Source organism: Lissotriton vulgaris, unplaced genomic scaffold, assembly GCF_964263255.1.
Source record: "Lissotriton vulgaris unplaced genomic scaffold, aLisVul1.2 SCAFFOLD_756, whole genome shotgun sequence".
Lineage (NCBI taxonomy): Eukaryota > Metazoa > Chordata > Amphibia > Caudata > Salamandridae > Lissotriton > Lissotriton vulgaris.
This window is the reverse complement of record NW_028251774.1, coordinates 485,646-629,824: the sequence shown is the minus strand read 5'-3', so window position 1 is coordinate 629,824 and position 144,179 is coordinate 485,646.

The following is a 144,179-nucleotide window of genomic DNA, read 5'->3' as shown; positions in this document are numbered from 1 at the left end:
CAAGCTACCGGGGACCGGTTTCTGGCATTTCAGCCTCTTCGGCCCGGCTTGCTTGAATCCTGATGGAGCAGTGAGAAAGGGACTCATGTCTGAGTATACCCTGCCACACCTATAGTGGCCAAAAACGATTCAGAAAAGGGGTGGTGATGAACAGAGTGTCTGAATTAAGCAGACCACTCTTACCCAGTCCAAAGATCAGGGCTTGATCCATCACCGTTATTTATCTCACTGCCCCATCCCAGCTCAGAACCTGGCTATATGCAAATTAGTCTGTCCCTGGCCCAGTGCATCATGGGAACAGGGCAGACCAAACTACCAAGCCAATTCTTCACCAGAAAGGAGACAAGCTACCGGGGACCGGTTTCTGGCATTTCAGCCTCTTCGGCCCGGCTTGCTTGAATCCTGATGGAGCAGTGAGAAAGGGACTCATGTCTGAGTATACCCTGCCACACCTATAGTGGCCAAAAACGATTCAGAAAAGGGGGTGGTGATGAACAGAGTGTCTGAATTAAGCAGACCACTCTTACCCAGTCCAAAGATCAGGGCTTGATCCATCACCGTTATTTATCTCACTGCCCCATCCCAGCTCAGAACCTGGCTATATGCAAATTAGTCTGTCCCTGGCCCAGTGCATCATGGGAACAGGGCAGACCAAACTACCAAGCCAATTCTTCACCAGAAAGGAGACAAGCTACCGGGGACCGGTTTCTGGCATTTCAGCCTCTTCGGCCCGGCTTGCTTGAATCCTGATGGAGCAGTGAGAAAGGGACTCATGTCTGAGTATACCCGGCCACACCTATAGTGGCCAAAAACGATTCAGAAAAGGGGGTGGTGATGAACAGAGTGTCTGAATTAAGCAGACCACTCTTACCCAGTCCAAAGATCAGGGCTTGATCCATCACCGTTATTTATCTCACTGCCCCATCCCAGCTCAGAACCTGGCTATATGCAAATTAGTCTGTCCCTGGCCCAGTGCATCATGGGAACAGGGCAGACCAAACTACCAAGCCAATTCTTCACCAGAAAGGAGACAAGCTACCGGGGACCGGTTTCTGGCATTTCAGCCTCTTTGGCCCGGCTTGCTTGAATCCTGATGGAGCAGTGAGAAAGGGACTCATGTCTGAGTATACCCTGCCACACCTATAGTGGCCAAAAACGATTCAGAAAAGGGGGTGGTGATGAACAGAGTGTCTGAATTAAGCAGACCACTCTTACCCAGTCCAAAGATCAGGGCTTGATCCATCACCGTTATTTATCTCACTGCCCCATCCCAGCTCAGAACCTGGCTATATGCAAATTAGTCTGTCCCTGGCCCAGTGCATCATGGGAACAGGGCAGACCAAACTACCAAGCCAATTCTTCACCAGAAAGGAGACAAGCTACCGGGGACCGGTTTCTGGCATTTCAGCCTCTTTGGCCCGGCTTGCTTGAATCCTGATGGAGCAGTGAGAAAGGGACTCATGTCTGAGTATACCCTGCCACACCTATAGTGGCCAAAAACGATTCAGAAAAGGGGGTGGTGATGAACAGAGTGTCTGAATTAAGCAGACCACTCTTACCCAGTCCAAAGATCAGGGCTTGATCCATCACCGTTATTTATCTCACTGCCCCATCCCAGCTCAGAACCTGGCTATATGCAAATTAGTCTGTCCCTGGCCCAGTGCATCATGGGAACAGGGCAGACCAAACTACCAAGCCAATTCTTCACCAGAAAGGAGACAAGCTACCGGGGACCGGTTTCTGGCATTTCAGCCTCTTCGGCCCGGCTTGCTTGAATCCTGATGGAGCAGTGAGAAAGGGACTCATGTCTGAGTATACCCTGCCACACCTATAGTGGCCAAAAACGATTCAGAAAAGGGGGTGGTGATGAACAGAGTTTCTGAATTAAGCAGACCACTCTTACCCAGTCCAAAGATCAGGGCTTGATCCATCACCGTTATTTATCTCACTGCCCCATCCCAGCTCAGAACTCAATGCCAGAAACCGGTCCCCGGGAGCTTGTTTCCTTCCCAGTGTAAGAATTGGCTTTTGTAGTTTGGTTTGCCCTGTTCCCATCATGCACTGGGACAGGAACAGACTAATTTGCATACAGCCAGGTTCTGAAACTGGGATGGTGCAGTGAGCTAAAAAACGGTGTTGGATCTAGCCCTGATCTCTTGACTGGGTGAGAGCTTTCTGCTTAATTCAGAGACTCTGTCCCTCACCACCCCTTGTTGTAAATATTTTTGTCCACCCTAAGCGTGGAAGGGTATTCTCAGATGTGAGACCCTTGCTCATTGCACCATCAGGATTCAAGCAAACCGGGCCGAAGACGGCTGTAATGCCAGAAACCGGTCCCCGGGAGCTTGTTTCCTTCCCAGTGTAAGAATTGGCTTTTGTAGTTTGGTTTGCCCTGTTCCCATCATGCACTGGGACAGGAACAGACTAATTTGCATACAGCCAGGTTCTGAAACTGGGATGGTGCAGTGAGCTAAAAAACGGTGTTGGATCTAGCCCTGATCTCTTGACTGGGTGAGAGCTTTCTGCTTAATTCAGAGACTCTGTCCCTCACCACCCCTTGTTGTAAATATTTTTGTCCACCCTAAGCGTGGAAGGGTATTCTCAGATGTGAGACCCTTGCTCATTGCACCATCAGGATTCAAGCAAACCGGGCCGAAGATGGCTGTAATGCCAGAAACCGGTCCCCGGGAGCTTGTTTCCTTCCCAGTGTAAGAATTGGCTTTTGTAGTTTGGTTTGCCCTGTTCCCATCATGCACTGGGACAGGAACAGACTAATTTGCATACAGCCAGGTTCTGAAACTGGGATGGTGCAGTGAGCTAAAAAACGGTGTTGGATCTAGCCCTGATCTCTTGACTGGGTGAGAGCTTTCTGCTTAATTCAGAGACTCTGTCCCTCACCACCCCTTGTTGTAAATATTTTTGTCCACCCTAAGCGTGGAAGGGTATTCTCAGATGTGAGACCCTTGCTCATTGCACCATCAGGATTCAAGCAAACCGGGCCGAAGACGGCTGTAATGCCAGAAACCGGTCCCCAGGAGCTTGTTTCCTTCCCAGTGTAAGAATTGGCTTTTGTAGTTTGGTTTGCCCTGTTCCCATCATGCACTGGGACAGGAACAGACTAATTTGCATACAGCCAGGTTCTGAAACTGGGATGGTGCAGTGAGCTAAAAAACGGTGTTGGATCTAGCCCTGATCTCTTGACTGGGTGAGAGCTTTCTGCTTAATTCAGAGACTCTGTCCCTCACCAGCCCTTGTTGTAAATAAGGTTCACAGGAGGGTGGGGAAAAAGGGAAGGAGTATATATACATAGGAGCGAATCTAACGTGGGGGGGGTGATCATGGAGGGAGTATAGGATATGAGTAATATAGGAAATAAAAAGGGAACGCCAATCATGGGGAGGAGGGGATAGTATCGTCATAATCAAGTGGAGGGGAACAGATATCACCACGGTACGCGTTCCATTGCGCCTAAACCCTGGACCACTTTTTAGGACGACCCCGTGCCTCGTACACCGTCTTCTCTCGAAACATGCACCAGTCCATGTTGTCTTTCCTGGCATTGAGCCTCGGTGGTCTGGTGGAGCCCCAGAGCAGAGCTATGTCTCTCTTGGCAACCATGTTGCCCAGTGTGACCCAGAATGTCTGGGCAGCCGTACAATCCGTAGGCTCCCACACATTGAGTAGGCAGCGCCGTGCCTCAGGAAGGAGGGGGACTCCAGTAACACGTCCCATCACATCATGCACCCTGGACCAGAAGGCCGAGACAACCGGGCATTCCCACAAGACATGAAGAAAAGTACCATCCATACCACAACCACGTCTACACAGTCCATCCGTCGCAAGCCCCATTCGCACCAGACGCATACCGGACACATACACACGGTGGAGGATCTTTAGTTGGACAAAACGAAGCTGGGCCGGAATAGCCACCTCTTTAGGGGAAGAAACAGCCGACTGCCAATCCTCGTCGTCTAATTCGAGCCCATCTGCCGTCCAGGAGGCACGAAGCTTCCCCAGCAGGTCAGCCCTGTTGTTAATAAGTTTCTTATATATTAACGAAATCGTGCTGTCAGGGACGTGGCCATCGAGGATACGATCCTCCAGTGGGGATGACTGGGGAATATCAGTCCCAGGGGGAAGGGCAGAGGATAAGGCATGCCGAACATGCATATACCGAAAATACTCCTTATCATCAAGCTGATATTTCAGTTTTAGGGCTTCAAAGGACTTCACAGTGCCCCTGGCCCAAAGATCCTCCACCTTACTAATCCCAATCATATCCCACCTGTCGAACCCTTTCGTCTGCCAAAGGTTGCTCAGTCGATCAGAATCATACAGTGGAGTCATACGCGTCAATTTGCCACTCCAGCCCGTAGCCACAGTCGCATCCTTCCAGGCACGCACCGCACACTTCGTAGGACCAGTAAGGAGACGGATTGGTGACTTCGAGTACAAAGCCCTATTGAAGTTGCCACCGGGCAGTAGGAATTTGTCCAGGGCAAAAGCAGGAGCGGGCTCCGATGAATATGTTACGTGGTTAATGGTGCTTAAGTGCGAGGCCCAGTAATATCGTTTGATATCTGGTAAAGCGATACCGCCGTCGTACCAGGGGAGTGTGAGTTTAGACAATGCGATACGGGCACGTTCGTCCCAAATCAATTGCCGCTGTAGGCTTTCGATCTCACGCAAATAGCGAGCGGGGATCGGGTCGAAGAAATTCTGCAACGCATAGAGAAATCTAGGGAGCGACATCATTTTAAAAAGTGCCGGGGAGGGGAGCATAAAGATTCCGATCATATCGCACCGCGGAAACCATGGAGACGTAGATCCCCAAATATTTGAAACCATCGTCCGCCACCTGAATTGGAAACCTACGGGGCAGCGGCGGCAACACCCCCGCTATGACATAAACACAGGACTTGGTCCAATTGATAACCAATCCGGAGTTCTTACCAAAGGATGTGAGAACGTCAAAGAGCACGTTCAAGGACTTTTGGGGGGAAGTGAAATAGAGGAGGATGTCGTCGGCGTAGAGTGAGACGCGATCTTCTAAATCCGGCGCCCACCGGATCCCTTTAATCGAGGGTTCCCACCGGAGCCATGCCGCAAGGGGCTCAAGCGCCAGCGCAAACAGAAGTGGGGAAAGCGGACACCCCTGACGGGTGCCGCGTCCCAATGGAAATGGGTCAGAGCTTCTGCCATTCACCACAACTTGAGCCAGTGGTTGCTCATACAGGAGCCTCACCCACGCGATGAAGTTAGGGCCAAAGCCAAATTTGGAAAGGGCCGCCCACAGATATGGCCATTCAATGGTGTTGAAAGCCATTGTAGCGTCCAGGGAGGCCACCACCGCTGGCTCAGCGAGAGTTGCAGCTCTCGCGAGAACACCATGGAGTCTACGCAGATTAAGGGCCGTGTTCCGATGGGGTATGAAGCCGGATTGGTCCGGATGAATCAGGTCACAGATCACCGTCAACAACCGATTGGCCAGGACCTTGGCAAGGATTTGGGGTTCCGCGTTCAGCAAGGAAATGGGGCGGTAGGAGGTACAGCGGTCACGAGGCTTGCCATCCTTATAAATGACCACTATGGTGGCCAGGCGCTGTTCAAGCAGAAGTACTCCAGCCTCAAATGCGTCCAGAAACATGGTCCGCAGATGGGCGGCCATTTTGTCTGGACGAAGTTTGTAGAGCTCGATAGGCAAACCATTAGGCCCCATCGCTTTACCCGAGCGCAAGGATCTGATGGCGAGGGCAATCTCGTCCACCGTAAAGGGAGCCTCCAGAGCCAGTCCCTCCTCCTCCGAGACACAAGGAAGAGCAATATCACGCAACAATAAACGGGAATCGGCCTCATCCCGATCACTCACTGGGGTATAAACCTTTCGAAAATGGTCCACGAAACAGTCAACAATCTCACCGGGGTCAGACTCACATTCACCAGACTCACGGGAAATAACGGGCACCACACGATTCATTCTTTCAGCCTTATCCAGCCACGCAAGGAGTTTGCTAGCCTTGTCACCCACATCATACAAACGGCCCAGCTGATTTGCACGCATCAACTTAGCAGCATCAGTCACACAAGCTTTGTAATCCGCCTGCTTCAATTCCAGAGTGTGTAGAAGCGCAGGCGTGTCATCCCCACCCAGTGCAGTAATTTCGGTCTCAAGGGCCAGCACGGCCTCCCTCCTAGTTTTCCGTTCAGCTGCAATAAGGGACAGTGCGGAGCCCCGTATGACCGTTTTAAAGGCCTCCCAGAGAACCGTAGGGGAGGTTACCGAACCCACATTCTCATCGAAATAACAATCAATAGCCTTCACCAAATCTGAGCGGAGCCGGGGGTTCCGAAAGTGCCAGGGCGGGACAGGGGGAACTCTGTTACCAGGAAGACCACCCACCGAGACCTCAATCAGCAAAGGGGAATGGTCTGAAATACCCCGGGGGAGATGACGAACTTCCCGCACCAAGGATAAGGTAGAGGTCAGCATGAAAAAGTAGTCTATCCTCGAGAGGCTGCCATGTGCACCAGAGTGGAAAGTATACTGCGTCAGGGTGGGGTGCAGCGAACGCCAAACATCCACCAGACCAAAAGTTTCGGCCATGTCAGTGAGCCACATCTGGGACTGCAGCAGAACTCTAGGGGGCTGTCGATCACAATCCCCAGACATCACAGAGTTAAAATCCCCACCCATGATCAGTAGACCATCGGGGAGACCAAGAAGAGTCTTGCCAAGATCAGCATATGTGGTTGCCTGCAGCCCCGGGGGAATATACACAGCCATTATCACAATTAGCTTCCCCTCCCATCTCCCCGAGACAGCAGCATAGCGTCCCCGATCATCAAGGGTGACATCATCAATCTCAAGGGCCAAGGAGGATTTAACCATTATACCCACTCCCCGGGAGCCGGACGTGAAACCAGCGTGGGCGACCAACCGGTAGCCTCGACGGTCAAGAGCTTTACAGGCATTACCAATCAAATGGGTTTCTTGAAGTAACACAACATCAGGGGCATGACGCCTTATAAATTGTAACACAATGCCACGTTTAATTCTGTCACCCAAACCATTGACGTTCCAAGAAAGAACCTTCATCTCACCCCCCCCATCCCAAGAAGATCGACCCAACCCAACCCCCTCCCGGAACCACAGGTCAAGGATGTACGCAATCAGTAATGTACCATGAAAAAGGAAGAACAAGAAACACACAACACAACCAAGTCCCCACCAACCACCCCCCAACTAAGAACCCGTTACAACGCCCCCCACCCTGCACCCCTGCTGACTCAAGAGCCACCCCAAACTGCAGTGTGCCTGTCGCCCCATCTGATCTACACAAAGAAACCCCCGAGGAGGAAGGGAGTAACCACCCCAACCCGCCCCACCACGGGCATAATCATAAAGCATACAATATAAGTTACTCTGTAGGGTTCACAGTCCAAAGCCGGACCTCAGGGGCCCCAATTCAATCCTGGGTCGTTGCACCGCCGTCCGCGCCTCCGGGGCCTCCGCTCTCGGTGTCTTCTTTTGGCAGCGAGTCCAACCAGTCACTGGCACTATCAGGTTGATTGAAGAAGTAGGCACGTTCCCTGTATTCAATCCGCAGGCGAGCAGGAAACAACATAGCATATTTTAGTCCCAAAACCCTCAAGCGACGCTTTACTCCAAGGAATCCAGAACGTTGCCGTTGCACTTGAGGAGTGAAGTCAGGATAGATCGAGACAGAGTTCTTATCGAACTTCAACGGGCCGTGCTTGCGGGCGGCCTGAAGGATGGCGTCTCTGTCCCGAAAGTGAAACAGCCTAGCAATGATAGGCCTCGGGGGACCCCCCGGCTTTACCTGTCCACCCGGGAAGCGATAAGCACGCTCGACCGCAAAAAACTTGCTGAGGCCTGCGGGAGCAAGTTTAGCGACAATTAGCTCCTCAACCAGTAGATCGATCGAGGCAGCACCATTGTCCTCCGGCACTCCGACTAGGCGAATGTTGTTCCGCCGGGCCCTATTGTTGTAATCCTCCATGCGTTTGAACAACAGGTCTTGCGAGGAGCGTAAATTCCCAATCTCCGACTGCGCTTCCGCGATGTCCGTCACCAAGCTCGACGCCTTCAGGTCCAACGCCTTGACCCTCTCGTTGGTCTTGGCCAGGTCGGCACGAATAAGAGTAACCGCCACCGTGTCAATCTTCGATACGATGGCCTCATACTGTTGACTCATATCGGCCTTGAGTCCCGCAATGGCGGCCAGTAGGTCCTGAAGGGACACTTCCGAGGAAGTCGCCATGTCCGTCTTCGGGTCTTCCAAGCCACGGCTGGCAGCACTGGGGGAACCTCTCGGTTGCGTATAGCGTTCGATTATGTTGGACTGGACCGACCCCCCACGAGTATTGGTCTTCCTGCGCTTCTCCATCTCGGGTTTCGTCGCCATGGTGAATTCAGCACCCCACGGGGACAACCCGGGTGCAGATGAATGTCGACGAGTCTCGACCCCAAAAGTCTGGTTTTTGCAAGAAATTGTCTCGAGCCACCTAGCCGGCACCGCGAGAAAGAGTGTTGCCAGTGAAAGCAGCAGACCAGGATGAAGAAGCAGGGCACAGGGAGTCAGGACACGAGAGGGCTAGAAACCGAAAGTGAAAGTGGCACACCATCGGTGAAGCAAATGCCAGGCAGCCGTTGTTGTTGCATTACTGCTCGGCCACCCAAGGCAACAGAGACCCCGGTGCCGTCCGGGGTTAGGCCATGAAATTAGAGACGATGTAAAAATGGTCCCCGAAGTCCGATCCCGGCCCAAAAAAGATCGACAGCATCAGTAAGAGTAGTACTTCAAAAGCCCGTTGAAGTGACCATGATAGCTGAAGGATAAATCAAGAAGGGCGGCGGGGGTCTCAGGAGCTCTCTGCTCACGCGACCATCTTGGATGCCCGCGTAGCTCCTCCTCCCTCCCCCTCATTTTTTATTAGTATCATGGTCTTAGGGGATTGGGTTCCCAGGGTCTTTTTAAGACTTGGAATGGGCGGCCGCACATCTCAGTCCAGTTTGTTAAAAGAGCAGCTTAGTGCCCACTTACCATACACTGCTAATTACTTCCCATATTATATCACTTATGCCATGTTCGATGACATCTTTGATAGAATCACTGCAACAGCTGAAATCACATCATTGTTGATGTTAGAAATGGAGGTCTCTAGATCGCAGAGGTAGGCACCTGTGTCCAAATAGGGATCCTTGCTTCTAGTCAAGGTAAGGGGGATATACACTTTAGATAATCCTCACTCCCTGGGTAGCTTGGCAGGAGCAGAAAGACTTATCCCGAAGACAATGTGTAAAGTGTTTGTACTCAAAACACACAATAATATAGTGATAACACCACAAATGAACACCACACCAGTTTAGAAAAATAAAGTATCTTTATATAAACTGAACAAGACCAAAACAAGAAAAATCCAACATACAGGTAATAAGGTATGACTTTAGAACAGATATTGTAAAAATAAAAGTTGTAGAAAACAAACATCTCCACCTGGGGCTATTGCAACATTGTGACAGCAATAAATCCAAAGTACGGCGCCGACTGCGAGGAGTGCGGTGTCGGGCATAGAGCCACACGGACCTCCAAACAAACAGCACCCTGGTAAGAAAAATGTCTATGACGATGCAGGGATGCAGGACGTCATGGAGGTGAGGCGTTGATGCCGAGGTCAAGGCCCGCTACCTGGCTGCCACAGGGTAGGCAAGGCGTCATGTCTGCGAGGAGGCGACGCATTGTGTCCAGGCAGGGGAAGGCAGTTGTGTCTGCAGTGAGGCGTCGGTCCCGGAGATCATGCAAAGTCAGCGAGTTCGTGGAGTCACCCTCGGTGGCTATTGGCACCGCGATAACAGGATGCAGGCACTGATGATGACAGAGTCGGTGCGAGCGATGGCATTGGGCACAGCCGATAACTGCAGGCGTCGGCAGGCATCGAAGGGCGTCGGAGCTGCAGTGCAGGCCAGGCGGTGTGTCGTTCACTTTACAAGTGGTGCCCCTGGCCTCGGTGCAGGTTGCAGTATCACAATGGCATCGCTGATGGCGTCGGAAGAAGGTTTTCTTAATTCTTTCAAGTTGCTTCCAGCTTCTCACAGCGGTATCAACCTCCAGAGGTCCAAAACTGGAATATGCACCTCCTGGCAGGTCAGAACTTTAAGCAATAGAGGTCAGGGGAGCTGGGGCTGAAGTCTTTGTTGGCCTGAGACTTCACAACAGGAGGCTAGCACACACAGGCCCTGGGATATCTTCTTAAAGTAGGTTCAAAGCAAAGTTCCAATCTTTGTCCTCTCCTTGGCTGAAACAGCAACTGCAGGCCAACCCTGCACAACACACAGCAAAGGGGCCTACCTGTGCACAAGAAAGGAGAGGTGCCATGTGTCCCCCCTTCTGGAGCCATACATGATCCTAGGGCCCGCCACGCTCCCCAGGGTTGGCTCCTGCTATATACCAGGGTGCCAACCCCTGGGACATGACTGTATCCTTATGCTTTGCGGGAGCTGTGATAGCTGCCACCAAGCATAAGCAAATACTCCAGTTCCAGTGAGCGGGAGCATTCAAAGTGCTCCCACATGCTCAAAGAAGAGGTTTAATCTCTTTCCCTGCCCACAAACATGAGGGCCGGGAAGAGATGAAACAGATTGCTCCTGCACGGAGGGAGCTGCCTTTCGAGCAGCTCCCTCCACGCAGCAGCAATGCCGGCTCCCACAGGAGGCGGGGAACTGGCTGGGACCGCTGGGGCCTTGAGGGTCCCCCCCACGAATCTGGAAAAGGGCAAAATGAGGCAAAATAAAGGTAAAAAATGTGCATAAAGAGGCAGAATAAAGGTCAGAAACAGGCAAGATAAGAGTGAGAAATGAGCCAAAAGAGGGAGAATAAAGGTGAGAAACGACCAGAAAGAGACAGAATAAAGGTCAGAAATGAGCAAAAAGAGGCAGAGTAGTCGGAAACTAACAGAAAGAGGCAGAATAAAACGTCAGCAGTTAGCAGAAAGAGGCTAAATAAAGGTGTGAAATGAACAGCAAGTAGCAGAATCAAGGTCAGAAAATAGCAGAAAGAGGCAGAATAGAGGTCAGAAATGTGCAGAAAAAGGCATAATAAAGTCCAAAAAAAAGAAGAAAGGGGCTGAATACAGGTCAGAAACTAACAGCGAAGTGGCAGAATAAAGGTCAGAAACGAGCAGAAAGAGGCAGAATACAGTTCAGAAACAAACAGCAAGTGACAGAATAAATGACAGAAACAAGCAGAAACAGGAAGAATAAAGGTCAGAAACAAGCAGAAAGAGGCAGAACTAAGGTCAGAAACCAGCAGCAAAAGGTAAAATAACATTGAGAAACAAGCAGAAAGAGGCAAAATAAGGTCCGCAACGAGCAGAAAGAGGCACAATAAAGGTCAGCATTGAGCCGAAAGAGGCAAAAAAATCTGAGAAACGAGCCGAAAGAGGCAAAATAAAGGTGAAAAACAAGCAGAAAAGGCATGATAAATGTGAGAAAAGAGCTGAAAGATGCTAAATAAAGATGAGAAGCGAGCACAAAAAGACAAAATAAAGGTCATCAACGAGCAGACAGAGGCAAAATATTGGTGAGAAATGAGCACAGAGACAAAATAAAGTTCAGCAACAAATAGAAAGAGGCAGAACAGAAGTTAGAGAGGAGCCGAAAGAGGCAGAATAGAGGTCAGAAATTTGCAGTAAGAGGCACAATAAAGATGAGAAAGGAGCAGAAGGAGGCAGAATACAGGTCAGAAACGAGCAGCAAGAGGCAGAATAAAGGTCAGAAATTAGCAGAAACAGGCAGGCTAAAGGTGAGAATAGAGCAGAAAGAGGCAGAATAAAAGTCAGCAACGAGCAGATAGAGGCAAGATAAAGATGAGAAATGAGCAGAAAGAGGGAGAATAAAGGTCAGAAGTAAGCAGAAAAGGTCAAATAAAGGTCAGCAATGAGGAGCAGGGCTGGACTGGGAACTAAAACCGGCCCTGGCAAAGTGCTCGCCCCCCTCTCCGGGGGTTGGGGGTGCCGCCGAGCTCTTTGCCAGGGCCGGTTTTCGGACGATTTTGTTACAGGGCTGATTTTGCAGTTATGATGCAAAAACGGCCCTGTAACAAAATCGCCCCAGGGGCCCAAAACCGCCCCCCATCCGCACCGGGGGATTGCCCGGTGCCCGCTACGGCCAGTCCGGGCCTGATGAGAAGTAAGAGGAAAAATAAAGGTCAGAAACAAGCTTGCTGAGAATTGCCGAGACGTCGTTGGAGGCCCGACCCCTTTCTCAACCAATCTGCACAAGGGCCTTCTGGTGCAATGCTGGTTGGGGAATGAAATCTCCTTGGCAGGAGGGTTGTTTGGGGGCCAAGTGCCCCTATTGTTGTAACAAGTAAGTTCCCCACAGCAGGATTGCTGAGACGTTCTTGGAGGCCCTGCTCCTTTCTCAACCACTCTGGACAGGGGCCTCTTGGCACACTACAGCTTGGGGGATGAAATCTCCATAGCTGCTGAGTGTTGTTGGGGGGCCAAGAACCCCAATTGTTACCACAAGCAAATTCCCCACAGCCAGATTGCTGAGATGTCATCAGAGGCCCACCCCCTTTCTCAACTACTCTGCAAAGGGCCCAGGTCTCCTGGCGCACTACAGTTTGCAGCTGTGGTCACTTGCGCTCGCCCATAGCACACAAAAAGTTTAACTCTGTTGCTGAGTGTGGAGTTTATCAGTAACTGAGTGTTCTCCACAGAACGCGGAGTTGCCGAATCCCACCAACTCCGTGAGCGGAGCAAAATCTACCAGGTCAAGTTACCATTCACAGACCCACTGAGAGAATCATGCAGCCACTCACAGATCCACTCAGAGACTCACACAACCACTCACCCACCCACTTAGAGACTCACACACCCACTAACCTATCTATAAAGCCATTAACACACCCCCTCTCAAAGGTTACAGGTTACAGTTAGGAAATAAACATTTAAAAATTGTTGAAATTCACTGGAAAAACAACAAAAGTTACAGTGACATTATAGTCATAGTATAGAAATAGAATGAAAAAACTCAGAAATTCACTGAAGAAAATAGAGGTTACAGGGATGTTATAGTTAAGAAATAGAATAAAAAAAACCTTAATAACTCACTGGAAAAAAAGGTTACTGGGATGTTATAGTTAGGCTCACATGTCCCTCATACAAAACTAGAGAAATTCAGCAGTTATAGTTACCTGAGCTAACTATAGCTTACGTCACCTCAATGCACTGCTTATGATCTCACATATTACATCACTCATGACATGTAAGACCGCTGGTTTATTATGCGGTTCGTACTTCATAAACGGTCAAAGGACACGGTTGTGTAAAAGGAAAAGTCGAGGACTAGTTGAGAGATCCTAAACGGCACTGCTCATCGCTGGACTCAACCACCAGCGGTCTTCGGTGTATGCCACGAATGTGATTGAATCCCCACGTTCCGTGGCACTCTTGCCTCTGTTAGATTCTGTTTTGTGGGGCTGACGAGGACCGCCACTACACATAATTTAGCGGTGACCCACGCACGTCCTTATTTAAAACGACAGCTGAACCCCCCTTTTCCTGCTGTAGCTCTGCCTTTGGCAGATTCTGTTTTGTTGAAGTGACGAGGACTGCCCCAACATACGATTCAGCGGTGACCCACGCACGCCTTTGTTTTAAAATTACAGCCGAACCCCTCTTTTTCTGCTGCAATTTTGCTTTTGGCAGAATCTACACTCCTGTGTTCAACTACGACTTTTTCAACCTACAGTTCGACAGCCCTTATTGTCATCGGCATTTGTATTGACAGATATAACCTCACTTTCGTATCTTCAAGAGTCTACCTCTATTGAACCATACCTACCACATTACAGTATCTATTTAAGATCCATTGCCCCACCTCCCGCAACCCCTGTCCTGATGAAGACCCTCTAGCAAGGTTTATACCACGCCTGCATCCACTTGGGTCGAAACGTCGACACTTCCTTTTGTGTTCAGCCTCCTCCCTCATTTATCATTTGTGATTTTTTTTGAGGCATGATTGTTTAAATCAATTGATTAACTAATTGTTCCATTGTGTCAATTTATCATAATTTCTGTTGCATTTTGGTCTTAGTGACCCATGTTCTAGTTTCTATACTTTCACTATCCCAACACTACCCTTCCCTATTTCATTCTTTTAGGGGCATTATATGTGATTTAATATGTACTTATTTTTATGAATGAATCTTATACAATACACGTTGTGATTAAAAACAATGTTGTTATAATTATCTTTGTATGTACCCATTTGTTGTTACGATTGAGTTAATTGTGTGTCTATCTGGGACCGTTTTGTTTGTATCTGCAATTGGCACCAGGCAGATTTTTTAGTACTTGAGCAAGGGAACACACAGGGGTGCGATGTATTCTTATGAAAACAGCGCATCCCTGCAATTTTTTTTAATTGACATAGTGCAGTGCTTCTAAATTGCTTGCAGTACTAGGCTGCTTCATTTCTTTGTAAATATGCCCCTCCCTGTTTTGAAAATGGACCTGTGAGATACCAGGAACCAGTGCAGTTTTTTTGGCAAGGGTTTGATGTGACAGTAACTTGGCTGCCGAAAGATCAGCCTAACTGCCTGAGTTTGTATTATCTGCAGTCTATGCACAAGGCCAGAAGAAAGTTCCATGTATAGAGCATTAGCAAAGTCAATATGGGCCATTACTAAGGCAATTATGATTAGAATAATTGCTTCGAAGGTAAAGTACCTTCTTATTTTCTTTGCTTTCTGAAGCTGATGGAAGCAGGATGAGGTCACTGTACCTATCTGAGGCTTAATCCTCATCTATGGGGATGCCAAGACTTTTCACCACTTTTTTTGGAAGAGGAGGGGAACCCATCTCCGAAATCCAGAAAAAGGAGTTCCAAAGGTGAAGTTTGTTCTTTGTCATCACTAATTCAGTTTTATCAGAGTTCAATTTCAGCTGATATGCGCCTGGCCAATCCCGTCTATAAAGCAATGTGTTTTGAAAAGGTTTTAGATGCTAGCTTTTTGACAATTGTGAAGAGCTGTTGCATATCATCAGCATTATTATATATCCTCAGCTTTCTCTGCTGAAGAGAGTTTATCAAGGGCTGAATGTACAGAGTGAAAAGGACAGGTGAAAGGGAGGAGCCCTGGGGCGATCCACATCCAAGCACAAAGAAAAGAAGCAGACCTCCTGACTACAATTTCCTAGAAAGTACTTCATCCAGTCGAGGGTGGTACTTTGCAAGCAAGCAGTTCTGAAACTGTCAATCAGAATAGAATGGGAGACCATGTCAAAAGCAGCGGGAAGATCTAGAAAGACCAGCGCCTGAGTAACATCTCTGTCCGCTCCATCTCTTAAGTCATCCAAGGCTGGTAGGATGAGTGCCTCTGTTGAATGAGCAGGTCGGAAGCCCGTCTGATGAGGATCAAGAACATCGGATTCCTCCATAAAAGTGTTAAGATGTTGGGCAATGTGTGTCTCAAATATTTTTTCCAAAAAAGGAAGTAAAGAAATCGGTCTGTAGTTTTTAAGGCTGGTAGGATCCCCCAGCTTTTTTCTGGAGTGGGAAAACTACCACCTTCTTGAAGGAATAAGGGACCTTCCCCTGCTTGAGAGATTGATCGAGGAAGAGGATAGCTATATCTGGGAAGTGGGAGAAAATACCACGGCAACATATAAGAAGCATAAATACCAACTATTGCCAAATCGTGTCCCGGTACCCTCTCTTTGACCACTTCATATCTACCTACAGGATCTAACAAACGACTAGCCTTTCTGGAAGGGTACTCCCGGTCTCACCCAACAGGGCCCCTCTGGCAAAAGTAGAGTAGGCCAAGGCATAGATCAGGCCCTGCCATCTCTTGTGGAGTGCCAGTCTCTCAGACACAGTGATGTGGGTCTCCTGCAGGAGGGTCTGATGCTTCAATCTCCTCTTAAGGTAAGTACACACTTTATACTTTTGTTCACGTTATTGAGACCCCGAACATTCAAGGAGATGAAATTACATGTCATAGGGTGACCTAAGGGAGAACATCCTATGCACAGCAAGTTTCCAGAAGGGGACCCCATCCCTCCCACATATCAATGGGCCAGATCCATGTCCATGGGACCTGGGAACAGCAGGCAGAGGCAGCCCAACAGAAACAAGTAAACAAAAACAACCAACCCTACTCCTCAACCCCAGGATCAGAAGAAAACGACTTCCCATCCTAACCAATGTGGCCTAACGGCTAGGGCATTTGACCTTGAAACTGGGGAACCGGGTTTGAGCCTCAACATGGACGCTCAACATCCTGTTATTCTGGGCAAATCACTTAATCTCCCCATCCCTTGACCAAAGAAAAAAAAAGAATGTGTCTATCTGTAACGCAACTGGTGCTCATGTAAAGCGCTCCTATACCTTCGTGTCTGGTTCACACTATATAAAACTCCCACCCCCAAAAACTAAATACAATAGAACATTCAACACACGTGCATGATTCACAAGCACAACTACAATACGGGGGTGAGCCTGATGAGACACCTCAAATCACACCATCGAAAGAAAGCATACAGGATATCCATACCCATAATTAACCCTATGTTAGAAGAAAAACATACGCATCTCTATCATCACTGGTAAGCATAACTCAGTTAGAGACCCTGGCATACATGACCTGAATAGGTCTCATCATAAAAATCTCATTCGATGTGCCTGATGTAACCCAAGGCAGAGAATGTTATGTTATGTTACACTGCATTTCTAAAGCGCACAGCTACTCAGAGTATCCCGGCGCTGCTACCCTGAGCCCCCACCACTAGCTGAACAGGAAGAGCCTCTAAAAGAATGGACTCAGAACAGAAGTGTTTTTAGATTCTTTTTAAAGATAACCGGATCCGAAATCCTTCTGAGGGCGAGAGGAAGCTCATTCCAGGCTATGCCAGCCTTACGGGTGAAAGAGCAGCCACCTAGCCTATGGCGTGAAAAGCGCGGGTTCTGAATAATGAGTTGGTCCGAGGACCGCAAAGTCCTGGTAGGAATATAGAAAGAAAAGCGCTTCTGCAGACAGAGTGGGCCCAAACCATACAAGGCCCGATGGACAATGGCCAGCATTTTGAATTTCAAGCGAGCCTCAACTGGGAGCCAGTGAAGGTGGTAGAGATGGACCCGCACGCTCTGCCTGGAAGAAAGACCCAGAAGGAGACGAGCAGCCGCATTTTGGACTACCTGTAATTTGTTTATCAGATAGCCTGGGCATCCCACTAAGAGTGCGTTAGAATAATTCAGCCGAGAAAGAATCAATGCCCGAACTACTGTTTCTTTAGCCTCCGCAGGCAGAAGGGGGAGGAATTTACGCAGGGTTTTAAGTATGCCAAAACAGGTCCCTGTAAGTTTTTTGACATGTGTCGCAAAATTCAAATTTTCCTTAAACCAGACCCCCAAGTTTTTTGCAAGGCCCTTGTCTGATTGGGGGGGTGGAAAGTCCGGGGGCCAAAGTCTGGTTCTAAAGCCCGCAGGAAACGCTCCAAACAAGAGCACCTCCGACTTCTCCTCATTGCACTTGAGTTGTGCATTGGCCAGCCAGCGAAACACCGCGGAAAGACAACACTGAGCCGTGTTGAACGTGTCCTCACCCCTTCTCCAGGTAAACAATAACTGCGTGTCGTCCGCGTAGGCCATCACCCTAGCCCCCAGTGACTCCGCCAGATAAACCAGGGGAGTCACAAAGATGTTAAACAAAAGGGGGCTAAGGGAAGAGCCCTGCAGGACACCAGTGGAGAGAGGGGAGGGGGACGAGGCAAACGGGGGGAGCCAGACTTGTTGTGACCTATCCTCCAAAAAGGATTGCAGCCCGCTCCACGCCGTACCTGCAATGCCGATGTCAGTAAGTCGGTCAAGGAGGAGAGAGTGGGGAACCGTGTCGAATGCCGCCGAGAGATCCAGCATCACAAGAGCTGCTCTCCCTCCGGCATCCAAACAGTCCTTAATTGCCTCAGCCACCTCTAGCAGTGCCGACTCTGTGCTATGGGCGGCCTGGAACCCCGATTGCACAGGATGTAGCGCGCCCGACTTCGTCACATAGTTGGTTGACCACCTTTTCGCAAACCTTAGCCAAACTAAAGAGAAATGGTTCTATAATTACCGGGAAGCGAGGGGTCAAGGGTGGGTTTCTTAAGTAATGGAAGTAAGAGGGCCTGCTTCCAAGCGAGCGGAACGTATGCCTCGCTAAGCGACTGGTTGATCAGAATATTGACTTCCGAATTAACTGTGTCGGCTAGATCAGCCAGCAGCCGAGCCGCGCAAGGATCGTTGGGGGAACCAGATTTCAACGCCCCAAGGATTTTGCGAGAGGCCAAGAGGTCTATGGGGCAGAAGGCCGAGAAGGAGTGATCTGGGTCCTTCGCCACACTAAGCCCCCGCTGGGGCCGGGGAGGCGTCAGGTTTTTTGGAAAAGAGTCTTGGATATCACTGATTTTCTCCCTAAAATGATTGGACAGAGTATTTGCCTAGATGACTGAGGGCGTAGCCTCTATCTCCTGTGCTCAAGGCGTCACAAAACTCTGCACAATGGCAAAGATTTCCTCCGCATTATTGTTAGCCCTATCAATGAGCGCGGCAAAATGGGTGCTTTTTGCCAAGGAGATGGCTGAATAGTACAATTTCTGTTTGTCCCTAAGAGCCTGTTTGGCCGTAGGACAATAGCCGCTGGCCCTCCATGTTCTCTCCAAGACCTTACAAGAGTGTTTGATATCCCTCAACTCTGCGGTGAACCAAGGCTTGGAGGGGGTTTCTCTCCCCAACTTACGGGGGCCAGAGGCCGAAAGGCCCATGACAGCACCACTAATCCAATTAGAAAACGTAGTAACATTCTCTGATAGTGTGCTCCCAAGGGATGGGCGCGAAGCCACCAACTTAGCACTCAAAAGCACATTATCAATCTTTCTGACCTTCGGGGTACGGTAGCGGGGTGGTGGTTGGCGTTCTTGCAAGGCCATCCACGAAAAGAATACTGGGAAGTGGTCTGACCATGTAACCGGGAGGGTTTTTTGGACCAAAACCGGAAAGTTGGAACAAATAAGATCCAGAATGTGGCCCCCCCTTATGGGTAGGAGTACTCACCCACTGGGAGAGCATGGCTAACTGGAGAATATCCCGGAAATCAGCGGCGTCTGGCGACTCTGCTGAGTCCAGATGTAAATCGAGGTCTCCCAACAGCAGAAAGTTGGAAAACCTTAGGACTCTCTCCTCTATGGTGTCACTGCAAGTGTCCAAAAAGGCTCTCGCAGGACCCGGAGGGTGGTATAGTAAAGAGCCACCCAAGGTGAAATGGGGCGACAGTTGCAGGCTGAAATCTAGGGCCTCACAACCTACCCAATTAGTGGATGGTTCCCCCTGAAGGACCCAGCATTCTCCATAGAATATGGCAAACCCCCCCCCCCCCCCCCCCCCCCTCCCCAATGGGCGGTCAAACCGATGTATTTTGTACCCAGGGGGAGTGGCCAGCATATCTATAGGATTGGAGAAAGCATCTAACCAGGTCTCTGTAACAAATAAGAGATCGAGGTCAAAGTCCAAGATCAAATCATAAATGTCAGTATGGTGCCGTTTAAGAGATCTGGAATTAATGAGGCAGGCTTTAACACTGTCCGGAAGGCGAGAATTAATATACAGAGCCTCCGACCGAAGCTGCATGGTAGGCAGAAAGCTACAATCTGGACAAGCCAGAGCACTCACCGGGTCAGCGGTAGACATGGGATATGTGGCACAGCGTGGGCTTCGCAGGGAGTGGTGGGTAGAGACAGAAGCCCTGTCAGAGTCAGTGTCCCCCACCCTGACATCGCCACAGGGATCATGGTAGTGTTCTGTGGCTGCTACCTAGGAGTGAGATAGATTATCCACTATAAGTGAGCACTACTGTGGAACTAGGGTGCAAATCTGTCAGCAAGTAGCTTTACATGAGAGCTGTACTTAAAGTTTTTAGAATATGGGTGAGGGGCAATCTCAAGGATGATGGGGCAGAGGGCCCCGGGATCTTACTATAGGCACTTTCCAGGCCCTAGCAGGCCCAAACATGGAAACTACTATGTGTAGTTGTCCATAACCTATTAGCTCTTTACACAGACAGGTACCATCGATAAGAGCATAAGTTGGTGTGGTAAAGAAGGTGGACCCCAATCGGGAGGCCAGACAACATGAAGAGCTCTCCAACCAAAGCAAGCCTGGCCCCACAGAATGGAAAGAGAAGGAAAGGCCAGAAAGATGCCAATCCAGCTGCAGGACATACTGGATGTAACAGGAAAGTAAAAACAACAGCAAAACCTGTAGATTCATTCTTTCCAGAAATTTGAGCAGAATAAAACAAAAATGGTCACTTTTCAATCTACATAGAGAATATCACATGGCGCATATGTGTTGCCTGTAATTTCTTCGATAGACCATTTCTAATGTAGGGTGGCAGACACACTCTATTAGCCTACCTGAGCAGTAGAAGAGAGTCATAAAGTACTGGACCTGGTTACTATTTTGAATCCTTGCTGAGGAAGTAGGTAAGGAGACAGAGGCCAGGCCATGAAAATGAGAGGTTTATTATTCCATGACACCATTCAATGTCAGAAATGATCACTACATATTTGCTTAGAGATCACTGGTAGATGGAAAGCTACCATACTACTCGCAGCATTTAGCCCTGCCTTTGAAAGAGCAACTGTTTATGGCTTCAGTGATAGCATTGAAGATGTTAATGAGAATGCATCATTTGATGTCACCAGAGATCTAATTAATTTTGTCCTCAGTGATATCATGTGTGAGGTCATGACTAGCTTATGTTGGTTACGGTTTTGTAGCTCACCATAATTGGTGAATCTGAGTGTGTTTTAGGTTTTGGATTGTAACCACAGCATCCCTAGAAGTGAGATTTTTATGTTTGTGTATTTTTGGGGAGATGTTAGTAAAGAACTGTAGCTAGCTTGAATAGAGTTTTAGAGTGCATTTATTTGGATTTTTTGGGATATTACTTGCACCTTGCCCACTTATTGCTTTTGTGGCTCTACCAAGCAACCACTGGGTATTGGGTGTGATCTCTAGCCGTGCTCTGAGTTATCCAGAACTTCTGACAGGCCAGGCTCAACATTCAGCCATGCCTAGCAGTGCTTAGGTGCAGGCTGTGCCCATGAACTCTGAGTGAAAAGGGAAAGAGCACAGCCTTTGGTCATGTCCTATGCCTTATCCCCAAGCTCTTGGAAACCACTGGGTATAGAGTATGGTCATGCATACCGGGGATTGGGCACATAGTTTGTCGTTAAAACATGCCCTGTGCTTGGTACCACTGCCCCCGCCCCCCCAGCCTGCTGAGTCTTAGCCACGCTTTAGGAGCTCAGTGTGCCGGCATCCATCACAGTGATGCGGCTTGGTAGGACTTCTATGGGGCGCCCCATCCACTTCACCCACATTGGCGGCAGCTGATAGCTGTCCAGCCAGTAAGCTGCCCTGTCCCCTCCAGCCTCAGAAAAATGAAGTGACCTGCCCACGCGGGGGGAGGGAGGGGGGGTAGCCAAGGTACAAAGGTAGGATGGCCACACACATTTACACACTCTTGGACAAGGTCGGGGAACATGCATTGAAAATTGAGGAGACTCTACTCGTTTATTTTGCCTCCCATGGCCAGGCTGGAGTTAGGCCTACTCCAGCCTGCAGGGTTCGTTCACTGGCCATAAGGCCTGTATGGGAAAATAAGAAGGGTCTGGGCCCCTGGCCAGAGGGAATTCTGCTCCCTGAGCAGTAGTGGTGCAACACTCCTCCGCCTTAACAGAAGAGTAACCCCCTTCAATTAGTAATTCCGATCCTGATTCCCCTGGCTATTCATCATTTCAAACTTGCTATTCACCTGAAGATTTTTGCTGCTTCCAGCAGCCGAAATCTCTGGGTGAAATACACTGCGTCTGCAGTATTCCTGTGGACCTTGTAATTAAAATGTGGCAGGTAACTATTATTTTTTACCCATTGGATTTACGGCAGGGGATGTGTAAGAAATTGGATTACTGGTTGAGGGTTGTGAAAACCTACTCAACCAGCAACCACAATACTTTAATAAATAAATCAAGACCAACACAACAAGAATCCAATCAGTAGCACCGGAGATATGCAATTTTAAAGATTTATGCAAAAATAGCGCCAAAAAGTCCAAAGCGACATTCGTGGCTTTCTGGTCATGCAAGACCGCGATAAAGTCACAAGTTCAGGCCAAACATGATGGAGCATTGTTAGGACACAGGGACCAGGTTAATCCCACTCAAAAGTTACCTTCTCAGTCCAGCGCAAAGAGTCCTGCTGGCAGAGGAGGGGGCCACAAGGAGCGGGGAAGCGTTGCGGATGGTCATCAATGTAGCGCGAAGAGCAGGCCTGGCATTAAATCAAATTGTCAGGCCAGAGCTTTGCAGAGAAGCTTCCCACGAGTGATCCATGCTGTATCGCGAAGGGTCGGGTTGACGGGCAGTGCGAGTGAAAAAGTTTTGACAGCAAAGGGCGAGTGCACAGTTGTGAAGAGCCGAAAAGCTTCAATTCAGCTTCACTGAAGCCACACCAAGGGTCCAAGACCTGAGGGGCACCACTTGGGCGATGGGGGTTAATTCCAGCTGGATTTGGGTGCTGATTCAGGTGGATGGGAACCTGTTATGTCTCTGTGGCTCTGAACAAGTGGCCAGCAGACCAGCTCTTGGAGTCTTTCTGAGAGTCCTGGGTTCAGGTGCAGGTCCAATCCCGCTGACTCAGGCAGAAGGGCAGTCCAGCAAGGCATCAGCCCCGCAGGGCAGCAGTCCAGCAATGTGGCGGTCCTTTCGGCAGCACAGCAGTCCTTCTTCCTGGTAGAGTATTCACAGATCCAGAAGTGTACTGAAAGGTTGGTGTCTGAGGTCCAATATTTATACCAGGTGCCTCCTTTGAAATGGGAGAAGCTTCTAGAGGTTTCCCTTTGAAGTGCACAAGTTTCCCGCATCCCTTACCCTGTCTCCAAACGAACTATAGGGGGTATGCAGCCCTTTGTGTGGAGGCAGGACACAGCCTATTCAAGTGTAAGTAGGACTGTGCCTAGCTTCGCCCTCCAATCCTGCCTGTGATGGCCCATCCAGGCACATCTAAGCCCTCTATTGAGTGTGGCTGTCTAGGAGAAATTCACACAGCCGAACTGTCAGCTACGCTCAGTCATGTGACCCAGAGACAGGTTGCAGGCGCTAAATGGCTAAGGCAGGTTAATGCCAACTTTCTAAAAGTGCCACTTTCAAAATTGCAATTCGTAATCTGATTGAAGGTTGTTCATTAAATTTCTAAAGACACCAAACATGAACTGGATACCTGTTCCCATTTGGAAGTTAGTTTATTAAATGAAATAATGTAACTCCAAAGTTGTCCTATGGGAGAGGTAGGCCTTGCAGTAGTGAAAAAACGGATCTAAGATGCATATATAAGTCACCCTAGGGGTGACTTATATATGCATCAAAATGGAAGGTTTGGGCCTGGCAAAAGGTGTCTTAAGTATTTGAATCAGCCCACTGAGGTCTAGATAACCTCCGTAATTCTCAGGACCCTGGAGGCATTTATCCATGGACACTGATTGGAAAGAGAGTCAACAATCATTACCATGTGCATGGATTTATTACATCACTGTTTAGCAATGAAATTGTGTGCAGGATTTACAGATATGTGTAGTGTATGGTAAATTCAACCAGAGGTCCAAGCTGGGTACCCAATACTGGATGTTTTTATCAGCTGTATCTAATTAAAGATACTACTGAAAAGACATGTTTCTATCTGTTTCTTACACTTACTTTAGTGAATTGCATGCTAATGCTAATTCAGAGAAAATTGGCAAGCAAATATCAAAAATTCACGTGTCACTGTTTTCATTTGTTTTAACTGCAGATTGTCTTGTTATTTTGCAGCTATACATTATCTCGGATAAAGACATCCGATTCATTGTTTCTCTGAAATTTTGTCAGCATATGACGTCAGAAAATATAGGATAGTCTCAAAGCACAGCAGCACCTGCTACAGCTGTCATTAAAAAAGCATTGCATAATATGAGGCATGCACGAGACAGCAAGCAATCGACACAAATCTCTTGAAAATACCACTGCCAACATTCCTGCCAACACAGATCCAAGGGTTAATTAACATGGCGTCTGCTCAGGGCACCTCTCACATACGGAATGTTTGAGATACATCTACTAAAATGAAATTTGTGAAGCATGAACTACAATATAAATCTGCTGGGAATAATGTGTCCTGAAAGAACCCAAAACATTTCCAGAAATGATCTCTACTAAGAGAAATCTGTTTGTTTAGCAGACGCGTTGTGCCATTTCATCAAGTCAGTTGGATTATGTGCTTTTTCTGCTGGCATTTTGTAATGCAAACGCCATAATTATGTGAGCCATATCAGCGGAACCAGATGAGCCCTTCTCAAACATCAGAGTCGTCCTCACACATCTGGGAGGAATGATTGCCTACTGTATCTCATGGGTCAGGAAACAGAGCGGCCACTCGAGCTGGAAGTCACTTCCTGTGTATCTGAGAGATCAGGAAACAGAGTGGCCATTCGAGCCCTGAGCCACTTCCTGTGCGCCTGGGGTAAATAAACACAAAGAAGGAAAGTGAAACCTACACAGCATAGTTGTCCTGTGCAGTGCTTAATTTGTAAAAAAAAAAAAAAAAAAAAAGTGCCTATCTTCTCGTCAAGAGGCCACTGCAGCTTTAACCACACATTACCCCAGCCATGCTGCCAATGATAGTAACAACACAACTACTAACCGTCATGCTCCTAATAAATGTGACAATTCAGACTATTACGGTTTTCGGCCCCCAAAGCTATAAGGGCAGCAGGTCATAGTAATTTTTAATAAACATTAAATTAATAATTAACTGTTGTTGTGGTCACCTCTGAATTAGCCAGACAGCACCACCTTCTGGCAGACTGTCACATGTGCCAGTGCTGACAATTAAGTGCCCTTGCTGAGCACTGGACACCACAGGCTCAAATCAAGCACTGGGTCCTGCGGTAGCAAATGGCAATCTTCCTCATAGAAAAGATCTTTAGTACAGCACTACGGTGTGCTTAAAAAATACACCGAGCCACACTATATAGAGAGCGCTACTACATCAGAGACTTTATGTCCTTACACGAGTCTGTTTCTGAATTTGTGTGGTAATTTACAAACATTTTAATCAAGGAAATTATATTATGTGAAAAAAGTCACATGCTGCAGTTGCATCTGTCATTGTTCAAGTGCGGTATTCTGATGTAGGTACCACCGGCGTAACGAAACTTGAGGGAGCCCCCCTGCAAGGTACGTGGAGGGGCCCCTCCCAGACTCAATCAGGAGCTCTTCGGCCAGAGTAACGTGGTGCGGGGGGCCTCCTGGAGCTTGGGGGGGCTCCTCGCACCACGGGGGCCTGTGTTATGCCACTGGTAGGTACAAAATAGTAAGGAATATCGATTTACCAGAATATTGTATCCACAATATAACTCCACCCAGTTCTGCATTCAAGCTTTATGTATCTCCAAGGCATGTAAATGCGGAGTTCAGAATAGTGCATCTAATTTTTGACCATATTTAAAGTCTTCCAGATCTGCTAGCGCCACACAAACCCTTTTCTTTATATATAACAGACTATTGCTCACACCAGCTTCCCTGCACAAAATGCATTCTGAAACTTCACATGCTTGCTGGTCCTGCTCATGTCCACAGGCAGCATTCTGAGCGGAATGCATGCTTGCATTGTGAAAAGCAGGGGTGCACCTGCACCCTGTGGCCGGCACCCCAAGGTGCCTGCCACTGGGTGCAGGGATGCACAGAGGGGCACCATATGTGCCCCCAGGCCGCCATTCGGCAGCCTTGCACCCATGGAGGCCCTACTGGAGGCCCCCAACGACAGTATCAGACTGCCTATTTGTGCCGGAAAAACCGGCACGAAAAGGCAGTGAAAAACTGCCATTGTACTCCCTCAGTCGCAAAGAGGTGGCCGGGGGAGTACTGATGGATTTCCGGATGGCAGACGGGCTCTCTGATCCTGTCGGCCACAAACCAGAAATCCAAGTCGGATTCCTTTCCGACCGAGCACATCAGAATGGCTCGGTCGGAAAGGAATCCGGGCGACACATTCCGGTTCGGTCGGAAGGGCTTCGACCATCGTTTGGAGCCCTTTTGACTGAAATCAAAATCGTCCCCAAAGTGATGAAGGACAGAGTGCTGAGCATCAGCAAGTTGCGCAAGGAGTGGTGTGAGTTGTACCTGGCACAACGTGGTGAGCAGCCCTACGAACAAAGAATGATCCACGACATGACGGAACACGTGCCTGAAGTCCGCTGGCTGCTCACAAAGTGCAATATGACAGTGAATATTCTCACAATTACCTAATGGCAATTTAAAGCCAGGATTCAGGCAAAGCAAATAGGAGAGAAACATTGGCAGAAAGACTTAGCAAACCAAGCGACTCTCAGGAGACCTCCTGAAAACCTAGTGACTGTCAATCTGACAAAGAAAGATTGGAAGTCAATTCCAGAGCTGTGAAGCCATCACAGAAAATTCTATTACCCTTAGGTGTGTTTTCTTAACATGTGGGATCTTCCAGAGCAAATAGGATTCGGTTCAAAGACAAGGTGCTGTAAGATAAAAAGGGGGTCTGCTGTATAGACATTTTGCCCAAACTCCAAAAGGACTACTGCACTTGCTCAATTCCTCGAAGTGAATTCATTGGGCAACAGGGAGCAGGTGCATTCCTGCCTTGATTCTGACAGATGGTCAAATTCGTGCAGTTCAGAGACAAACTTCACTGTAATTTTCTGACGCATCTACAGTATTTATATAATCCTTTCCGACAAGTTCAGATAGTACACATGGGTTTCATCCCATCTTGAGAGAACACTAGGTGCCACGACTATGGCCCAAAGTACCTCTGGCAGGGAGGGAGGAATCTTTTCAAGACCCGCTTTTGATAGAAACACAAGGCGATCACAGAATTAAACTGAGTCTCCAAGTTAAATGCTTTGTCTATGAAGAAGCCAGTTTTTTTTTACCCTGGGCACTGGAGATATGTATTGTCTTCTGTTGGCTGCTCTACACGCGCCGGAGGGACTCGGCACCGGGTGCTTGACATTGAGGGGCTACCTGGCGGACACGTGATCTTTCGACACGGGGTCCATTTATGAATGATGGTTGTAGGTATGCAGCGAGTAGGCAACCATCAGGTCTTGGGAACTATCAAGAGTGAATAATAAGAGTATAGAACCTCCAAAAGCCCTGACGAAGTTGCGTAAACTCTTGGCAACGAAACATATTGGCGAAAACTATGGTGTATTGGTGACCATTTTTAATTGGGAATGCTTCCAGCCAGGAATAAAATTGGACGGCCAGTAAGCATTACCCGGTTTTAATAACTGAGAATTCTAAAAACTTTCTTTTTTGGGGGTTTTCACTGGGGTTCTGAGAGTACATTAGTGGTCAGTGCAGTGGGCACATTTTACGGTGTCCGCTTTTTCTTCACTATATGAGTTTTGTTAAAAGGGAGCACATCAGTTTTTTTGTTTATCTTTTCCCGCACACAAAAAAAGAGAGAGTGGCCAATGATGAGAAGTGGGTAAACTGGCAATTATTGGTCAGTAACCCCCTCGGGTGTTGCTATCGTGAGGTACTCTCTCTTTATACACCACATTTCTTCACGAGTTAGTGTAGACCTGTGACGACAGTTTTGTTAACCCCTTCGATGCTCATGACGGAACGGTTCCGTCATGAGCATCGGCTGAGCTGTGCTGATGACGGAACCGTTCCGTCATAACCACACCCAAATTCAAAGCCTCCAGCCAGGAGAAAAATCTCCTTAGCAGCGATGAGGCTAAGTGTTGAAAGGGCACCACGACGAAGCATAGTAGTGGAAATCAACACACTAAGAGGATACGGCGAAAATACTATTGTCAGATCCAGTGCATGAGTCTAGATAGGTGCAATTAAGGTGGGGCCTTCTATTGTTGGATTCTGTTGGCTGGCCAAAAATCTGGTTTCCACAGGAATTCCTAGCTATAGATTGGGACCTCAGTCATCCTGCCAATAATATTCAGCCAGTTCCTATTTGTCCAATCGTGGATGGCAGGATTGCAGGATACTTTGAAATTCAAACAACTTTTGCACTAAAAGATCTAAGAAGGTTTGCCAACCAATGTACATAGATACTAAAACTAATAGAGGATCGTAAGGTGCCCTCAACCCCTACCCAGCAATAACACAGAGCACAAGGTGGAGTTTCTCACTGAATGCTAGCTCCCTGAGCATAACAGAAGAAGCTCATCATGAGGGTGGTGCTAGCCATCACAAGCAAGAATCAGTAGGGCATGTGGCAGAGGAGAACATTTTTTTTATCCATTTATTTCGTTTCATAAAAAAATAAGAAACAATAAAAGCATTACATAACCTACAGTCTCCATCAGTCAGCCACTGGAAAATTGTGATCGATAAACACCATTGGACCATTTACATAGCATGTTAAATTGTGGGGCTCAGTGCATTCTGATAACGCCAGAGTTGCTTTTGGCATAAAGTTCAGACGTCTTCAGTCCCGCAGTTCGGAGGAGTCCTGCCTCTGCAGGAACTGTCGCAGTGGTTCCCAAATGTCTCTGGGCTTTGAAGATATCGGCAGTTCCTCCGCATATAGCTCAAGCTTTTCCTTACAATACACCATGTCTCTGATCCATTGAGTCACTTTTGGCGCCCGTGTAGCTTCCAACGTTATAGCAATTCTACGTTTAGCTAAAAGTAATGCAATACGTACAAATTTCCCCAGAACCCCTTTTGCATGAGGAACACAACATAGCAGACAGACCTGTGGTGTGAACTGGAGCTCTATTCCCGACATGTCCTGTATATTCCGCACTACCTGCCCCCAATAATGAGCCAACCCTCTCACACTCCCGTGCGAGAATCATGAAATCCGCTTCCGTTTGACCACACTGTTTACAACTACTATTATCTCTCAATCCATATCTGTGTAAGCATATTGGCGTGTAGTAGATCTGGGGTAAATACTTGAAATGAATTATGCTGAGATTCCCGTTAGGAGTGAGTTTAGTTGTGAGACTGCATACATGCTCCCACTCCACCAGTGTCATAGGGGGGGTAAGCACAGCATTCCACCGGTTCAAGCTCGTGTCTGGTCCACTCGTTATATCAGTTCTTATAGCCCTGTATAATGTCGTGATCAACTTTTTTCGATAGCAGAGGAGAACATTTGTTCATGAACTAGGTCACAAAGTGCGAAAAACAGCATACAACCTCTTTGAAGACCATTACGAGGGATCCTTAACCCCATTTATCAAATTTAGGAAATTTAACACTTTTTTAGCATCCATGTTTGCACTTCCACACCCATCTACCAAGGCGCTCACTCTTACATCCATGCAGTCAATCATCATCCATTTTCTGCTCCCACACCGTACACTGAGCCTTCTTCCAGGTTGCTCCCATGATTGTCCCATACTCATAACTCTAGCATTGCCCTTACACTGTCTCTGCCCCCACATTTTCCTTGGCCCATCAACCATTCATTCCCTCTACCACTAATCTAGCTGATCTGTGCTCTCTCTCTTCCATTCATTCACTCAACTACTCACTCTGTCGCTGCTGCTACAATGTAAACTGCGCCTTCTGTCACAGGGGTCCCAGTCACTGTTCTTGTCCCCACACACTGTCCATGGTAATTTCCATCGTTCATGCACTCATCCGTTCACATAGCTATGCAACCATCCTCTAACCTCACACATCCAACAATCCACCCACTCGTTTACCCTTTTCCTGAATCACTCACATATCATCCATGGGATTGCTCAGCCACGAATCCAAACATTAAAACCATGCTCAAATGTGTCCATTCACCAAACCATGCATAAAAATGATCTCTGAAGAAGTGCAAACATTTAAAGCCAGAACAATTGACCATGGCAGTGTTTTCAGTGCATACTGTCAGCATTAGAGAGTGGATGCAAAGGTATTTGTGACCCAACACCTGTTTGCATGGATTAGGGTTCATAATATGTCCATTACAAAAGCATCTTTGAACAATATATTAGAATGCAATTATGATGCAGTCATCTAGGCCCTGGGGGACCTGCTTGAGTCTTGGGATGCTCATTTGAGGTGAAGTTCTTCATTCCGGTCATCAAGAGTTGCCATTAAAAATCAGTGCATGGGTAGAAGATGGCTAAATATTAGATCATACATTATTGCTATCATTGATCAATTCGGCTTACTCAAGGGCTGCTTTGGTTCAGCCAGGCTTGCTATCTGAACGTGGAGCTTCATGCAGGGGTGTAACAAAGCCCCCCACAGCCCCCATGGTGCGGGAGGCCCCCAGGCTTACCCATACTGGAGGGACCCCCTCAGCCCCTACTGATGTGAGTGTGAGGGGCCCGCATATCTTGCGGGGGTGCTCAAGATTTGTCACGACGCAGGCTTCATGCTACCCAATTTCTCAGGCTATAATTAGCCTGATGCACTGCTGGCCTGCACGGTTGCTGCAACCGTCTGAATGGCCAGCAGGGAAGACCCCAGCTAGCCCAAGGAGTCCGCAGATAGGACAACAGTGCAACTATAAGTCATGTCCACCCTTTACTAGAGAGGGTAATGGAATAACCAATGACCAACAAGCACAGGTAAGCAAATAATTAAATTCCATTGTGTTAATGTGATGCTTTAATTAAATCGTTATGAGTGTCACTGCTTGTTTGCCATTTTTGCAGCAAATCTATTTATGCAGTTGATGCATGAACTCTGACTGGGCATTCCATCAACCATGACACCACTTCCTTTCAACTAAGCCTTGACAGCTCGACCAACCAATGCCAAGGTGGCTTGAGAGGCAACGTTCCATCACAGACAAGTTCACAGTGTCCTGGTCAGTAGCCAATACTAGCATTAGCACCTTAGCTGTTGCTTCATTTGTGCCAATAATTGCAATTGGTGGGCACTGTCTTTTGTTCAGTCACTGGGCTCCTCTGCAAACACCATTGGTTGCGTGTTAAGAAATGTACTCGGTACAAAGTCATGTGCATTGCTCATAAGATCATGAATGCTCAAAGAGCTCGGATCCTGTTGGAGGTATTATGGAATAATTTGTCCTTTCATCTAAGGAAAACTCAGATCCATTTGCGCTTTAGGAAACAGCTAAAAACCTGGCTATTTGCAGTCTAGGCTTCCTGTGTTTTTTATGAGATGTCATTTTTTCTGTTCCTTTTTGGTATGCCCTGTGATGTGTTACCATAAAAATGGTTTAGCACTGGGAAGCCCTGTTTTTGGGCAGCTGTGCACTCTAGAAATCCTTTTAACATATCATAACATAACGTTGGCACTTATTTTTGAAGAATGGGCTTATTTTTCATCATCAGACTTTGACCCAGAGCAAGAGATAGAAAGGAAGGGGGTGGAAGAAAAAGACAGGCAAATAAGGAGATTGGGAGAAAACAGAGATGAAAACGTAACACCAGGAGTGAGAAGAAGAGACCAGAAGTTAGATGGTGGAAGAAATGGGCATGAAGTGGAATGAAGACGAGGCAGTATAAGCACTGAGCAGCATTTGCATGCATCAGTGCCATGGGCCTCATAAGAAAATCTTTAGGCCCAGGCACCTTCTTTTTTTTTAAATAATACAAAAAAACTGTCGTCATGCTCCAGCCAGGATAATGGAAAAAGCCTAACACCAATGAAGACCAGTGCAATACATCCCTGTAGCTAAACAACTGCACAATAATAGAGAAGGAAGAACTTCTCTGCAAGGGAGATCTAAGAACCACAAACTGTTTGCTTAAGTCACAATCCTGGCATATGAGAGGTTGAAACAGGACATTTGGTTAGCTTGATTAACCAAAATCCTTGGAGGGATTCTCACTTTTCAAGTTTTTCCCCATCATCATCTATTCATGGCTGCTCCTATGTATGATGCTCCAATTTGCATATGCAAATTAGTATTTTTGACTACATAAACTTATCAACTCTTGTTCGCTCCACCTATCTCTGCAGGCTCCTGCTTTAAATTCCACGCAATCAGCAGAACCCTTGCAGACATGACACCAACTTCCTGGCACTTTTTAATTTTTTGGGTAGTTACAAGACTTTTGAACTTATTTTTTTTGTTAATCTATATAACATTGTATTTCTAGTATCTTTGAAAGCGGTTGTGCATTCAAATGTAAAATGTGTTTTTATCCCGCCTTCACGAACATAAGAGATGAAAACTGATATGATAAAGGAGAGACATTTTAAGGGACGGTCAATTTGAGGAATTACCCAGGGCGCCCACTTCATAGGCCCCCCCATCCCATAAAGTGATGTTTCTTACTTTCTCTCAATCGATCTCATTTTTGATTTTTGTCCTTAAGAGCATCTCTTCCTTTCTCTGACTGCCTCTCCCTCTTACTCTGTCTCTCTCTACCCAGAGTCTTTTTAAGGATTTTTGGGACCAGGGAAAGACATCCTTTATCTGTTTTGTGTGAAACTGTGAAAATGTTTGGCCTCATGCAGGCTTGAATTATCAGACAATACATAAAAATTGCATAAAATGACACTGTGATAAACAGGTTGGTAAATTAAAAAAAAAAATACTCTAAAAGTGAAACGCTTTGCTGCATTGCTCTGCGCGCGCTGCGGTTTCCTGTTTTCTCTGCGGCTTGCTTTCAGGGGTTCAGTGTTGCTTTCGTCGCTGACACCAGGCCTGAGGGAATCGTCCTGTCATGTAACCCAACCATGCCCTGTGGCTGAAAGCAACGCGAGCCCGCGCGCGCGAACCTCCGTGGGGCTCTGCAGAGGAGAAAATGCTGACGCTGCCTGGTTTCATTACCAGCTCCTGTTAATTAATTGATGTGGTATTCAGACTGGTGTCCCCGGTGAGTTCTTCCCAAAGCCATTACTGCTTGAAAGGGGACCCCCCTATATACCTCCCTCGCCCCGTTCATTATTCAAAAGCGGCCTCTAGGTCTTAATGCATTGTCGTTCCTGTTGGGAAAGGAAGCCCAGCTCGCCTTGCAGCCCTTGAGTCCAAAGCGAAGAGTTTGTGGTACAGGGTGCAGTGATCACCCTTCTATCCATGCTGATTACACAGAGCCGGTTCTAGGATTTGCGAGGCCCTGGGCCAAAAGGGAATGTGCTAGGCCCCTCTAATTTACATAAGTGACCCCTTGCAAGGAGACCATTCAGAGACACTGCGGTAGGCCCATAGTCCAGCATTTTAGCGCTCCCACAGTTTTACGTTTCAGGCCACAGGCAATTCTCACACCTACAACAGGTGTGATAGGTGTGAGAATTGCTTGTGGGCTAAAAGTTAAAACTGTGGGGCGCTAAAATGCTGGACAATGGGCGTCCCGCAGTGTCTCTGAATGCTCTCCTTGCAATCGGGACAAGAGAAAGCGTCTCCCTCCCCTAGGCCACAAGACAACATCCCTGACTGAGAGGCCCGGGGAAGGGGGTCCCTCCCATGGACCCTAATTGCAAGGAGACACGTTTCTTTTAGTGTTTCGACAGGGAAACAACAGGACATGCATCAATGCGGGGCCCCATGCTGGTGGGCTGTGTGCGAGGCCCAGGGCAGCTGCCCACGCTGCACATGCCTAGCGCCGGCCCCAAGATTTAGGTGCAGTGCAAACAACTACTACACTTTATTCATTTGGGTCTGAGTTAAAGACAGATTTAGCTGTTTCGCCAGCCTTGTTTATATATATAAAAAAAAACATCCATGTATACGTGTACTCTCGGGTCCTGATTCACAAAGGGCCTGCAATTGTGGTGGGGGCTGGCACATGTGGCGGGGCCTCCGCAATTAGAAACTGCAATGCGGGTGTACCGCCACAAGTGCGGGCCCCAGGCCATAACTATGGGGCCTCAGCCACAGCTTGGTGTCCCCCGCCACGACTGTGGTTCCGCCGTCATGAATGCAGAGGCCTTTTGTGAATAGGGTGACCACCTGGCATGGGTGCAAATTCAGGACAGTGAGTGTAAAAATTCAGGACAAAGGGTCAAAATTCAGGACAAAAATTCAGGACAGGAGGTCAAAATTCAGGACAAAAATTCAGGACAGGAGGTCAAAATTCAGGACACATGAGAGGAGGTTGCTCATTAGTATATAAGTAAGTAAATAGACAACTACTAAAGTACAAGGGAAAATAAGTTTATATTAGGTTGAGACAATTGTGCACTTCATGGTTTGTCAGTATGCGCGCAGCTTTAAGCAAATGTGCAGGTCTTTTTGTGGTAACAAAACCGCCACCACCTTTCCAGCTCCCAGAGAAAACGCCTGATGCCTGGTCCGGCCAGTCCGGCCTTGCTACCACTCTCCAATGGCACCTCTAATCTTCACATAGAAACTCTCTCATGTGTATTTAATTTCTTCAACAGTGCCACTCATTCCAAGTATGTGGGGCAGAGTGTTGGAGTGAGTTACAATACACACATATTATAAAGAGACAATCACTCAGATAAATGTGAACGCCAATGTATAGGAAATGTTGCTTAAGATAATGGGGCCTATAATGTGTAATCATACTTTCATCCATCATTCGGTCTTTGACCATTTATCTGTCCTTCCATCTTTGTGCCCATCCATGTCCATATCCATCCATTTACAAACCTATCCACCATGTATCCTTCCATCCATCATTTCACTCATCCAACCCTCAACCCTTTTACTCATCCATTATCCATCCATCCATTCACCCTTTCACCCTATCCATCCGTACACTCATCCATCCACTCTTCCACCCATCCATCCATTCACTTACCTATCCAGCCATCCTTTCACTTACTCATTCATCCATCCAGTCACTCATCCTTCCACCCATTCACCCGTTTAGTCATCCATTTATCCATCCCCCTTTCTCTTTCAATTCCCCTTTCACTTAGCCATCCATCCTTCCACCCACCCATCCATCTACTCATCCACTCATGAATCCATCCATTGAACCTATCATTCGTCCACCCTTTCACTAATCCATCCTTTCTCTAATCCAGCCACCCTTTCACTCCTTCACTCATCTATCCATCCTTTTGTCCATCTACCTGCCCTTTCATTCACTCATCCAGCCTTACATCCACCCTTTCACTCATCCGTCCATCCATTTACCCTTTCACTTATCAATTCATCAATACACCCTTTCACTTATCAATTCATCTATCCATCCATCCTTTCACTCATCCATCCACCCATTCACTCACCCATCATCCACCCTTTCACTCATCCATCCATCCATCATTTCACTCATCTATCCAGCCATCCATCCACCCATCCCTTCACTTACTTACTCACTCACCTTTTCACATTAATTATGAGACCAATCCAGAACTCCACCCTTGCTGTAGTTCCTAAAGCAAGGGGTGGGGTGGAGCAGGGTTCACTATGCCCCTGCACATAGACAATCTGAAAAAGTGGAAGGCATGAGTCATGCATGATGCACAGTCCCTGGACATGGGGCGACTGTGACTTGGTGTTGTTTCCAGAGCTTTAAGTGGGAGAAAAAACTAGGGGGGGGGTCTCTCCAAAAGGGTGTTCGATGTAATAAAATGCATGGCTTAAAAAACATAAGCTAAAAATCTGTACTTAATATACTGTGCGGCCCAACTGGTATTTTTGTAGTTTCTGTCATTGCATCCAGATATATAATACAAGTGACGTTACACCTACAACAAGCCAGAACTATTGGCTTTGTCAATGGTTGTTAGTTGCATAAAATAAAAAAGCAGCAACCATAGCTGCTATACTATAACTATAATCCTATCCTTTGAACTTCTTTCACGCCTTCCTTTGGTTAACTGGATTCTCACCTAGCATGGGCGTTTTTGCACTTCCATGTGACCGAATGCCCTGCCCTGGACCGAGGCAGGAGGAGGCCACCACATGCTGTGCCAGCCCAGACTGACCCGTTGTCATTCTGTATGTGGCAATCATCAGCCAGACAGAATGACAATGGGCGGGTGGGGCTGCTCTTGTGCTCGGAGGAGTGCGAGGCGCCCCATCAGGGAGCTGAGGCCTTTTGCAGGGGAACAGCTCTGTTCCCAGAAAGGCCTAAAATTACGGACCAAAGGCGTCCGTAAAAGGGATCCTCATGGACAACGGACGTGAGGTCCAATTTACGGACTGTCCGTGAAATTTACGGACGGTTGGTCACCCTATTTGTGAACCGGGTCCAAGCTGTTTTGGTTAGCCCTCCTCATCCATTAGTCTGTTCAGCTGTCATTCATGTTTTGCTTCCACCCACCATAGCACAAGCCAGGAGGCAATGGGTCAACTCACTTTGGCTGTCTTGCGTGCGGTGATTGATGGTATTTTGGGTGGGCATATGCGGGAAACATCCTGAAAATCACTCACTTAAGTGCCAGAGCTGGTGTACCTGGGCAGCTGAGCAGTCCTTTATTTTTATATTTTACATTTGTGCCATTTTTTTGTGTTGTGCACGTTTACAAAAATAAATAAATAATAATAATAAATTAACAAAACCCAGGGCATATTTGCCAAGGCCCGATCTATTGCCTTTGCTAATGCTTGGCAACCCATGAGATGGCTTTCTGCTCTAGGGAGCAACCCTGAATTACAATGTTACCAGGTGACGTCATGTCACTCAGGACATAATATTACACACGTGTTTGGAAAAACAACCTAATTAATTCTAGAATTTGTAGTCATGGAGCTGTTGAATTGTTCCATTTGAACTAACTTGGATCACATTTAAACACATTAATTACAAGGCCGTGCCAATTAACATTTTGAGAATTATCTTGGTGTGGTGGGGCTCACTGAACAATGTCCCTGCCTGCCATCTTTCAAGAAACACTTATAAAGTGACCAGGGAAGCTGTTCTGTTGTACATCCTCATTATCTTAAATACACTGGTAGGGCCTGAGTGGTTAGATCTATACAGGCAAGTGGCTTGTACAAAATTAAAAACTATGGGCCCGATTCACAAAGGTAAAATGGATCGAAAGTCTAACTTCATGACTTTCGGTATTCACAAATGGCATTTACTACTGGTTAGTGCCCTTGTTGAATACCGAAAGTCGTAAAGTTCAACTTTTGGTATTCACACAAGGCATTTGCTACTGGTTAGTGCCCTTGGTGAATACCGAAAGTCGTAAAGTTCAACTTTTGGTATTGACAGAAGGCATTTACTACTGGTTAGTGCCCTTGGTGAATACCGAAAGTCGTAAAGTTCAACTTTTGGTATTCACAACAGGCATTTACTTCTCGTTAATGCCCTTCGTGAATTCCAAAAGTCGTAAACGTAAGACTTTCGTCTCAGTTCATCTTTGTGAATCGGGCCCATTCATCCCAACATATAAACTAAAAGCTTAACAAGAAAACATAGAAACCTAAATCCATAAAAGTACCTAATTTTAATAGAATCGATAAAGCTTACGTCGACCACTCTTACATATTAAACACATTCCTAATGCTCTGACTAAAAGCAAGAACAAGATCTTATGTTGTTTATGAGTAAATAAACCAAAATGGTGTGTTTTCACCAGTCACTCAGGATCATCATCATCATCATAATCTCTTTATTCGATTTTATGTATAAAATCACAAAAGACAGGTCATTTAAAAACAACATACAGAATATCAGTATCATAGTCACTCAAGAGTTAATTGTTGACATTCTGTGTAGGAGCAGGCGAAGGGCGTTTTTATGGCTTTTGGGCCCAACAAATATCGGACTGCATCTGCTGTGTAATTCTGTTTATTTTATATCAAGAGATGAGTGTGCCTCTTGCACAGGGAATTGTGATCAGCTATTGGTGCGATACTATTTTTTAATTCTAAAACGATATTTCATTATACACCTTCGAAAAGTCAGATAGATGTTTGGCACTAAAGGTTCTGTTTCATGCCTAAGCAGTAGAAATGTGAGGAATATTTTCCGCACTTGGGGTGGCGCAGCCCCAGTGTAAATGAATTATGAACTTACCCCCAGATGCATCAAAGTAATGTTTTGCGAGTCCTTAATAGCGAATTTTAAGGAATCGCTATTATAGACTCGCAAAACGGGATGCATGTAGGAATCGCAATATTATTTGCGATTTCTACTGATTCTTATTTGCGATTCGCTAATTGCTAATCGCAAGTAAGGAATGGCTTTCCCATTCATTCCTATGGGCCTAAAGGCCCATAGGAATGAATTGCGAGTCATTCCTTATTTGCGATTAGCAATTAGCGAATCGCAAATTTGCCTCAATTTCAAGGGTGCCAGGGTGTCCAAAGGTTTATCGAAATTTTGTGTCACTCCTGCACCATGCAAAGTAACGCAAGGGGAAATGCAAAACATAAATGAGATTTACCAAGCGATGCAAGGCCACCTTGTGTGGCCCTGTGGTACTTGGTGTTTCTGGAGTAATGCAAGGCAGCACAGTTCACTGCTTCCATTACTCTGCCCCAGGGAGGCCTTCCATGGGTGGCCCGCTGGTGTTAATGGATTATGGCACATTCCCAGATTTACCATGAGTGGTAGACCTGGGAATGCATCAAAATGTCGCGCCTACCCAGGTGATGTACAGCGAGGAGAAATATCTTTAGTTCTCCTTGTTTTTTCCCCTCTTTCTACGTGTCCTGCATTCTGCAGCACACGTAGAAACAGGAAAATGCCCCAAAAATTGTTTTTGTGCAGGAAGGTGTCATCTTCTGCAAAAAACACGATACTGGCTGCATCGGCGCGAGACAGCAGATAGTTCGCCAGTGAGTTTCAGAGGCAAACACCCTTACTTTAAAAACCATGTCCGAGTTGTGAGTCCACCTTAATTTGGTGTGTACTTTGACCAGGGTAGTATAGATTGAAGTTCTTGAGTCGGGTGGCAGGTGGTATGGAATGCTATGACCAGGATGTATATTGGGCTCTTTCCTCAACATACATTGTTCATGGCACTGTGAATCATGAAATTCTTGGGCTATATTCAAACTTGAGCTTCCTGGAAATTAATGACTTGTGGTGTGGAAATTGCCAAGAAAATAAATATTCTCCCCAATTCTGATAGTGGTGGGCAGCATTTTTGTTCTTATATTATAAAGGCTAAAGAAAGTGGATTTTTTAAAATCTGATTATTTTCAGCAAAAAATCATTTCACTAAGGAGTAGTAAAATGAAGGAACATATGTATCATACAAATTCGCATTCATCGGCCTTTGCAAATTCGAATTTGCTAAATGGGTTGTATGAATAAAAATCTGGGGCAAAATAAGGAATCGCAAAATTTGCGATTCCTTATTTTGCAATTGCATTTAAGGAATCGCAAATGTTGCGATCCCTTAAATGCAATGTATGAAGCTAAAAAAAATTGCTAATTGTCCCTAAGGAATCGCAAATTACCACCAACTTCAAGTTTGTGGTAATTTGCGAATTTCTTGAAAAATGCCCATTTTTACATTTTTCAAAGTGCCATGTGACGCACATACATGCCCTTAGGGCATGTATGTGCACCACATGTGCACCCATACTTATTTCAGGGGTGCAACAGGGTGTCCTTTGGACACCCCTGCACCCTTGAAATTATTCTCAATTTGCGATTAGCAAATTGCAAATCGCAAATTGAGAATAAATTCCCATTCCTTCCTATGGGCCAGGAGGCCCCTAGGAATGAATGGGAAAGTATTCCTTAATTGCGAATTTGCAATTTGCGAATTCGCAATTAAGGAATATCAAGAAATCGCTAAAAATAGCGATTTTCTTGATACATACCAATTAGCGATTCAGAAATAGCGATTTCTTAAAAATCGCTATTACAGAATCGCTAATTGGTATCTTGATACATATGGCCCAAACATTCGTATTAGTATTATACTATGATTATGTAATTGCGAAAAGTGTAAGTATGATTGACAATTTTGTTATTTATTGAATAACTTGTCATTTTTTTGGACAGCATAATGCTAGAGTTATGCTTTGTGCATGGTGTACAGCAGCTTAAGTTTCATGTCATGATCAAAATGAGCAAGTGTACTCACTTCACTGCCTGTGTAATATTGTAAAACATCTTCAGGTTCTGGCTGTTCAATTCTAAATTGTTGGGAATTATTGAAACTTTGTATTCGCCATTCTGGGGGGGCAGGTTTGCTGTAGTCCAATATGAGCAGCATTAGAGATCCAGTAATGTCTGCACAATGGCCACATATATTAACGGGAGCACCTTTGTCAGAATACTGTTTTTAAAGTTAGTGTTTTCTAATGAGATTTACCTGTCACACATGACGCCAACATTTCTCAACTTCGACACTGATATTGGTGCTGCACCCGCTAGGTAAGAGGCAAACAGACAGCTGATTACAGCTGCTTCCTAGTATCAGAAGATTTAATTATATTTACTGCTTTTGATCTTGATATCTGTATTGAAATCCACCAACAGTATGAAGTGAACATTAAGGAGTGATCATATTTATGCTTTACATTTTCCAGCTTGACAGGTAGCATTCTTACTTTAGACCCTTAGGGCTTTATTAGAATGTTTGGCGGACCACCACCGACAGGCCGTCGGCAGCAGTCCCCCAGACATCCAGTGTATCAGCAGGGCCGGACTGGGAACAGAAACCGGCCCTGGCAGCTGCCCCCCCTGGGGTGAGGGGGATGTAGTGTCCTGTGCTCAGAGCCTGCAATGAAGGGACACAGACACGTGGTGTTGCCGTTAGTGGCCAGATTCACACTGGTCCACGCCCAGGTCCCTGGGCTGTTTATTAGGTCCCCCTACGTGCTGGCCAAGTGTACGCTGGGCCAGCCTACTATCATGATGCTGCGGGGTCTCCTGAGGCTACACCCTCACAATCTCTGTGAAGTGGGTTGATCTCCACAGGGCAACATTACATTCCTCCTTTGCCTAAGGATATAAACAAACTGAACTGCATACACAACAGATCTTTAAACTTTAAACATCAGTCTCTGACAAGTAACATATTTGTTGGACATTCTTACTTGGTTCGCCTGGACTTCTCTGGTTCCGGCTTACAGCGGTCGACAGCATGCTACAAAGTCCTGGTACTTCTGGGATGGCTGAGGATGGGGCTACAGATTGTACCTGCCCTGACTGTCTCTGGTTGATGGGGTCAGAGGCACTTTCACTCGACTTCCAGTCTCTCGTGCTGGCAGACCGCTTGGGCAATCCTGACCTTTGGGTTCTTCTGGGGCATGGGTGTTTCAGCTAGCTTCTCTACTGACGCACCTGGGACGACCACTATCTTCTTCTGGTTCTTGTGGATTGTCCAGTTCCGTGGCGCTAGTTCAGTTGAGCACCAGTAACTCCTCCGACTCATCGGCTGGGATCTTTTTGAAAAACATCACATTCCGGGTTACTTTCTCATGTCCCCGGGACGCTGTCACCATCATGCCTTTGACTTCGGTTACGGTCCATGGGTCCAGCCTGAACGGCATCCTGAACTTTCCACCTGAGTGACGATCTCGCACGAGCACTTGATCACCCACCGTGATTGTACTCTCTGCCGCATGTCTCCTCCGTGAGGCATCTTGGTTGGTTTTCATCAGCAGTGCTAGCGACTGGTTCGGAGGGTTTGGAGACTCTGTCCACGCAGGATGGTGTGGGATGGTGTCGGTCACCACTCGACCAAACACAGGCAGCTCAGGGAGATCCCAGTGGTGCAGTAGGGTGTGAGGCGATGCTCCTGAAGGAACTGGTACAGAGCTTACTCAAGAACATGGCCGTCGGCCAGGGCTATCTGGATTGTTTTATTAAGTGTCCGCATCTCCGTTTGCCTGGGGCCATCTGGGGGTAACCCGGCGATGTTTGATTCAGTGGGACGCGAGGTAGTCTGAAAGTTCTGCAGTGGTGAATGGCGGGCTGTTATCTGTTCGAAGTTCCCCAATCAGACCATGGGTTGCCATGATCTTTTCAAGTTTAGGGATGCTGTCTCCGGCTGTTGTGGAGGAGATTATTTCAACTTCAGGTTAGCGTGAAAAGTCATCTACAATTACTAGCATATATTTTCCTCAGGGGAGACTGCCGAAGTCCGCTCTGGCCTTTTCCCATGGGAAGTTGGGACCTGCTTCTGTGATGACTAGTGCGGGTCGGCTGGTAGCCAGACACACCGGGCAGCGCTGGATGATTGACTCGACTTGTTGATCAAGACCTGGGAACCAGACCTTGTTCCTGAGGCGGTTCTTCAACTTCACGATCCCTTGGTGCGCGCCATGTACGAGGAGGGCGGCTTGGTGGGTCAGGCGCCCTGGTAAGATAAGGCGCGGGCCTCACAGAAGGCAGCCATCGGTGGATACTGATAGTTCGTGGTGTACTAGGTGTAGGGCTTTCAAGTGGTCTGTGCTTCTGTGGTGCGAAACGATGCTGGGTTTTGGAGCGGCCTATTCTCCTGAGGAGAGTGCTTGGATATGGATGTATGTCGTTACAACGCATACTTGTACGATTTTACTCCTGAGGCACAGCCGGGAGCATTTTTAACAAAAGTTGCGTTTGATTTTACTATTTGTGTGTTTCTGAATTGCCACTGTAAATTCCACCTTCTTACCTCGACTGCACCACTACTAGGGGCTTAACTCCTACCTTTTCACCGCCACGCAGCAGAGCTAAACGCTGCAGCGGGAACGCCCAGTTCTTTGCCGCCACCAGCGAGTGAGCCGGTCCTGTGGCCACGCCAACTCGCTCTAGGCCACGCCCCCTCCGCCTACAAAAACCGAGCTCAATGCGAGCTCTGGTCAGATTCTACTCCTGAGGCACAGCCGGGAGCATTTTTAACAAAAGTTGCGTTTGATTTTACTATTTGTGTGTTTCTGAATTGCCACTGTAAATTCCACCTTCTTACCTCGACTGCACCACTACTGGGGGCTTAACTCCTACCTTTTCACCGCCACGCAGCAGAGCTAAACGCTGCAGCGGGAACGCCCAGTTCTTCGCCGCCATCAGCGAGTGAGCCGGTCCTGTGGCCACGCCCACTCGCTCGAGGCCACGCCCCTTCCGCCTACATAAACATGTGCAGTTCACGTACGCGCAGCAGATGGGCCTAAGGCAAGCCCGTCTGGGCCCGTCCGGGCCCAGCCGGACCCAGGCCCATGGACTCTGCCGGATTTGCCTCACGACCGCTTGGTGTACACAAGTGACATGCTCCGGGCTCTCCACCCGGAAAAAAATCAGGAGTGTCCCTACATCCACGTAGAAGGTAAACCCTATATCAACTGTGCATGCTGTAACCCAGTCGCTCAGATCTCGGGCAAGCCTGGACTACAGATGGGCCTCCTTAACTGCCGATCCCTCCCCAAGCATGCTCATGAAACCAACTTGCTGATACAGGACCAAGGTCTGGATGTACTGTTTCTCACAGAAACCTGGCTCTCTGTTTGCTCAGATTCTGACATTGTCAACGCCCTACCCCCAGGCTATCTTATTCAAACTCTTCATAGACCTAGAGGTAGAGGAGGGGGGCTTGCAATAATCCATAGAGAACACCTTGTCTGTAGAACCAGCAATGCCAACATTGAAGATTGCGAAAGCTGCCACTTCGCCCTTCAAACTTCCCCGGCACACTCCCTCTCAGGACTGTTGATTTACCGTCCTCCGGGAACACCAGGGAAATTCCTTAATGCTCCTATTGACACGGTGTCACAATTAGCTTCCTCCGCCCCTAACTTCCTCCTCGTGGGCGACCTCAATCTCCACCTTACAGACCCCACAGACCTGACAGCGTCTGATCTCCTTCTGGACCTTATGTCATTTAACATCCGGCTGGTCAATAACTGACCTACCCACGACAAGGGACACCTTTTGGATCCTGTCCTTACTAACATCACGGACATCACCACCGCCCCCCCCCCCCCTTCCTCTCCCCTGGACAAATCACTTCTTAATCCCTATCTCCTGGCATTTCTTCATATCACCCTCCCAACCCTCCAAAACTCAGGTTACTGACCGACGATGGCACAAGCTTGTACCAGATGAATGGGTCACCATTCTCACGGTCTCTATCCCTGCCCTCTCCACCGATCCAGTCATTGCCGATGAACAGTTCAATTCTTGGGTCACATCCTCATTGGACAAACTCCTCCCCAAAACTACCACTTTCAAACATACCAAACGAGTGAGCCCTGCTCCTTGGTACACTCCGGAGCTCAATCTTTTGCGAAAGGAATGTAAAAGAACGGAACGCTCCTGGAGGAAGGATAAGTCTAATGTAAAGAAGGACGCCAACCACACCTCATTACAAATTTATAAGACCGCCCTTCGCAAGACAAAAAGTATATTCTTTCAAGAAAGAATAGAAAATTCCTCTTGCTCCAGCAAGGAATCTTTTATTATTTTAAAAGAACTCCTTAAAGTCCCAGACCCCGGACCTAGAAACCCACCAGACCCCAAGGCAGATGAGGAAAAATGTCATAAACTAGCTAACTTCTTCAAGGAGAAGATCCAGAAAATCCTTGACTCTATTCCAACAACAAACTCGAGCGAGGAAAAAGAGACCAATAATATTCCAACTTCCCCCCGTCTAACCTCTTGGGGACCAGTGACTGTCGAAAAGGTCGAAAGCACGCTAAATACCATCAAAAGCGGATCTCCCAGGGACCCTGCTCCACTACGTATCCTCAAGAAAGTAGCACCTACCATCGTTCCCCCCCTTACCCATCTTATCAACGCCTCATTGCAACAGGGAGTCGTCCCCTCTAGCTGGAAGGCTGCAGTCGTCAAGGCTCTATTAAAAAAAACATCCCTGGACCCTTTGGACCTGGCCAACTACAGGCCAATCTCCCTTCTCCCTGGAACCAGTAAGATTGCTGAAAAGCTTGTGAATAAAAAACTCTCACAATTTTTGGAAATCAATAATCGGCTTAAAAGCTCGCAGACGGGATTCCGCCCAGGGCAAGGTACCGACATCGCCCTTCTCGCAGCGGTGGAGGAGGCCAGAGCACTTTTGGACGCAGGAGGATCAGTGGCAGTGATCCTCCTGGACTTCAGTGCGACCTTCGACACCGTCAACCACCAGCTCCTTATCCACCGACTCAGGAATGTCGGTGTGGAAGGAACCGCACTGACTTGGCTCTCGTCCATTCTGGGCCAACGCTCTTTTCAGATCTGGGAGAATGACACCCGTTCCTCCGAAACACCCCTCCAATGTGGCGTGCCTCAGGGTTCTTCCCTGAGCCCTACATTATTCAATATCTGCATGTCCCCATTGGAGGAGGTTGTCAACCCGTTCGGAGTGAGTATCGTCAGCTATGCTGATGACACACAATTAGTGGTGTCCTTATCTCACCCAAGTCAAGAACCTGCGGACCCATACACCTGTCTGACGCAGATACAAGGATGGATGAACAGCTCATCTTTAAAACTTAACGGTTCAAAGACTGACATTCTCCTCCTTGGTCAGAAGGGGCTGTCCCTTTCACAGAACATCTGGCCCCCCTGTCTGGGTTCGCCTCCAGACCCGAAACCCGAGATTAAAAGCCTGGGTATGTGGCTCGAAAAAGATCTGTCGTTCACGACACAAGCCAAAAAAGTAGCCGGGACGTGCTTTGGGCTCCTCAAGTCGATGAGAAAGATCTTGCCTCTACTTCCTCCCACCTCCCAAAAACTGTTAATCCAAGGCCTGATACTATCAAGGCTGGATTACAGTAACTCCATCTACCTAGGCGCCCCTGAGGCAACCTTGAACAAGCTACAAAGGATCCAAAATTCCGCTGCCCGGATCCTCACCAATACTCCTGCCAGAGCTTCGGCCAAACCAGCCTTGAAGCTTCTTCACTGGCTCCCAGTGAGAGAGCGAGTGAAGTTCAAAGCCCTTTGCCTGGCCCACAGACTGCTTCAAAACAAAGGCCCCCCTATTTTAAGAAAATTCATCAGACCATACAAAGCCCCAAGATCCCTCCGATCCGATCAGGAATATCTCATCACCATCCCCAGAGTCAAGAAGGCACGCACGGGTGGAAGGCGCTTCTCGGTCCACACTGCACGCCTTTGGAACGCGTTACCCCGCGACCTGAGAACAGAACCAGACTATCTCCGATTCAGGAAGCGGCTGAAAACTCATCTCTTTCCTTAATTTCTGACCTCTCCCCCTTGCCCCCACTGACCCGCAGTTGTATGGATCTTAGCCCTGGGATCCTCACGGGTGACTACGCGCTTTATAAAATTTAATAATAATAATAATAATAATACTTTTACAACGCATACCTTTACAACGCATTTTTTACACCACAACATCCATTACAACGAATTCCATTACAACGCATGCCATTACAACGAATTCTCTGAAACTACCTTTACAACACATTCCACTACAACGCATACTACATTTACAACGCATACCATTACAACGCATACCATTACTTTGCATGTATGGTAAGTATTGGATAGTGTAGGGGTAAAAATTACTATTCTAACTCCAGGGGGTGCAGCAGTAGGGTAAGTGTTGGATAGTGTAGGGGTAAAATATACTATTCTAACTCCAGGGGGTGCAACAGTAGGATAAGTATTGGATAGTGTAGGGATAAAAATTACTATTCTAACTCCAGGGGGTGCAACAGTAGGGTTAGTGTTGGATAGTGTAGGTATGCATTGTAATGGTATGCGTTGTAATGATTGCGTTGTAATGACATGAGTTGTAGTGGTATGCGTTGTAGTGACATGCGTTGTAATGGTTGCGTTGTAATGGTATGCGTTGTAATGGATGTTGCATTGTAAAAGTTTTGTTGTAAAGGTAGTGCGTTTTAAAAGTTGCGTTGTAAGTGTTGTTTCCTCTTGGATAGCGATCTGGAGGCAGTCGTCTTCCTTGGTTGCCTGTACCACTACTTCTAGCAAGATAGGGAGGGGCCTGGACCTTTCGATGATCATCCATACATACTCCTCGGTGGTTGTCGCTTCTGCCGCTATGACTGGTCTGGCGTGCCTGGACAGGAAGTCAGCTGGGTTGCGGGTGCCTGGTCTGTACTCCACAGTGAATTGAAACTGCTGGAGCTGTAATACCCACCTTTCTATCCTCTGGGGAGGACGTGATGAGGACTTCTGAAAGAGCGGGATGAGGAGTTTGTGGTCTGTCACCACCATGAAAGGGTGTCCATACAGATAAATGTGGAAATGGTGACAACCCCACAGGATCGCGATGGCCTCTTTTTCGATTAGAGAGTAGCGTTGCTCCGTGGGTGTGTGGGTCCTGCTGGCGTAGGCGACAGGGGCCCATTCTCCACAGGCTTGCTGTTGGACTAGAACTGCTCCCAGGCCTGTGGGGCTGGCATCTACAACCAGCTGGGACTCGTGTCTGGGGTCGAAGTACACCAAGGTCGTGTCAGCTGATAGGGCCGCTCTTGTCCTATGGAATACCTCTTCTTGCTCGATCTCCCACACCCAGTGACTGATGGTCTTGGTGAGGTCTCGCAGGGGGCCCGTCAGGTCTGACAGATTCTTGATAAAACGTCCGCAGTACGTAACCATGCCCAGGAAACTGCAGACTACAGACACTGACATCGGGGCAGTAGCGTCTTGGATGTCTTTGACCTTGTCCGGGTCTGGGCTAATGCCTTTGTCGGAGAAGCGGTAACCAAAAAAAATGATGTCCCTCCTCAGAAACTCGCACTTCTCTTAGTGGAGGGTAAGTCCGCTGTCACGGATCCGGGTGAACACTGCTTGGAGGCGTTGGATGTGCTCTTCCAGAGTAGGCGCATGCACGAGAATGTCATCGCTGACGTTGAGAACACCTTCCAGCCCTTGAAGGTCATTCCTGACTATCTCCTGGAAAACCTTGGCAGCGCTGGAGATTCCAAAATTGAGGCGAGTCCTGCATGGATGGAGAATGTTGTGATAGGGCGAGAGTCCGGATGGAGCGTAATCTGGTGGTATCCAGAGCGGAGGTCCATTTTCGAAAACCACTTTGAGCCGGACAGTTCTCCGATGATGTCGTTCACCGTTGGGGTCAGGGGGCGCTTGATGGCGAGGTTGGGGACTCTCATGTCCACACAGATGCGGACAGTGTCGTTTTTTTTTTGGCTTCTTCGCGACGACAATGGTTGACACCCACAGGGTGGGGCCACGCACCCGCTTGATGATCCCGGCTTTCCCAAGAAGACACAGCTCCACTTCTACTTTGGGGGATAGATGGAAAGGAATCCTCCAGTGGCGGAGAGCAATCGGGGCGACCGACTTGTCAATGTGTAGGCTGATTGTGAGGCCTTTCAGGCATCCGATTCCCTCAAATAGTGTCTCTAACCCTCACAGTAGGTAGTTCGGGTCATTGGCCTGTACGGTAAACGCGAACTGAATTAGGTTGAGGTCCTGTGCCGTTCTGCAGCCTAGCAGAAACCCAGAGCCTTCTTGGGATACATACACCTTGGCTTGCTGGTGGGCGGCTTCATGAGAGAGATCGGCCTGGAATACTCCATACAGCCTGAGCAGATGTTTGGTGCCGTAAGCGTAGACTTGTACCCTGGTAGGGCGGAGCGTTGGAGGATTTGGTAGACTCCTGTAGACACTAGCTGCCATGAGGTTGATGGTGGCTCCGGTGTCAATGAGGGCTGCCACTGCTTGGTCCTGTACCTTGACGTTGCACATGGGCGTAGCGGGTTGAGCGACCGCTAGAGTATTCAGCATCCTGACCACGGGAACAGTGGCGGCATCGGGCTTCATCATCGTCCATGTCGCTGCTCGCTGGGCCATCGGGGGGTGGTTCGATCGCGCGGACTCTCCGAGGCAGGCCAGTCTGTCTGCTACTCGGTGTAGATCGACACACTTTGGAGAAGTGATTTACCTTTCCGCAGGCACTGCAAGTCTTTCCTTGCACGGGGCAGGCTCTGTCGTGGGGTGAAGGGCCTCCGCACCATCCACATGGGCGACTGCGCGAGCTCTGAGCGGACGTGGCTGTCTTCGGCCCTGTAGTCCGAGGCCATGATTCCTGGGCGTCGGTACGAAGGGCGCACACCGGTTCCTCTTTGACAGTGGCAGCAGGTTTAGGGTCCATGTGTGCCGCCCTGGCCTTTGACAGTTCCTTGGAGCAGCCGAGTGTTAAGATGTCCCTCATTGGCATGTTGTGTTCCAGCAGGACTCTTTCACGCTGTTTCGAGGACGCGCAGTCTTGAATGAACTGCGCCCGGACTTCGTCGTCCTCGTCTGGGAGGGTGCAGGTGCTCACGAGTTCCTTCAGCCTGACATAGAACACGTCCAAAGATTCCTCTGGGAGCTGGCGGGCTTGGCGGAGCAGGAAGCGTTCGTAGTCGGGCTGGCAAATGGCTCGAAGTAGGCTGTAATGGTGTCGCGCATCGTGGCGTAGTTCCTGGGTGGGCCGGTTTCTCTCACTCGTTTGGAAATCTTGTGGATGTCTGCCCCACCTAGATGGATGAGCATGGGCCTTCGTCGGGGAGCCGCAATGTGTGCAGCGTCAAAGAAGTTCTCCAGGCGCTCCACCCACGCCTTCCAGCGCGCTGCTTGTGAGGGTGGGAGCCCCATGATGGTAAACGGCTGGAGCGGGGGGACTGTGGCCATGCTGGCATGGAAGCAGGCATTGGCAGGGTGGCGAAGATGGCATCGGGATGCTCAGTGGTGGGGTGAGGGAAGGTACTCCCAGGTGAGCAGGCTCTGTGTAGTAGCAGAAGGGAGCAACAGTGGGCCCGTGGCTTTGGGGAAGAGCTGGAGGGCTTGCACGACCACTAGCAGGTGCAGTGCAGGTGGGGCTTGCCTGTGTCAGCCAGGAGTTCGCAACTGTGCAGGAGGTGGGCACATTGAGGTCTAGTGCCCCGTGGTGTAGGTCGCAGTCAGGTGCTACTATTCTTCTGTCCCATCAGGACCTTGTCGGTTGGGAGGCAGCGATGCAGGTGGGGGCAGGGTCCAACACGTGCTCCAGCACGGAGCGAGCAGCTCGCAGGAGGCCGGGGGGGCACAACAGGCTGGCGGGCAGTCGCACTCTCACCTGCGCACTGCTTCTGAGTCTTTTCAATGGTGCGGGAGGCTGGGCAGCAGTCTGATGCAGGGGTGGGCCGTAAGCATGTGTGAGCATTCACGGCCGGCGCAAGGCCTCTGGAGGCAGCTGGAGGCCGCACCGGGCGGCGGGGGCTGGTGGTTGCGGCTGTGGCCGTAGGCAGCACCAGACGGCAGACGAGGGACTCCGCAGTAGCAAGCGGCGAGCTCCGTGGTGCGGCGTCATGTGCTTTGAGGAGCAGACGGGAGGTGAGGTTGACAGCGGGGGACATGCGGCAGGGGCGCTCCAGGGAAGCGGGTGCCAGCAGTGGGCACAAGGGCATCAGCATGGGTCAGCTGGGTGGCTAGACCACCTCGTTGCCAGTGTAGTGTCCTGTGCTCAGGGCCTGCAATGAAGGGACACAGACACGTGGTGTTGCCGTTAGTGGCCAGATTCACACTGGTCCACGCGAAGGTCCCTGGGCTCTTGATTAGGTCCCCCTACATGCTGGCTGAGCGTACCCTGGGCCAGCCTACTATCATGACGTTGTGGGGTCTCCTGAGGCTACACTCCTCACAATATCTGTGCTGTGGGTTGATCCCCGCAGGGCAACATTACAGGGGTGCGCAGCCGAGCAGTTTGCGATGGCCAGTTTCCACACATTTTGTTACCGGGGCCAATATTGCCAACCCCCGGTAACAGAAACGGCCCCCCAGGGGCCCAAAACCGGCTGCCACCCTAGAGTCCTACGGGGGAAATGCCCGGTGCCCGCTATGGCCAGTCCGGCCCTGTGTATCAGGCTGCCCGCTGGATTAAGATACCAGCGGTCAGAGCAATTTTTGGGGATGTTCCTTTCCCGCTGCCTTTACATGGTGGTCGCACTGGCATGCAAAGACAGACAGTAAGGGAATTTAGGGGCCCCATCCCCTGTGAGCCTCTGCTATGTGATCAGGGGGGCACATGTGATGCCCCCCAAATATCCATGCACCATTTGCCCGGCACCAGATTTGTAGACATGCATTTTACTATTGGCGTTTGTGCTGCAGCCTTTTTCTGGGTCACAGCACAAGCCGGTAAACTGCATGTTTCTGACCTCCTTCACAGCGATCGGATTGTAATATGGTGGGTGGGTGTCAGGCAGTCTCCATCCCGCACCGAGACTGTCGGATGCTCATCCAACTGCCACTGTAATGAGGGCCTTAGTGTGGGAGATTTGAAATCCCCTAAATTTCCTCATTTTTTGGAACATAACTTTTAACAACTGTATGGTCACACAGAACGGGAACTTTAAAACAAATACATTTCTGTGGACGGAATCATGGCACACTTGAAATACATTCTTGATTTCACACCCTTTGATGGGAAACACTTTGATTTTCCGAATGGCAACTGTAACTTTCTGAAAAGGTGCATTGCATGTCCGAGCGAGAAAGACCCTTGGAGATGAATGCACTGACCTTTTCAAAGGTGTGTCTTTGAGACAGATGGGGGAAGTGTCTTGGGTGACAAAGTGTGAAATGATTTGATTTTCAATTGTGCTGTCTTCAAAGCAAATTCGCAATTAACATTTTTAGAGTTTTGGGAATAATTTTGACATGAACAGGAGGTGAAATTAGTTAATTTTTTATAATGTTTAATTCATGAAACAAATTAATATAATTTTGTGATATTTGAATGTGGATAGTAACTTTAGAATGAATATTTGCATGCAGTATACCTTTTTTTAAACTTAGGGGCATATATATGAAACTGCCACGCTACACAGCACAGCAAGACACCTTACTGTGCTGCGTTGCGTGACAGGGGGCGGGCATGAATGAGCCACATTTAGGATTATAAAATGGGGGTAAAACTTTTGTTATGATTTATGATTTTGTGTCATCCGTACATTAACAGGATTGAGAACAAGCTGTGTACCTTTTTTCGAATGTCCAAACATATACAAACTTTCTAGTAATGTTTCTATGGAGCAGGCTCGATGCTCAAGATGCAGGAAGGCTTCCGCCTGTTTCGGTTCATGTTCACAATAAAATATTATGTGGCTTTCTTGGTCCAGAGGTCTTTCTGCAGATCACTTTCAAAATGGTAGGTTACATATGTAGCAGATAGCAGCAAATTCCATTTAATTCTGGTCAGCTGGGTTTTCAATGTGTGGTATAGAAAGGGTGGTCCCAGACCAATTGGGAGTAACTTAGATTTTAAGGATAAAATTGATTGACAAATATATTTATGGAGCACTATTGTTTATTCAAATAGTGTCAATAAGTTTTTCACTGTATCTTTTCATTTTTAGGTGTATGTACATATAAATAAATAATTCACATCTTAACAGTGCCCACTGTACAGGGAAGGGGGAGGGTAGTGCAGTGTTGAGGAGTGGTGTGGGTGGGTAAAGTGACAATTCAATCGTAAATTGCTTTCAACAATTGAGGGTGGCTTCTCAGGGGAGCCTTGCCGGAATTAATCCAAAATCATGTATACCATTAGTATAGCATCATCAATAACAGGTGAACAAGGTCACACTCCGATCAAGTGCTGTGGTTGGTAGTGACGTTTCGACCCTCGTTGTAGGGATGCTACCCCTTACATTGCTGGTCTTTTTCAGGATAGTGAGGGGAGGGGTGGGCAGTTCCTATAGGGGAGAGGTATTTACAAGAGATTACTAAATGATCACTTAATGGTGACTATTTACACAGGTGTACATTAATTTACATCATACATTGGTATATCCTATGTTTTGGTGCAGAGGGACCATAGGGCGGAATGCCAGGCTAATTTCTGTCTGAAGGGGATCCTCGAATAACGATTGGTAGCAGTTTTACTAAAGATCACCACATGTATCTGGTGATCATAAGCGTTAACACATGGCTAGTATGGGTAGTTCTCGACATCAATTATTCCAAAACTCCGACATGTAACTGGAAAGAGTCTTAACCATTAACAAAGGGGTAGGGGGAGGGGTTACATTGCTTGTTATTCCAATTAAGTTGGTCACGGCATTATTTTAAGATATTTAATGATATGGGGTGTCTGGATCTAACCAGCGGCTATTGTTTACGCGAACACAAGGCAGGTTGTATAGAGTTACCTTGTATGCAAGTCCTTTAATGCTCTGCAATTAGACGAGATACTTGATTGGCAGACACATTCATAAAAGGTGGATAGACAAATTCGGATGCTTGAAATTCATTGTTGTGCGGATAGTTCCACTAGAAAGGCTAAAGCAACTCTCTAGATTTACCTTGTTAATGGGCAGGGTGTCCTCAGTTAAAAGATTTTGGGGTCGTTGTGGTGCGGATATTCCCGCTATATTACCGATATTGGCACTCTGGATTTAACTTATCCTTAGGCAGAGGATCCTCATTTAGTAGGCACTCTAGAGAAGGGTAAGATATAATATGCCTCGTAAGAAAGATAAAATATTTGGGTATAAACAATTGAAGGAAAAATTGAAGGAAAAATTAGGGGCCCCAGCTTTTACCTGTACCGTAGCGTACCGACCTAGGCACTGGTCCTAGTTCATTACTGACTCGGTCGCTGTGGACCCATGGAATGCCTCCCTGCCACACGGGTAATGCAAGGGAGTGCTATGCACTGTCGTGCATTACTGTGGGTTTACTAAACCATGCAGAGCCATGCAAGATGACTTTGTGTTGCTTCGTAAATCCCACTAAAAGATCTGTGTTACCTTGTAACCACAATCCTTCCGGTAGGAATCCTTTTTTATCCTAAATCAGGTCTCAGCTAGGAGGTAGTCAAACATGTCAAACATGGAAGTTAAAAAGGGAAGTATATGATTGGGAAAGACATCTAGGAATATCAAACTAAAATTGCCCCATTTCCTCCACACAAGAGTTATAACAAAGTAACCTAGGCCCTGATTATGATGGTGGTTGGACACACATCCATGCACTGTGTGCCAGGCCCCACATTGTGCCTGGTAGATGGTGCATGGATGTGCACAAAGTGCCTTTTAGCTATATAAAAAAGCCTTTTATGACCGCCTGCACGGTGGTTCTATCCTAATCGGGCACAATGGACCACCGACACATTGTCAGACAGTCACCTGCCTGAAACAATGGCGGTCAGCACAACAACCAACCGCCATTGTAATAAGGGCCTTAATTCCTGTTTCAGATACATGTTTCTGGCAAGAATTATCCTACAAAGACTTTCACACCAGAATAAACAAGATCTACATCTCAAAGCCCCATCAATGGAACCTCAAATGCTGGTGTTAAGGTATCAGTGGCGGCTCCTCCACCAAGGCGGAGGAGCGTCGCTCCAATGCTGTTTGTGCAGTGCGAAAGGAAAAGAAAATGATAATAGCAAAACATTATTATAATTGTATTTTTCTGTGTGGGACTGGAAGCAGGTCGGGCAGGGCAGGGCTAAGCAGAGTGAGGAGTAGTTGGCTCTCCCTAAGTGTTCAAGAATGTTTGGCCGGCCCAACATGCCGCTCAGGCCAATCATGACACGGCGAAGGAAAGGTACTTTTTTTTTAATCCACCCCTCCCGCCTCACCACCCCTGTTCCGAGGCAGTCACCAGTATATGGTATGGTATATATTTTGCATTAATTGGGTCTTTCAATTATGAGAAATTCTAGACTGTCCTGACAAGGGTCTCATGTACTGTTGATACCAACCGACTGAAATAAAGGCATTCAGCAATCTGATTGGAAATTAAAGGCATTATCATATCAAATCACCTACAGAAGACTTCAAGAATACGAATTTCAGATGGTGACATTACTAAAAATGTATGCTGTGATATAGAGTGGTACAAACTTCGCATGTCAAAATATTTGAAAAATATTTGTGTTAGCTTCTGTATATCCTATTGTGTTAAACTGCTAAACTTCAAGATCTTTAATGTGTAAATATTATTTGAATTGTGATGAATAAAACGTGTGTGACTCAGTGTTCTGTGGGAACATTGGTTAGCCCTAGAGGCTGGATAATGTCTAGAGGACATGCACAAGGTGCCAAATGTACCCAAATAGAGCTGACCTTGACATTTTCAACCTAGCCTGCTTCCTGCTTAGAACTGTTTACTGTAGAGTGTGAGGCTGCAGAAGGACCACTCTTCAGATGTATATTGCCCTATGAAGCCTTTGTGCTGTGATTCCAAATGTACTTCATAAAACACTCATGCATCTTTGAAGTAATTCTTCTAAAAACATTTCTTATTTAACATAACTGCGAAAGAAAAGGAAATGCTCTGTAAACAGGATGTTGGTAAGAAACTCAAACGTAATGCTTGTTTTATGCCAAGCTGCTGACCTTAAATAGATTTGTTTGCTGGAACTTCAGCTTCTGGAAAATAACCTTGGGATCTGCCAAGATTTGACCACACAAAACTTCTATTTCCTTTCTGTACGTTATCGAATAACATTTTGTGCTGTACTGCATTTGTAACTCATACATCAGCCTCAATTATATGTCACTGTTGAAATAGAACAAAAAAGAAACAAACCACAACCTAAGCTAATGCTGAAGTATGGAAGATCCCAGGTTAGGGAACCCAACTCCGCATCAAAATGTCATACACATTTATACTTGTTTTGGGTCAAGGTTTAACTCAAGTTAAAAGTTGCAAAATTGCCCTAACACATCCTGATCCACCACACATTCAATGACAGAGCAGTAGGTAATAGCATAATTGCTTATTATAAATGTTTTCTCATGCTCACCCTTGTGATTTTAACTTCTTAGGAGGATACTGTTTAATAACAAAGTTACTGGGGTTTCCTCCCGGAAAGGACTGAATTGCAATTTTATACATTTTACATATTTTGTGTTTTTATAAAGTTTTATAAATGTATTGTGTATACTTTTATGGTTGTAACAACCCAAATAAAGTTTTAATGACTGACTATTGTAAATGCGCGCCACCTGAAAAAGCAGCGCGCTATGAGAAGATAACCATGGTGCCTACTGTGGTAGGAAAATGAATATCCTTCAGTGTAACAAAATACACTACTGGTGACAAAAATTATTTTGCAGTGTGTTCACAGAGATATCACATAAAATGAAACTGTATAGTCATATGTGTGGGTGGGAGAAGTGAAGTAACCTGTAAAGTAGAGTGGGAGTGTACATATGGGTGGGCAAGGGTAGTTTAGAGTTTGCAATTATGAACTTTTGACTACAAGTCTCCCATTAGCAAATGTAAAAAAAAACAGAAAGTGTAAACAGAAATGGAGTAGCAGATCATTGCAATAACAATTCAACAAGTTACCACTTACCCACAAGAGTTGTAAAATTTACTTTTATTAAAGTGGAAAAATGTTGAACCAATTAAGCAAAATAATCAAAAGTGCAGACAATAAATTGAGCTAACTAAAACAGGTTGTGATGGCAAAAGACCAATTGGGTCACTATATTGGTTAAGAGAATTAGACCGAGCATTGTAAGAGCAAGATTTGGGTTTTAAAGTGAAGTCAAAAAGGGTCCATAATCATTTTGAGTGCTTAGCATTTCTTCTTTAGGAGCCAGTTAATCCATAAGGAAATTCCTATAAATTCCCTACAAAGTTGCAATCTTCAATTCTGTTTTATCCCCCATCAGTGAGTCTGGACATAGTACCCATTCTGCTAACTATACATGCTGGATTTTATGCCTGTGGTTTTATAGACATTACTCTCACTTTGGGTCTTTTCCCTGGCTCCTCACTAGAGCCTGAAACTATTGCCTCGGGTCAGAATTGATGCGCCAATACTTCTTAATACTTCTTTCACCATCTGGGGTGGGTTTTTTAGTAGACCCGCGTTTAAAAATTGCTGCTAGGGGGCGTGCCCCCTGAATATCAAAACAACAGTATCAATGGGACACAACTATCGAGGGCAGAATATCACAAAAATAAAATCTTGACAGGTAAGTAAAGTTTAGATTATCTACACCTTATGCCACATCTATTCACTTCAGTGGTATGAATAGCGTCAAGGAACATAGATGTGGAGTTATGAACTGTAAACCTATACTTTCCTTTATGTACTTATCTTTCAATATTTTGTTCCTCTGTATTCTGTCCTCAATATTCTTGAACCACAATATTGTTGGTGGAATATGTGACGGGTCATCACATGCCAACACAATGCATGCCATTACAAAGCAGTTGTAACAACACAAGTGCTGTTACAACGTGTTACCATTACAACTCACACTTTTACCATGTATATGCCTTTACCACGCATGCCATTACAAGGCAAAGGCATGCGTGGTAAAGCATAGGCATGGTAAAAGTGGTTAAGGTAAGTAATATTTTTATTTTTTAATACCCCTAAAACCTCCAAATTACCCTTAGTAGCCCAATAACCATACCCCCTAAAATCCCAGAATTACCCTTACCACCCCAATACCCATACCCCTAAACCCTAAAATTACCCTTCCCATCCCAAAATCTATACCCACCCTGAACCCTAAATTTACCGTTAGCACCCCAAAACCCATACCCACCCTGAACCCTAATATTACCCTTAGCACCCCAAAGCCCAAACCCACCCTGAACCCTAGAATTACCCTTAGCAACCCAAAACCCATGCCCACCCCATAAGCTATTTCGGCAGCTGCTAATGTCTGGTTTGCTTGGTGAAGACTGGATTAAATAATGAACTGAAAAATAAATGAAGATGATATGAAAACAACTTGATTCATTGGATTCAATTGATGGAATACGATATTGATTTTTTAGCTCAGGATATACCATTGGTTCGCCCAATGAAGCAGTGAACAGTCACATGTATCTTTCTTGAGTGACTTGCTTGTTCTGGAGGCAACACCTCACTATCCAACATGTTACAGTTATTATATCCTAAGGAGTTTCAGGCAATCTTGCTCTGATGTGGGACTACGCTTGACTGTACTAGGTGTACTACAACTGCAGTCCTTGCAGGTAAGCGTGGTGGTGGGGGGGGGGGGGGGGGGGGGGCGATGTCGACAGAGGACGGAATATGATTTATTTATTAATTTAATTTTCCCTTCTCTGTTGTCTGTCGACTATCTTGCTTACCTGCACAGACCATAGCTGGGGTACTAATTAGCCTCTTCATTAGGTAAGCATCATTGCTTGGCTGAACCTGTTATTGGACATTAACTAGGCATGGGATTCACGCGTAATTAGCTTAGTCCCCTTAGAGGTCGATAGTTCACCGTTAATTGATATTCTTGATATTCCTTTCCGGGGACATTTTAAAGACACACTTATCAAATGTCAGCCTTTTGAGAATCTGTCCCCTTTTTGCTAGCCAGTGGACATAAGAATCAATATACTGAAACAGATCAGAAGTCACTAAAAGGTGGGCCTTTAGGGAGCAAAAGGGGAACCCGTAATCCAGAGCAGGGAGGAGCTAAAATTTAAGGGCTGGACACAGTTGTGTCAGCCATTCAACAGTAACTCCTATCTATCTCACCTTTAGTCGTGGGAATGACCCATGCCATCGGCACCTGTTCTGTTACACCAGATGTAAATCTAATTAGACCCTGAAAATAAACATTATTACCTGTCACATTACTGCGGAAACAAGCAATCACCCATATATAGGGCCTTATTTAGTGTTCAGCTGATACAGAACAGACATTAAGAAGCAAAGGCTGTTCTGTGCACCCTATTTAGAGCATATAGAGGGCCTCTACACTCTAAATAGAACAGATAACACATCTGCCTCTTTCTGTTGGCTGCCTGCATCCACAACAGTCTAAGTAAGGGTCAAGTATCACAAAATAGCTGTCAGCAGTGCATCTTTATTGCAAATTATGCAGGTGAAAGAGGGCACACTGAAATACCTGTTTCAATACTTACAAACACAAGCCTTTGTTGCATATCTACTTTGCAGGTGGATGACAATTCTGCGCTAGGAAAATCACAGAACTAACGTGAGATATATCTGTATTCTCACCCCCACAAAAAGCCTAGAGAGGACTGATGGTCATTCATTAACTGTCTCATATGAGGACACATTTTGTACTTGTTGTAAATGGCCCTTTCTGCAGGATCTTCCCCAAACCTTTTGCCTTCCTCCTCCTCTTTTGGCAATATTTGTTTTTGTTGGCCTTTGGGCTTTGTGCACTGTACTCGTCCTAGCCAGTGCTAAACTGTGTGTACTCTCTCCTTAAAACATGGCAGAACTGGCTTATACCAAATTGGCATATTTAATTTACTTAAATGTCTCTAGTAAAGTGGACTACATGTGCCCAGGGCCTGTAAATTAGATGATATATGGGACGCAGTGAGACTAGACAACTTTCGCAAAATTTTATGGTTGAAATATGTTGAAAATGTTATGCAGGACATTGGGCACCCAGAATATTTTACCTCGCCCGACAGTATGATCCTTATCAAACAAAAGGAGTTTAAAAAAGTTTGCATGACTCACCTAGAAGAAAATAGGTTAACTCTGGAGTTGAATAAACCTATGGTCGTCCATCATCAATTGATCAACACTACGTGCAACATTCAACCATATTTGTTATATGTCTCGGCTGGATACGACAGATATCTTTTGACTAGATTGAGGTTTGGGACTTTTCACCATCTGACTACTTACCCAACCATTACTGACTGGTCAAGGGAACTCTGTTGATGCCCCTGAGATAATGCTTCACCACAAAGTACAATACATGTGGTCTTATTCTGTAGGTTTTACACTAGTGAAAGGCTTAGATGGTTAAAACCACCATTAACACAGGGAGGATGGAGGCAATGCCGTCCTGCCTTTATGTACTTGCAGAGGCTGGATAACTGTTATTGTACTGCTTCTATGGTGGGTTTGCATCAAAACTGTGCTGCTTGCATAGAAAATCATTGCAAGCCACCACCCGCCTGTCTCTTCACACAGCATGATGGATCAAGCCCTGATCTTTGGACTGGGTAAGAGTGGTCTGCTTAATTCAGACACTCTGTTCATCACCACCCCCTTTTCTGAATCATCTTCACACAGCAAGCATCGATTAAAGCAGAGGACCACCAACACAAGGCTCTACTCCACCCGTTCGAGATGCCCGTGTTGCTCCTCTCACCACGCTGGCCACCCCAGACGCTTGCCTTGCTCCCTGCGGCTCCCTCCAACGTGAACGGTATTCTTGACACAAAACTTGAGACGGTAGACCTTCTGAGGGACTAACCTTGGACTGTATCCTACTTGTGCTCCATTGCGGTCAGCCTGAACTTTTGACTTTGACCCGGCCCAGCGTGACCAGATAGCCACAGTTAATATGCTTTTAGGCACTATGTTGCAGTCTATTCTTTTAAAAATTAATCTCACCGGTTCTACTGATTGGGTTGTTGTTGTTTTAGTCTTGTTTCATTAATGACATTTTTAGCTTTTGAGATATGTATTATCGAAATAAAGCTATTTTGACTCACTGATTAATTAAAGTAAGCTCTATTTCCTAACCTCATGTGGCATCTTTTTGTGAGGTGCTTTCACTGTTTTACTGTTGGAAGTTTTGCACCAATACTTCACATATTAACGGTAGGTCTGATTGCTCTGTGCTTAGCTACCAGGGGGTTGAGCACAGTTTTATTTGGCAGTTGCTTGCGCCTTACCCTGACTAGGACTGTAGTTGCAGCTTGACCGCAGCTCATACGCCAGTCAACCAGTAGCCCAATTTCTGACAGTTCTGCACAGCAGTATTAATCATCAGCACACAGAAAACTACCATGGCAAATTGCATTGTACCCATATGCCCAAAATCACACACTAGCAGCATACATTCTGTTCCTAACAATACAGAACAGCAATAAAATACACATGTACTCATGTATGTAAGCATTTGTGTCACTTGCAGAGCACAATCCAAGCTTCATTGCTGCAGAGCATGTGCATGATGGGGTTTTTACAGAGGGTGGCACAGACAAGAAGAAGCAGGATGCAGGGAAGTAGGCATATCACACCATGGACAAAGGTTTACAGCAGAGAGTGGTAGTGCTTAATTTGCGCTGCTAGGCGCATGTGGGGCCCACTGGCACTCATGTTTGGAAACCAAAATAAACTTTCTCTCATCAGACTTTGACACAGCAGGGGAGAGAAAAACACAAACGGGGAAAAGAAGGAGGAAGAGAAAGAGAGCAAAGCAGTGACCAAGGGAGAAAGAAAGCAGGGATGAGAAAGAACCTGCAAGAGTGATATAAAGATGCAGAGATTGGTGGTGGAAGAAAGAGGAGTGAGGTGAAATTAAGATTACGTGACCTAGGTGTGAGGAAGAAGACGGCTACCATACCTCTGGGGCTCATAACAGGAGCGAAACCACAGCAATGTCGCAACCACCTAATGCATCTTGGGACTTGAAGGAACTGAGAGTAGGTCCGTTATCATCCCAGTGTAAAGTTTCTTCACAGAGAGGCACCATATTGAACCCGGAAGTTGATGGCGAAGAACCAGGAAGTAGTTGCGGGAAACCAGTGAAAACAGGAGGAACTTTGGAGGCGGGTTCGTGGACCATCGAGAAGGAGGACGGACATGGAGAGAAGGAAGACGCAAAGGAGCAACGCGAACCTGGAGAGGACGCCGTGGAGTTCCAGAAGGAAACGGGACCAAACGGACATCAGGAAGACGACGAGGCGGAGGACCGGTGGACCGAGGAGTAGTGGAATCCACCGGAGGAGGCTGGAGAGCGGCCGCAACTCACGGAGAGAGTTGCAGCAGAGCCGGTGAGTGGGGCCGTCTCCGGGGACTTGGGAACGGGAGTCGGGAGGTGTGTGTCGGGAAGGAGGGTGGTGTAAAAAAGGGAGGCAGTTTTGACACAGGAGTGGGTGGGTAGCTGGTAGGTACCCTGGTGGGTTTGCACCCTGGTCGCTAGTAAACCATTGCTCCGATAGGTGGTAGAACACACGTGTTATAGTGGCATGAACAAAGCTGCACGTTATCTCACTAATACTTCAATAGCCCTTTTTCCTTTACTTTGCTTTACTCCTCTGTCAAGTACTCATTCACTGAAATCTCCGAACGACGATAGATTCGGTCTTTATTTCTTCTCTGTACCCTTGGGTTTACCTTCCTTCCCTAACCTTGAGCACATTCTTCTTATGCCCCTCACTTCCGGTGCGGTGACTGGTAAAAGTTTAAGCCCAAACAGTACAGAGTGATTGACGGCTCCCTTTATATTTCTCTTTCTATGAGCCTCTGGGGAGACCCCATCCAGTCCGAAGAGGAGGAACTGGGAGCATCTTCTATCGTCCACTCATCACCCAGTAGTTCAGAGGAAGACCCAGAGGAGAGACATTCTGTATCACCAAATATTCCTCTTACTTCAAATAAACCACATTCTTTTGGACCTTATATACAGCCTCCTCGCCTGATTATTAAGCCTGCCCTCCCACACTAGGTATTTGCCAATCCTAACATTTGTCATCATGCAGGTTTTAGAAAAAACCATTGCCTCATTTGCCGGACAGATCCTAAAAAGTGTGCCTATTGAGACGGTTTTAGTGCAAAAAAAGGATAATACGCTTGGTAACACAAATACAGATGCGTGCACAATGGTTGTTTTACTTAATGTATTTCTTACTTTAACAGTTCACCGTCAAAATGTAATCATTATTATTCTCAATAGTAAACCCGCAGTTTTGTTACAATATTAATTCTCCCATATTCTGCTATTGGGTTACCTCATTGTTATACGGCGGAAAGCAAAAACAGCAGAGACAAACAGTCATCTTAATACCTCACAGCTACAATCACTACAAAATACTACTGTGGAGGGAAGTGGCCAGTTAGCATGAGGTATGATTACACCTTCTCATGTTTCTAGTTGATGCCACTTTGTGGGAACATTTGCAATCCTTGGTCTTCATTTTTCAAGAGATGTTTTGTCCAGTATGTTTTTAAATCCTGCATTGGTGGTCTGACTTTGATCTTCAGTGGTAGAACATTCACTGAGTAGGTTCAAGAAGGTGGAAGGACTGAATCTGATCTGTTACCTGTGGAGAGGGTGGTTTTCGTGCAATTCGGGGGTGCTGATCTGCTTATTGAAAGCTATGTGAGTGGTTATAACAGGATAAAGCATCACAAAGGTAGTCTGGGACAGAAACATGTATGGTTCTGAAGGGTAGAGTAAAGAGTTTGTGGAGGTTTCTAGCCCTAGTAGAAAGCCAATCAGAGAGATGTTGATAGGACAACATAAAGTGCTTCTGTAGAGATTACATTTTTGTTGAGGGGAGTGAAGACATGATGAGCAAAGGTCACCAAAAAGGATTGCAGTAGTTACATTTGTTAATAGCCAATGAGTTAATTAATACTTTGGTTGTGTGGAAAGGATTATGAGAATGGATTCTGCATAAGTTGAGAATTTGAGATCTGGAAGCAGTGACTTAAAGCATGATGAAAGATTGCAGCCACATGGAGTGGATGAAGAGTACGCCAAGGTTTCTAGCTGACTTGACTAAAGTGAGCGCGATTGGAAGGAAATTGATAGAGCTAAGATTAGGACAGTCTAGAGGAGGAGGGAAAGCATAGGGACTCCGTGTTGTGTAGATCAACACGAGGGAGTTTAACGCCATCCAGTGACGAATAACAGAAATAAAGTTTGATATACAGGATTGCAGAAGGGTTATGAAAATTGGAAAGAAGTTGACTATTTAGGTGTTGTGGACTTACAGTTGCTAAGAGAACCTGAAGAGATGACGTCGCAAGGTGAGGTTGTGTACAGCGAAGAAAATAGAAGAAAATTGTCCTATTGTCTCTCAGATAAAGGCAATCACCTCTAGCACACATTGCAGGTTCCATGGGTCGCGGAAATATGATTTCCACATTTTGTGTGCTACATTGCGTGAAATGGAGAAAGAAGAAATGTGCCAAATCAACTAAGATGTGGCGTATGTCTGCTGCCTTCTAGCCTTCAGGCATGGCTGTTTTTGTGCAGAAAAGAAGTCTTCCTGCTCAAAAGCAAATCTTACAGGCATGCTCCTCTTTCTCTGTGTTTTGCAGAATGCAGCACTTGTAGAAAGAGGAAGTTATGAGGAGAAAAAAATATATTTCTTCTTGTTATGTCTGATTCAGGGAGGCATTTAATTTTGATGCATTTCCAGGTTTACTCACCTTAGTAAATCTTGGAATGTGCCAAATTCCCTGGGTTGATGCTTGGGAACGCCCATGTTCCGCCCATGGAACACTATGCACAGCCTTGCATTACTTTGCATTTACTAAATCACACAAAGTCCAGCAAAGTGGCTTTGTGAGGCTGACTAAATCTCTAAAAATGATTTTATGACCGTAAAGCAAAATCTTTGCAAATTTGCACCCAAATTTTACACCCGGATTCTTTTGCCACTGGACTCAGAGTAAGGGATTTATAGTATTCTTAGACACGTTGCTTTAATATCAGTGAATTATAAGTCTCAAAAAGCAAGACCCTTTAATCTCCTTCCCCACACCAACCGGTGGATGTCATTGCCTATAGAGCCCAAAGTTTCAGCTGTGATCAAGTTACCACCTTTGTGCCTGATTCACTAAGGTAAACTTAAACTTTGTTGTAAGTTTACTATTTTTGGCTATTTACAAACTGCAAGATTCATTTAAATAATAGTAATTTTAAGACTGCAGGGACTCCTCAGTTGAGGCAGGGTACTCCTTACATAAAAACATAGGAGAGGCCTATTTTTTTATGTGCTGTAACTCCACCATAGGTGTGGAGATTCTGCAGTCGTAAAATTACTAGTTACAGTAAAGTTAAACTCGTAGTTCGTGAATACCAAAAAATAATAGAAAACGTATTCGAAAGTACAAGTTTATCTTTGTAAATCAGGTTCCATGTTTTGTATGTTTTTCGTAAGTTGTTACTGGTTAATATGTGGCGTCTTTATCTTCAACAGTCAACTATATACCTCTCAATAACCTTTCACTGTCTCCTTTTGCTTACACAAAACACAATGGTTTTAGAGCACACACACATTTTAATTAGCATAAAACAAGGTTGTAATTCATTGGAAATTACATTGACGTGCTTCTGATTGTGTACACATTTTGGAATACTAAATTGCTTAGAACTCTAAAGTTGAATTTCCTATCTTAGAAAGCATAGCAACCTCAAGCAGAAGCATGTTAGTAAATTGCCATGTCAAGGAGTGGTTAATGCAGAATTGCAAAAATTTATATTGAGGAAAATGTCAAATGAGTGCTCCATCACTTGTTTTGCTGAACTGCGCAAAGCAGCACTTATTGATTCCGTAATAACCTTGCATGTCTTTTTAATGCACTCAAAATTTATGTCAATGGCAATTGCCTTACTTGATAAAAAGGAATAGCTATCCAACTTAAAACATTATATCAGACTGTTAATATTGTAGATTAGAAAATGTGCTCAAAAGGAAATGTTGATAGAAATAGGCCTAAATGTACTAAGGGTTTGTGTAGGGAAGTGCTCCTTTTTGACATAGTCTACCCCACCTTTTGCCTGGTATCTGATGTAATTTTGACAAAAGTGCACTGCGTTCCTGCTATCCAGGTTCCCAGTGCCATATCTCTTTCCCTAAAACTGTACTCGTATACCCCCAATTGGCAATACCTTTAGCACTCCTGTAAGTACCTAGTAAATGGTACCCCTGGTACCTAGGGCAGGGGAGCTAAAGAGGGTCCCTAAGGGCTGCAGCATGGATTGTGCCACCCTAAGGGACCCCTCACCAAACTCATGCAGACTGCCATTGCAGGCTGCATGTCTTGGTGCAGGCAACATTGAAAACACAACATGACACACATCCCTGTGTGCCATGCCTGCAGACACTGCATGCATTATATGTAAGTCACCTCTACAGCTGACCTTACAGCCCTAAGACAGGAGCACTATACTCAAGTCAAGTCATTATACTTTTATTCGACACATGTATCATAAAAAGTACAAACATGAAGTACATACATAATTATAAAAAACAGTTCATTACATACATAATTACAAAAACAGTTCATTATTTTAAAAAAGACATCTAAGAGTTATGTGGAAAAATTGACTTGATGAGCATTTTTTAAAATCTTAGTCCTAATGATCCAGGCACATGATAAGAACTTTGCAACCCCACAAGTAGTAACCATAGAAGAAGTGTCAGAGATAAGAATACGCAAAGCTGATTTGTAATCTCTAACACCAAGAATCTTTAGTACTGGTTTTAACCATTTCTTCCTAGGTAAGATATATGCCTTACAGGCAAAGAAAAAGTGGCCCAATGATTCCTCGGGGTTTGTACACCCTGGACACATTGTATCCTCTTCCCTCCTATTGTTCCATCTAGATGTAAAAGATTTGAGGGGCAGTGTTCCATGTCTAAATTAAAGGTATAAAGTCCTTTCCCGAGGAACCTGAATGAAGTCCAAAAACAATTCCAGTTTTAGGGTGCATTTATGGGTCAAAAAGGTCTCGGTCAAATGACCCCAGTTTGGGTTCTGTAGCGCCTTGGTCTCTATCCAATCCCAATAAAGTTTTTTCACCACTTGTTTTGATGGAGGTGATTGGGATACCCAAGCGTCGCTTAAACCCACACTTGCTACAAGCTTTTTTAATGCATTTAGCCATCTAATTTTGCCTGAGGTGTTTAATTTTAATATTTTGTCTAGCACAAGGGCACAATTAGCTAGTTCGGGGGTCCTCCTCAAACGAACCCAATATAAGAGGGGACGGAGTTGGAGGATATCCCGAATAGACTTTCTTCCCAGGTCTAAGAATAAAGGTTTAAGTGGGGTAGAGGATGGAAGCGACACCAAGTCCCTCATAAACTTGTTCTCTGATCGGACAAGGTCGTTGGTATTCTCATTGCCCCACAGTTCCGAGCCATAAACAGCTGAGGCAATTGCTTTCCCCTCATAGACTGATAAGGCAGGGGCAACTGGCCTACTTATAGAGAGGCGTTGGTTTTTTAAAATAGTGCCGGAGACCCTTTTAAGATTTAAAATCATTTTACATATATGGGGTTCCCATTTCAAATGGTTATTAATCCTAACGCCAAGATAGTCAAACTCGTCGACCACCTCTAATGGAGATCCATTCAAGGTCACGTGGATATTCCTATATTTCTTCTTAGCGGTCATGATCATTAGTTTAGTTTTGGTCGTGTTTATTGTGAGTCCCCGTTCCTGACAAAAAACACTAAACTGATCAAGAAGGGTTTGGAGACCTGTGGGGGTTTTTGATAAAAGGAGGGTGTCGTCGGCGAAGAGGAGGGATGGTGTTTTCTCCCCCGCCACAATTGGGGCATCGGCCGGTGTATTTTGCAGATGTTTCACAACCCCATTTATAAAGAGGGAAAATAAAGTAGGGGCCATCACACACCCCTGCCGCACCCCTCTGTTGACAGGTATACTCTTAGTGAGTTGCCCCTGCACCCCCCAGCGTATCTTTGCATATGTACCCTCATGGAGTTTGATGATAAGATTTAACAGGTAAGATGGGAAACCCATATCCCGTAGGACATTCCAAAGTTTAACACAGGGTATTACATCAAAAGCAGTTTTGAGGTCAATAAAAGCCAGGTAGAGGCTCCCTCTGGCTATTGACACTGTTTTCCAGAAAACTGCACAGAATCTAAAGACTTGGTCAATGGCCCCAACATTGTTTCTGAATCCGGCCTGAAAGTGGGACAGAATATTTCCTTCCATAAGCCAACCCTCAATCCTGTTTACAATTACCCTGCCAACTACTTTTTGAATAACGTCAATTAGACTAATTGGTCTGTAGTTGGCAGGGTCCTCTCTCTCACCTTTTTTAAAAACGGTAACAACTTCAGCACCCTTCCATGAGTCCGGTACCTGTTGGCCTAAATGAATAAGGTTCAAAACATTTACAATAAAGTCAGCCCAAACCAGTGGGTTAGACATCAATAAATCACCCGGTATTCCATCCGGGCCAGGTGCCTTACCCGGTTTTATTTTAAGGATTGCCTCTTGTACCTCACGGGGCGAGAACAGTACATCAGTGGAGCCATCATTCCCATAGACCGTACAATCAGTACCTAGTATAGGGGATACTGGCACAGCTTCTGAGGAGCCCATGCCATATAAATTTGAGAAGTGGGAATACCATTGGGACTCAGTAATATGGTTTGGTATGGGCTCAGCGCCTCGTCTATCCAAGACGTTGATCAATTTCCAAAATGCAGTGGCATTTTTCCCATGAGCCGCTTCCTTTAGAGCCTGCCAATGATCCTCTTCCCAATCTGTTTTGGCTTTCATAATACTAATGCGGTACTCATTTCTAGCTAATCTAGCAGCTGGGGCATCCTTATTTTTAATAGCTAGTGAAATTGCTTTCCTTTTCTCTCTACAGGAGGCAGTGTACCAAGGGTTCCCCTTTTTTTGCGTGCAATTAGACAAATGACAACCCTTTGCTTTTTTTTAGAAAAACATACCGATCTCCCCTATTAAGTCTTTGTACTTAGTTGCCAGCACCGACCCCTGAAGCTGGAGTGCAATTTGGTTCACCGGGGCCAGGGTAGATGAGGCAGCCAAAACTAGAACCCTAATATTCTCAAGTGTCCCCTCATTGCACCTAACCACATTCCATTTAATCCTGCGATTACAGTTAGAGGGGACTAGTTCTTTAGTAATCAGCTCATTGTGAACCTCCTCACCACTGTTGTCTCCCCAGAACATACCCATGCAAAGGGGATTATGGTCGCTATCAATCCTCTGGCTGACCTCCATATCAACCAGGTTAGCCCATGACCCTACATCCAAAAGGATGTAGTCAATCCGTGACGGGGAACCTAATCGATTGAAGGTCATTGCGCCCATACGATCGGATGTGGTGCGGCCATTTAAGGCACATAGGTCATGTGCAGACACCAGAGCATTCAACTGTATGGATCGAGCCGACCATTTCTGAATTGGGGCCAGAGATAAGGATGGAATTAACTGATTTCCTGACTTATTATAACATCCAAAAAATTCATCCTCATCAAGAGGCTCAAATGTACAATTAAAATCGCCTCCCACTAATACTGAGGATTTAGAAGGGAGGACAGAAAGCGTGTTGTCTCACAATTCCAGTGTTGGAGACAATTGGCCCCCTGGGAGCCCCCTGGCATAGATACAAAAAAGTTCAAAAGCATTCCTGGCAGACTGCCTTTTAACAGTTATATGTAGAATATCATTACAGGGGACGTAATTCACAGTAATTTTACAATTCAAATCAATCCTGATCCAAATAAGTAATCCTCCCAATGGGCGCCCCCTCCCAAGCTGTGTTGCAGGTACAAAAAACGTAGAATAGCCCTGTTTATGTTGTGGCTCTACACACCAAGTTTCCTGGAACATGCAAATATGGAAATCATCTACAAAATTGTTCCATTCCGGGTCAGGCAGGTTTTTCTTTAGGCCGGCTATGTTCCAGGACAGGATTTTAACGAGGGAAGGGGACAGCATAGGTGAAACCATGGCGGCCTGGGTGTCAACATCCCCTAACAAGGGGTCTGAAATAGTGCTACCCTGGTCCGGTACTTCCTCCATAGTAGAAACAATAGGACCACTATCTACAGTGGAAAGAACCCCCCAAACCCCGCCATCTTCAATGCACTGGGGTGATGGTCAGTCCACTTCTTCCAACCCACTAAATCGGTTATAACAAGGAAATAAAGGGTAATTGAGCTGTGGGCCCCACCCTTCTCCATTGAAATGTGAATCCCCCTTCCACTGGTGCCCCCTCCTCCTATTGACTAAGTTCCATCCTTCCTCTGCAGGCATTCCCCATTGTTGTGGATTCTGGTGTGTACCACCTCTACCCAAGCCTTTCCTAGTTGGCCTCATCCAACTCCATCTAACATCCACATGGCCCTCCTGCATATAAAAAAAAGACAGGGGTTTGGCTGCTACCACTGACTTACTATCACAGGGAGGAGTTGAACATATAAATTCTACAAGTCGTGGGTCCTCAAACGTGATAACGATACAATCACCCTTTATGCTTTTCTTCTTCCCACCTACCCAAGGAGCCCGTTCAACCATAAGTATGTTCTTGTTTAGGCTGGGTGGTGGAGGGTAATTTTTGTCAAGCCAGTGGCATATTTTATTTTTAATCGCCCAAAAGGGCTCAGAAGTGGATATTGGCAGCTCAGGAATCCCTGTCAGAACAACCACATACGGGCAAGCATCTGGCGGTAAATTGATGTTGCGCCGCGATGTGGTTTTTATGGACTGGGACTGTGGAATAATAGGGGCTGGGTTGTCAGGAGTCTTTTTGGTAACTGCCTTTCTATTTACTACACTTGGACCTGTAGAAGTGGAGGGTTTGGTTTTATTCACTGTTTTGGTTGCTGTCAGAGAAGGAGCTGGGGGGATGCTTGCGGGTGCTGGAGCACTCCTCGTAGGTGGATTTGAGACATCAAGCCCAGTGTTAATAGCAGGCGGTGAAACCACCGGAATAGAGGGGCCAGGGGTAGTCAGCCTAGGGTCTTGCAGCGCAAGAATAGTGGCCAATTGATGTTCTATGTTGGAAAGCCTATTCTCCAGGGGCGAAAGCAACGATTTTAACAAACTAGACATAGATTCCATTAAGGAGTCAAGCCCGTCTCCTGAGTTGGTTAATGAGACATTGCTTCCGCTTACATCCAGAAGACTGGCCAGACTGCTATCAGGAGTTATATCGTCCGGAACCCCTAAAGATAGCAAATGGGGGGTAGAATCTAAGGGGACAGATTCAGTTTGAACAGTGGATGCCTGGAGAGTTACATCATTTGGTGTCGCCACACCTGTATTGTCCTCCCCTGAGTTGGAACCCATAGACCCTTGCAGAATAATGGCGGGATTGTCTAAAGGAGGGTTTGTTGGGATCACATCAGTTGAAGTTAACGTAATGGTATCTGTCCCAACCATAATGGAGGAGTCAGTAACATCATGATTAACTATCTCAGGTACATGGGGGATATTAGAGGGTAGTATGCTCGTAACAGGGGCATTAGTAGAAATTTGTGGTTGACTGCTGGCGGGAGTAGAATCATTAATGGAATTCCCAGCAGAACTAACAACAGGGTTTGTCAATCTAGGCGGCGGGGAATGCATCATTGCGATGTTGCCCAATGAAGATCTTTTTGCGTGGGCAAGATCCAATGATACTCTCCTTTCCATGATAGAAATGCCCTCGTCTATCAAAGAGTGTGTGCGAGAAATAAAATTATCAAGGGTGCCAATTACTTTTTTAGTTTTATCGTTACCAGCTCTCTGGCTCCTAGTTTTGCGAGTAGACATCCTTGGAAGGTTAAAAAAGGAAACAAACTATAGTAAAATATCACAACAAATGATCCAAAGATAACTATAAACACAAGGAGAGCAAATAGACTACCCGAAGGAAAAGTGACCCCAATAGCTTCAATCAGGAAGGCAACAGTAGCAATCAATACAAACCAATGGTACAAGGGACTACTGAGGGCGCGCCCAGACCAGGCACTGCAGGCCACGGAGGGCCACAGAGGGCCCGCCCTTTGCCCGGGCTTAGCCCCGGGCGCTCCCGCGCGCTCCCGCGCAGCGAGTAGCTTCCAAGTTTATAGTCCGGAACCTATAGGGCGGGGTTGGGGCGGGGCGGTCAGGGAGAGCGGGGCCAGGTCACACGGCCAGAGACACCGGGACTCCTGGGAAAGCGAGTCCCGGGTCGCGCTCGCAGCCCTGCCGCCTCACCGTCTCACAGAACCCCACAGGAGCAGCCGGGCGTGAGATCCACCGACGAGTCAGGCAGGTGAGCAGCGAAGCGGGACCCGCGCAGCGGGTACCGCGAGTTGTGGGTGGTGGGTCCTGAAGGCAACAGAAACGCCGTCTTCCGAGTCCGGTTACTGTAAAGGAGTGTCCCACTGGCGAGAGATCCTTCCCTCCTTTTCACCTGGGGCTGCTGGGGGCGGGGCGGTCAGGGAGAGCGGGGCCAGGTCACACGGCCAGAGACACCGGGACTCCTGGGAAAGCGAGTCCCGGGTCGCGCTCGCAGCCCTGCCGCCTCACCGTCTCACAGAACCCCACAGGAGCAGCTGGGCGTGAGATCCACCGACGAGTCAGGCAGGTGAGCAGCGAAGCGGGACCCGCGCAGCGGGTACCGCGAGTTGTGGGTGGTGGGTCCTGAAGGCAACAGAAACGCCGTCTTCCGAGTCCGGTTACTGTAAAGGAGCACTATACTACATGTGTGGACATATCTGCAGGAGCAGATATGCCCCTGTGATGTCTAAGTCGATTCTTAGATTTTGCAAGTGAACAGGGAAAGTTTTTTGAGTACATGTTTTGCACACCGGTAACCACAAGTTCCGCAGGTACCCGATAGCTTCACTGAAACCAAAGATGTTTGGTATCAAACATCTTGTATTCATAAACCCACACTGATTCCAGTGATGGATTTATTAACACATGTACTCAGAGGGCACCTTAGAGGTGCCCCCTGATAACCTACTGACTACTAGTGTACTGGCTGATTGGTACTGACCAGCCTGCCACCATAGATGAGCTTCTGATCCCCAGGAGGCGAGAGCCCGCACTCTCTGAGGTCAGAAACAATACCTGCCTCTGCCACTTTTTATATGCAACCCCGGCTTTCCCAGACAGGGGAAATGCCAATCCCCTGCCCTGGGGCCATTTGGCTCCAAGACAGGTGGGAAAATTAGCTAGTCAGGAGGCGTGTTCTCTATCAGGCCAGATTCACCTCTAAGATGGGCTATCTAATGTGAACACGAAATCTAGAATTCCACCATTTTGGTTATTGGTGGAATTAGACTCACTGGGTCAGGGTTATGCCCATTTCCCACAGGAAGTGGTTACATAGAGGGTATAGTCACCCTAAAGGTAAATAGCCCATTGGCTACTACCCATCACTACCCGTAACACCCCTAAACTGAGTATTTAGGGGCACCTCCGATTCCGGTAATTTAGATTTTGACATATCTAGAAGTAGAGGATAAAGAAGAGCTGTGAGAGACTGAAAACTGAAGAGTGCTGTAGACATTTTGTACCAAAACACCTACTAATACCCACCGTCAGGATGTGTTGGCAGGATGGGCTCAACCATTTCCTGTGGGAACAAGGCTTTTTTTGGGATGTTCCGTCAGAGAGAAAGTTAATAAAATTAGTCTAGGGCTGTCCCTGTATTGCCTTCATTCTGGGATGCCCTGACTGGGTTACAATTGCTCAGACAAATTCAGACAAATATGCTATGAACAAAATACTCTATTTACTGTATATACATCGCGGTAATGCCTGCTGGGCTAGTTTTCCTGGGTCACTTCATTTGTACCTAACTGGGGAAAATAGGCATTGCTCTGTAGTCACAATAATTCCAAGAGTCCAATGCTGCAAGTATTGTCCATTCATTCCCTCCACGTACCTTCTGGGAAGATATTTCTCAAACCAGCTGAAATTAATCCTTTACGTATTTACTATATTGGCCATAGAAATAGATTTTCAAAGTAGGCCAGAGCAGGGCAATTTAATTTAGCCTCTGTGGAATACAAATACACCAAAAAAGTCTAGAGGTGTGTTTGTATGTGAGCTAAGGAAAGTGATGTATTGTTTTTAAAAATTGTACGAGCTGTAGAAGAGTGATAATAAAAAAGTTAAGATCACAAGGATGCAAAGTTTGATAACTTTAATTCCTGTCTAGTGAACTTTATTTAAAAATATTGCCAGCGTAATTAACTTTTGGGAAACTGCCATATTTGTGAGAAAAATCTTTAAGAAACAACCCTCCAGTAGTAGGTTTGGAAGGAAATCATTATTTAAAATCTTCTTTTTGAGTTTGAATATTCTTGTCAAAAAGGGCTTGTTGAAAAATTCTGTTACAAAAAATTTACTTTCTTTTGCTTGAAACCTCATCCAATGGGGACAGTTTGCAAAATTACAAAACTTCTGCAAATCCCACAATTCCTTCAACAGATGGAAAATCTGCACATGTGTATGTCAAACATAAAATAAGACTCCAAAAGAAGCACCTGAGATCTGTGCAACGGCCTTGGCGTGGTGGAAAAAGACTGGAGCCAATGAGTAAGAACTCAACCCCAAGATTCCCCAAACAAATGGTGAATGACTGGTACCAGCTTTGGGTAAAAATTATTGTAGGAAATTGTGCATAAAGAGTGACCTATCCCCTTCCCTGTGCTAATGCAAAGAAGCGTGGAAGCATGTCCAAGATGTACGCGAGAAGAAGGAGTGAAGTCTGGTTAGGATTCCACACATTAAACGCATACAAAGAGATGCAGATAATTGAGGCCACCAAGATCTATTCAGGCCGAGACCTGCTCTAAGCAGAGCAGTAAGAGCGGCAGGGCACTCATACGTATTCCAAGGAGGGGGAGGCTGACCCATTTTGCTAGCATGAGTGCATTGTTCGCAGCCCCAGAGACATGTCTCACCTGTTGCTGCTCCCAAAGTAGAAACAGTGGCATTTCTGTGGCATTAAGGTGGCCTTGGGGCCAAGTGCGTCATGAACTCAGTATTCAACAGAGAAACAAGGCCAGTACAATGCAAAGGTGAGTACTGCAGGCGGAAATGGGTGCCCCCACATCATAGTTCAAACCCAGTTCATTGTAATACCTAGGATTCAATGAGAAGTGCATAGTGGGATTCTATAGGCCTGATTATGAGTTTGGTGGTCTTACAGCATCACTGCATCAGCGTACGATTCACGGCCATCAACTAGGCGGTTCATCTGCTGTATTATGGTGTTGTCGGGTTGCTGTTCAAAAGACTGCCGGAGCACTGCAGACACCAACAGCCATTCAAAGGCTGCCTTGATGGCAGTCGGGAAAAAGCAGCTGTCATAGGGCGTTATGAATTATGTGTTGGCTTTCCAAGGAGCTAATTATGGTGATGGGGGTATAGAGTCAAAATATCGAGTTTTTATTTTCGACTAGACATAATATTGAGTAACAAATATTGAATGGACATAATATCGACTAGACATAATATAGACTACCAACATATCGACTTGAACATTTTAATATCGAATAGAATGGACTTAATATCGAATCAAAAATATAGAATGGACATAATATCGACTAGACATAATATAAACAACAAAAATATCGAAATTAAGGTAAGTTAATATTAATTTCGAATTTTTGTGTAATATAATTCTGTAGCGGGTTGTGGGTTTATAGGGGAATAGGGTGAGAAGTAATTTAATTAAAATTAATTAAATATGTTATTTTATTTATTGGTATTTATTTAGAATTAATTGTTTATTAATTATTAATTGGTAATTAATTAAAATATAATTTGTAATTAATTTTAATGGATTATTTGATAAATATGTTAATTTTAGTAATTTATTGTCTGTAGCGTGTTGTGGGTATATAGGGGAATGGGGGGAAGTAATTTAATTATAATTAATTAAATATGTTATTTTACTTATTGGTATTTATTTAGAATTAATTGTTAATTAATTATTAATTGGTAATTAATTCAAATAGAATTTGTATTTTATTGTAATTGATTAATTGATAAATATGTTAATTTTATTATATTATTTTCTATTAATCTAGAATTTTTGTGTAATATAATTCTGTAGCGGGTTGTGGGTTTATAGGGGAATAAGGTGAGAAGAAATTTAATTAGAATTAATTAAATATGTTATTTTATTTATTGGTATTTATTTAGAATTAATTGTTAATTAATTATTAATTGGTAATTAATTAAAATATAATTTGTAATTCATTTTAATGGATTACTTGATAAATATGTTAATTTTAGTAATTTATTGTCTGTAGCATGTTGTGGGTTTATAGGGGAATGGGGGGAAGTAATTTAATTATAATTAATTAAATATGTTATTTTATTTATTGGTATTTATTTAGAATTAATTGTTAATTATTAATTGGTAATTAATTCAAATAGAATTTGTAATTTATTGTAATTGATTAATTGATAAATATGTTACGTTTATTACATTATTTTCTGTGGTGGGTTGTGTGTTTATAGGGGAATAGCTTGGGAAGTAATTTAATTGTAAGTAATTATATTTTTTAAATATTTTTTGTGTCTAATTTTATTAATTTTCATATTGTATATTAATTTATTGGTAATTAGTAGGTAATTTGTATTATTAGTTAGTTTTTATTTGTAATTTTAATTGATTAATTGATATATTTTATAAAATTGTAAAATATTTGAATTATTTTGTAATTGGTATTAATATTTATGTTATTTATATTTATATATGAAGTATTTACTTTCCCTACTATTGCACTCACTGGAGTTGGAATAGTAATTTTTACCCCTACGCTATCCAACGCTTTCCCTACTGTTGCACTCTCTGGAGTAGGAATAGTAATTTTTACCCCTACGCTATCCAACGCTTTCCCTACTGCTGCCCTCACTGGAGTGGGAATAGTCATTTTTACCCCTACGCTATCCAAAACTTTCCCTACTGTTGCACTCTCTGGAGTTGGAATAGTAATTTTTACCCCTACGCTATCCAACGCTTTCCCTACTGTTGCACTCACTGGAGTGGGAATAGCAATTTTTATCTCTACGCTATCCAACGCTTTCCCTACTGTTGCACTCTCTGGAGTAGGAATAGTAATTTGTATCCCTACGCTATCCAACGCTTTCCCTACTGTTGCACTTACTGGAGTGGGAATAGTAATTTTTAGTCCTATGCTATCCAACACTTTCCCCACTGTTGCACTCTCTGGAGTGGGAATAGCAATTTTTACCCCTACGCTATCCAACGCTTTCCTTACTGATGCACTCTCTGGAGTTGGAATAGTAATTTTTACCCCTACACTATCCAACGCTTTCCCTACTTTTGCACTCACTGGAGTGGGAATATAAATTTTTATCCCTACGCTATCCAACGCTTTCCCTACTGTTGTACTCTCTGGAGTAGGAATAGTAATTTGTATCCCTACACTATCCAACGCTTTCCCTACTGTTGCACTCACTGGAGTGGGAATAGTAATTTTTAGTCCTATGCTATCCAACACTTTCCCCACTGTTGCACTCTCTGGAGTGGGATTCGTTTTTTTTACCCCTAGCTATCCAATGCTTTCCCTACTGTTGCGCTCTCTGGAGTGAGAATAGTAATTTGTACCCCTACGCTAATCAACGCTTTCCCTACTGTTGCTCTCTCCGGAGTGGTAATAGTAATTTTTACCCTCTCACTATCCAACGCTTGCCCTATTGTTGCACTCTCTGGAGTTGGAATAGTAATTTTTACCCCTACGCTATCCAACGCTTTCCCTACTGTTGCACTCACTGGAGTGGGAATAGTATTTCTACCCCTACGCTATCCAACGCTTTCCCTACTGTTGCGCTCACTGGAGTGGGAATAGTAATTTTTAACCTTATGCTATCCAACGCTTTCCCTACTGTTGCGCTCTCTGGAGTCGGAATAGTAATTTTTATCCCTACGCTATCCAACCCTTTCCCTACTGTTGCACTCTCTGGAGTGTGAATAGTAAATTTAACCCTCTCGCTATCCTACAGAAAAATATTGCATATGTTTTGTTAATAATATGTATATATATATATATATATATATTTTTTTTTTTTTAAATAAAAACATTTTTTAAGTTACATTAATTATTTATTAATTTTAAGTTTATTTAAGTATTTTACGTATGTTTAAATTAATTATATTTGTTATTATATTACTTTTAAATTACTTTTAAGATATTTAGAAAATTCGATATTTTGACTGTCTATATTTTTTCCTATCGATATTTTGGAGGCAATATTTTTGTACTTACCTGTTTGTATATAGGAAGTCGATATTCTGGCATTCTATATTTTTACCTCGATATTTTGGCAAGTCGATATTTCGACTGACGATATTAGGAATAGTAATTTTTACCCCTACGCTATCCAACGCTTTCCCTACTGTTGCACTCACTGGAGTGGGAATAGTAGTTTTTACCCCTACGCTATCCACCGCTTTCCCTACTGTTGCACTCTCTGGAGTTTGAATAGTAATTTTTACCCCTACGCTATCCAACGCTTTCCCTACTGTTGCACTCCCTGGAGTGGGAATAGTAATTTTTATCCCTACGCTATCCAACGCTTTCCCTACTGTTGCACGCTCTGGAGTAGGAATAGTAATTTTTATCCCTAAGCTATCCAACGCTTTCCCTACTGTTGCACTCACTGGAGTGGGAATAGTAATTTTTAGTCCTACACTATCCAACACTTTCCCTACTGATGCACTCTCTGAAGTGGGATTCGTTATTTTTTACCCCTAGCTATCCAATGCTTTCCCTACTGTTGTGCTCTCTGGAGTAGGAATAGTAATTTTTACCCCTACGGTATTCAACGCTTTCCCTACTGTTGCTCTCTCTGGAGTGGTAATAGTAATTTTTACCCTCTCACTATCCAACGCTTGCCCTATTGTTGCACTCTCTGGAGTTGGAATAGTAATTTTTACCCCTACGCTATCCAACGCTTTCCCTACTGTTGCACTCACTGGAGTGGGAATAGTATTTTTACCCCTACGCTATCCAACGCTTTCCCTACTGTTGCGCTCACTGGAGTGGGAATAGTAATTTTTAACCTTACGCTATCCAATGCTTTCCCTACTGTTGCGCTCTCTGGAGTGGGAATAGTAATTGTTATCCCTACGCTATCCAACCCTTTCCCTACTGTTGCACTCTCTGGAGTGTGAATATTAAATTTAACCCTCTCGCTATCCTACAGAAAAAATATTGTATATGTTTTGTTAATAATATGTATATATATATATATATTTTTTTTTTTAAAGTTACATTAATTATTTATTAATTTTAAGTTTATTTAAGTATTTTACGTATGTTTAAATTAATTATATTTATTATTCTATTACTTTTAAATTACTTTTAAGATATTTTAAAAATTCGATATTTTGACTGTCTATATTTTTTCCTATCGATAGTTTGGAGTCGATATTTTTGTACTTACCTGTTTGTATATAGGAAGTCGATATTCTGGCATTCTATATTTTTACCTCGATATTTTGGCAAGTCGATATTTTGACTGACGATATTCTGTCAGTGATCCGGTGATGGGACCGCCTACTTTACCAAGTCACAGAAATTCCTCTCTGGCTGAGTTAGCTGAGAGACTTACAAAAGTGGAGTGACAACAAGAAGGTATAATGGAGACGGTCAACGATAAAGAAAATAGAAACAAATGTAACAATATTCAAATTCATGGAGTAAATAAAGAAATGCCCAACTTTGATGTTGAAGTCTATATTTAGCAACTCTTCTGAACACATATTTGAATCACCTAATGATCATAAAATGATCCTTGATTGCACCTACAGAGTAACCACCTATCAAATAAAGAAAAGTCCAGCCCCAAGCAGAATACAATGAGTCCACTTCTTTAAAATCAATGTAAAGGTACACGCCAAGGCCCATAAGCAACCAGAGATCATTTTAAAATCACACTATTTCAAGACGTCTCCACAGTGACACTGAACAAAAGAAAGAGAAGAAAGAAACCACCTAAAGTCAAAGAAGATCCCATACAGAGGGTGGTTCCCATTCCAACTGCTGTATTCCAAGAATAACAAATTCCAAGTGGCTCGCATAGTAATGTAGGGCAAATCCATTCTCTAGATTGGCTCAGATAATGTTGAACCAAGAACGAGCAACACTGGAACAGTGTGTACAGAGAGAACTGCAAAACTAGACATTAGAGGAGACAACGGGAGAAAGACTAATTTAGGAGCTCATTCAAAGAACGCTAATGTTAAACAAGACTCCAATATATTCTTTATTTTCTTTACTAGGGCTTAGGTTACAACTATCTTTTTGCATCCTATGCTATAAAATAGCACATATTCACCTTAACAAGATAGCTTATTCATTTCTAAACCCAAACTCCTTAAAGCAAATACCCACCATCATGTAGCAGTATACTCATCACAGACGTGTATATATTAGTTTGTTGACTATGTCAGGGGCCCCTGTATATAACAGAGTCACTCCAATACATCCATTCAATCTCCAGCGAAAAATTACCATTAACTTTGTTGATAGGCAATAGAAAGAAACACCACAAAAGGATTTTGACCCAAAACAAGGAACTCAGCCACTTTCCTGAATTGCATACAGATCAAACTCTACAATGTCACCATAATAAAGTGAGAAAAAAAACAGAAATTACAAGACCCTTCCTCATAATACCAACAAATGCAAAAACAACAGTTGATGGACAGAATGCAGAACAATGTCATACATTCACCCCAGTACAGAGATCTGGGCCTAAATCCATTGTTGTTTGCTCACCATGCAATTCCAGTTTATACCTAGCCATATACAAATCAGTCTTGACCCTGTGCTCCATGGGAACTGTCCAGCCCGAACTGCCAAGCCAGGTCCTCCCTGGACTGGAAACAAACATCCTAGGACCGGTTTCGGGCTTTCAGCCCTCATCAGCCAGGATAGCTTGATTCCAGTGGCATGGAGAGCACAGGACTCACGTCTGAGCATACCCATCCCAGTCGGGGTGACAAATGCAAAAACAACAGTTGATGGACAGAATGCAGAACAATGTCATACATTCACCCCAGTACAGAGATCTATGCCTAAATCCATCGTTTTTTTGCTCACCATGCCATTCCAGTTTTAACCTAGCCATATGCAAATCAGTCTTGACCCTGTGCCCCATGGGAACAGTCCAGCCTGAACTGCCAAGCCATGTCCTCCCTGGACTGAAAACAAGCATCCTAGGACCGGTTTTGGGCTTTCAGCCCTCATCAGCCAGGATAGCTTGATTCCAGTGGCATGGAGAGCACAGGACTCACATCTGAGCATACCCGTCCCACTCAGGGTGACAAATGCAAAAACAACAGTTGATGGATGGAATGCAGAACAATGACATACATTCACCCCAGTACAGAGATCTGGGCCTAAATCCATCGTTTTATTACTCACCATGCCATTCCAGTTTGAACCTAGCCATATGCAAATCAGTCTTGACCCTGTGCCCCATTGGAACAGTCCAGCCCGAACTGCCAAACCAGGTCCTCCCTGAACTGGAAACAAGCATCCTAGGACCGGTTTCGGGCTTTCAGCCCTCATCAGCCAGGATAGCTTGATTCCAGTGGCATGGAGAGCACGGGACTCACGTCTGAGCATACCTGTCCCAATCGGGGTGACAAATGCAAAAACAACATTTGATGGACGGAATGCAGAACAATGACATACATTCACCCCAGTACAGAGATCTGGGCCTAAATCCATAGTTTTATTGCTCACCAAGCCATTCCAGTTTGAACCTAGCCATATGCAAATCCGTCTTGACCCTGTGCCCCATGGGAAAAGTCCAGCCCGACCTGCCAAGCCAGGTCCTCCCTGGACTGGAAACAAGCATCCTAGGACCGGTTTTGGGCTTTCAGCCCTCATCAGCCAGGATAGCTTGATTCCAGTGGCATAGAGAGCACGGGACTCACCTGTCTGAGGAAGGCTGATAGCCAGAAACCGGTCCTGGGATGCTTGATTCCGGTCCTGGGAGAACATGGCTTGGCAGTTCGATCTGGACTGTTCCCATGAGGCACAGGGTCAAGACTGATTTGCATATGGCCATATCTGAACTGGGGTGGCTTGGTGAGCAAAATAACGATGGATTAAACCCAGATCTGTGACTGGGGGTGAATGTTTTGCCATTGTGCAACATTCTGTCCATCGTCTTGTGTGTTTTGCTGTTCCCCCTATGTGGGAAGGGTATGCCCAGACGTGGATCCCGTGCTCACTTCACCACTGGAGTCAAGCTATCCTGGCTGATGAAGGCTGAACGCCAGAAACCGGTCCTAGGATGCTTGATTCCAGTCCAGGGAAGACATGGATCGGCAGTTCCGTCTAGACTGTTCCCATGAGGCACAGGGTCAAGTCTGATTTGCATATGGCCATGTCTGAACTGGGGTGGCTTGGTGAGCAAAATAACAATGGATTAAACCCAGATATGTGACTGGGGTGAATCTTTTTCTATTGTGCAACATTCCATCCATCATCTTGTGTGTTTTGCTCATAATACCAACAGGCACCCTCTCCCATTAGTTAAGATATGACACAAAAAATAATGGTAACCTTGAATGTTGATGGATTAAACTTTCCAATTAAAAGGTGGACTCTTCTCAAATGGTTGCACACTAAGAAGTATGATATTGTATTCCTCCAAGAAGCTCACTTAAAAAGGATTACAAGACCAAACTAAAATCACATTGGTTCATATGAATGCTACCAACAAGACTTGCTCTTACGATTGGAAGCATAACATAAGGACAACAATGGAAAAATGTCAGTCTTACAAGGAACATTAGGGTCAAAACCCTTGACCTTCTTTTCCCTAATATGCCCAACAGGCAGCGGACACGTGTTTCATCGAAAGGACTTTCTCAAGACTAAACACAAAACTTTCGTTTTTAGCCTTGAGAAAAAGTCCTTTCGATTAAACACATGTCTGCTGCCTGTTTCGGATGATATGAAAATCATACTTGATTTGGAATAAAGAATATACAAAGAAAAATCAAGACCGTTTTATGGACTTCTTGTTTACATGAGTGGCTAATAGCCAGTTGCACTGTATTGGACTTCTTTTTGTGCCTCGGCATTTGTGTAGCCCTGTCTAAATATGTCTTATTAGACCAGTGGAAAATAAATCACATGAAAAGAGAATAGCACATCATTGTCATCACCTATGACACCAGAAATATACCCAGATACCCTCCCCCCATGTTCTCATGGATCCAGGATTAAGATCATGAAATCATAACTCCACAACCATACTGAAAGATGTATTCAACAGTGATGAAATACTAACAGGCAAAGCTTTCATCCAAGCATCTGATTTAGCCGCAGTGGATAACATCAGGGTAATCCGGATTTTACACCAGCCCCTACAAGGAATCTTCAATAACAAGGAAAGTAGGGATCTAGTCCTCATAGAAGTCTCTTCAATGAAGCAATATTAGCCGTCACCAGTCGCTATACTGAATTGAATAGTTGGTTATCCCACCATGTAAGCAAGGATATATGACAAAATGAGAAGCCGAAATAGGTAAAGAAATCACAGTGTGGGGAATTCTATATAATATGGGAAAGAACATCTAAATCATCCATATGCATTGAATTTGAAGTAAATTCACATACAGTGATTATGAGATGCAACTTCACCCCTGGGAGACTGAGGGCCATGGTTAGTTCTGCAGAGAACCTCCCACTTACAGGGGTACACCAGATAGATCCCCTCAGCTCCAAGAGGAAAAATATTTATCTTCAGAAAAAAGGAGAAGTCTCACACTCCTCTCTCTAATGAGTTATCTTCCTTTAGGGTAGGAGTGTTAGGAGCCAGACAACCATGAAAGAGTATATCTCATCTGCAGGGGTTATTTATCAAGCAGAGACCCACCTAAGTTCCCCAAAAGAGTAGGTGCCCAAAATGATTGGTATTTTACAAAGACTGGTTATTTATTATGCACAGATCATCTATAAAACATAGCATCAGAATTATGTTAATTATTAATAAAAACTCAGCATTCATGTCTAAAGCCAGTGCTGACCCAAGGAAAGTCCCAAATATGTCTCACCACACATCCCTTTTCCTATTAGTCTAAAATCACACATTATTCTTGAAAAGTATCTTCAGCACAAACATCTACAGCATGCCTAGTCATGCTAGTTTCCCCACATACCTTACTTCCCAGCTTTGCCTGGAGTCGGGATAAAACCTTTCAGCTTCTCCTCCATGCTTATAACCCTTCCCTTTTCTGGCTTCTCTTTATATCATAGTTTATAGGATGACTTCCTATGGAGAGAGAAGGAGGCACTGCTGATCGGCATATTTGTTGCTACTTCTGTGCTCTAAAATGCTCTCCTGCTGAAGTGCAAGAAGGAAAGTGGTGTAGTAACTCTTCTTCATTCTAAGCTACTTCTTTACAAGATGAGATTGCCTGGTGACTGCAAGCACCACACGCGTTTCAGAGAAATGGAAATTTACTTATCTGTCTTGTTTTGTGAACACTGTCAATGTGTGGAGTTTCAAAAATAAAAACATGGCGATTATGCACACGTATTTTAACATTACCCTTCAAACAGGAAGGTCATTTTCTATTACACACATGCTATAATATTGTGTTAGCATACCCAGGTTGGCATACAATCAGGCCGGGCTTGTTTGTAATATGTATTACCAGGAAAGCCTTTCCATATACAACACCACCATCTTGTGCGACGATCATCAAGAGAGACAATCATTTGCCCACGCCTTCTGGGCCATGAAATACTAGCAAGGTAAGTAATTCTTAAACCTATAAATTATTCAACCTATAACCTTAATGTATATGTAATGCAGTGTAGTGTAAGGAATTAGAAAGGTTCCATGAGCAAAAATAAAATAAAAAGCTCTCTGTGTTTAAACCAGGGCCGGACTGGCTGTAGCAGGCACCAGGCATTTTCCCAGGAGGCTGGAAGAGTGGAGGCTGGCTTTGCAGTGGTGGAGGCTGGTTTTGAAGCGGTGCAATATCGACCTCCTGTAACAAAAGTAGCAGTGCTTCACACTTACACCCCCCCCCCGTCTTGGGGGCTGATCAGACACAATTGCCAGGACAGCTTTGAGGTCCCAGTCCAGCCCTGGTTTAAACTGACACTCTGTGCTTCAGACCGTTGTTTCTTCCATGGTGTTCTTCTTCAGTGGACCAGCAGAGCACCTTTCATGTTTTCCACAGGACAAGAACTCCCAGGTGATAAACGCTCAACCATTTGTAGAATTTGAGTACACTCATTGTGGGTTGAACATTAACTAATTTCTTCAATTTGCTGGTCCACAATTGGAATACCTTCTTCAGTCTACTGATTTTCATTCACATTGTCAACATCAACATTTGTAGAAGTGTGTTAATGTGGTCCCTGCCACTATTAGAATATGAGCCAAGTCTGTGAAAAAAGTGGAAAATATATAGCTTAGTGTATGAGACACTGAACCTAATTAATTTCTACATATTTCAAATAATCCTTTTACCTACTTCTTTAACATGTGCAACAAATCCATGCTGGGTTTGAAACATGAAGTACTGTCCAAAATTATTTAATAAAACAAGATAGGTTGTTGTTTTTAAGAGCTGTTTCTTTGTTTGCACTATGTGGAACTTCTGCTGCATAATCATCACATACTGACTCCAGCACTAGATCATTCATTAACAATAATAATAGTATATTTGCTAATTTATCATTATTTGCATACTAGAGTTAGTATTTAGCCAACAGAGTGTAGTCAACACTCCTTAAAGCTGTGGAAATGATTTATAACAACAACATTCAGTCATCTCTCTCATAGTCACTATGTAGGTGCAGCCTTTCCTGAGTGAACTGCATTTTATTGCGAATCTTATGACACGTGAGCCATTTCTCATTATCATAAATATTTGAGCAATTTCTGTTGTTAGTGATCCTTAAAATTTTCAAACATCAATTACATGCATTGCATTGCACTTATCATTTAAAATTTAAAATTCACCTATGAGCAATACCACAAATGGCTTGAATAACCTCTTGTGCTTAAACATACTCGTTGCATCAGTAAGTAATGAATTGCATATGGATTTCCCAGGTAAATTGTCCAAATGAATTTCCATTTTCCACCCTGTGAATACCATCTGTGTCAACATTTAAACTCTAATACATTAATGAGTATTGTGATAACCCATGAATTAAGCATGTAATACTCAGCTTTTCATAAGGAATAAAAACAAAACAGTTCAAACTCTCCTACTGCGCATACACGACAGAGGCATCTCTTTTGCATAACAATCTTGGATGATCACCTAGAATGTAAGATTAAAGGATAATAAAATATTTAATCAAATTCCATAAAACTCTGTGCAACCTCAAAACATGTAAAGAAGATTGGAAGGCAAATATAATTTCTGAATATTGTAAGTTATTTTCATCAAATCAACCTTCTAGTTCTAAAGGTGGTGTTGATGTAGTACAAGTTCTTTATCAATCATTTCAGTGCTTGCCACTTGTTGATTGTGAATTATCCTGGTTGTGGTTTATTTTCCAGAGCCTCTGGCTGTGACACATTATATGACATCATCAACAGTTGGACAGCAGTGTTTTTGGAAATTGCACTAGTTTGTGTTGTAATTTATCAAAGAATGTATTCCCCATTTCACCTATTTCCAAATGTCATGATTTTATCTTTCTTTAAATTGGTATAGTTTGCGTCCTTTTCTCCTCTTCCCCCTGTTATGTTATCTCACTCATTGTCACAGTTGTGGCGGTTGACCATTGCGCTGTACCTGGCAGAAAAGATTTGTCATGGATATTGTCTTGTTATAAAGTTTTGACTTAAAAACTAGTGTTTTTCCTTGTTATACAGGGTGGGTCACAATACACCTTTAATATATCTAAAGATACCAAATCAAAGTTTTTGTTCCTTCCATCACCAACACTAACATAAGCTCTCGATAGGCAGGGTCAAACTCATATTTCAATACCAGTCCATTTAACACGAGCTCGCCAACCTTCGATAAACCAGCCAATCACAGGATATGACTCTGGAATCCTAGCAGTCTGACCTAAACTATTGTAGGTGAGACTGGATTGATCATAGGGATCAGTCCCTTCTGGAAGTTCTTTTGTATGACTTTTTACACCAAATAGCATTTCATAAGGAATACAGTTCAACAAAACACATCTTGGCATACTGTTTAAGACTGTTTTCTATACAGATTGTGTAACCATGATGTTTCTTTGTCTAGAACCCGTGCAGTCACAGCTTTTGTAAGAAACACTTCACTCTCTACTACCTCATTTGGACTGATCCTGAAGTGGTGTGAGAAATGGAGATCTGTTTCCACATCTGCATGTGCCTATGCTAATATTTTTAAAGTTGGTTCCTGATCTGAGCGAAAAGTACTACTAAGTTTAAGACGCCTTTTGAGACGCTGGAAACTGTAACCTGACACTATTGCTACACCGACATAAAACATGTCCATCAATTTACAACTATCAGTATATATTTACATCTATCTATTGGCTGAAATGGACCAACGTGGTCCTGGTATATGATTTGGAAAGAGTTTGCTGGTTTCTGTAACACAGGCTTTGTGGTTCCTCAAGAGTGAAGTGCTTTATTTTTTGACAAATTTAGCACTGTAAAATGGTAAAATGTACTGCTTTGTTTGTTTAGTCATTAAATGCTGCCAAAAATGCTCTTACAAAATGCATAATATAACAGACACTCCAGTATGTGCAAAAACTATTCTCTCATGAGCCAATTTAATTAAGTTTGGCATGCTATGATCCCCTTTGGAGAGTGCTGACAGTAGGGAGTTGATCTTATCCCAATAAGTAGTTTTCTATTACACAAAGACAGGAGGCAGGGCTTTGTGTTGCGTGATGATTGGACTGCTGAATGTACATACAGGTCAAACTTAGTTCACAACCAGGTGACTGCAGTTACTTTGCATGCCTGCCCTTGCATGGCAGATTTTGCAGTCTGATCAGTGGAAGAATTACCTTTGGAGTGTGTTCCCTCAATCTGGTATGTCAGCCTGGGCCACCAATGGACGATGTCTTTAGAAGGCACCTAACCGAGACCAAAGTTGTTCAGCTTTTATCCTCTTTCCCTGTGATTCTTTCTAACCAATGGTTTCCAATCTTTTGAACTCACAATTTACTCCTGTACACAGTAAAGAGCGTGACACCGTGTGTATAGGAACTGATTTATCCGTGTTTTGCAAAATTAAGAGGTTGAACCTACAATTCTGCTATTCAAGCAGTTGAGACATCTAAGACCGTTACATTCATATGTGTTATTTAAAATTTTCAATCCTCAATTTTCTCTGCACCACTATGTATGTTGTGGTGTGCTACTGTTTTGTGCTGATACAGTAAGTAGGGGACCCCCTCTAAAGAAACAGATAACGGTCAGGGAGAAGAGGGGAAAAAAATATCAAGACACAACAAAGAGCTCCCTCATGACCTAAATAATTATACAGTGGAATCAATCCAAAAATATACACTGAGTATCCAACCCAGATTATTGAACCCACTGAGGAAAAAATTCCAACATTTATAAACATATTTTTCTTTTATTTCATTTCTTTTATCAAAACTTTTTTCATTATTAATTCTTTATATTTTCAACACACATTGTATGTTCATAAATAATCACCAACTAAAGAGAAATATATAAAGCTAAATCAAATACAATGACCCCGGTAGAGAGTAATACAAACTCATTCAAACCCTACTCACACACACCCAAACAGACCTTCACATTCATAACATATCCGGGGAACACAACTACAAGATAACAATGTAATTGGGGTGACCAAAGACAAGAACTGCAAATAGCAGGATATTTTCAGGGCAGTGGTCGACGCGTTTCGGTGGCTGAGCGGTGATAGAGTGCCACCTTCATCAGGACCTGCCAGATATAGTGCCCTTTCAAGGGCCACTCCAACCGGGGAACAAAGAGATCACACTGCAGGAACTGTATCACAGTCCTCTATTTCGGAACAACCAGATGTACTAAAAATGTTATGTCAGGAGAATGGACACTCCTTAACCCGTTGTTAGCAATCAATGCTCTGAATACCTTGCACAACTCAATACCAAATGACGTCGTTTATAGATGCCTGTAGATGCTCCAGAAAAAAATACTTCCTGTTTGGAATCCTTTTAACACTTTTGTTTCCTTCATTTATTTAAACTTGATTCGGCTTCAAAAATAAAAACCATAAAAGTTATATTTACACAGGTGAACATACAAGTTTAAAAAAGGGACATTACGGATCAGATTACATAACTTCAATATCGTCGGAACACATTTAGTAAAAGCATCAAAGGCAATATATAAGGTTAACACAATGCGGATAATGCCAGTCCAAACGCATCCAAGGAGGTGTTCATGCACAGGATATCAGGTATCCACGCCAGATAGGTAATCAGATATCCCTAAAGTTTCTCCCTAAGGCTTCATCCTCATGTCTTGCCAAATATTGTATGCTTCAGTCTCAAACTGGCTTACAATAAATATATGCGGAGATCAACAGCAATCATCGGCTTGTCACGTCCTCAAAACAGTCTGGGAATAATATTGAACAAAGTTTTGATAAAAGAAATGAAATGAAAGAAAAATATTTTTATAAATGTTTTTTGCTCAGTGGGTTCAATAATCTGGGTTGGATGCTCACTGTATATTTTTGGATTGATTCCGCTGTATAATTATTTAGGTCATGGGGGAGCTCTTTGTTGTGTACTGTTTTGTGCTGATCCATCAGTATAAAAAAATCTAGAGATGTATGCAACAGTCTCACAGAGAGAGTCTGTAGAACTACTGTGGTATTGTAAGAATTCCTGTAATTTAGAATAAGATTGTATTGAAACTGTACATTTGAGCAGGCCTGGCTCGTTTTCTGTTCCACTCTGCATGCATGTAGCACTCGGAAATTTAGGAAGCCTGCTTTAGTAACAGCTTCTAGTGAAGATTAATATTACTATTAATTTACTGACCTGAGTGGTAGGTCGCTCTTTAATTATAAAGGTTTGCAATGCAGCAAGAATTTTCCTTATTATTTTTATTTTGGATTTCCTGAAGTTTGTATCATCCTTGACGTGTATTGAGATTATCCTGTCTATATGTTGCAATGTTCATTCAAATCAAAATTGAGTTTCAAAAATAAAAAAACGGTGATCATGCACGTTTGTTATCTTTAAAATTCAACCAGGTACAAAGTATCATCTAGCTGATGTTCATGTTCATTGCGCTTTTCTTCCTCATTTGTCCCCCCTCTTTTACTATAGCAATTTTTTCCCTTTAAAACCTAATAAAGCCCACTAAGGAAAAGTTTGAAAAAAATACAAAATAAAGTCAATACCAAGTGAAGATCAAGTGAAATGTATGGCCTGTAGAGTATAAAGCTCCATGCACTGCTTGAAAAGAGGGAAGAAATCCAAATTTGATAGAAAGTAGCATAAGGTAAGGAGAAAATGATCATAACCCAAGTATCATAATGTCTCAGGGCAATGACTTAGGAAGATGCAAGAGAAATTTGAAACAGTAGATCTTCAGCAGCGTCACCAATTTATTGTCAAGGCAAGGAATATAAATAGTAAAAAAATCACAATGCATCAGAAAACAGTTTTGCGCCTAAAATAATATTCTTGAAGTAGGGTGAATGTTGGCAACTATATTGAAATATATTCCCTCAAAATGAATGCCAGGGACCTTGAATTCACGACAGGGGATCAATTTGTGTAAAATTAATATAAATTGAATGTAGTGTACCATGTTGATGGACATTTAAAATATCTACAGCATTGTGAGATATTGGAATTTGCAAGAGTGCAGGAGCATGAGATGATACAAAGCCAAGCTCTTGAATATGCTGAATAGGATGTTGAGAATAGTAATAACTATTTGTTAATATATTTTCTTACAACAGATGTTATGTTTTGGGAAGCACTGTATATAAATGGAGATACTATTACCTATAATAATGATATTGTGGGAGCAATTAATCAATCAGGATTCATGAAGTGCGGCTAATCAACCAATAGGGTATCCAGGCACTTGCAGGTCCCCCAGGCTTATTCAAACAGCCCGGTCTTGAAGGCCCTTCGGAATTCCGGATGTGAGGTGATAGTCAAGAAGTTGCTATTCCAGGTCTTTGCTGCGATGTGGGAGAGATGCGGGGAGTATGGGCAAGTGAGAGGGAGGCGGAGTACAGTCTTCTCGGCGGTTGGTGGAAGTTGAGGCGGGGGTTAATGTAGGGAGATGCTTGGTTGTGTAGGGCCTTGTGTGCAGCTTGAATTGGCATTTCTTCTGTATGGTGAGTCAGTTGAATTACCTGAGGTGGGTTGTGATATGGGTTAATTGGGGAAGGCTGAGGATGAGTATGGCTGCAAATTCTGCATGGTTGCAAGTCTCTGTAGGAGGGGTGCGGTGATCCCTATGCAGAGGGCATTGCCATAGTCCAGTCGGCTGGTGATGAGGGCCTGTGTCATGGTGCAGCTCTTGTGGGTAGTCATTGAAGAACGTATGTAGCATGTGCAGAGTGAGGAAGCAGGCGGAGGGAATTTCATTGTTTTGTGATTTCATGGTGAGCTTGTTGTCAATGATGATTCCAAGGTTTCTGGTGTGGTCTGGGGGAGTGGATATGGATCTTAGGTCTGATGGCTACCAGGGGTCGTTCCATGTGTTGCTGTTGTTGCCGAAGATCAGTACTTACATCTTATATGTGTTCAGCTGCAGGCAGTTGTTCTTCATCCAGTCAGTGACGCTTGTCATGCATCGGTGGAAGTTGGTTCTGGTAGTGGAGCCATCAGTGAATTAGAGGACGAGTTGGGTGTTGTCTGTATAGGAAATTATGTTGAGACCAAAGGATCTGACGATGTTGGCCAAGGATAAAAGGCTGGGCTTGCATAGTTGGGTTGCAAGCTCATGACAGCAGACTCTTAACTTAGCAAACAATTCTGTAAGCAATTTTGTAAATAGACAATGTAAAGGGACTAAATAGTGGAAAGTGTGGCTCACTGAACATTTGCATGTTCTCTGTGCATGCAGGCAAAGATGAGCTCGTATTGGGTGTAACACAGATGTACATTTTTTGATTTTCACCTACAGACAGCTTCAGCTGTCTATTGTTGAAGAGTAATTGTGAGCATTACAGTACATAAAGTGTGCTTTGGGTCAGTGCCTTGCTCTTGACTGGATGTCTTACTTGTCTATCTCAATTTCCTTCTCTTGATCCGCCCCCCATAAAATTGTTTGTGTCCTGCCCCTGGAACAGAGCTCCTTAACAATCCTTTTAATTTCAGTTGTATCCTTCCACTACTTGCACGAAGGACCTACTTTGTCATTTATTCTTTCAGAAATCTATGGGTGCTCATGGCTCTCCCCTCTTTCTCTCCTGAGCTGGCCACCTTCCACAGGGTTTAGTCCTTTCTTGGCACATCCCTACCCACCCCCAACTTCATTTTTTTTCTTTTTAATAAATGTTTTGTTATTTTGGAAATTGAGTGTGCAAGGGTCCAACAGCTGCTTGTGCTACTGGGCTGCTCCCTTCCCAACCCTTTCATTGCCCTTGCTCCTCCCTTTTTTGCCTGCTCTTCATTTTTTAATATTTTTTTTAGTATTACTCCTGTGAGGCGATATGGGGGAAAAGGATGGGTTTGAGTTAATGGACAGGTATACGTTTGTGAGTAAGACTTATGATTGCAGGAAACACGGTGCCAACAGGTCTGGGGCAACAACCCCAAACAGCAAACAACCCCTGTAGAGATGCGGGACAAGCCTCACACCATACAAATAAGTCTAAGTCCTGTGCACACATATCAGAGTGATAGGTCCTAGTGTCAGAACCAAACAATCGAAACAATGTTCATGAAAACAAAATGATGAAGGTCAAACTCCAGAACTGCGTATCGATAAGACTCAGGGCTGAAGAGTCACATCTTGTACACGGTGTGACGAAACACGTGTCGGCTGGTTACGTCATATGTACTGATCAAGATTGAACTATAAATCTTATCTATACGCAGTTCTGGAGTTTGACCTTCATCATTTTGTTTTCATGAACATTGTTTCGATTGTTTGGTTCTGACACTAGGACCTATCACTCTGATACGTGTGCACAGGACTTGGACTTATTACTCCTGTGAGGCCCTGGCACCGGTACAGTGATAATGGACTGCACTTCTTTTGTTTTGTCTAGCATCTCATGCATCATTTTCTTTAGATTTGCTGTTCTAAAATGATAGTGGTCAATCTTAGAATGGTAAATTGAACATTAAAAAAAATAATAAAATGAACGCACATGCATGGCATGCAGCATGGCGCATAGCAGCAATTTTTGACTTTTTTATGTTTGTTTTTGCCAATGCAAACAAGTATTGGTGAATGCAATAGCTTGACAAATCACCTTTTAAAATTGCTACCTCTATGATTTGACTGTAGCAAGTCACGTGACTCAGCCTAGTATAGAGAGAAGGCAACACCCTCCACAAATTGTACTGGAGTAGGCAATGATACAGCAAAGAGTAGCAGCCAACAATTACTATGAATATAAATGTTTAGTGCATTAAAAAAGCATGCAAGGTTATTTTAAAATCAATATTTACTGTTTTGCAGAAGTCAGCATTTCCAATGATGGAACAGAATTAAAAGAAAGCAGGAGACTGCAAGGGAAGCCAGACCTCTCACGGCCTATTACAAAGAAAATAAAACATGACAAATTAAGATAAAACAAATTACAATCAGGGCAGTCACAAAACATTGCTGAAGTGATCCACCTCCAGTAAGTCATGGCTTAACGCTGCTCTCACTTGATAATTATTTAGCACGGATGGAGATGATACATAACCTGCAACAGATAATGTGCTGAATCTCAATAAATGAGAAGTATAAACAGATAAACTGGAAAAAAATATGTAAGGAAAATCAGACACCTCATGAAAAAGCATTGGCAAACGCAATATGGTTTATCCTGCTTCTGACCCTTTCTCCAACACCCAGCCATCAGCAAGGGTATAAGAAAAGACACATCTAAAACAGATTGTGTCTCAACATCTACTAACACTGTAACGGTGACCCACTTCTCGCAATGCACATGAAACCACATTTCCTATAGTCTTTTACACTTTGACCACTCTAAATTTGCATAGGTTTGTTTCATTTCGTGGAAGCTACAGACGAGAGAACAAGGCAAAGCCTGTGAGTTTAAGGAGCGATACTCTAGCTCTAATTAGATGAATGATTGAATGAATTAAACGAAACTTGTAGAGCACAACTGCTGCTTCATAAGAAGCATCCTTACAAACCTCATCGCGCTAACGGGTGCACTAGTAATGTATTTGCACAAAAGTGTTTTTTAAACTGTAAATTTTAAAACTGAATCTGTGACAACTGTCTGATCATTTTATTTGAATATTGGACGTACCGTCATTTGCCTCGCTACTCCCCGGTCCACCGCAGCGATCTTAGGCTGTTTGTGTGGAGGGAGGAAAGCGCTAGAGTTGCCGGATTGTTCCTTGGGGGCAGACATTTTCCAAGGGCGACGGTCTAGTCTCCCCACACCTCCTAATCTTCATTAGCCTCCAATCCCAGCACAGCGGGAGTGCCTCAGAAGCGCCGAAGAGGCGCCAAAGAGAAGCCAGTCTGCGCCAGTCCGCGTTCAGACGCTTCGGGCTTCGTGGCCAGGCAGTATGGTAGGACGGTGCATTTTTTACAGTGCTTCTTCGCTGCACGCCCTACGACCCACTCTCAATCACTGTTGCATCAACTCAGTCCCTCCTTACCCCACTATTATACGCTGCAAAACCTGCAATTGGAGCCCACCCCCTCCGACCCTAGGTAAACAAGCCAGTAAACAACAGTCCTCACACATTATTAAAATGTTGCTTCTTAACTGTCGCTCACTCCCTAAGCATCATACAGAACTGGCACTATTGATTAAAGAACATAACCCAGAGGCCCTTTTTTTAACTGAGACTTGGCTTCAACTCCAAAACGACCCAACTGTAGTTTGGGCCATCCCCCAAGGCTATACCATTAAGCGCCTTGATCGCCAGTCAGGCAGGGGTGGTGGCCTGGCTATTATTTATAAGGACACTTATAGCTGCCGTGTTATTCCCTCGACCTCGTTATCCTGTGAAAGTTTATATTTTTCTCTATATTTTTCCCCCACTAGCACCTTTTCTGGAATTTTGGTCTATCGACCACCGGGCTCTCCCGGCGACTTCATTTCCCATATAACAGATTTGGTCGCTAACTCTGTGCTTACCTCAGCCAACTTTACTCTGCTAGGCGATCTAAATTTGCATTTAGACGATCCCCTTGAGGTTGCTGCTAACAACCTTCGCCTAAATCTTCAGGCTATTGACCTGACTCAAAAGGGGTTTCAGGCGATCATGTTTTTAGCAATTTAGATAAGCTTTCAGTGGAAACGCCGGTGCCACTGCCTTGGTCGGACCACTTTTTGGTCCCCCTTACATGGTCAATTAACACCCCTATTTCCGCTCAAACCCATGACAGGCATTGGGGTAGGAAATGGAATGCTCTTCCACTCCCTACATGGGAACAAGCCCTCTCTGAACTGCCGCCCCGTAAAACTAAAAATCCCGACCTAGCAGTTCTTAATTTTCACAACTGGATTTCCAGCACACTTGATTTAGTCCTCCCGAAGTGTTCTTTGCAAACAATAAAAAGACCTAAAGTTGCTCCATGGTACTCTCCTGCCCTTAGGGCATTGAAACAAACCTGTCAGAAAGCAGAGAGAGCATGGAGGAAAGACCGCTCTCAATTTAAGAGCTCAGAGTATAGATCAGCGATAAGACACTATAAGAGCCAGATAAAACTTGCCCAAGCTGAATTTTATGAAACTAAAATCAATATGGCAGCCAATTCCCCATGGGAAATTTTTAAAATTGCCAAATCTCTGATATCCCCTCCGTCTGAAAGACCACCATCAGAGGGTGCACAGGCCCGTTGCGAGGATCTTGCCACTTTCTTCTCTCAGAAGATTCAGGCCATCTATTCTCAACTAGCGACAAATGGCGATGGTATATTCTCCCCCTCTGCTTCAGACTCAGATCTGCATGTATCATGCTCTTTGGTTACTTTTCCTCACCTGGACTCCAATACCTTAGATACTTTGGTCCAGAAGGTCACCTCAGGATCACCAAATGACCCAGCTCCGCCCCAGACCTTAGTAAAAGCAATAGACGCCATTCGCCCGTCTATGCTGGAGGTTCTTAACACCTCCATTACCTCCAACTCTGTCCCATCTACGTGGAAGTGTGCGTTGGTTAGGGCTTTACTGAAAAAGCCGAACTTGAATTCTAACAACCTATCCAATTTCTGCCCGATCTCGCTGCTTCCGTGGATGAGTAAGTTGTTGGAGAGGCATATCAACAAAACATTAGGGGACTATCTGGAGTCCAATAAACTTCTACAGGTTTCCCAAACAGGGTTTCGTCCTCAGCATGGTACTGAGACTGCCCTCCTGGCAGTCACAGAGGCAGCCAGAGCTATAATGGACCAAGGTGGAAAAACTGCTATTATACTTCTGGACCTCAGTGCCGCGTTCGACACTGTTAACCATGCCACACTACTTCATCGTTTGAAGGGCATGGGGGTGTCGGGCGCGGCCCTGAAGTGGCTGACCTCTTTTTTAGAAATTCGCTTTTTCCAGGTATTTGAAGGCGAGGTGGTATCATCAAAGCATCCGCTCAGTTGTGGGGTTCCACAGGGCTCCTCCCTGAGCCCCACACTATTTAATGTTTATATGCAGCCTCTAGAGAAGATAGTTCTCCCTTTTGGTGTGCGGATTGTCACCTACGCAGACAACACCCAACTTGTGGTCTCCTTGGACCACAAGGAGGGCTCGTCTAACACCTTGGGCCCGTGTTTAGAGGCTGTTGCTGGGTGGATGCAACTCTCCCATCTCAAACTCAACGGGGAGAAGACCGAGATCATGTTACTAGGTAACTCTTCTCCCACCTCCCTGATGTCAATCTGGCCTTCGTGTCTCGGTGATCCTCCCCCCCCTAAAGACCAGATAAAGAGCTTGGGAATCTGGCTGGATAGAGCACTGGATTTTTCGGTCCAAGCTACTAAAACTGCCTCTGTATGTGTGGGGCTAATGAAAATGCTGAGGAAGGTACTCCCCTTACTTCCATTCCAGGCGAGAAGGGTCATGGTACAGGCCCTGATACTCTCTCGCCTGGATTATGGAAATGTTTTATACCTAGGGGCCCCGGCAACAGTGACAAAAAAACTCCAAGTCACTCAAAACTGTGCCGCACGCCTATTGTTTAACATCCCTCGTTGGCAGTCAGCAAGAACTGCCCTAAAGGAGCTTCATTGGCTCCCAGTGGCTGCCAGAACACTGTTTAAGGCCATGTGCATCCTGCACAAATCTTTTCATCGAACTGGCCCGGCAGTGCTGTACCCCTTAGTGTCGCCCTATGCGCCACCTAGAACCCTTCGGTCGGCTTCACTGCATTTGGCTACTAAGGTAGAAATTAAGAAAGCCCGTTGGGGTGGCCGTTCGTTTACTCACTCAGCGGCAAAGGCATGGAATTCCTTGCCTTTGCCTCTCAGACAAAACGACAACCTGATGTCATTTAGGAGAGACTTAAAAACCTACCTGTTTTCAAAGGCGTTCTAATGTACCCGGTGGCCGACACAGTAATCAGTCAACAGCGCTGCGAGGCCTCCGGGTAGTTATGCGCTATATAAGTGGAATTTTTAATTTTCATTTTATTTTCATTTCATTTTCATTTCATTTATAATGATCAGGGGAGAAAGAGCAGAGTTTACAATTCACAGAACAGGACGGTCTTCAGTTGGGCCTTCAACACACTTTTACTCGAGATAGTACGGAGATGTAGAGGTAAAGAACTCCAAATGCTGGGGGGTAAAAAAGAAAAAGATTTAAAACCAGATTTGGCTTTCCGTACTTTAGGGACATACCGCAGAATGTGATTCTTTGAATGCAGTGCCCTCGCGGAGAGGTATTTTCTTAACCTATCCTGAATCTGATGGGATTCTGTGTGTCACCAAGAGTGTTTTGAACATAATTCTAGACCTACTTGGCAGCCAATGTAGATGCTTTAAGCCTGACCTGAAAGAATGCCTTTTAGAAATATGATAGTACAAGCCGGGCTGTCACATTCTGGACACGCTGAAGCTGCGAAAGGACTTCTTGGGAGGCTCCCAAATAGATAACATTAGTATAATCTAATCTGGAGGCAATCAGAGCATGTACAATCCCCTTCCGGGTGACCAGAGGGAGGTATTATAAAAACTTTTTCAATGATTTTAGAAACCCAAAACAAGTAGCAGCCGAGCATGGACTTGAGGTTTGAAAGATAATGGCATATCCAACAGCACTCCAATTCCTGGGGACTGTTGAGGGAGTCAGTGTTTGCCCCACCTTTGGAGGCCATAGTCTTGTAGCATCGACTGGAGAGGCAGTAACAAATACTGGAATTTCAGATTTATCATAATTAAATTGTAAACAGCTGTTACACATCCAGCAGTAAGGCAACCCTGAAAATCACCTACCTCAGATCCCACTGTTGCACAACCGGAGCTAATGGACCCATATAAATGTTAAAGAGTGTAAGGTTCAAGACTGAGTCCCTGAGGGAGTCCACAACTTATGGATCTGAACTGGGATGCAAACAGAGATAAAAATACTGCTTTTTGTCTACTGGATAAGTAGGATGAAAGCCATTCCAAGGCCCTGTCCCCTATTCCTACCTTGTCCAATCTCTGTAGGTAGAAGGATTTTGTAAGAGACAGAATCGAATGTAGCGGAAACATCTAGTAAAATGACCACTGCCTTATAGCCCATGTCAAGGTTTGTTCTGATGTCTTCAGTGACCTTCAAGAGGGCAGATTCCATGCTAGACCCTTCGCGGAAGACTGATTGAGAAGGATGGAGACTATTGTTCCGCTGAACATGATTGGTTATTTGACAGATCAAAAGGGATTCCAACATCTTCCCTAAAACAGGGAGGAGGAAAATAGGTCTATAATTACTCAGAGTGGATCTTCATTGGTTTTCTTTTTAGAAGGGGCATCGTGAGTGCCTTTTTCCATATAGAAGACTCTAAAGAAAGATAAAAATAGCAGTAATCTGGCAGTTAATTGCAGTAGCTGCCTTACTTAGATAGTATGGAAGAAGGACATGGCTCAAGAGGAGAGCCACACTTAACTTTGTGAAGGATATGTTCCAATTCTGCTAGCAAATTTCTTTAAAAGAGTCAAGCCTGGGGCAGTCCTTGTCTTTTGTGGTGTCGGATGGCATTTTTTCGGGGGAAAATCAGCTGCCTGTTTGAAGTTCGCACACATTTTTTCACTGTAGTGTGGAAAAATAAAGATAAGTCATTCACAAGCAACTGAGAGGTTGGAATGATTTGGTTACATGACCCAGCTTTAAAAATGCGTTGACAATTTTAAAAAACTGCTATTGGGGAATTTTCAGATGTGTCTATTTGTTAGAAAAATAGGCTATTTTGGCTTGCTTGATGTTTTTCCTAAACTGTTTAAGGGCAGTACAGTAGGCCAGCTTTTTCTCAGTGTTATAACTTACCCTCCATACCCTTTCCAAATGTTTACATTCACGTTTTCAGCCTGAAGGCTATAAGAGAATCAACCCACTGAAGGCGTGGATTGATAATAAACAACCTCGCCTTAAAACAGCTAAAAAAAAAAAATAGTGCAACCTTTGACATAAAATACTACAGTGCTATTAGTGCTTTTTTTCTATATAGCTCAAATACAACTCATGTATAAATTAGAACAGTTTATAAGCCCCAGTCTATATCTGATAAATAAGATAAGAAACCACACCTGGATTGTGTTTTGTTTTTGTTGTTTCTAATCAACCTAATAACAACAAAATGAGTCTAACAGCATTAAAGCAAAGTTAGATGGACAGCAGCATGTACCCATTGTGGACTCCCCTCACCGGACCCTCAACCTGTCTGCAAGAGGGGAGGAGAGGTGGGGAATGCGGTAAAAACCGGGTGTGGGGGTTCCATCCAAAGAGAAGGAAGGGGGGCAAATAAATTGCAAAAAGGGCCCAAGGATCACCAGAGCACAACCCAATGGGGCTGCCATTTTGTCTTCCAAAGAATGTTAGTATTAAGAGTTGCCTGTTGAGAAGGATAGCTATGTTGCAAGGTGTGTACATTTTCTTGAAAGCCTTGTTACATAAGTCACATGGCTATCAAACCTGTTGATGTTGTGTTGACGTAAAATTGCTCGAACACCATTCTAGTCGGCTTTCTTCATATCGACCGTTCATAAATACCTAAATATACTGTATAAGATGGGTGGGGCAGATAACAATTACATTGTATCCTTAACTCAATTACCCTGGTGACAACTGGGCTATTTCATGACATGCAGGTAGCAAAGAAGCTTTGATACAATATTATTCCCTCATGTTTTCAAAAGGAGAGTTCTTAAAATGTGGATGGAGATCCTTTTGTAAAAATATTTTAACAGTAGTTTAACTGTGCAAAATTGCCAATTATGAGAAGCTTTTACTTTTCTATATAAAAAACATAGGGGCATATTTACAAGGACGGCGTTAACATTTTCGCCGCTTTAGCGGCAGAAAACTGCTGCTAAAGCAGCGATAATGGGCTTGATAATAGGCTCTTGAGAATTCCAATAGAAGCCCATGTTCTGGTGTAAACTTGGGCTTCTGTTGGAATTCTCTGGAATTCTCAAGAGCCTATCATCAAGCCCATTATCGCCGCTTTAGCAGCAGTTTCCTGCCGCTAAAGCGGCGATAATTTTAACTCCCTCCTTGTAAATATGCCCCATAGTTTCAAAAACAGGACTAAAGGAACACCTCTTCGCTTTACAGATATCAAACTGTGATTTTTGCCTAATGGAACACTTGGTTAGAGAAATCTCTTCAATAAAAGGGTCCCGCAATTATAAATATACACCATCATTTCTGAGTGGTCATGCAGTCGCAACCGTGTGACTTGGAGAATCAGAGGGTTTGCCACTCAAAAATGTTTTTTTTGCTAAAGCCATTTGGCAAATTCAGTACATCCTTCCCAACTCACAAATTGGGGTTATTGATTAATTCTGAATTGCAAATAGGACGGGGCATGAAAGGAGCATTGAATTCTATTCTTGATCCCCAGTGGAATGTGTCAATGGTTTGTGAATGCAATTGTCGTTGCAAACCATTGAACATTTACTGACTCCTCACAGGCGATGGTAATCCATTTGTGATGGGGAAGAAGTACTTTTTGGACCAGGGACAGTTTCTCTTTTTGACTTATTTTGGTAGCCTCTAGAAAAGTAGGAAGTGGTCCAAGGACACCCTACAAACCAGAACGGGAATCTGACAAACCGCAATAACGGGTAGATCGGAAACAACCACCCAAGGCAAATTTCACCCTAAGCACCTGGAACATCCAGGGGCTCCAACAAAAAAATCATAACAATGAACCCTTGACATCTTGGAAGGATTTGGACCTGTTACTACTGCAAGAAACTTGGGTCCAGTCAACATATCCCTTAACAGGCTTTGTGGAGTTCCAAAAACAGGCAATAAAAACCAGTAGGCTTGGCCGTCCCATGGGTGGTCTTTCTATCTACGTCTCAACATCACTGCAATATACAGCAGAAGAAATAGAACTCAAAGTCCCCTGGGCCCAAGCACTTCGCCTCAACAGCTTTCACTGTCACAAGCCCCTTCTGCTCCTAATTATCAACGTTTACATTAATCCCTGCAAATCAAGGAAAAAGGAGACACTGAAAGACCTCACACTAATACTAACTGATCTCAAACTAGACCACCCTTCTGAAAAACATTATACTACCCGGTGACTTAAACACAATTCTCCATGGGGGGGACGACCGACCGCAAGATCACCATCCTTGACACTGAGTGCAACCTCCTAATGCAAGATCTTCCCCCAAATCCATGGTGGAACACCACTGCAGAAAGCTTAGTAAATGAATGTTATGCTCTGGGCCTGAGGCTTATTAATGGCTGCTTTCATGGAGACTCTCCAACCGAGTAGACAAGAACAGCGGGCAACTCCATCTCTTATATAGACTTTAGTTAGGGTACAGTCGGCTTCTTTAAACACATCAGAGACTTTTTCCTAAATGAACGCTTAGACAGAGACCACGGCCACAAATAATCAATTTCAATATAAAACTCAAAAAATTGGAAGCAGCCCCATACACCAGCCTCGGTGTGGTAACAGAAAGACAAAAACGGCTAAAATGGGCTATTGAAATCGTCCGAGAAATATCAATATGGATCCAAGACCTCCTAAATAAGGCACTGATGGAAAGCAGCACACCCATTTCACAGTGGGCCGACTTCATAGAACAAATCCTGCGGTACTTCCAAGGCAAACTGTTGTCACGCTCTAAAGCACGCACTCAATCCTCAACTAAATTCAGACTGAGCGAAAACCTAAAGTCGCTGAAAAGAAACTTTAACCGCAAATTACCAGTTCTTGTAAACCAACAGTCCTCAATCTCAGCCAGACACAGTCTGATCATAGCAAGATCACAGTTCATGGAAGCCATCTGGCATGGTAAAAGCGAGAAAAAGTAGGACTTTTGGATGTAACTGCTAAAAGTCAGCAAGAGAAAAAACACCAAAAAAAACCTGGTCACTAATCAATAGCATCACAATTTGTCCCAGAAGAACCTTGAGTGCCAACATCTCAGAGCCTATGTGGGCCTCATAACTTATGGCTCATTTCTCCACGCAATCGACATGTTCATTGCCTACCAGCACATTGCCAAGAAAACCATGCTCGAATCAGAACATAAACTACTCATCTGATGCCCTAACTTCTATCATGATTAGCATGGAAGATCGTTGCACCAGCAAACTAAGATGAATACGGAAATTTGGTGCCCCCGGCCCCAATGGGCTTCCCACAGCTCTGTTTGCCAATGAGCCTGAACTATGGTCCGAGATACTAACTCCACTGTATAAATACTGCCTAACAGCTTACACCATTCCAGACTCAAGGGGAGGCTCCATTATTCAACCAATTATTAAAGGAGGCTCTAAATCAGATCCCTGTAACTTATGTTTGATTGCGCCAATTGACAACGATGCCAAGATACATGCAAGCCTGCTCGTCAACGAGCTAAGATTATGGGTGAAAGAACAGGGGATATTGCCCCGTGAATCAATGCGGCTTTAGAGACAGCTGCGGCACAACTCCAAATCTAATGGCCCTTACCCTAATGTTTGAAAAAGCTATCAGACGGAAAGGAACAGTCTTCTCCAGCCTGCTTCATGGACTTTAAGGCCGTGTTTAATAGCCTCTCTATAAGTTGGCTGTGGTGCAAGTTATGGGACTGAGGTTTACCGGACATTTTGCTGAGGGCAATAATAGACCTATACTCGAACACCTGGGTGCAGATCAAGCTGGTGGATGGCCTCTGCATGTCAAGGAGGATTTGAACAAACTCAGACCTAAATAAAGCAAGGCTGTGTGTTGGCTCCCTTGCTCTTCAGACTTTATATAACAGACATGTCCAACCACCTCAACAAAGGAAATTGACAGCTCCTCCAAGCTCAGAGGGAAAAGATTGACTCATCTGTTATACGCAGATGACTTAGTGCTCCTCAGCCAGACAAAGATAGATCTACAAAGACTAGTATCAACGCTTCAGGACTACACAGCAGCAAACATGCTTGGCTTCAACCAATCTAAAACCAAAATGGTAGCCTTTAGCCTAAAATCATGCTTGACTAATAGGTGGTATCTTAATGGCGATGCCCTAGAACACAGCAAAGACTACAAAAACATGGGAGTCTTCTTAGACAGCAGGTGGTCTTTTACCCGCCACGTTCATTCAACCAACACTAAGGGCTCTAGCCTACAGTTCACCTTCACGCCTATTGCCCAGAAGTTACGAGGCCCTAGTCTCGGCCCTTTGCTCACGGTAAGGAAGGGGAAAATTGGCCCTACTCTGACTTATGGCAGTGAAGTTACTCAAGGGAAAGAAATCGGACCTGTTGACAAACTACTCACAAGAATCTATAAATCACCCCTGCGCCTGCCATAAAGCCATCTCTGGCCCAAATGAGACTAGAATTCGCCATCGCCAAGCAGTCCTGGGCATCCAGCAGTTGCTTTCTCAACTTCTGCCACTCGTTTAGATTGGCGCTGCCGGATTCTATGCATGCCCTAATCTGGTCCGAACTGGAGCAGTCAGGAGAACGATCGCCATATAAGATCCCACCAGACAACCTTCTGAGAGACTTCTTATTAATAGAAGCCTGGAGCAAATACCTTTCCCAACAGGCATTTAAAAAACTGACTTCTGCCAGGGCCAAAAAAATGTCGACATTAGACGACAAGGCAGCTTTGTGTAAACGTGCACGCATGGTCAGTGATCAACTCGTACTCCAGACAAAAACAACAGAGCTACATAACCAATACTTATCCACTATGGATTAAATACAGGCTGATGGCACTGAGAATGTGAGAGTGGAATTTCTTGGACCACATTCTGGCTTGGTGCCACTCTGCCAACCATGATACTAGCTGCCGCCTATGTGGACTTGGAAAAGCAACCCTAATCCACGTCTTATGTCTCTACCCTCAGCACTTGCTGCAAAGGAAATTGCTTCTTCAAGCCCATTTTCTCAGCCTAGGCATACGCACATGTCGGCAGACAGTAATCGCTAGCCTGAATCCGCAGAATTGTCAACTCAACATAAAAACCATTAAATATCTTAAAATAGTATCTAAGAAACCTGGTACAGCAGGTACAACAAGTAGTATGTGGAACATCTACCTGGATCAAAAGCAATTGGAATACTCAGGCTGAGGAGAAGCAAAACTATTTATGAGCCACACCCCTTTGACTCTAAGTACTGCTTGCACCTTTCAAATTGAAGCATATCAGATTCACAAATTCAATACGTTTTAAACTGAATGCTCAGAGGAAGGCTGGAGCAACAGCAGCAGGCGGATGTATGACGTTACCACGCATACTTTAACAACGCATACAATTACAACGCAATTTTTACAACGCAGGATCCTCTACAACGAATGCCTTTAGAACGCATGACATTACATCGCAGATGCTATTACAACGCAGCCATTACAACGTTAGTATAGCTAAGTATATAATTTTAAAAAAAAAGAAATTAATAAATATTTAATTAATTTTATTTATTAAATAAATTTTTTATTAATGTATTTGTAAATATATATATATATATTTTTTTTAAAATACTATAGGTGTTTTAAAATAATATTCTAACTCCAGGGGGGTGTAATAGTAGGGTAAGTGCTGGATAGTGTAGGGGTAAAAATTACTTTTTTTTATTTTTAAAGAACTTTTTTTAATAAATATTAAAATTACTTAAATTAATTTATTTAATGTATTTTAAGTACTATTTTTAAAACTGAACCCTTAAAATACCCCTGTACCCCAAAACCCAAACCTTTCCGTAAACCCTAAAGTTACCCCTGTACCCCATAACTCAAACCTAGCCCTGAACTCTAAAAATACCCCTGTACCCCAAAACCCAAACCTAGCCCTGAACCCTAAAAAATATCCCTGTACCCCAAAACCCAAACCTAGCCCTGAACCCTAAAAATACCCCTGTACCCCATAACCCAAACCTAGCCCTGAACCCTAAAAATACCCCTGAACCCCATAACCCAAACCTAGCCCTGAACCCTAAACATACCCCTGTACCCCAAAACCCATACCTATCCCTAAACCCTAAAACTACCCCTGTACCCCATAACCCAAAACTATATCTGAACCCTTAAAATACCCAAACACCCCAAAACATATACCTCAGTACCCCAAAACATATACTCCTATACTCATACTTACTTTTTAAAATTACTTAAATTAATTTATTTAATTTATTTTTAATATTTATTAAATTAATTAAATAATTTTTAAAAAATTAAATAAATGTTTAAAAAAGATAAACTTACCTATACTTACGTTGTAATGGCATGCGTTGTAATAGCATCTGCGATGTAATGCCATGTGTAGTAAAGGCATTCGTTGTAAAGGATCCTGCGTTGTAGTGGTTGCGTTGTAAAAGTAGTCCGTTATAATAGTTGCGTTGTAACAGTTGTTTCCCGCAGCAGGCACCCAGCCTTAAAACTTGCTTTCTGTACATGGACTGCCTGAACCTACCAACCAGATGTCGGACTGAATTGTGCCATCTTTTTTAACCCTTTCAGTGCTGCGAACGTTCGGCGGACGTCGCATGCACTACCTCGCTAGTGCTGCGCACGTCCGCTGAACGTTCCGATCCCGTTAGCGCAATCGAACGTCCGCACTGGGTGGAATTTGCGGCGCGCTTAACGGGTTAAAGGCTGCAACACTTCAGGACACCAACTGTTGTGAAGAAGGCCGGCTGTAACAAGCCTCACTATGGACTAAGTGCAACAATTGTTTTGCAGCTCTTAGCACTTTATTACCACTTGCACTTGAAAAGGCTTTTTTAACAGTAACTTAGTATTTTAAATATCTACTTTTTTGTAAAGGTTTTTATTAACTATACAATAAACATGGCTATGGTCCAAGTACCATTGCCTACTCTTGTGAGACCACTGCCTGCTCGCCCTGATGTCTTCCCAAAGGGGTATTTTTTTATTATTTAAAAGCACAACTTGTCCCATTTGGGAATGTAAATAAAAGGATGGTGGTCTGCTGTTCCTTGCAGGCTACCATCCCTATGTCAATCACACTGGGTCACAATGAGCAATCTGTCTAATTATTATTCATTAGGCACTTTTTTCTCCGGCCCACTGTGACCAGAAATTTTGTGATGCAACCTATTTGTGTGTAGGCCATATCACAAATCTATTGTAAATAGATGGTTCACAATTTGTGACCACTATTTGCGACTTGTCTCTTTCTACTGGGCCCTTAAATGAGTCTGTGTGCAGCATTTGACTGGCAACTTTTGGGGGTCTGTCGAACGATTGTTACTATTGATGCTGCAAGTTCATATCCTCATGAAACTTTGAGTACTCACCGGTGCTAAGTGGCCTCACATGCATTCTTAAGAAGATTAGCTTCAGAGTGCCGGCCACTAACGCAGCATCTAGCACAATGAGTGCGAGCAGCATTTCGTCTAGCATACACTGAGGCCTCTATTACTGCAAGCAGCAGTGTGTAGCCTCCTCCACTCCTCCTGTTTGTCACAAGTTCTGCTGAGCTGTGGAGTGGTAGCTTTGATGTGCTTCTTCGTGTGTGAGTGCAACTGTTGGGTATAGCTGGTATTCCACGCAGAACCGGGAAATGTGAGTGAGTAGCCTGTGTTGCCGGTGTGAGTAGTTCATCCAGCCAGGGTTTTTCGTACCATTCAGGGGTCATATTACGAATACAGCGCACTTTCCTTGTTTGCGTCATAATGCACCGTTCAAAAGGTGTGCCGAGCGCAAACAAGAAAAGTGCGCCTTCGTAGAATGAATCGTTGCCCCAAAGGCAGCTGAGAAATCGTGCTGCCCCCAGGTGCACGCTTTCAAGTGAAATACGGAGCAGCGGGTTAAAAGCTGCTCTGTGTTTCACGGTGCAGGCAGCAACCCACCTGCACTTTTCAAGGGAGTTGGAGATTTACTTTCAGGCGGGTGTAGTGAGTGACTACACCCACCTGTGGGGGGATGTCTGAGGGGTCCATGGGATCCCTTTTTATCCCCCTAGAGGGCTGCCTTTAGGAGGCGCACTGAAAGGGGCACACTTTCAGCACACCTCGTACAGGCCTGTTGGCCTCTGTTCCCGCGTGCATATAATGGCATGGGTGCAGAGGCAAAGTGATTCCATCATTTGCATGGGGTCACATCCCCATATAAATGAGAGACGCTGGCTCAAAATATGAGCCAGCATTAGCTGTATTACAAAAGGGCTGCATAAGCATCTTCCCCCCTTCTGTAATACCATAGTGCCCCGGGGGTGCACAATGCATGTGCACATGCCTGTTGCCCCTGGTACTTGCGGTGTGGTTTGGAGATTCAAGACTACAAGTCCCTCAATGGAAAATACTAGGCTTGATTAACTACTCAACATGGAGTTTGGAAACCTAAGAGCTTTGCAGTTCTGCAAAATCACAGGTGTGTAACAGTGTTCGCCACCTTGCACGCCAAGGACAAATGAGGTTACATTGAAATTCAGGAGGACTATCTTGATAAAAGAATTGCATCCAGGCATTCAACAAGTGAACCCTAAGGATCAGTAGTGGCTAAGCATAGGCCAGCCTAACAGACCCTCTTTATGTTCAGGTCAGAAAGCAAGGCCCTATACATGCGTTCAATCCACAGGTGCCTGAGCTGACCTTTACTGGGCTGAGGATTTCACAACCCAGTTGGCGTGACCTCCTCAGTCCTGCAAAGCACCATGAGGTCTTAATGATGAGGGGGCACATCACAGAAAGATTCGGACATGGGTACTTCAGTTTTAAGCACTGAAGTGCTCAGGCAGACTGTCAATCAGTGAAACCTCATCACAGAGTGCGATGGGGTAAGCAAATCTCACTCCCATTCTGTGGCGAGTAGGGGACTGCCGCCTCCTCTCGTTAGCAGTTGCCTCACACATAGGTTTTACACCATCCCACATGCTCTTGATAGCAGAGAGCTTTGGAGAGATTCTTTCAATTGCTACATATACACCTTACCATAGCAAGCTAAAGGTAACACATATATCTATGATCCTGCACCCTGGTACTGGAAAATCTTTTTTAGAATAGATGAGGATGGAAATGATTCAAGTTCATCCCTGGAGAAGAAAGTTCAAGTCTTTATGGAGACAAAGCTAGTAGGTGAATGTTTACGATTCAAAGTTGGTAGAAAAGGTAGAAGGTGGCCATACAAAGTACTGTGGGTTCAGCTTAGGACCCCCCGCCCTCTGGGCTTGGTCACATGCACCTGGTACATCTTGTGTACACCAATTGCTTTCCACATGTGCATCTTGTCCTTGTGGGGTTTTCCTACCACCTGCAAGGTTCTAATTCGCAGTTGCTTTACAATGCCACCAGACTCAGAGTGTTTCAGAAGAGCTATGTACCAGTCACCGTGACAACACAAACCTGCCAACTTGTCCACAGACCAGCCAGCCTGCTTACTTTTAGCCGCCATAGTAGACCCCTTCAGGTGTTAAGGAGTAGTGGAAGTTCCACTGCTCCACAAATCTTTACCATTACTCCCACTCCCTTGTTTTGATCCTAAATGATTCCAATGCCAGAGTGCTAGTCCACCCTGTACTTATACATCATGGTCCCCTTTCTTTACCATACCTACCATGTACCTTCCCATTACGTACGGACTTGGTTCATACAGTCCCCTCCTCCTCTTGCCTGTGATCTGCCTTTCACCTGACTCTGCATGCAAGGTTGTACCTGACCATACTCCACTGGTAGCAACTTGATCCCTAGGTGTGAGTTGTATGTGCTGCTCCTTTTTCTTTTTCAAGGCAACCATTGCAACGAGAGGTCTGGCCAGGAGCGGCAGGTGGATTGCTGGGCTGAGTGAGCTCAAAAAGGCAGCAAGCACTTATTCCTCAATAGAAGATAATGTGGAGGATTATCAGCTTCACTACTCAGGTATCAGGTGGCTCATGAAATCTAAGACACTTTTATTGGATAATAATCTCCTATAAAGGAACTGTAGCATGGAACTGGGGATTGCTGGCATGAGGGATTTATGTAGACTTTATTCATGACTTGAATTTGTTTTCCACCCATGAACTCAGTTTTGCTAAGAAGCTGGTGGCCGGTGGTATTCAATGTCAGAGGCTCTGAATACCAAGGTTGTGTAGTCTTGATTTGACCTCATGCCACTTTCATCATTCACCAGACAGGCACTGTCCCTTTCTTTCTCTTCCAGGTTGTTGTTCATCCTTGCTTTCTTTCTTTGTCACTTTTTTTTCCATCTTTCTTTTTCTTTCCCCCTTTTGTGTTTTCTCTCTTGCTCCGAGTCAAAGTTTGATGAGGAAAAATAAGTATGGGCCCCCAAAATGAGTGCCAGTGGTCCCCACTTGCAGCCACCAGCTCAAATAAAGATCCGACTAGCACATTTGCCTTTCAGCCTCTCCCTGCCCCTCCTCTGGCAAGGACATATTTTGCTTCCCAGACCTGTCCGATGGTGCCATGATATGATCAGGACAACTGAAAACTTGTATTTCTTCATTCCATCTCCTCTCAACCAGTTTACTTTTGCTTCCTTAAACATGGGTATAGCTTCACAGGAGGATGCTTGGTCAATGATCAGCCCCAAATAAATGCATTCTTGACTTGATAGTTAGGTCTGGGGCCCTGAACTGAGTCTGTTATCTCTGGGTCAGTTTTTATCTTCTTACAATGAAAGACAAAGCAGTAACCTTTGAGGGAAACAGAAAAAATAGAGAAAGCGAGACAGAGACAGAGATTCCCATCTCGTGGCTTAATTTCAAATTGTGAAACCAGATAACTGGGAATCAATACGGACGTCCCTGATTGCCAAAATTGTGTTATCCTGGGGACATATTTTATTTCACAGAGACTCCCTTTTCTTCCTTATCACAGATGAATGCACTTTTAAAAACATGAGTTCAAGTTGTGCACTGTAAAGCACCTCTTATATTTGATTTAATAGACTTTAATGCTGCTCCATCCATAATAAAAATTGTTAGAAATGGGGGTCTCTAGTTGGCAGGTTTGCACCCTGTCCAATTGGGGACCCTTCTTTCTAGTCAGGGTAAGGGGATTTACACTTCTAAAGTAAACCCTGCTCACTCCCTTGGTAGCTTGGCACGAGCAGTCAGGCTTATCTCAGAGGCAATGTGTAAAGCATTTGCACTTAAAACACAGTAATACAATGACAACATTACAGAGGGACACCACACTAGTTTTAGAAAAATAGCCAATATTTATCTATGTAGAACAAGACCAAAACAATACAAATCTAGCCTACAGTAATAAAGATATGAATTTTGGAAGGGAAAACTTAAGACAGTTCCTTGAGGTCGATAGCTCGGCCCGGGGCTATCACAGCATCCTGAACAGACAAATCCAACGGCTCATGTGGACAGCAAGATCGCAGGCCAGCCACAGCGTCTGAAAGACATGCAAACAGTACCTTGGAAATGCAGGGCATCTTGGAACTTGTGAGGAACTCCGAAGAGGCGCTGTCATCGGCGGGCGTTGGTTCCAGGGGTCGGTGCAGGAGTCATCGGGCCCGTGAAATCACACGTGTTGCAGATAGAACTCCGTGAGGATGAAGTAGGGATCACTGGCGTCGGGAGGCTCAGGGCTGCAGTGTGAATTGGAGCGGTGCGGCGCGGTGTGCATTTCCCTTAGGGCACAGTGCAGGCAGCGGCTCAATGACAGCATCCAGCAGCATCAGTGAGACCAGGGCTGCGGTGCAAAATGGGGCAGTGCTTGTTGCAGTGCTGACAGGTCACGGTGAAAGCAGCTGTGTAATTGTTGCTGAAACACTGTTGTCAGTAGACGATCTGAAGCTGATGGTGTAGTGTCAGTGGACCAAGGCTATGTGCTAAATAGGGCAGTGCGTTGTGTAACTTACGAGCCGTGCCCTCAAGCCACGGTGCAAGCAGTGGCATTGAGGTCAGCTTGGAGCAATGTCATTGATGAGACCAGGACGGCAATGTGAAGTGAGGCGGTGCGGCATGTGGGGACCACAGGTTATGGTGCAACCCCCATCTCTGTGATGGCTTTGGACGTCGTCAGTGAGACCATGGTTACGGTTCAAAGTGTGACAGTGCTCATTTTGGTGCCTTTAGGTCACGGAGATGGCAGCAGTGTCATTGGCGGCATCTGCTTGCTTTTTCTTCTGTTTCAGCAGAAAACACACAGTACCAAGTGCTTTTAGCAGATGAAGAATAAGTCTTTGATGTTCCTGAGACTTTTAACAGGAGGCAAGTTCTACTTAAAGCCCTTGAAGATGCGCAGGAAATAGGTTGCAGAAAGTTCAGTCTTGTCCTTCCACTGCTCAAGACAGAAGCAGCCACTGCAGGCCAACCCAAAAAAGCCACACACAGCAAAGATACAGTACTCATCCTGGCAGCTCTTCCAGCTCTTCTTCTTGGCTGGTCCCTTAGTGCAAAAGAGTCCTAAAGTTCTGGGGTCAGGGCCCCAATATTTATACTACTTTTCTCTTTGAAGTATTTGGCAGAAAGTCCCTCTTGCTCAGTAAAAACCAGTTCTGTCCTCCCTGGCCCAGCTTCACTACAGGAGGTGGAGACAGCATTGTGCAGAGCAGCTACAGCCTTTTCAGGGGTCAGTGACACCTCCTCCCACCACTCTAGTCCAGGATGGATCATCAGCATATGCAGGGCATACATCCTTTTGCGTGATTGTCTGGAGTGAATGCACAAACAGCCCCTGTCAGTCTAAAACTAGATGGTAAATCCACAAGCAGGCAGAGGCACACAGGATAGTTAAGCAAGAAAATGCCCACTTTTTAAAAGTGGCATTTACAAACACGAAAGTTAAAAAGCACCTTTACTAAAGGATGTGTTATTAAATTCTGAGCTCAGAGAACCTAAACTCTATTTCTATATCTTTTCCCAATTGAAAGGTACACTTGTAAAATGTTACAAGCTAGTTCCAATAAACATCTATGGGAAAGATGGCCTTTCAATGGTGAAAAACGAAAAGCATAGTATTCCACTAACAGGACGTGTAAAACACACCAGCACATGTCCTATCTTTCACGTACACTGCACCTTGCCCATGGGGCTACCATGGGCCTACCTTAGGGGTGACTTATAAGTAATAAAATGGCAGGGTTAGGCCTGGCAAGTGGTTGCACTTGCCAGGTCGACATGTCATTAAAAACTGCAAGAGCAGACACTGCAGTGGCAGTTCTGAGACACATTTGAAAGGCTACTGGTGTGGGTGGCACAATCAGTGCAGCAAGTCCACCAGTAGCATTTGATTGACAGGTCCTGGGCACATGTAGTGCACTTTACAAGGGACTTACCAGTAAACCAAACATGCCATTCTTGGAGACCAAATAAAAACATAGTTTACAGTAGGAGCACTTGCACTTTAGCACTGTATAGCAGTGAAAACATGTGCAGAGACACTAAACCACCAAACTGCAGAATACCATCAAAAACAGGTTAAAAAGCAGAAAGATTGGGGAAACATGCCAGAAGATGCCAGGTCGGACAAAAATATGTCCATATTTAAGGTTTACATGATTACCACTTGCCTTTTAGTTCACTAATGCCATTATTGTTGGGGAGGGTGAGCCATAAATGTTTCTAAAAACTGTGATTTTAAATACATGTATTGCTATTAGTGATATTATCTAATGTACTGATGTGAAACTCTTCCACATGTTGAAGAAATAGACTTGTTTAAATTTTGAAGAAATTGTATCATATAACAAACCTTATGTTTGTTGCTCAATATACATGCCAAACATGTTCATGGCTCAGCTCGTGTACGGACTCTTAGAGCCAAGCCAGGCCCATGGCTTAGCTCTAACTCGGCTTGCCCTCTTAATTTGCCTGCCCAACCTCCTCTATTTGAGACTCGGGCATAGAACATGGGGTCGTCAGTCATTTGTAAAATAATTTGTGAAAGGCGAGGACTAGAAATATGGAACCCTCTCCCATGCACTAATACCTCTCTCATCAAGACTTCTTGTAGCAGAGAGCAAAAAGAGTGTGTGCAGGGAAAATACATGTAAAATAAGTTATTCCAGGGCAGGGACTCCAGGGCGTGTTCTTGTCCATAGTCATGAGTTCTAAGGGAGAAATGCCATGCCTAGGTGGGATGGGCAAGAACATAGTTTCAGCAGGGATGTTTGGAGTGTGGCACCCCTCAAATGCATTATTGGTCTTGGGGTCCAGAAACAGGTCTACTATGCCTGTGTTGGTTTTTCTTGTTATTCTTATTTAACTAAGATGTTTTAACATGTTCGTGTTTTGGAATAGGATCTTAAAAATATATACAGACTTGTTTACTAAAAAAGTAGTACATCTGCACCAATAGAAGTACTCCTTCAGTGGGTGCAAATCTACTTTTTTATTTTTATGTAAACACTCCACAATAGTTTATATGTTTTATGGCTGTCTCCTTAGTGCTCTTGTTGTCTCCCCTCTGTGATCTAAGTTGCACTCTCTCTATCGCCTGCATGATTCTCACCTGTCTTCTCACCCATTTACTTTTTCTTCCACCAAGCACCCCGTTGCTCTCTCTCCCTGTTAGTTTGCTTCCTTCACCGCATCCTCTGTGTTGGTTTCCCACATCCACACAGGGCCGGTTCTACGGCAGAGTGACCAGTGCCACCACACCAGGTGCGGACTTCAAGGTGCGCAGTGTTTGCAAGTTTATTTGGGTTGATTAGAACACCTGCTGTGGTGTTCCTTGCCTCCAGCAATGTCCAGGCAACAATAAAAATGTCAAGATAACTCTGGTGATTAATGTTCTTCCTTGATAGAGATCAGAGTTTTGTCTAGTTCTGGATTTGTCTGATCATAAAATAGCACAGTGGATTAATATGCCTGCTGTAAAGAACCTGCGCCAAACAGGTCACACAGTGCATTTAATGAAATAGGTAGGTCAGTTAGTTACTGCTTTTCTAAGAAACATCCTTTTTTACTTGCAGATTATAAGTTAAAATCCTAATATAGAACAGTGAATTATGATTCTGAACTGTTATCAAAGAAATGCATGCACACTGCAAAGTATAGTTTAGAACATAGATTAATTTTGCAAAAAGGAATAATTTGGGTAGAAATCAATTCTTATTATTGAAGGGAACCCCCAAATATGGTGTTCCGTTTTCAAGTCTTGGTTTGTGCTTCTCGAGACCAAGCACTCTTAAATTATACTGCTTACCAGTATGGATGACGTCACTCCTGCACCTTGTAGTCCTCTGGCTAATTTAAAATGTCCTATAAGCTGATTTACACATGTATGATTGATTGTCTCTGTGTTATGTGTGTGTGTGATGCTAAGTGCTCTGAAGCCCTACACAGGTACGAGTGGCGCTATATACAGCTAATTAAATGCATCTGAAAGAGAGTGGTTATGGTGACTTGAGAGGCACTGATATAAAAGAGGGTGGTGATGGAATCCATGGTGTAGGTTGTCACCACCTCCACCATGCATGGTGAGGCACCAACAAACATTGTCACACCGGGCTCCACCAGCGCTAAAGTTAGCCCTGAATCCACAGCTCCGCATTGCTTCCTCCCTGCCCTTTGTGTAGCTTCACCTACCCTCCCATTCCCTCGCCCCACCCCTTTCTCCATGATTCCGCCCACCCCTTGCTGTCTGTAGCTCGTGTTTCCTCTGTGAGCTTGACTCCCAAATAAACTGAGGACATTTGGACCTGCTTTTCCAGGGAGCAAATCACTTGCACGACTTTTGGATCAACCTCGCTGGGGAAAAAAATGCCAGCGGTTAGGTTCCTCCTTGTGAGTTTTCTGCTATCACATTCAGATATATCAGATAGTAATAAACTTACACCTAAAGCCAGATCTGTTGGTTTTGCGAGGTCTTGTCAGCAGTCGATATAAAGGAGTAACAACATTGCTTTTTAGTAAATAATTAAAAATGGTAATTTCAAAATGGTGCATGTGTGACCATCACTATGTGTGCTCTGGAAAGAGGCCAAGGATTGGAAGAGCAAGTAATCTCAAAACTGTTGAGGCCCACTGGCTCTCACTGACTTCAGGCTCAGCCCCTGAGCTCTCTGACGTACCCCATTGTGAACACCCTCCCACAACCAGAACTCCCCCAGACACCTTTATGCAACTCAGCTCACACGTTCCATACAAGCATTGGAAAACTCAATAGGTCAACCTCTTAGATCAGAGACCTCTTGGCTTTGTCAATAGTTAGTAAAGTAAATTCCAAGGGCAGCATAAAAGTGTACTAAAGCAAAGTGAGTCTGCAAATGTTAACAAGTTCAAAGCAACCTATTGGCCTTGCCAATGCTTGTTGTAAGTTCTTCTGTCTATGCCAGAAATGTGTTTTGTCCTCGCTCCATTATATCTACAAACACTGTTCTCTTTGTGTGATCATGTATGGGTTGTTTTAAATAGTTTTTATCACTCACATTACAGCTCCTACATTGAAATGCTTTTTGTTCCTGAGCTGGGCCTTTTCACAGGTTATGGCTAGGGTCTGGAACATACTATCTCTTGTGCTGTATGGCAGCAAGACCATAGTTCTTTTTGGAAACTTCAGAATACCTTGCTTCTATCCTCTCCATGATACACATGAGATGAGCACTTATTCTAGAGGCGGGACCCATGTACCTGTGCAGGCAAGAACCCTACAACTCTGTAATTCATTCATTAATTCATTCATTCATAGGGATGCTTCTTTTCTTGACTCAAGTACGAGCCAGTAGTTGCTTCTATTAGAAACAGTTACAGTAGATCCCTAGATTTGTGTCAGTACGTGAGGGGCTCAGACAACTGCACTGGCTGCCAGTACCTAGGCGTGCTCAGTTCAAGGCTCTATGCACAGGCTTTAAAGTACTGAAGGGCACAGGTCTAGAGTTTTTGAGCATTGGAATAAAAAGGTATGTGCCGGGCAGAGCGCTTCGATCAGCTGACAGCAAACTGGTGGTGGTGCCACGGGCAAAAAAGGCCAGACGGGGAGGATGCAGCTTCCTCGTCTGTGCGGCAAAAGCCTGGAACAACCTGCCTGGGCATCTTAGAAACACACCAGAGCTTCTCTCATTCCGAAAGGGGCTCAAGGCCTGGCTATTCATGGATTAACCCCCCGTTTAGCCCCAGATTCAGTATGTAGCACCAGGACGCCCTTGGGCATAAGGGCGCTTTATAAGCTCATAAATAAATAAATAAATAAATATAGTAGACTTTTAACAACAACATTAAAAAGAAAATCATAAATTGTTGTCATGTTACTCATAGTAGGGTTCCTTCCATGACTCAGTAGGCAAGCAATCAAATATAATAACACAGTATAAAAAATACAAGAATAATAAAAAAAAATACAACACGTCAATGCAAATGTGGCAGGTAAATTGCTTCTACTTTTGACGAATGAGCTCTATTTTATAATGTTCTTGAAACCTTCTCTCTGTTTTGTCAATTTCGGTTGCTCTGTTCTTTACTCCTTTCCATGTGGTTTTGGCACTTTCGAAGAAAGACGCATTTGTTAAGTAGGCTCTGATCTGCCCTCCCTCGGAGAATATCAAAGCACAGTAAGAAAGTACTTAGTGCATTAGAGGGGAGCGATCTGCAGATAACAGCAAGGTCAGCACACGATGAGCTGAGAACCTGTCACCTCAAGGCGTGTCAATATCTACAGCAGCTTTCCTGGGACAGGCGGGTGGGAAATGCAAGTCCAAGCACTACTGGCATCTCCAAACTGACACTGAGCTGACTAACACAGGAAAATGTCACAGCTTATTCGTAACTAATCTGAAGAGCTTTTTTTGAGTTTTTTTATAGCGTGAACTGGACCGGAAGGTATCAGGGCGCTTTACATGAGCACCAGTTGCGCTACAGACTGACACATTCATTGTGTTAGGCACAGGGGTGGGCAGATTTACAAGGACTGGCGCCAGGGCCGGACTGGGAATGAAAACCGGCCCTGGCAAAGTGCTCGGCCAGCTTCTGGGGGGTTGTTGTGGGTGCAACTGAGCTATTTGCCAGGACCGCTTTTCGGACGATTTTGTTACAGGGCCGATTTTGCAGCTATGTTGCAAAAACGCCCCCTGGGGCCCAAAACCAGCCCCCACCCTTGCGGCCCACCGGGGATTGCCCGGTGCCCCCAACGGCCAGTCCGGGCCTGACTGGCGCATCCCTGCATATTAGCAGGGATGCGCCATACCCGATGCGACACGCAATTCCACACTTATTCCACCACGGATGCGTTGCGTTTACAATGCGGCGCACTGTGGCGCAGGGATAGACAGATGCGTGTCTCATCTGATGGCGTGAGTCGTGTCGCAAGCGCGACGCAACTCCAGCAATGATCAGGGACGCCCATACCTAACGTGCTACGCCACTCCTTTCGCCTGCTTCAAGCAGGCATAAGGTTTCATCGCAGCGGCCTCTGAAAAGCGACCCAGTGAAATCTTGTAGATTTCACTGCATCACTTTTACAAGGTTTTTTCTGACGGAACGCCCACCCTGCAAACAGTTTAATGTGGCGCAGAAGTTTGTGAGCGCAGACATCATGATGAATGTACGCCTGTGAAATGGCTTGGGCAACATTTTCTTTTACCAGTCCAAGATGGGTCAGTAAATAAAAAATTACGTGTAAAAGAAGTAGTAGGGCAGCAGCAGTTTGCTGCCATGTCCTCCTCCACCCAAAAAAACAAATGAATAAAAAATCAAATAAAAAATAAATGGTGAGCATGGGGGGGGCAACAGAGGAGTGCGTGCGTGCCTAAAGGCCCATAGGAATGAATGGGGAGTCAATCCTTCATTGCGATTAGCAATTTGCTAATCGCAAATAAGAATGCGATTTCAAGGGTGCCAGTGGTGTCCAAAGGACACCCTGTAGCACCCCTGAAATAGAAATGTTGCCTGATGTTGCGCACACATATGTCGAAAGAACATGTGTGTGTGTAACATACCACTTAGAAAAATGCACTTTAGTTTTCGCTATTTACCACGAAGTCAGACTTCGCGGTAAATAGTGGCCAGAAATTGCGAATTCGAAAATTTTAAAAGGTTCATGAATAGCATTTAAGGAATCTCAAATTGAGATTCCTTAAATGCGATCGCAATTTGATAATTCGCAATTATTTGCAAATTATCAAATTGCGAGTTCATGACCCATTGATGAATCTCAAATGCCATTTTTGCTGGCGCAAACGGCCGAATTTTGCGATTCGCACCGTTTGCGCTCGCAAAAATGCTTGATGAATCTACCTGATAGTTCCCTAAAAGTGACCAGTGAAAGGATAGATGCCATCCAGGAAGATGGTAATGAGGCTAAGCTCCAGAGGATGGACAAACACAAGAAGGGCAATCTGGGACAAGGAAAGCCTTCAAATAAAAAAAAACAAGCAAAAGAAGTGACAACAAATGCAACCAATGATATGCAATGGGGTGGCTGTAAGCCCCTGTAAATTCTTGGTAAGCCCACAATAGATATTTTCAAACCCAACAGCTTGAGCTGTCTGGTAGGTGCGACAAAAACAGATAATTTGTCTTATTTCTGAGGGTTGTTATGTGTTAGACACATGGGAAGCACGATGTGATGTCATGTTATTTACCGCACTTAGGGGCACGTGTATCGAAGGAAAAACCGGTCGCAAACGGGCAGATTCTCAGAATTTGCCTCTTTATGACCGGTATTTATCCCAAATGCAAAAATCGCAAATTGCAATTGCATTTCAGGAATCACAAATTGCAATGTATTTAATGCAATGCAAGATGCCTTTTAAAATAGAGATTTCGCTATTAGGGTCCGCTAAATCCCGAAAAATTAACCCTGATGGTATTTAGCGAAAACTTTTAAAAATGCACTAAAGTGCATTTTTCAAAGTTCCAGGTTACACACACACATGGCCTTGGGGCATGTGTGTGTGCAACATGGGAGCACATAACAATTTCAGGAGTGCAACAGGGTGTCCTTTTGGCACCCTTGCACCCTTACCTAATGGGTGATCGCAAATTGTGCTTGCAATTCCCATTCATTCCTATGGGCCTGAAGGCACGTAGGAATGAATGGAAAGCTATTCCTTGATTGCGACTCGCAATTAAGGAATTTGTAGGAATCACTATTTTTTTGCGATTATTACATGAATTGGCTTTTGCAATTCCTTATTAGCGAATCCTTATTTTTCGCTAATGAGGAATCGCAAATGACATTTTTGATGCATGTGCCAGTTAGAAACCACAGAAGTGCGGTTAAACTGCTATATGAAATCAGGTTATCGTTCTTGTATTATAATTACACTTAGATAGTGCTTTCTACCCCTGACAAGGTGTTGGAGCACTTTATGGCAGGTAGCACGCTACTCTGGTTAGTGCTTCATCCAGTTGTTATTATTGGTTACTGTTTATTAATAGGATTAATCTTGTGCTCTCAAGGAACCATCCCATGCATTTACTTCACTTTCTTTGTGGTATATTAAATTAATAGGACTTGGGTGCTACCATTAGTGTGAGCGCGTGCAAATGGTTGGTGGGATCAATAGAGGAGATTAGTTATTGTTGGGTTGCAGCTATGCGAGCGGTTGTGATTGATGAAGGGAGCTGTGAGCCATTTTCAGCAAAAGAGAGGATGGCAGATTAGCATGCATGGGAGAGTAGGCCACCCTCAGAATACTAAACCATGCAGCAGGTAGAAGGAAATGACAGAGAAATTCAATAGAAGAGAAAGAAAGAGAATACTCGCTAGTTTGAAGTAGTTGTGAATTTTTCATGCAGGGTTTAGTAGTATAATAGGGTATGCTGTTTCAGAGAGCATACAAACTGAATATGTAAAACTGTAGAAGTAGACAGCATTATTTTCATGTAAGATAGCATATTGTACCTTAGCATTTCTGTAGTGCTTACCTTTCACTTGTGAGACACTGAAGCACCTATTCACAAGGATCGCATGCAACACGAAGACATTTAAAATTATGTAGAAAGCGACTGTCCAACAATGAAAACTTAAATCTAAACTTGTTTAAAACACTTTTTTACACATGTAAGAGAAAGGAATAAAGCACAGGGGTAAATGTACTAAAAGTCCATGCAACACAGCGAGCAGCCAGTATTGCTGCACTGCATTGTGTGACAGGGAGAGATCAGGTCTGTGTCAGTTCTACTAAGGTATGGCACTTTCCAGGGGCGGCTCCTCCGTTGGGGCGGAGGAGCGTTGCCCCACTTAAAACTCCCCAAAGTCCCGAACAGAGTGTCAGGACAGGGGCGGGGCTGCTGCTGACTGACAGCAGCAGGGGGGAGGGTGGGCTGGCTGTGCACTGTTTAAAGTGCGCATTTCTTTTTGGCTGTCCGTCTTGCGATGGCCATCTAGACATGCGCATTTCAAAGAGCTCTAATCCAGCTGTCTCATGCTATAAAGAGAGCAGCGCCAGGACTGGCCAAGGGAGTTTCCTGTTGGCCGGCTGCAGTAAGAGAAAGAAGACATTGGGTGCAGAGGATCTCCTGTTCATCTTTAGGTAAATTCCTGTCTTTCCATAATATTTTTGCTCGCACATGCCCCCCCCTATAGACTCTAGCTGCCACTGGCACCATCCTGCTCTCTTTCTAGTGCTGGCACTCAATAAGGCTGCCCAGCGCCATGCAGACACCTGTGCACCACAATGCAAAGATGTCTGCATCATGTCTAGCATAGGCTTTATACTGAAAGGGTAACCTTCAAGTACAAAATACTGTCCTTACATTCCTTTACAACTTTTTCCACATTAGTTGTGTCCCTTACAGTGCAGCATCAGTTAGGAGAAATAAAAGTATCTCTCCTTTTTACTGCCAGCTTCATAAAAGTGTGATTTTTTGGCACAAAGCCCTTTTTACCATTGTTAGTAGATAGTGCTTTGTATCAGAATCCATTGGTGGTTGCATTGGGATGCTCATGGAACTCCCCCTTGCTGCAAAGTAAGGCAAAACAGCACCAAGTCATGCTTTGCGTTGCGTCCCAACATCTTTCCAGTGTAAAACAAGTTTTCAGCCGAAACGTATATTCGAAATAAACAATTTGCATCATGATTCAAACCCAGTGCAAAATGTTAACAGATCTGCCCCATGGTGTATTACTGCTTAAGTACTATGTGGGGTTGGGTATTGTCTGCTTATTGGCATCAAGAGAAGGCGCACAAATAGGGCAGTTGGCATGCATGCATTTTTTTCTAATAAGGATAAATATAGTATCATAACACCTCAAGTGAGGGACTCAAATGAATTATCCATATGTGCCCTTCACCAAGTGTCACTAAATCTCAAAAATGGAACATAATGTGTATTTGTAAAGCTCAGAGTCATTCGTGGGGTACTTGGTACTGAATAACAGATGTTTATTGTTACCCAACTCAATTGTACTCATTTTATCAACCTCAGAAGGAGGAAAGGCTGAGTGGGCCCAGTGGGATTTGAACCTGTGCCTATGAGGTTGAACACAGGTCCAGAAAGTGGGCACATTAGTCCATTAGGCCACCAGACCCAGCATATGTACACAATACCAAGGAATACAGGAAGCTGATATTTCCTCCATCATCAATTGCGTAATACAAAACAAAAATTCAGGCAGAGATCATATGGTTCACTATATGAAAATTAAAATTTTGTCTAGACTTATGCCCTGATGCAAACAGAATATATCTGCACTGCTGGAACAATGCTCACATTGTGTGCAAGGCATTGAGGCAGTTTTTTGACATTTATTTCCAATTGGATTGATGCATCATTCCCCCATTTATATTTTTTTGCTAATTTGTGTCATTCTAATTTAATGGAATGCCTACTATGAAGATGCTTTACCAACCTAGTGTTATTTACACTAAACGAGAAACATAAGCACAGGAGAACTAAGGGTACTAGTCAAGGAAGACCCCTGTCTCACTTTCAGCAATATAGCCATTCATTTGTAGGATGTATAAGGGTCTCAAAGGCAGTGAATGGCCTGTTGAGGACAGGAACGTAGCTTCGAGGGAGGTGTTACACCCCCTAATAAATTCATTCTGTAGTAAATAGTTGGGTACAGGTGCTTTAAGTAGGGTATGGTGAGCTGGTTCTTGTATTTCACTTGGGAATTTTACATCCACATGCGGACAAAAGCACACACACGCATCTTTATTTAAAATATAGTTATTTTACAAATTATTGAGCTTTAAGTACCCCTCACTCTCCACACTCCTCTCCCTTTCTACTGCTCCTTAAGTCCCCCTCCTGCCCTGCTTGTCATATAATGTATTTTAACCAGCATGATTGTTTGATTTGATTTGATTTATAGACTTGTAAAGCTCACTTATGCTGGAGTAAGCAGGAATGCTGATATTTTGGCGGCCATGGAAATATTGACGTTTCAGTTGGCGAATAACCATGTTTTCAGTAGTCTTCTAAATTCTGAATCGATAGACTGTTCCAGGTCTTTGCTGTCCCTAATAGGAAGCTTCTGCCCCCCCAACGAGCTTGCTTGTACCTGGGGATTGACAGTAATTGAGAGTGACCTGACCTTAGATTTCTGGCTGGTGTATATCTTCTGAGGTGTGTTCCCAGATACAGAGGTCCCCTTCCCTGTAATGCCTTAAACACTGAAGGACTGGGTTCTTTGGGACCCAGCGGTGCCAGGGCACAACACCTGAAACCTTCGTGGGTAACCTGTTCCGGCGTACGAATCACAGAGACATGGGACACTTCCTCCGACGTCAAAGATTCAAGGTTTATTTACTGCAGGGAATACAGTAGTCACGACAAGCAACACACGTGCAACTTGGGGAGACTGCTTCAAATTGGTTCTGTGAGTCGCTCCTTTTATACAGTTCTTACCCATACGACAACGTGGCACACAAAGTTTACAACCCGGTTCCCACCATCATCCCCCAGAGGGGTCGCTTTGGTCACTTTGAAAACACATAAGGTCCGGATCACAAGTGCGGAAACATTTGGCGATTCCCAACTGTAAAACCATCTTCCCACCATTAGTGAATTCCAATCGTCCATAAAATAGATTGAAAATAGGAACAAGGACAGATGTAGAGGAAGACGGAGACAGTGGAGAAATCGGAAAGGGTGTAAAAGGGGGAGGTATCGGGTAACACGAGATACAGGCATCAAAGGGACGTGCCTAATGAGATGCACGGCTGAGACAATAAGTCCGTGCGGCAAGATGGGCCTTGAGCGGCACCATCTGCCTTACAGTAACATCCCCCTCATCATAAAGACACTTACAAAGGACATGTGTCTTCCGCAAATATCTTGAGAGTCCCAGGGTCGCGAAGCGGACAGCGTCCGTTCGCTGGCTACTTGAGGGCAAGAGACAAAATGGATGCCGTATCTAAGATGGAACCCGTGGGTACAGATGAAAAACCCACATAACAAACGAACGGTTTAAGTTAGCACAGTGAAACTGCGCATACTTACTAAACTCGTCATTTGCGGTTCTTAGATACCAGACTCGACCATATTCGTGCGAGTCGAATGAATCATTAATGATTGTCACGGAACCTCAGACGCTCCTTTTGCCCTCATGTAGGCAAGCACTAGTCCGAATCATATTCGATATTCATCAGACCCTCGAGATGTTGCTGTAGCATAGCTCTGTCCAATCGAGTCCCATTGGTAACAGGCGGCTGTCTCATACACGTTGTAGCACAGAGGCCACATAAGGCAGGACCACACTGCACACAAAGGCAACACGTGAACAGGAACACCACAACAACTCCGATGATCATCAGAATCTTTCAACCCCAAGTCGACATCAGACCCCAAAACCATCCAAGTAACGTCCAATCCCCTACATCCACGAGTATGGATTCGGAGATCTTATGCAACCTCGAGATGGCTTGATAAACAGTTGGAGCGTTATCCGGAATGAAAATGCAGCAGCTCGAATGGATCACCTTACATACCCCACCTCGATCTGCTAAGATGACATCTAAAACCATACGGTTTTGTAACGTCATAAGTCTATCCGCCTGAAGTTCTGTGGTGATATTACCAAGGGCACTGGCAGTAATATTAGCTGTTGATTCTACCACTCGAGTCAACTGTCTCAGGTTCCTACTATTAACCATAGGTCCCCAAAACGGGAGGAAACCCTTGAAAAAGTCTCCTGCCTCTTGACCGGCAGTATCCTCTTCGCTAATTACGCCTCTCACAACTCTAGTCTTGTGATAATCGGCATCTACAGTGAACGTCGGAGGCAACAGATTTGCAATGAAACATGAGCCCATGAAGTCAGCGGGCAACCATGCATAGGCACGATCATAGCAGATAAAGTATGTACCCTTGGCAGCCAGAAACACAGGGGAAGAGAACATTGGCAGAATGTAATTTTCAGTGCAAGCACTTGCTCCAAGTCGGGCTTGCGATCTTCGACCACGACCCATGAGACAGAAATTACCAGTGTGGGGTACGACCCATATTGGAGGCGAGCTTTTAAGCTGCTTTTCGCTAGTGAACGCACTATATTCGCCTCTACTTAGGACTCTATAGGCCTGTATCTCTTCTTCGGGAATAAGCGAGGGATCATAGATATCACTATCTAAGTCCTCTATTGCTATTGACAAAGGCTTTTGATACGAGGTAGGCCCAGAGTAGGGAGAACGTGGTTCTCGAATGGGGTGGAAACCCAGTGCGCTTCGAAACATTGTTTGAAATGCTCGAGCGGACCCTTGGGAACTATACGGTAACACCAGATATGGAATTCCCTTATCCGTAGTATGTGGCATCAACCCACACACCCAACAATTAGTAGTGTTAACCACTAACTGATGCTGATGAAGGAGCTGAATAAAGGAATTATTGCGGAATTCTACACGTCTAGCCTGCTCGTGTTCTGGTAACATGTGGAAGGAATGGGGAGAAACAGTAGAGGTAAGATTAGGGTCAGGAGTAGGAATAGGTGTAGCAGGTAAGAAGTAAGACATTGTGTAATACACCCCGCCCGCCAAAAATGCTGAAGCAGTCAAAAACAATACAAACAGTTGGAATATAAAACATTTGGTACGACTGAGTTGCTGCAGCTTGAATCGATGAACCTGAGCTCCCTCCAAATCATTCAGCTTCGAGAATGCCATTCCCTATGGCCGTCCGCAACGTTTCTTGACGCACTTCGTTCTGTGTAGCAATAGTCAACCCCTAGGAATTCCCAGGAACCGACGGCCTTTAACCTAGCGTCAAGACCTACTATCCAGAAGGAAGTACGCGCGCGGCCCTACGGCCTTCAATGCACAATATGTATATATATATACAAAAACAAAAGTCTCTCAGCTGTGGAAGCAAAAAGTATGTGGAATGAAGCTCAATATGTATATATATACAAAAATAATTACAATAATATAAAAGTTCCAAACTGATCACGGAAAACGGGATAATGCAGTTGTCAATACAACAAAGCAGGATCTTTTATTAGTTCTTAGTACGAGATCGCAGAAAGTATCGGGTTTTCCCAGGACGTGTCTGCTCGTCGAACAAAGGATCCGTCAAAGAGACCGCGTCCTGCTGATTGTTCTGGTCTCGAGTCTTTCGGTGACAATTGTTCAACAAGGTCTTTCTGCTGCGCTGAGGTTTCTCCAACAGGCTGTGCGTCGCTAAAAGGCACAAACGCCGGCAATGTTTCTGTTTCCGATGACGCAATGCCTCTCCTTACCCACGGGTCTGCCGGCAACGGAATAGGGACTCGTTTGGTGTGGGTGGCATGCACCCAATTCTTACGTCCCTCGAGACGAACAGCAGTCCTCGTGGCCAGGAGCACTTGATAGGGTCCGGTGAACCTCGGGTCTAGGTTGTTTTTGCGTGAAAAATTCCTTGTCACCACCCAGTCTCCGGGCTGGAGCTGGTGGCCTGGACCCTCCGTCTGCGTCGGCAATGCGTCGTAAACCTGTTGGTGAATTAACCTCAGTTTAGCAGTCAAGTCATGCAGATAATCGATCAACATTGGGTACTCAAGATCAGAAAACATTCCTGGCCTAGGAACCCCCCACACATTCGCAGGACGGCCGAACACTATTTCATAGGGACTAAGCCCTACTCGGGAGTGTACAGTCGCCCTAGTTGACAGTAATGCTAAAGGTAAAGCGTCAGGCCACGAAAGACCCGTCGTAGCCTGAATCTTTGCTAGCTTTAATTTAAGGGTACCATTATACCCTTCAACCAAACCAGCTGACTGGGGATGATTGGCGCTATGGAATTTTTGATTAATTCCAAGGCCCTTACACACACTCTTCATCACACTACCCACAAACTCACTTCCGTTATCTGACCACACGACTCTAGGCATTCCGTACCGAGGAAAGTATTCCTTCAGTAGGATTTTCGCAGTAGACAAAGCAGTATTGTCTTTGAGAGGATAGGCCTCGATCCATCGGGAGAATGCGCAAACCACAACTAAAACATATTTCAGGTTATTGCATCGCTCCATATGGATGAAGTCCAATTGTATCACCTCAAAGGGACATGAAGGGGGAGCAAAACTGCCAGGAGGAGTTGGGGTTCCTTTGCCAGGATTATACATCATACACACCATACAATTCTTCACCACACGTTCAGCACATTTCGTAATACCATCATTCTTCCACACAGGAGATAACAACTTACAAATACCTTTCGCGCTAATATGTGCTAACCCATGCGCCATTGTCACAACGGCCAGCACATACGCATCCGGTAACATCCATCTTTTCTGATCAGACAAATCAATCCAGCAACCATTCACGTCCAACTTCCCCGTGCTTTCTTTCCACTTCGTCTTTTCAGTGTCGGTGGCCTCATTCTGAATTTCTTTCACACTTTCGATAGTGTCTTCACACATGCTCGATTCTGTAGGCCACCTAACCGAACTCGTCACATACATTCGAGTGCTAAGGTTCCGGGCAGTCTCCTTAGCAGTCTCATCTGCAAACGCGTTACCACGACCAACATCATCCGTCACCTTACGATGCGCACTACATTTAACAATCGCAAGTTGCGTAGGCAACGTCAATGCATCCAAAAGATCATTCACAAGCTGGCCATGCTGAATCTTCGTACCGTGCGACGTCAAGAACCCTCTCTCTCTCCACAATCGTCCAAAACTGTGTGCGACGCCAAATGCGTATTGGCTGTCGGTGAACACATTCACACGTTTCCCTTTGGCTAACACACATGCTCTAGTGAGAGCAATCAATTCTGCAGCTTGGGCAGAATTCTGATTCAACCTTGCAGTCTCAACAACAGTATTCAACGTTACAACAGCATAAGCAGTAGTCACATCACCATTCGGCAACTTAAAACATGACCCATCCACATACAAGGTACCATCCGGATCTTCTAATGGGGTGTTTTTAAGGTCCACTCGACCTTTTGTTTCTTCTTCAGTCCTCAAGTAGCAATCATGTTCTGCTACTTCATCTGACTCTGCGCTAATTGGTAACAAAGTTGCCGGATTCAGAACATTACAACGTTTGATCTGAATGTGGCTTGCCAAGAGCGTCAATTCGTACCCAGACAACCTCGCACTCGTCAAGTGCTGAGTTTTCGTACGATTCAAAAGAGTATCGACTGCATGCGGAACCATCACCGTAAGCATATTATCCATGACCAATCCTGCTGATTGTCGGATGGAGACCGCAGCTGCCGCTGTTGCTCTCAAGCAACTCGGCAATGCTCTAGCTACTGGGTCCAAGGTCGAGGAAAAATATGCGCATGGACGTTGCTTACCACCAAAAGGTTGCGTTAAAACACTCAAAGCACAACCTTCCCTCTCGTGAACATATAATGTGAATGGCTTACTGTAGTCGGGAGTACCCAACACAGGAGCCGAACACAATGAATCACGCAATTCAGAAAAACTTCTCTGACATTCTTCCGTCCATGGTAAAGGAGTTGAAACATCCTTACACGTAAGAGCCACTAATGGTTTCGCTAGCAATGAAAAATTAGGAATCCATTGCCTGCAGTACGACGTGATACCTAGAAAGGCACGCACATCTCTTTGGGTTGTTGGCACAGCCATTCGCGCAATCGCTGCAATCCTCTCTGGGGTCAACCTCCTTCCCTCCTTTGACAATAAGTGACCTAGGTAGGTTACTTCTTGACAACAATATTGGAGTTTAGTAGGTGGCACCTTGTGATTCAACTCACAGAGATGTTGCAGCAACGACACTGTAGCAAATTTGCAAATGTCCTGAGTATCGGCAGCCACCAATAAGTCGTCGACGTATTGGATTAAGGCCGCACCAACCGGCAACCTAAACGCATCCAGTTGACCCTTCAAGGCTTGACTGTAAATCGATGGACTTTCACAGTAGCCCTGAGGAGCGCGCTTGAACCGGAAACTGCGTCCACCGAGAGAGAAACCGAAAAGGTCTCTACTCTCCACGGCAATCGGGATGCTGAAAAACGCATTTTTCAAGTCAATCACCGAAAACCATGATGCAGAAGCTGGAATCAGAGTCAGTAGCGCCGTGATGTCAGGCACAACAGGAAATTGAGGAACCACAATTTTATTCACCTCCCGTAAATCGATAACAAAACGATAAACAGGTGGTTTGGAAGGATCCGTACGTTTAAGAATGGGCAGCACAGGGCTGTTGCACACGTTTCCCCGAGTCTCTTCAATCACGTCTTTCTCGATCAAATCATAAATGATCGCTAACAATGCACGTTCACCATCAAGAGAGATACGATACTGGGGAATACGTGGCAATCGTACATTAGATTTCAACTGGACAACATAGGGCGAAATATCAAGTAGGCCCACGTCATTCGGACCCGTTGCCCACAAAGACGCAGGAAGAGAACTCAATTCCGGTGGAAGCTTATCGAGAGACAAATACATAGGAGAGATGACCCTCTCTCCTAACGTAAGCTTTACACCCGCAGGAGAACAATACAAAGTTGCGTACAAACGTTTAAGCAAATCCAGGCCCAAAAGATTTTCACCACAACCCGTGGTTAGAATCAACGGAGCTTTCAGCTCACGTGGCCCAATTTTAAGGGGCAAAGGGCATGAAACTGGATTGCTAACGGGGGCGCCAGAGAATCCAACGGAAACATTTGTTAAGCCAGACAAAGGTGCGCCAGGGAGTTTCGAATGCTGAATAGAACTTTTCGCTGCACCAGTGTCCAACAGAAAAGGCTCAACGACGCCCGATGTAGCAACTGCGACGTAAGGCCCTCTCTGATCAACCGGAACTGATACCACTCCCTCTCCTTGTCTTTGGCTATCCTAGTAATTACTGTCGTCAGTACCCTGATCGACGTAATAGTCGTCTACATTATACTGCGCAGATCGTCCTTGCGATGATCCACGTTGATCAAAACAATTATTAGAATTGGATGGGTTGTCTGAGCGATCGTTCTGAGCACCACGACCTCTACCACGTGGTGCCTGCTGCGAACCACCACGATTTCCTCTAGATGAGTTACCACTATTACGTTCATTCAAAACAGGGCAATTGAATTTAATGTGCCCCTCTTGTCTGCAATAAGCACATTGATTATACCCTAACGACGATCTTTGGGAGGAGGAATCATTGCGTGGCTGCGAACGATTCGATTGTGACTGCGATCTATTCTGCTGGGGTGCATTCTGATTTGAACGCGGAGGATATGCTTGTTGAAGCAACACTTTAGTTTTTAGCTCTTTCGTCTTTTTATCAGCACGGTCGCTCTCTTCTTTCTCTCTATTCTCATAATATTGTGCTGTAGCCAATATCTGAGCTGAGGTAGAAACGGCCCATGCACTTTCCGAATTCCTCAATTTATTGCTCAAATCGGGCAATAAGTTTGAAACAAATTTATCCACAAACAATCTCTGTCCACCCTCGGTACCCATATCCTGACCACTATGGTCGATGAATGCCTCCTCGAACCTCGTAAAGAAGTCGGAGACACTCTCATCTTTCTTCTGCTTACAGGCTGACAATTTGTCCCAGTTCACCTTCATAGCTGGCATAAGAGTTTTCATTAACGTAATAATCCTTTGAGGAAGGTCAAGAATCAACTGGTCGGGTTTAGTAGCAGCTACTTGTCCAGCGTCTGCCGCTACTATGGCAGCCCAAGCACCACCTAATTCAGCCGGGTGATTTTCATGACGAATCTTAGCCCATACCGGTTGCGGTACTACATTGCCAAACAACATATCGATATCGGCAAGATTCATTACCGTAGCATCTACAAGCTGTGATAATTCTTTGTAATACCCTGTAGGATTTTTGCGTGGGTCAGGCAAAGATTGCTTCACCTGTAACACTTCCGAGCGTTTCCATGGAAGATGTATCCATATTCTCTGGAAATGCGCCAATGTCGGAGGATGAGCATTAGGATCAGCTGGTACCCAAACCGGCGGAACTTCACGCATAGGATATTGGCCAGATGCGTCTGGTTGTGGTTCAATATCCTCAACAAACAATGCATGAGGTATCGGAGCGGGGCGAAGAGATAACAACCGCTCAATAGCACGTCGAACATTAGTATCTACTATCAGTCCATGTGAAAACTGGAGCTGAAGCTCAGACAGGGCGGTCAGCACCTCGTCAGGCGCATCAGCCTCTATCTGATCGCGAAGGAACTTACACATTTCATCGAACACGTATCTTTGGGTAGGTATATTAAATTGACAAAATGTTTCGAGTACAACACGGGGCGGATTTCTAAGAGGGTTTACCATCCAACCCATCGCCATATTATATAGCGCAACGCGTTCTCTATTTCCAGGAAGCTGACTACGTCTCTGAGGACCATCAGAGCTAGCGGACCCATGAACGGGCCCAAGCGAATGAAAGAAGCTAGCGGCAAGAGGAGAGTTACGAGAACGAGTCGAAGGAGAAGTAAAGGACACAGGACTAACAAGTGAAGGGGTAGAAACAGTAGCAACAACAGGAGTTAACAAAACAGGGGCAGTAGCAGAAACAGTAGCGGAAACAGGAGTATGTGGAAGCGGAGGAGCAGTAGGGATAGAAACAGGCAAAGGAGTAGGAACAGTCGGAAGAGCGGGTGCAAGCTGAGGAACAGGCTGAGGAGGAATAGGCGGAAAAATAGGTACGGCAGGAACCACAGGAGCTGCAGCTGCGGTACCCTGTACGTACGGAGGTGGCGACTTCATGAGATAAGACATTAAAGGATCCTCAACTGGCTCTTCCTTCTTTTCCGACTCCGTAGGCAAAACAGGATAACATTTATCTATGGACATACGCTGTAGTCTGTCAAACACTTCCTTATCCTTAACCTCCTTGTCACGCTGAAATTGCTCTGCTTTCTTCACTATTGTAGCAACATTATCTCGCTGACTACGTTTATTCTGTCTGATTTCTTTCTGTCGGGCTTCTTTGCGCCACAACCGAAAGGCATCAAACATGGCCGGCCTTGACTTTGGTTCGAACAATTTAATCTCCAGATTATCTAAAATCGGCGCCTCGAAGCTACCATGAGGTGGCCAGCGAAGGTCGCCGTCCTTCTTTGTATATTTAATCCAATAATCATTAAAGGTAATCGGGCCGAGCCCATGCTTACTATATAGATCATACGTGGGAGTTCCAACCGGAGGTATCGGACACGAGTCCTCCAGTCGGGAATCCGTACCACAAGGTCTGAAACAACTGAACAAAGTACTGCGACCAGGCATCTTGCACACTAGCCGAGTTTCACAAACTTCAAGAGTTACAGGATTTACCAAGTCCCAGCAAAGAACAAAACCCTCGGTTTTTGGCGGCTGCAGTCGTCAAATAACACAACAACAAAACGCTAGCAAAGTGTCACCGACAAAAACACTCACACAGCGTTAACAACAAAAACACTCGCTAAAGTGTCAACAACCAAGAACTCTGGGAGCGACCCACAAATACTTAACTCAAAGATCAATGGCGTCACCAGGAAGGCCCGTCTATCGTCTCGCTATACCAAGGTCTACGCCAGGCGCCAAAACAGGTCTACAGTCAGGGCAGCAGTCCGTCGCAGCCGTCAGGAGGCGGGAATCTTCGCGGGAAAAGTCTTCGGGCCACTTATTTCGACAACAGGATCGATGAAGCGGAGTGCACCTTCCCTCGGAGATTTCACACGAAGTTCCTCACGATCGTCGGGCTTGGACCGGTACCACTGATGCAGCCCCACGTTGGGCGCCAACTGAAGGACTGGGTTCTTTGGGACCCAGCGGTGCCAGGGCACAACACCTGAAACCTTCGTGGGTAACCTGTTCCGGCGTACGAATCCCAGAGACACGGGACACTTCCTCCGACGTCAAAGATTCAAGGTTTATTTACTGCAGGGAATACAGTAGTCACGACAAGCAACACACGTGCAACTTGGGGAGACTGCTTCAAATTGGTTCTGTGAGTCGCTCCTTTTATACAGTTCTTACCCATACGACAACGTGGCACACAAAGTTTACAACCCGGTTCCCACCATCATCCCCCAGAGGGGTCGCTTTGGTCACTTTGAAAACACATAAGGTCCGGATCACAAGTGCGGAAACATTTGGCGATTCCCAACTGTAAAACCATCTTCCCACCATTAGTGAATTCCAATCGTCCATAAAATAGATTGAAAATAGGAACAAGGACAGATGTAGAGGAAGACGGAGACAGTGGAGAAATCGGAAAGGGTGTAAAAGGGGGAGGTATCGGGTAACACGAGATACAGGCATCAAAGGGACGTGCCTAATGAGATGCACGGCTGAGACAATAAGTCCGTGCGGCAAGATGGGCCTTGAGCGGCACCATCTGCCTTACAGTAACATCCCCCTCATCATAAAGACACTTACAAAGGACATGTGTCTTCCGCAAATATCTTGAGAGTCCCAGGGTCGCGAAGCGGACAGCGTCCGTTCGCTGGCTACTTGAGGGCAAGAGACAAAATGGATGCCGTATCTAAGATGGAACCCGTGGGTACAGATGAAAAACCCACATAACAAACGAACGGTTTAAGTTAGCACAGTGAAACTGCGCATACTTACTAAACTCGTCATTTGCGGTTCTTAGATACCAGACTCGACCATATTCGTGCGAGTCGAATGAATCATTAATGATTGTCACGGAACCTCAACGCTAGGCATTGTGACTTAAATGTAATTCTCTTTTCCACTGGGAGCCAATGGAGGTCTCTCAGCCGGTGAGAAATTGGTTCATATTTGGGGATGTCCAGAATCAGTCTCACTGCTGCATTCTGCATTCGCTGAAGCTTCAGTAGTAGTCGAGACTGTAATCCCACATATAGGGCATTGCCATAGTCCAGTCTTGAAAGGGCCGATGCTGTAATCAGTGTTTTTAATGCATCCCTGGGAATAAAAGGGCGGATTGTTGGGAAATCTGGAGCTCCCCCGCTCCCCCCTCAATCTTACTGATCAAACTACGCCCCTGGTAGGGAACCTCTAGGGTGGAGGATAGTGACTGCAGGCGAACTTCAAAGGAGGGAAGGAAGCTTCACAAGACCTCAAAAGGTGTGGGGTGATGCACTGGGGAGAGTCTTACTTAGTCTAAGGAAAGCATGGATGGATAACTCATTTATTTGTTGAACTAAGGGACAGATGTCCACTATTACATAATGTTATCATCTTGTTATAGTGGTCTTACGGCAACACCAGCACTTCACCAAAACATACAGCACACCCAAGAACAGGGCCATCTTAACAGCATTATAGCCCCCGGGCAAAGCAGTACACTGGGCTCTGCCTACACAACCACTCACAGGAATAAAAATGTTTAACAGAAAATTTGTGTTAAATTATGGTCTGCATGGGGCCCCCATGCTCGTGAAGCCCCCGGGCAAATACCCAGCGTGCCCATGTTACAACAACCCTGCCCAAGAGGGATGGAAAATAAAAACCTTCTGCTTGTCCATATAGGCTCAGTGTGAATGTTGTTTTCAGTTCTGTGATTCGAAGGCATTTTTTGCAGCATTAATGGTTTTATTGCTTCTAGGTAACGCTACATCAGGATGAAAGCAGCTTCCAGACAGTTGTTGATGCTGCAATACAAGGTCATTCAGAAAAGGGGGTGGTGATGAACAGAGTGTCTGAACTAAGCAGACCACGCTTACCCAGTCCAAAGATCAGGGCTTGATCCATCACCGTTTTTTAGCTCACTGCACCATCCCAGCTCAGAACCTGGCTACATGCAAATTAGTCTATTCCTGTCCCAGTGCATGATGGGAACAGGGCAAACCAAACTACCAAGCCAATTCTTATACTGGGAAGGAAACAAGCTTCCGGGGACCGGTTTCTGGCATTTCAGCCGTCGTCGGCCCGGCTTGCTTGAATCCTGATGGTGCAATGAGCAAGGGACTCACATCTGAGTATACCCTTCCACGCTTATGGTGGACAAAATGATTCAGAAAAGGGGGTGGTGATGAACAGAGTGTCTGAATTAAGCAGACCACGCTTACCCAGTCCAAAGATCAGGGCTTGATCCATCACCGTTTTTTAGCTCACTGCACCATCCCAGCTCAGAACCTGGCTACATGCAAATTAGTCTATTCCTGTCCCAGTGCATGATGGGAACAGGGCAAACCAAACTACCAAGCCAATTCTTATACTGGGAAGGAAACAAGCTTCCGGGGACCAGTTTCTGGCATTTCAGCCGTCGTCGGCCCGGCTTGCTTGAATCCTGATGGTGCAATGAGCAAGGGACTCACATCTGAGTATACCCTTCCACGCTTATGGTGGACAAAATGATTCAGAAAAGGGGGTGGTGATGAACAGAGTGTCTGAATTAAGCAGACCACGCTTACCCAGTCCAAAGATCAGGGCTTGATCCATCACCGTTTTTTAGCTCACTGCACCATCCCAGCTCAGAACCTGGCTACATGCAAATTTGTCTATTCCTGTCCCAGTGCATGATGGGAACAGGGCAAACCAAACTACCAAGCCAATTCTTATACTGGGAAGTAAACAAGCTTCCGGGGACCGGTTTCTGGCATTTCAGCCGTCGTCGGCCCGGCTTGCTTGAATCCTGATGGTGCAATGAGCAAGGGACTCACATCTGAGTATACCCTTCCACGCTTATGGTGGACAAAATGATTCAGAAAAGGGGGTGGTGATGAACAGAGTGTCTGAATTAAGCAGACCACGCTTACCCAGTCCAAAGATCAGGGCTTGATCCATCACCGTTTTTTAGCTCACTGCACCATCCCAGCTCAGAACCTGGCTACATGCAAATTAGTCTATTCCTGTCCCAGTGCATGATGGGAACAGGGCAAACCAAACTACCAAGCCAATTCTTATACTGGGAAGGAAACAAGCTTCCGGGGACCGGTTTCTGGCATTTCAGCCGTCGTCGGCCCGGCTTGCTTGAATCCTGATGGTGCAATGAGCAAGGGACTCACATCTGAGTATACCCTTCCACGCTTATGGTGGACAAAATGATTCAGAAAAGGGGGTGGTGATGAACAGAGTGTCTGAATTAAGCAGACCACGCTTACCCAGTCCAACGATCAGGGCTTGATCCATCACCGTTTTTTAGCTCACTGCACCATCCCAGCTCAGAACCTGGCTACATGCAAATTAGTCTATTCCTGTCCCAGTGCATGATGGGAACAGGGCAACCAAACTACCAAGCCAATTCTTATACTGGGAAGGAAACAAGCTTCCGGGGACCGGTTTCTGGCATTTCAGCCGTCGTTGGCCCGGCTTGCTTGAATCCTGATGGTGCAATGAGCAAGGGACTCACATCTGAGTATACCCTTCCACGCTTATGGTGGACAAAATGATTCAGAAAAGGGGGTGGTGATGAACAGAGTGTCTGAATTAAGCAGACCACGCTTACCCAGTCCAAAGATCAGGGCTTGATCCATCACCGTTTTTTAGCTCACTGCACCATCCCAGCTCAGAACCTGGCTACATGCAAATTAGTCTATTCCTGTCCCAGTGCATGATGGGAACAGGGCAAATCAAACTACCAAGCCAATTCTTATACTGGGAAGGAAACAAGCTTCCGGGGACCGGTTTCTGGCATTTCAGCCGTCGTCGGCCCGGCTTGCTTGAATCCTGATGGTGCAATGAGCAAGGGACTCACATCTGAGTATACCCTTCCACGCTTATGGTGGACAAAATGATTCAGAAAAGGGGGTGGTGATGAACAGAGTGTCTGAATTAAGCAGACCACGCTTACCCAGTCCAAAGATCAGGGCTTGATCCATCACCGTTTTTTAGCTCACTGCACCATCCCAGCTCAGAACCTGGCTACATGCAAATTAGTCTATTCCTGTCCCAGTGCATGATGGGAACAGGGCAAACCAAACTATAAAGCCAATTCTTATACTGGGAAGGAAACAAGCAACACCCCCTTTTCTGAAATCGTTTTTGGCCACTATAGGTGTGGCAGGGTATACTCAGACATGAGTCCCTTTCTCACTGCACCATCAGGATTCAAGCAAGCCGGGCCGAAGACGGCTGAAATGCCAGAAACCGGTCCCCGGTAGCTTGTCTCCTTTCTGGTGAAGAATTGGCTTGGTAGTTTAGGCTGCCCTGTTCCCATGATGCACTGGGCCAGGGACAGACTGATTTGCATATAGCCAGGTTCTGAGCTGGGATGGTGCAGTGAGATAAATAACGGTGATGGATCAAGCCCTGATCTTTGGACTGGGTAAGAGTGGTCTGCTTAATTCAGACACTCTGTTCATCACCACCCCCTTTTCTGAAATCGTTTTTGGCCACTATAGGTGTGGCAGGGTATACTCAGACATGAGTCCCTTTCTCACTGCACCATCAGGATTCAAGCAAGCCGGGCCGAAGACGGCTGAAATGCCAGAAACCAGTCCCCGGTAGCTTGTCTCCTTTCTGGTGAAGAATTGGCTTGGTAGCTTAGGCTGCCCTGTTCCCATGATGCACTGGGTCAGGGACAGACTGATTTGCATATAGCCAGGTTCTGAGCTGGGATGGTGCAGTGAGATAAATAACGGTGATGGATCAAGCCCTGATCTTTGGACTGGGTAAGAGTGGTCTGCTTAATTCAGACACTCTGTTCATCACCACCCCCTTTTCTGAAATCGTTTTTGGCCACTATAGGTGTGGCAGGGTATACTCAGACATGAGTCCCTTTCTCACTGCACCATCAGGATTCAAGCAAGCCAGGCCGAAGACGGCTGAAATGCCAGAAACCAGTCCCCGGTAGCTTGTCTCCTTTCTGGTGAAGAATTGGCTTGGTAGTTTAGTCTGCCTTGTTCCCATGATGCACTGGGCCAGGGACAGACTGATTTGCATATAGCCAGGTTCTGAGCTGGGATGGTGCAGTGAGATAAATAACGGTGATGGATCAAGCCCTGATCTTTGGACTGGGTAAGAGTGGTCTGCTTAATTCAGACACTCTGTTCATCACCACCCCCTTTTCTGAAATCGTTTTTGGCCACTATAGGTGTGGCAGGGTATACTCAGACATGAGTCTCTTTCTCACTGCACCATCAGGATTCAAGCAAGCCGGGCCGAAGACGGCTGAAATGCCAGAAACCGGTCCCCGGTAGCTTGTCTCCTTTCTGGTGAAGAATTGGCTTGGTAGTTTAGTCTGCCCTGTTCCCATGATGCACTGGGCCAGGGACAGACTGATTTGCATATAGCCAGGTTCTGAGCTGAGATGGTGCAGTGAGATAAATAACGGTGATGGATCAAGCCCTGATCTTTGGACTGGGTAAGAGTGGTCTGCTTAATTCAGACACTCTGTTCATCACCACCCCCTTTTCTGAAATCGCAATACAAGATCAGCATTATATAAAGATGCCGGGTCAACACTGACTTGAGAGAAATCTTATTTTGTGATGTTCACAGGAAAATTAGCTGTACTTAGCCGGCACATGCATATCAGACTGGTAAGTTTGCAGCATAAAAGATTATTTGTCATAGTTAATGTTGGCACATTAGATATGTTCCTTCACGCAATTTGAGATCAGCCCACAAAGACCTACTTGAAGTACCACGCTTTAAGAAAAAACGACAAGGTGGCAGCAGTTTCCATTTCTTAGCAGCTACCCTATGGAACTCTCTGCCACTAGCCCTCAGACAGAGCAAGGACCTCCTTGCCTTTAGAAAGGCATATAAGACTCACCTCTTCACACAGGCTTACTTGAAATAAAGATTCTTGCAGACTCACCCCTTGTTATGTTTTTTATCTCTTTCCAGCGCCAAGAAGCCTTCGGGCGTATGTGCGCTTTATAAATTTTTTATAACATAACATAACATAACATGGAGAGAGAGATACCCTCCCACAGCTTCACAGCATTCCAGGGCTGGGGTTGAGTAAATATTGGTAAATTGATATAGACCTTTGAAAGAGGTTCAAAACTTGGCCTGGGCGAAATGTAAATTACGGCGGCATAATTCTCATAATTACGTGAATTTCCTGCTATGTTTGTTATGCAAAATACCAGAAATTACACCATTATGCCATTTTGCATAATTGTGTGCCATTTGCAATAAAAATGTATCCTGATTAGCTCTATTTGCTGTAAATTATGGTAAAAAATTACTGCAAACTCATTGGAACAATAGAATTCAAGAGGCTGCTGTTTGTAGTGCTTTTTAAAAAAACGCATCCTCGCACCAAAAATTGATACAGTGTAGCATTTTGTGATCAAATACAGCACAAAATGACTGATTTGTATTTTGTATAATTTCACTTAATTTCGACATAATTTTGCATAATTATGCAAAAGCAAATTACGTGAATTTGGCACACCCCTATTCTTGATACCAAATGAACTGGGAAAGTACTTTTGGAGGACATTCACTAAGTCGCTAATACATTTGTTAATTAACTTGGTAAGCACTTACATTCATTCCTCTTCAGTTTTAAGAGGAAGTGTCATACTCCACTGAGAAATATTCAAAGTGTACCTCGTACATACAAACACGTTAAAATTGTTAGGGGCTTATTGATGAGCCCTTTGCATCGCAGTTTAGTCACTTTTTTGTGATGCTGCAGTGGCGTAAAAAATGCACCACATTGCGCTATATTTACAAAGTGATGTATCTAGGCAGAGGCGTTACTTTGTAAAGCCCTGCACTACATTATACCTGTGTCAGGTATAATGTATGTAGGGTGGTAGTTCCACAGTAAAAAAAGGCTTGTAGAAGTGTCAATGAGATTTCACTGTGACACTTCTAGGGCACCACTGTATCAAAGCCTTGCACCTGCTTCACAGCAGGCGTAAGACTGACGCAGGTCCTTTCACATGAGGCAAGCCCCATGTGAAAGGACACATTGCTGGAGTTGTATCTGTTTTCAGACACACCCCAGCAATACGTCGGGAATACTGACTTATCCCAACATCCCTCGCCGCAGCCACATCACACCCCACCTGAGAGACCTGCACTGGTTCCCGGTCATCAAGAGGATAACCTTCAAGCTCTTCACCCATGCACACAAGGCACTCCACAACACCGGTCGAAAGTACCTCAACAGACGGCTCAGCTTCTACACCCCCACCCGCCAGTTCCGCTCCGCCGACCTTGCTCTCACCACAGTCTCCCGCTTCCGTAGAGCGACCTCCGGTGGCAGATCGTTCTCCCACCTCGCCGCCAAGACCCGGAACATCCCCCCATCCACCTACGGCAGACCCAAGACCTGCTGACCTTCAGAAAACTCCTCAAGACCTGACTTTTCGAGCAGTAGCAGCATTCCCCACCCCAGCGCCTTGAGACCCTCACGGGTGAGTAGTGCGCTTTACAAATGATATGATTGATTGATTGATTGACATATCTGTAAATCCTTGCGACATGGAGCGTTGTACAGTAAATAGGGCACATCCATGGTGTAGTAAGGAGGGCGCACTTTTCATAAATAAGGGCCCTTAGTTTCCATATACATTATTGATGCAAAATCATCTTGTGCCCTGGGCACCCTCAAACTTTTTGCTGACTGATACTGGTGGTAACTGACTCTGACTGACTGACCCTGGGCTCTGCCTAAACAGGCCCAGGGTCGGTGCTATGCTGAAGACACATGTAGAATACAGTGACATCACATACATACACTAGGGTACACTATGGGTTAGGGTACCCCTGTGATTGGCATGAACTCCCTTATAAGGCCCTAGTACATACAGGGCAGGGGAGTTGAAACTGCCTTCAAGTCCCTAGTTTAGAATAGGGCAGGGTAGTTTAGGGGTCAGTAGCATTTTCTGCACTTGCATGTGTGCAATGCTAGAGCCTGAGGTCAGTTTAAAATCAGCCCTGTGTTGCAGAATTGCTTTTAAAATTCAAATTGTGCCGAAGCCCGATATTTGTGTTTGGGGCACTTAAAAATGAATAAAATACAAAGTTTGGGCATGGTAGGTACTCCCAGGGTCTTCCCTACGTGTTCCAGGGCTGGGGGATCAGGTACTTATAAAGAGAATCCTTATAAAAAGCTTTTATTCTGTACTGGGTTAGTGAAATTGCACATTTCGTTCCCCAAATTGTTGTAAAATGCTTCCCAAAACTGACTGTTGTGCTAGGAGCACTGTGAAATGAGGATCTGCAATAGTTATATATATTCGGCACCCCTAAAGTCTTTCCTAGGTGTTCCTGGGTTGGGGGGTCCTGTAGGTATAAGCAGGGTCCTTATAAAACCTGTCTCATAGACCCTGGTATTGGAGAAATAGCCCTGTTCATTTTTCCATTGCAGAGCCCCAGTCCAAAGGTTAACATTTGAAAAGGTAATTAGTTAATAACTGGAGAAAGAAATTCCATAAAACTAGGATTAAAGGACTCAGTTGAATGGTAATGGTAAATCCAACAGTATGGTATTGTTGAATTTATTCTAGAATGTACAGGCTAGAAGTTATAAGACCTTCTTGGCTGTAAGACTAAATCCAGCCATCTGTTGCTCTGCCTTGATTGGTCAGAGATACTTGGATTAGCCTGACTGCTTTGAAGAGGTGGTAAATGAACCCTGGGGTTAGGAATCCTGTCTGGGAGGAGAGGTTGCTGGGCATAGGAATGCCAAAGCCAGGGGTAGTGGTAGATAAATAATGCTCTTCAATGGAAGGAGGAGACAAGCTATAGAAACAAGTTTTCATTTACACCTCTCCTCTCTGACTCGCAGCCAGATGGGGGATTAAGGAGGGAGGAATTCCCAGATGGTTTAGTTAGTTCTGCTCCCTCTGCTGAAAATTCTGACATATTGAATTTTGGAAGAATAGTGGTTTCTGGGTTAGCATTTTGCCACACTTTGGAAGAAGTGGTCATGCTCTGGGGTGTTGCCCTGCACCTCATTGGGCAGGAGTTCCATCCTGCTTGACCCCAGAGAATAATGAATAATTATCTGAGAGGGGCGGTGCCTCTCACATCTGCTTTTGGAACCTAAGAGAATCAGAAGGGTCCACGCTGAAGAGTTTGATGTGCATTCACCAGTCCTGCGCTCTGAAGAATACGCCATTTGCGCCATTTGAAACTACAGCCCTGTGGATCAAACATGCTTCACATGCGTTTAGACACATGACAGTTTAAAATGTTTGCCTGGTTTAAACAGAACCAACTGATGTGTAATTCTGAAAAGCCAGAATTTATCTTCTTTAGTCATAACCCAGGTGAGGAATGGCGCAAATGGTGGCCACAGAATATGTCTCCCCCTGCAAGTTCTGCCACCTCGGCAGACATGTCCATGAAGTCCCAGTCCAAGCAGTGGCTGGCACCTGCTTCGGCCTTCTGAAAATGTTGAGGAATTTTCTTCCACTACTCCCAGTCCCTCATAGGAAAACAGTAGTTCAAGCATTGATCATACCCCGGCTTGATTATGTGAATGTGTTGTACCTAGGCCTCCCTGACTATCTTCTTTGCCGTTTCACAGGTGGTACAAAATGCCGCAGCAAGATCCATACTTATGGTTGGCCTTAGGGCTCATATGAACCCCTATTTGAAGTCCCTGCATTGGCTCCAGGTGCGTAAGAGGGCACGTTTTAAAGCTTTGGTATTGGCCTACAAGGCTTTTCACAATATAGGCGCCCCATATCTGAGAAACAGAATCAAGCAGTATGCTCTACCTAGAAGTCTGAGATCTTCTACCCAGCAGCTCTCCATTATTCCTAGGTTTTCTCGCTCTCGCCTGGGTGGTCGTTCTTTTCAGGAGGTAGCCTCACAGCTTTGGAATAATCTGCCGCCCGCTCTACGTCATGCCCAGGATCTCCTCGGCTTTATGCAAGGCTTAAAAACCTGGCTTTTCATGCAGTCAAGAGCGTGCTCTTTCTGTTCTGTCACGTATTTTTTTCTCAGTGCCGGGACACTTTCCGGGAGTAGCGGCGCACTTTATAAGTGCCCAATAACATAACATAACATAACATAACATAACATAACATAATGTAACAAAAGGACTAAAGAGTATACTCTCTGCAAGCTACAGGTTAACAGAGCTCACCTGGACCATCACCACAAAGAATCCTCAGCCTGAAGTACTACCAGTGGATTTGTAAGAGTTTTGTCCAAGTGGATTGTGGGAACTGAAGTCTCACACTTTCAAGATCCCTCTTGGAGATTCCAGACCCTTGGATTGTTTGTGTGACACTTTGGGACCCGCAAAAAGAACTTCTGAAAGGAGTTCTAACAGGATCCAGAGTGCTGGAGGAGGCTGCACAAGACTGGTTAGAGGAAACAATATGACCAAAAGTGGCACTGTTGGTTTCTAAGCACTAGAAGTGACTAATCTTTAAAAATTCATATCTCTGGTTCCCTACAGGTGATGTTTTTCGTTTTGATGTCACATAAAAGAAAAAACAAATCCTATTTTTATAAATTGGTGTTGGATTTTTATTGTATGCTGTGTCTTGATTATTGACTGAATTTGTGTTTTTAAATGCTTTACATACCTGTCTTTAAAGTTAAGCCTGCCTGCTCGCAGCCAAACTACCAAGGGTTGAGAATGGGAATAATGTTCTAAGACTTATTCTGAGCCCTATATCGTGTCAGTGGTATTATTGCCAGTGGTAAATGCATAACTGCCACTACTAATAATCCACTTTCCAACAATTATGTACGGTTCATTTTCTTAGTGATGCCCACCTTAACATTGTTACACAAACAAGAGCAACAAAACTAGGCAAGCCCCTTTCATTCACTGCTAAATTCCTAGCAGCCACTTTGCAGAGAGGCAACTCAGAGGACTGTACTAACTGAGTAACGAAGCTATGAATATTGTGGCCAAAATATTGAAGACCAAAATATTGAAAGGTACGTGCATATAGCGGAAGCATGGATTTACTATTCCTAACTCCACCGCTACTTACCTTGAAGATAGATATATCAGCATGCTACAAACATGTGGCATTCAATATAGAAAGTTTTTAATTACTTACCTTTCGATGTTTTGTATTCTATAGTTTGTACTCGATATTTGCCTCCTGGATATTCTGGGTTCGATATTCAGGGTGCACACCAACTCCAAGCATGAAGTTTTTGCCAAAAAAGAGAGGTCACAAATAACATTGTTAAGGGAAACATCAGCCCTCCTCCCCCCCATTGAAACTAATCAATATTCACGTTTAAATAATAATCCATATTAGTAAAGCGCAAACATTAGGCTAAGGTTTCAAGGCGCTGGGGGCCGTCAGGGAGATTAAGTAAGCTACTACCAGAGTCACATGATGCTGAGCTGAGCTGCTGCCAGCGATCGAACCTTGAGCTGCGCGCTCCGAAGTCAGACGCTCTGGCCGTTGCATCACACCTCTCTCACAAAATATGTCCCTGGTTTTGCCAAACTCAAGGTAATTGCTGCATTTGAAGGGCAACTTTAAGTTCCTGAAGAACCATTTTTTGGCAAGCGTTTGAATGTTACTGAAGCACTACAATAATAGAATTACTACAGAAAGCAAATGCGCTGACTTTATCTACCTCGAAAGGCTAAAATGCTATGCCAGCCCAATTTAAGCCATGAAACTTTATGCTACAGAATGATCAGCACTGTATGAACTTTAGCCCTTGGGCTTTGTGACCAGACTTCCTTATTACAAAATGGCCTCCTTGACAACTTTTCCCGCATTGTTGGACATTTTGCTCACTAGTCTCATCATGTGCTTACTTACCTCCAGCGCCACTGGAATTATGCGGCAGGCAGGAGAGGGCCAAATTATGCAGCAGGGCTGAGTAAATTATGCGGCAAGAAAAGGCAAATTATGCAGCATAATGTGGCAGATTTTGTAATAATGTTTCTTCATTATTTTGTATTTTTAAACTTGGTAACACTGTATGGGCATTGGTTGCACCTCATTAGTTCCAGTTTAAAACCCAAATATGGCAATAAGCAGCAGAAGGTGACCAGTCCAGCTTTGCAAAGGGCCTTCTAATGCTCAGAAATACACAACGCTGCGTTTTCTGTAATTTTTTTTACCGTTTGAGGTATAAACATTTTTTTTGTTAACATCTGCAGATTATGCGT